At 38.4% G+C, this 121,560-nt stretch overlaps 1 protein-coding gene across 6 annotated transcripts; it reads left to right on the forward strand.

Moving 5' to 3' along the window:
* The first annotated feature begins 1,695 nt into the window (after positions 1-1,695).
* Positions 1,696-119,778, forward strand: CABIN1 (calcineurin binding protein 1). 6 transcript variants are annotated; one of them, XM_055704796.1, is made up of 38 exons: positions 1,696-1,864; positions 2,245-2,346; positions 4,572-4,636; positions 5,050-5,142; positions 5,479-5,592; positions 5,755-5,889; positions 6,151-6,331; positions 7,287-7,416; positions 9,124-9,273; positions 10,092-10,384; positions 11,400-11,568; positions 12,013-12,149; positions 12,532-12,749; positions 14,597-14,675; positions 14,921-15,108; positions 16,343-16,492; positions 17,227-17,421; positions 18,709-18,945; positions 20,426-20,579; positions 20,800-20,915; positions 24,462-24,623; positions 26,183-26,389; positions 26,756-26,901; positions 28,791-29,052; positions 31,185-31,445; positions 32,119-32,270; positions 32,807-32,985; positions 43,476-43,658; positions 45,750-46,087; positions 52,070-52,183; positions 84,634-84,797; positions 86,842-86,938; positions 88,161-88,802; positions 89,278-89,352; positions 103,780-104,071; positions 115,622-115,786; positions 117,646-117,872; positions 118,371-119,778. In XM_055704796.1, the coding sequence occupies exons 3-38, from the start codon at positions 4,634-4,636 to the stop codon at positions 118,512-118,514; spliced, it is 6,552 nt and encodes a 2,183-aa protein (XP_055560771.1). In that variant the 5' UTR covers positions 1,696-1,864; positions 2,245-2,346; positions 4,572-4,633; the 3' UTR covers positions 118,515-119,778. The 6 variants fall into 6 exon arrangements, with proteins under 6 accessions (XP_055560771.1, XP_055560764.1, XP_055560776.1 ...); XM_055704789.1 differs by lacking the exon at positions 2,245-2,346; XM_055704801.1 differs by lacking the exon at positions 2,245-2,346 and having other exon boundaries at positions 32,807-32,898.
* Positions 119,779-121,560: the final 1,782 nt, after the last annotated feature.

The raw sequence follows: 121,560 nt of genomic DNA on the forward strand, positions 1-121,560 counted from the left end.
ATAAAATGGGTCCTCAGTGTGACTGTCCCACCCATTTCCATGTTGTCTGTGCATTCTGGCATTACCTGACAAAACATCCTAGAATAATATAAAATCACAGTGAAAGTGCCAAGTCAAGAACCATCTTGACAATTTTATGGCGCATGGATTAAGAGCTTTCTTTTATTAGAGCAGTTAAAATACTAATCAAAGGATGAATTGTTTGTCCTTTGGTCTGAGCCAAATGGTACTTTTTTGGTGCTAGGGACTGAGCACAGAATGAGGTTTGGAAAGCCCTATGAGCTTGCAGCTGGCTGTTTTTCTTCATAAGCTGCCCGTGCTGAATATACTTTTTATATTCATGTTGATCTGAAGAGATGGCCTATCTTTTACCCACTGAGCTGATGTTAGATTCGTACAATATCTTAGGGCTCAAGAAGGATACCCTGCAAAGGGGTTATGCAGGTCCCTGAACCTACCCTGCAGCACCCACACAGAAACGAACAGAAGCAGGAAACATTTTCTCAAACCACTGTTGCTGTCGTTTTGTAGCTGGAGAAAATCAGATATACTACCCTCAGCAACAATGTTATGAAATCCCTTTCCTGTGAATGCCACATGCAAATTGTCTTTCTTCCATGGGATGGAGCCTGCTTGACATCTGGATTTAATATCTCCCAGCTGTGGTAGATCTTTTAACTGTTGCACTGATTCTGTAACTTTCCAGGCTTAACCTCCTAAGGTTAACTAGTATTTCTGCTCCCAGGAATGGCCTCTGTTGTTTGAGAACTCTGTATAGGCATTATTTGTAAACTCAAAGGTAACGACCCAATTTTGAACACTCTGTAACCATTACCCAGGTTCAGACCTTTGAACTGTCGACAATCTTTCCACTTACTTACACAAGAGACCGGCAGTGGGGCCCTGAGCGTGCTGAAGGGCACTACTGACAAAAATATTACAGAATCACGATAGCTTTGGAAGTCATTCTCCAAGCATAACAGTGCGATGCTGCTGTTCATGGCAACCCTGTTGTTGGTGTGTCATGATGGAAAGATGGGTATTATTTTCCCACACAAATGGGGCCCCGGACTCCAAACATTCCGGATGAAGACTCCTAGGGCACTAAATGCTGATTCAGTGAAACGTTTGAGCAGAAGCTTAACCATGTCAGCATGATGTGACTTGTAACAAGAGGTGGCTTTACACATGTGGCTATATCCCGCTGACAGACAAGGCCCGCATGTGCCCTTGTCAACCTGGGTCACCTCAGAGGACGTCCCCACGCGCTGCGGGCACCAGGAGGGCTTGCGGCAGGCTTCAGGTGGCACACCTTTCCTTTAAGACTTGCTGCAGTACGATCACATTACATTTAAATAAAATGATTTCCACAAGGAGCTGTTGCAGTTGCTTGGCATGGGTCCCTGCCTCGCATCGTCCTGCTGCCACCGCACAGAACCACCTTCCAGGGGCGTAAAGCCCGTTCCCACCCCCAGTTCGCTTCACGGCGAGTTTTAGGGAAAACCACTGGCTTTGGGATGATTCCCAACCCCATTGGAAAGGGCATCCGGAATTTTTTTCAGCTTCCGGGCACAAGAGGCAGCCTGGGCCCTGTCAGCCCTGGCTGCCCCGCCCGCCTTTGCCCGCCTCCTTGTCCTCAGCGTTCCCATTGGCTGTCTGAGGAACGTCAGCTTGGCCAATCGGTAACCCCTTTATTGGCGCGCGGGTCTCCCGGGCCTTGGAGGAGGTTGCCGTGGAGACCGCCGGTTGAGGCCGTGTCTCCGGGGAGCCGCCGCTCGCCTGAGGGAGCCGCGCCGGGGGCCCCGCGGCGGCCGCGCCCCGCCGGCCGGGAGCAGCACCGGCATCTCGGGGGCGGCCCTGCGAGGTGAGTGTCCCGTCCGCCCCGGCCCCGTGGAGGGGCCTGAGGGGCTGCCGGGGCTTTGGCCCTGCCCCTGCGCAGCCCGCCGGTGAGGGCTGGGAGAGCCCGGCCCGACGCGGCGGGTCCGCGCCGGCTCCTGTCCACGGAGCCCCGGTCAGCGGCGAACGTGGGTTCCCGCCCGCCCCCGCCTCCTCCCGGCCCCTTGTGCCGCTCTCCGAGCGTTGGAGCCCGGCGAGCGGCGTGAGGGGCGTCCCCGCTCCCCTTCGCGGAAAGGGACCGGGTTTCGGTGAAAACGGCTTTTGCTAAAATGCGGCGGAGGTGGTCTTTACAACGTTAAAAGCAAAACAAAACTCAAGAGTTTTTTTTAAACAAGTATGTATTTGCAGTGTATGGACCCCAAGTGTAGCAACAACAACAAAAGCCAGGGCAGCCCGAGTCACTCCCTGTTTCCTTTTTGGACGTTGAGAATCCCACAAGCTTTTACTGAGGTAAAAGGATACAAAATTATGAAGGCAGGAGGCTTTAATGAGGTATTGTTGCCTTTTGAGGATGTTCTCTCCTGTCATAGCCACAGATTTACAGTGAGACACTCTTGTAACTGCAAAAAATCAAACCGGTTTGTAGTACCTTATATTAGGCTAATTCTTCCCACCTAATTGATGTAGCTACATAGCTGTGTTCCTCTGAAAGTGCTTGTAGTGGCACACAATTCCTAGCCATTATGACAGTGTTGTAACTCAGTCCACAGTTAAGTTTGCAACCGTGTACGGTGCCTGGTTTAAAAAAAAAAAAATGGAGACGCCCCCCGCCCCCGCCTGACACACCAGTGTAAAAGCTGCGCGGAGCAATATTCATGTCCTGATTTTTCAAAAGGATTACACTGTTCTGGTTGGTTGTGCTGTCTCTCAACTTGTGAACATCAGAAAGGAGAGGTGCTAAATACTTGTTACCAACTTTATGTATAAATAAAAAGTAAAACTGAAATTGTTTCCTCACCTTTTTTGTAGTAGTGGTTTCACTGGCAGTCTAACCGCGGAAGTAAACTCTTGACTGTAGTCTCTCTCCTGTTGACTTCCTCTGCTGCTTTAAGCAAGATTTTGTGGATTCAGCAAAATACTTGAGCATATTTCTGAATATAGGCATATATGTGGGTGAACTTGAAGACACTCATTTAAGTCTCTAATTGATTTGGGGTCACAGGGTCTTACTTGGATGTCATAAGCATCTGCACTTTCTGTCAGAACCTGGGGCATTCAGCGTTTCTAAAAGAGATAATCGTTAATCTCTGTGCATATATTTTCTCCATATGCAAAGTAGATGATGAATCCTTGTCTTGAAAGAGATTTGAGGTTTTATTAATGTTTATTCAGTGACTTGAAGAGAAAAATGCTTTATTGCTGTGCAGTTGTCAGTCTGATTTAGCTGCAAGTGAGGAAAGTAAGTAGTGCCTGGGCAAGCAAAACATCATTGCTGAATGAATGAAATTCCAGTCAAAGCATTATTTTCTCTACATGCAGAACTAATCATGATGATGTATGAGTTAATTCAGCTTATAGTTCAAAACTCCCACTGCTTCCTGCTGTGGTTAATTCTGGACTTACTGTTCTATTAATGTGGTCTCCATTATTAAAGTCTGGTTTTATCCTGTCTTGCATGTGTCATCTTTTTGTTTGAGTTGATAGGAAGGTTTTATCATGTGGCGGTGAAGCTTTTCTAAAGAAGCAGCACACAACTCTTTTCACGTTTTTTTTTTTTGCCTTTACTAACATGTTTCAAGCAGTTAATGGGATATGTTATGGGTTTAGTTATGAGAGAAAATGACTTACAGATCATAAATATGTGTTTTCCCCTTTCAGCTTTTTATCAGTGGAAAAAAGATTGGAAATATTAGTATCCTTCCTTCAGAATGTAGAAATACATATGCAGTATCTGTAACTTGTGTTTGCGTTAGAGGTGGTCTGTAGAGGTTGGTCAACATTCCATGTTTGTAACCTGTGTTACAAACACTGGTTTTGTTCTAACAGGGACAGCAGTAATGAAAGCACTTTTAATCAGGAATTTCTAGGTGCAGCAACGGGTTGACCAGCCACTGTGGCCTGCTGCAAAGTCAATCTGACACAGAAAAGCTTCCTTTTTTTTTTTTTTTTTTTTTCTTTCCTGTTCTGTAAATATTTCCAAGTGCTGTGGTCTGTAGACATAAGACAGCATTCTGGTTTGTGCTATAGATAAAAGGTGCAGGAAAACTTCCATAAATTTTTTTAAAAGTAACTGAAGATAAACTCATAAGCTATAATGATTCATGCTTATGAAATGTCAGAGTATTCAAGAAGCTTTTTTTGTTTTGGCTTTTAGTCATTAAAATTCATGTTGTAATGTTAATATAATGTATGTTCATTAAATATTATGCAGTAATTGACTAACCTTATAGCTGTAATTACATTGCCAATATTTCCACTCCCCTCTTACTGTCAGGACTAGAATCTTGAAAGTCACCCTGGATGTTTTTAACTTTGTATTTTATTCTCTCTCTCTAGTTAAAATTCACTTTAATGTAACTGTTCCTATGTAGCAGGGCAGTTTATCTCTTGGCATGGGGTGGTGGTGACATAGAACAGCTAACTGGTTATTGATTAAAATATTCCCAGCCTGTCTTTTACTTCTGAATGTGTTCTTTATGGACAAAATAAATATTCTAATCCTGTTTGCTTTCCAGACCTGTTTGTATTAGGCCCTTTTTCCTAATCCTGGAGAACGGCAGTGTGAATAGCTGTGAAAATGGTAAGGGCTTATTGAGATGTTTTGGTAGAAATAAAATTGAAAATTTCCTCTTACCTCATGGCTAAGAATCAATTGACAGAACGAGAACATTGGTGTTGGAGTGATTGTAGTTACTGGTAAATTTAAGAATTTGAAAAAAAATCTGTAATGCACACACCTGTTCTAGGGAAGCTGTTGCTTGCAAGACACTTGAAATTTTGTTTTTTCCACTGATTTTGGGGGGCAAATTGTTTTGATATTTTATTACTTGCAATTAGTGATGACTAAATTAGTTACAGTTCTTGTATGTAGAGAGATCTTAGTATTGTCCACTTAAAAAGTAAAGTTAAAAAAATGAGAAAAATTAAGTTTGCATGGAAACTGGGATACATGTAGATGTAACATTTCTTGTTGCATCTTGACTGTCATTCTAGATTCGAATTGCAGCACTGAATGCGAGCTCCACAATTGAGGATGACTATGAAGGTACCTTCAAAAGTCATAAGACACAGACAAAGGAAGCTCAAGTAAGTGAACCCACAATTTTCTTAATGAAGTTCTGTCTTGATGAGAATTTTGTCCTACCTTGTTGCAGGGATTGTTCAACCATAATTTTTTGGTTTTATGAAAGTTGTGTTAGTATCTTATTTCTTGAACCCTCCTTGAGCAAGGTAAAAGGTACATGAGTTATGTTAGGTCAGTAAAGCTAATGTTCTGCAATACAGCCTGGATGTGGACTGTTATATAGCAGAAAGTATTACAAGTGTGAAACCACTGATATTCCTAACAAATACAAGTATATTGTAATAAGTGTATTTTAAAAATTTGCCCGACAAAATAAATTCTAATTCTTTAAACCACAGGAAGCAGAAGCTTTTGCTTTGTACCACAAAGCTTTGGACCTTCAGAAACATGACCGATTCGAAGAGTCTGCTAAAGCTTATCATGAGCTGCTTGAGATTCGTCTTCTGCGAGAGGTCAGTGACCTTTAGAGAAAGAAACTATTTTTATTGTATTTAATACTTTATTTCTCATTGGCTAATTAGAAAAGTCAGTGTTATCAACGGGCAAATTATTTGCTGTTCTTTTTACCTATCTAATTTCTAATGCCTGTGTTGCATTTATTTTATCATTTCTAGGCAGTTCTTTCTGGTGATGAGAAAGAGGGGCTGAAACACCCAGGCCTGATGTTAAAATATTCCACCTATAAAAACCTAGCCCAACTGGCAGCACAACGGGATGACTTAGAGACAGCCATAGAATTTTATTTGGAGGTACAGTACAGCTGAAAGAAAACATTGGCTCCTCCATCTTGGCAAAAACTTGCCGAAATACGTATGTACACTTTTCAGTGTACGTGATTTGAATGCATGTCTGAATTCTGTATACTTTCTGAGGTTATATGTGATATAACTGGTCCACCATTCAGTCCCCAAATCAGTCACAACCCTGCTGAAAACTAAAGCAGTGCTAATCCCTGTAGACAAGTGGATGTGCATGTCTGAAATGTGAATAATGTTTGTCATGCTTTCTAGGCTGTAATGCTAGACTCTACTGATGTCAACCTATGGTATAAAATCGGTCGTGTGGCAATAAAACTAATCCGCCTACCTTTGGCTCGTCATGCTTTTGAAGAAGGTCTCAGGTGTAATCCTGATCACTGGCCTTGTTTAGATAACCTTATCACAATCTTGTATACACTGAGTGACTACACAAGTAAGTACACTGCTCTAAAAAAAATTCTCAAGATAATGTGTAATTTTACATATCAATAAAACATTGTAACAACACAATTGTACAGGGGAAAGCGTACCTTGTGTAAGCAGTACATTAGGGTATGATAGAGACTTTTACTTCATGATAGTGATTTTTTTTTTTTATTTTATGATGAAGTATCCTGTTTTTTATCAATTCTGGTTACCCTGAAAGTACCTGTGGTCTCTTAGATCAGAGCCTCTGCAAGAAGTTTCCCTGTAGACTGTTCTCTTGCTTTTTGATGTGTGTTGATTTCATCTTTCTAGTCATTTCCAGCTACATAGTTCCAGGATTTGGGTATAAAATGACAGTCTAGTTCATAGCCTAATATGATTAATTGTAGTTACAGCAGTTAATACAACTGACCCTAAGATTTTTTTATTTGAGTAATATCTAGTGGATGAAGTGATTCAGAGGAAGATTAGGAGAGAAGGTACAAGTTGGCAGAAATGTTGAGTCTGACTACTTAGGTTTGTCCTACTGGAATGGTCCTAATTCTCTTCACATAACTGCCCACGTGAGCAAAAACGTGGGATACATTGCTTGTTACACTAATGGAATCTGCCGTTAAGACAGTTGATAACGTGAAAATGTTAAATGATTATGATTCTAATTTCTTTTGTGCAGGATTGGAGTCTTGAAAGTAAATAAAAGATGTTCTGCAAACTTTGTATTTTTCTGGATATAATACTTGGGAAGACATAATAGGTTATTTTAACTGTAGACGTAATTATTTGACATTTACAAAGCTATTGGTCTAATTTATCTGAATGTCATATTTAGTTGGAGTTCAGTGGTGTCATATGTATCTAAATATCATATTTAGTGGAATTCAGTGGGCTTCATGGCCCAGAAACGGGAGCTTTTGAATGAACCAGAGCACCCGCTGACCATTCAATTTCTATTTCTCTGTCAGCATGTTTGTACTTCATCTGTAAAGCTCTGGAAAAAGACTGTCTATATAGCAAAGGATTGGTTCTGAAGGAGAAGATCTTTGAGGAGCAGCCTTGCCTCCGGAAAGATTCCTTACGGATGTTCCTCAAATGGTGAATGTCATGTTATAGTGTACACTCCATTTGGAGTGTAATTTCAGGTTTGGGGTAGTTCAGAAAAGCTAGTGAGATGCAATGCTTTAAGCTATAACAATATCTTGCTGACCTGCCTTCTAAATAAGTAATTGATGTTAAGTGTTGGTGCTAATGACAGAATGTTCTTCAGTAATTACTTTTGGAGGGAGGTAGAAAGAGGCAAAAAAGCCATTTGTGCTTCTCACTTATTTTCATACCTAGAGCTGTTGTCATCTTCTTCCTTTGTTTTATTTTACTTATTTGCAGCTGATATCTGCAGCATTCATTTTGGTTTATGATTAAAAAAAGCAAAAACAACCAAAAAAACCCCCAAACCCCCACCCAACTGTCCCACATTACTGCTTTTCTAAGCAGTTACAAATTTGTGGCTTGACACAGTTTTCTCTTATCAGTAGGTTTTTAAAGTCTGACTTATTTTATTCACAAATGAATAGTCAGAAAGACTGTATGTTTCATTAGTACCTGAGATGCAGAAATTCTTAGTTTATTAAACTTTCAGACTACTACAACTCTGAAAATATTTTGCAATATTATGTATGAGATTTTATTCTTTTATTATTACAGTTTTTATTGCAGTATGTAAAACTTTCATTAAAAGTTTGTTGTCATGTAGCTCTACAAAGCATACTGTTTCGTTCTGGGTGGATTTTATAGTATTGAGTGGGTAGGAGGAAAGTGGGAAAAGGAAGTAGAGACCTGTAAAATTTACAGGTTCTGTCTTAAGTTAACTGATCATTCAGCATCAGAGCTGCTTCTGGTACTGTAATATGTTGCTGTGATGGTCAGCAGAATTCAAGGAAGAAGTTAAGTTCTTAGTTTAATTATAGTTCGGTCTCACTGAGTATCATAATAGCTTCATGTGCTATAGCATCAGTACCCTTTGTAAGGTGTATGTGGTAAATGGAAGTGGAACATGCATCCTTCAGTTATGCAATAAATCAGTCAAAACCATGTTTAACATTTTAGACTACTGTACTCTAACATCTAAAATGCAAAAATACAGAGCACTTAGAAGATATAAAAGGGATAACTTAAATTTTAAGGCTCTAGGATTCTATGTATAGCAGTACATTCTTAGCAGAAAGTCCTATTTAATTACAGAGACCCTGATTTATTAAGCTGCCTTAGATCTGGCTCTTAAAATGAGTTACATGCTGAATTAAGCCAAGGCTTTTTGATTCTTGTTTTTTGTTTCTAGATTGTGAGATCTCTGAAGAAGTGGCTAATTTTTCACTTTCAAAAATTCATTCCTAGACTAAGACTACACAATTCCCAACTACAAATTTTCTGATTACATGAATTCCTCGAAATAGCACTTTTGAAATGACAAGTATTTCTCAGCCATACAATTTCATTCTGAACCAAAAACTTCTGGTCACATAAAGAAGATAAAACCTCCTTTCCTTTAATTTCTCAGTGTTTGGAAAGCAGAATAGGACAATCTCCCTTTTAATTTTTAAGGCAGAACAAAGATTTCAGATGGCGAACACTTCTATGTATATGCTATAAAATTTGTAAAATAATGTTATTTGAATGCCTGTTTTAACACTGTTTACTTCTGTTACATTATAGGAAGATTTCAAATGAATCTCCCAAAAAAACCTAAAGAACAAAAAACCCAAACAACAAAACTTTAACTTGTCTTCATTTCTTGTTATTTCTTAGTGACATGTCTATCCATAATGTAAATGTGAGTGCAGCTGAAACAGGAAGAATCATAGATGAAGCACTGGAGCTACGTAAGAAAAGACAGGCTTTGCTAGTGCGTGAGAGAGAACCAGACCTCAGGCTGGTCCAGGCCATTCCCTTTTTCACGTATGTCTTTATATTTTCTCTTTTTAAAAGGTTCCTCTGGATATGAGAATTATTTACTTTTTTTAAAAAAAAGGGGGGGTGGGAGAGTAAATATCTATAGTGAAAAATAAGAAAGAATTTGAAAAACAGAGGATGTTAGTTAAACCCCTACAAACAGTTAAGAAAACATGGCCTTGGAGGAAGGGATAGACACCATAAAAATGTCAAGCTGGGGCACAATAAGATAAGCTCAAGAGAAACCAAAGTTAATAAGGCTAAACAGAAAACAGCAAGATATAAGGATACTAATAAATTGTTATTTATGTCTTTATTAAGGCATAAAGGATTGGGCTTTGGTTTGGTTTTTTTAGTGCATGTTTTTCTGGAATATTAATGTACTCTGCATGTAGGTCCTGTTGCAGAGAAGTTGCTTCTACTTGTGGATAAGGGTGAGATTTTTTTTTATTGTTGTTGACTGAATGCAGAACCTGAAAAAGTTTCCGTTGACACTTCTTTTTTTAGGGTTCAATATAGAATAAATTCCTCAGCATTTTGTAAGATTAGCACATTATTGACTCCCATTTCCTTCCTGCTGCAACCAATTCACCAGTTTCCTCTGAAAACTTTTGCCTGCTGCCACATGTTGTTCTTGTTTTCTGAAGTGGTGTATTCTATTTTGACGCTGAAATGCGTATTTCTCTCCCACTGAAAATCTGCTCTTGCTACCTCTAAGCTACTGGTGAAAAACGGTGTTGAATGGGGTTAGGTTTGTAAATATAATTTAGAAGATAATGTGACAAGGATTAATGGTTGTAATGCCGTTGTGTTTCCACGTGCAGGTGGAAGTGTTTAGGAGAAGCTTTACTTGCCATGTATCACCACCTCACAACTTGTGATCCTCCTCGACCCAGTCTGGGAAAGAGAATTGATCTCTCAGAATACCGAGACCCAGTTCAACATTTGATTCTTTCTCCTACCTCTGCTCCTGTCAGTGTTATTCAGCCAACTCCTGTCAGCACTAATCCAGTGGTGACAATGCCAGATCCTGTGTTACCTTATACTCCAATGACACCCAGCTTTCCAAGTCACAGTCAGAATTCATTGGAACCGGGAGCTGCTGTAGGTGAGCAAGGTACTTCAGTCTAAGATTCAAGCTATCTTTCCTGTTTATTTGGGTATTGAAAGCACTACAAAATTAATCAGGAAATGCTGTCTTTAAACTGCATGTTGGTGGATTCAGAACTTTGCAGCATATATGTAACATCTTGTAGAAAAAGTGGAGCTCTATAAAATTGTGTTAACCCTTCACATTAGGAAAGGAAGGCCACCTAAACTGCCTGAAAACAATTGGTTCCTGACTAAGACAAAGGACATAGGGTTAGGACAGTGGACTTACTTTCCTATATAATGGAATTGAGTCAGGTTGATTAGTTGTTCTTAATTGTTACTCCAGTGCAGGAGTATATAACCTCTTCTGGTTTTGTGTTACTGCCTCATACTTGAGTCTTTAAGATTAGAAGAGCCATGGCTCTGTTCCAGCAGCAGTACATATCAAGCTTTTAATGTTGTGAAGAATCTTGACCTCCTTTGAATGAATGATCTGTTATAGAAAAAGATAACTGTATTATTTTTCTGCTCACATGTAACTTTAAGAACCTGAGAGAACCAAGCTGTCAGCTGTATTTATTTGAAATCTGTAGCAAGAGGTTTGAATATTGTGTGCTGTAGCTGTATATGTATTTACATGTCTAAGACTATCAAGGAGTTATCAGTATTTTGTTGCTATTCATGGGAATTTACAGGTGTTTCTGGAGTTAAAGGCAGACTCCTCTGATTCCCATTTCAAAAACCTCTTCAAGACTAATGAATAACAAAATGCAGAATTTACAGTAAGTCTGCTTCTTGCGTCAGATCAACATTATTATGCAAAGTACCATAGCCAGTTTATATAGTGATTTTTTTTTTAAATTATTTTTACATTTTGGCAGTGTCTTCAGAAGGAAACCAATGAATCTCAAGTGTTGGTGTAGCATAAAATAAATTGTCACCCACAAATGATTATTTTTTTTTTTAAATAATTATCCACTTTTTGTTTGATGATTTAACCAGTCAGTATCTTTTTCTTTTCTTTTAAATTCTGTTTCTAGGTGACATATCTGCAGGTGATAAATCTAAGAAAGGTGTGAAGCGAAGGAGAATTACAGAAGATAGTGGTGAAACAGCAAAAAGGAGGTCTGCTAGAGTCCGGAACACCAAGTGTAAAAAAGAGGAGAAGGTTGACTTTCAAGAGCTGTTGGTGAAATTCCTTCCTTCCAGGTACTGTACAGCAATAACTTTGATTATGAGAGTGTCAAGAGCTAAGTAGAAGAAGCTGTTTGGGGTTTTGTTTGATATCCCCCAACCTTAAAGCCACAAGACCCATGTTATTTTTTGAAGCAGATGCGATGCGTTGTCCTCTTGTAAATGTAATAAAACTGTTGTTAGTGAAAATTACTAAAAACTAATTGAAAAATAAGAAAGCTTTTATTAATGTGAGATTGAATTAGAGGACAATGCAGACATCAAAATGGATAAGATAGATAAACAAGGTAGTCTTCATTTGGGCAAAATTTGGGAACTGGAGGTAAGCTTGAGTTTACCTCAGTTCATGAACTTCCACTGTTAAATATGCACAGCATGCCATCATTAGATTTCACTTGCTAGTGAAAGAAAGAACGAGGATTTTGTTGATATTTTAGGTTTTGTCCCCCTTTCACACAGATTGAGGAAACTGGATCCAGAGGAGGAGGAGGACCCTTTCAATAACTATGAGGTACAGTCAGAGATCAAAGAGGAGAATTTCCAGCATGTTGGACCACATAGAATGTCATTTGATTCTACAACATTTATGGAATCTGGTAAGGATTTCATTATAACCCCCAGTCCTTCTCTATTGTTTCTTCCATATTGTATGCTTTATTTTCTGTATTTTCTTGTCATATCTAGAAGGTCACAGAAGTATACATTATTTTAAAAGGTATAATTTTATGGCATAGAAATATCTTGGTAACAGGTGTGATTTTTTTTAAGTCTTAGGAAATGCTTAATTACTGTGTGCATCTATTATGTGGGGTTTCCCATTTAAACAGATTGGAATACAGTAACTTAATTTTGCATTTACACAGCACAGGAGAACTGCTGCAAGATTAGTGCATAAAACACTGTTGAAGCCTGTTTGTTTCAGGTTATAGTCTGCCTTGACCTTGAATGTGTACGGCTTTGTGTTTATCTGCTTTCTAGAAAAACAGGATGTTCATGAATTCCTGCTGGATAACCTGAACAATGGTGGGATCTTGGAGCTTATGATGAGATATCTAAAAGTCATCAGCCAAAAGTTCTTAGTGAAGTGGCCTCCTGGCTTGTGTGAGGTGGTCCTTAGTATCTATAATAGCTGGAGAAAGCATAGTAGTAGTCTTCCCAATCCATTACTGAGGGACTCAAGTAATCAGCATATCAAGGTAATGAAACACTTTTCCTTATACTTCTACTTGCTGCTGTGTTGCTTTCTGTGTACCAAAAGTATCTAACTGAAATGTAGCCATCAGATGCAGGTTCTACTTAGCTCTTGTCTGGGGAGCTGCTTGTCCTAGCTGTTGCACATGTCGTGAGCTGTGGGATACTTCAGCTCATGTAACTGTTCCTGAGCTCCTGAACATATCTGGGTGATGCTGTGTATACCCTACACGTAATATGTGTGTGTATATATATACACACACATATAGATGTAATATAAATACTATAGATGTAAATACAGTTTACTACTTTACTCTGTTGTTGCTCTTTCTCTTTCTTCCCTCCCTTTGCTTCTGATATGACACAGTTTTATTTTGTCATCAGGTGAGTAGAGAGGCCGTTCTGTTCATATTGGCTGATTGAGGGTCAGCATATCTGCTCCAAATAGACTGAATACAGTGTAGTTTTAAAATAACCTGCAATTTAAGTGAAAAACCACACCCAAACCACCAACAAGCCCAAACCAACCCCACCACCCTGATGTCACCATTTTATTACCTTTATAAATCTGTGGACTTCACAAATGCAAACAGAAAAAATGGTAAGTTTAGTAAATTAATGTTAAACTGGGTGACACAAGATGATACTTCTTGAATTATAAAACCGGTACTGATACTTCTTGTCCACTGAACCTGCCAACGTTATCTTTTCAATGTTAGCAATGCTTATTCATTTGGAGAGTTACTTGCCTTTGGTATGACTGCAGTTTGAAATTTTTTTTTTTCATAGTAACAGTATTTCTACTTTTTTGCAAATGAAAAATTAATTCTGAAAACTATGTTCCATTGACTTTACAAAACAAATGAAAGTATTACTATGTAGCAGATGTTATATTTTTATACATCCCGTGACTTTGGTATTTCTGTATATTTTTCATATATACACACCCTTTTTTTAAACAAACGTAAATATATTTGTAAATGTATTCCCTTGGTTCTCGTTATGACTGCATAACTGCTTGCTTGTATGGAAAATTTTAAAAGTCAACAATTTGTAGCTATACTATTAACAGTCCCTGTCCTCATGCTTGTCTATTATTTTTCATACTTTAATTTATTTTAATTTGCAAGCTATCCTGAATGTAATAATTTGGGTTCTTAAGATTGTGAAGAGCTGTTCTGGTAATGTATGCAGACTTTTGAACCTTTTCATAAGTATGTGTTTTTTACAGCTGGACCTGTTGCCCTTATTCGTATGAATTTAATCAGAAAGTAGTATATCCTTCACTACACAAAACTACCTGGCAGAGATCCGCGATGATGTGATTTTTAATATACTTCTGAACTTTATCCACCAAGGATTAATAAGCTGATAAGACTAGAGAACATACTCAGTTTTGTGGAGATAAATACTGAAAAAGTTATAGGATATACTCTTTATTTCTCAGATATCAGTAATTTTATTGTATTCTGGAAACATGCTTTTAGCATGATTGAGCAATTTGATATAGTTTTATTTCAGCCAGATAAAAAAATAAGGATGTCACGTTTTTCTAACATCAGGCAATGCTGTTCTCACTAGCTTCTTTTATGAGCTGAGATTTAAATTTTTTTTAATGCTTCTTCTAAGTATTGTTTTGTTTTGTATCTGTTGATTTGTAAATGCTATTATACACCTTTAGGCAGGGGAAGAAGTAGTTATAGATTGGGAATAGAAATCCCAAGAGGACAAGTTGAAGATTTTTCTTTGAAGTAAATTGCAAATTTGTGTGTGTGTTTTGGTGTTTTTTTTCTTCTTTTAATGAATTTCTTCCTATATACTCTTCTTTGATATCTCCATACTTTTTCTGAAGGATATGATGTTGATGAGCCTTTCTTGCATGGAACTGCAGTTAGATCAGTGGCTACTGACAAAAGGGAAGAGCTCTACAGGTGAGAACTGGACGTTACTTTCTTCAGACTCTAAAAGCACTCAAGGTGTATGAAGACATGTTTCCAGGAATTAATTGGAATTTGAAGCTATATTTTCTTAATTAATGTCTTTCAGATCTGTATTTTATTGGTCTACCAATTGTTTGCCTTAAAGTAGATCAATACTTTTGAAATACTAGTATATGGGAATTTTTGTCATGGGATGCTAGTACCTTTATGATAAAATGTAATCAATTGATTTGCAGTTTCTCCACGAAATTGCCCTGCTGCCTCTGTGAATGGGAAGTTTGGTCCTGACTTCCCAGGGACTCATTTCTTGGGAGACCTGTTGCAGCTGTCATTTGCGTCTTCACAGCGAGATTTATTTGAGGAAGGCTGGATGGAGTTTGTCACTCGAGTGTATTGGCTGAAAGCTCGCTTTCTAGCACTCCAGGTTTGTTTTGATTTAACAAATAAAACTTTTCTCAAATTAAAATCAATGTTGTTCAGAGATGCCACAGGTGATTTGGGAATCTCGGCTCATTCAAGTGTGCCAATAGAACTGGTTCAAAACATAGTTATTTCATTTTACTTTTTAATATAATTAACTATCCCTAAGGGTAGAGGTGAAGATGAAATAGGAGGTCTAGCATGCTATGCTAATATTCAGGTATGTTTAATACATAAGTCTTTGTTTAAATTAGTTCATGTTCAGCCTAAAAAAAAATAATATTTGGCTCAAAGTTATTTGGAGTAGTACTGTGTAGCTGCAGAACATGGATTTTTTGGGGACCTGGACTAGCGGATACTATCAAAGTCCCAGACAGTCCAAAATGCAGCTTTCAACTGAAGCAGTCTGTGTGTTTAATTAGTCTCCCCTCTGCTTTTTCAAGGTAGCGTGATTCTTCTTTTGGAGACATTTAATATAATACGCAGATTTTGAAGAGAGGGTTTTAAACCTATCATTAAGGGAATAATTTGAAAGGAATGTTATTTGATCCCAGACTTTATTTTCCCCTCCAAGTGTTGCTTCCTCAGGACATCAAAGAATTCGTTTATGCATCAATTATGTTTAGGTCAATTGTCTACTAATAATGCGATCAGTTTCATAAGTGTGAGCTAACCAGTTCCTTCCATTTTTATTTTTTGCCCCTAAGCATGAGAGTTCCTATGTGGCCACTGCCATTTTTCCTTTAGATATAGAGTTATATTTTGCTTGTGCAGCTTGCATTCCTCTCCTGACCAACCAACTTCAGTATCTACTTCATTTGGACAGAGGGAATAGAATGCATTCACTTGGTAAAATATAAGAATGTTTTTTAACTTAGTGTCTTTATTTGCAGAAATGGAAGAGTTATTTCTAGAGCTTTACTCTTCCATGTTTTTAAAGGAAGGGGATTTTATCAATCCAAATGAATTTTTCAAATTTATGCAAGCTGAATTCTATTTCTCTGGTTTATTTTGCCTGTTATTGAAGTCACTGGTAAGATACAGTGCCTTTTTTTTTTTTTTTTTAATTTGAGATTAACAATTGGATTTGTTTTTTATTTGGAATGATATGCAGTAATCACACTGGCAGTGCCTACATTGAATTTAAACATTTTCTACATGCTTTAGAAAGCCTTGCTGCAGACAGAATCGAGGTGGGTTTTTTTGTTTGTTTGTTTTCCTCTGTACTGTTTCTGTAGGGAGACATGGAACAGGCACTTGAAAACTATGATATCTGCACTGAAATGCTACAGAGCTCCACTACAATGCAAGCTAAAGCTGGCAATGAATGCAGCATCGTAATACGGTTACCTAATCTACATGTTGATTCTGTTGTTTCTTTAGAAGAGGTAAGAATTAGTTTGCAGTTGTTTTCTCCCCACTCCATCCCTCCCAATTTCAAATGTCATCTATGCATTAGTTCTTCTGTGATGGAAGCTTACTGTATCTGTCCTAGAATTTTTCGAAGAGTGAAAGGACAAGTTCATAATTTAATGTCAAGGCCATCATCTTCTTTTCAAAAAGACATCTTTTGGATCTGTTGGTCCCGTACAACTTAAGATTGCTTTTATGCAAAATAGAAATATTAGAGCAGCTGCATGTAGAACAGTCGATTATTAGACTAGTGTTTTATTATCTTTTCTTAAACATAAATTTCACATTTGCTTAAATGAGCTCTTTGCTTCAGGAGTCTGTTTTTCACATAACAATTTGCATTTTAAACAAAGAGATGCCCATCTTCTTTCTATTGCTGTTTTGGGGGATGAACTCCAACACAGGAGATGCCATCTTCACTTTGAAGTCCATCTGATGGATGTATTCTTGCAGTGTAGAAATGTGTGGGTTTGGGATTTAAGGCAAAAAAAGTTTAAAATCATTATAGCACTAAAGTCATATTATATAATAATTAAAAATCTGTGGAATGGGTGAAGTGTTGCATAGTAGGTGTTTTCTTCCTGGTTTATATTCCTGAATGTAGCTGTGGAGTTCATATAGCTTTACAGCTAAACTGCTAGGGGAAATGTCAGTGCTCAAATGTATTTGAAGACAAAAAGTTGGATTGTGTCATCTGTGATGTTTGCAGATTGAAAAGAACCTAAAATCTCTGGAGAGATGCCAGTCTTTGGAAGAGATACAGCGACTGTATGAGGCAGGGGATTATAATGCAGTGGTGCATCTGCTTCGCCCAACATTATGCTTTAATGGTTATGGCAGAGCAAAACATCTGGAATTTGTAACATCCATACCAGAGAGACCAGCACAGCTGCTTCTCCTACAGGTTTGTTTTATTTCTTAAAATTTTTTTTTACTAGGATATTAGGACTTATTCCTGAAAACAAGATCAAAGGATTTCTAGAGTAGGTGTTAATGGTTAATGAGCCTTATTTACAAAGCAAAGCTAATAAATAGCTTTGACATCATCAGCAATACACCAGCTTTTGCTAACTGAGAATGTGGCTAAAAGTATAAGATATCTGAAGCCTGCCTGAAATGGCCAGAAAACCTGTAAATTTGAGTAAACTTGAATCATTTGCAGAGAGATCTTGTGGGTGGATTCATGCTATCTGCACCTGCTGTGAATACTTCCTGCTTTTGTTCATGTTGACTATATGGTAATTTACAATGATTCTGAAACTTAAAAGTTATCTAGCATATGTATGATTTTTATGATGTAGTGCATCTGTCCTGCATGAGTGACAAACTGTTGATAGGTAGATTCAGTATAATTGCTACAGATTTAGTCGATTTGACACTATGAAAGTAAGGGTACAAACGAGCTCAGCTATAGGAACAATTTGAGCCTGTCAAGTTCTCTGGGGAAAAAAAAGAGGTGGCACAAAAAGACTGGTGCTCTTTTAACTGGACTGAACCAAATCCTACAGGCTCCATGCCATCTCCTGACCCAAGCTTGGCAGAGTAGAAAGAAGCAGGAGATGTTGCTATAATGCTAGCCTTATAGTTGCTATTTTGTTATTTATGAAGTAATAAAATGGCAGCACAAGATCACAAAGATCCAAACCCTGTTGCTGTAGAGCCCCTATTCAATTGTGTATCAGAATTTTAGACAATAAAAATGGTTCCTAAGCAGGTGGTAGGATGGGTGAGTGTCATGGTTTAATAGTGGCAAGAAGTGTGTGTTTAAAGCCAGTCTGACGTGCCATATACTTGGCAGCTCTAGATCAGTATGCATGTTGTCTGCCAAAACATTTTGTTCAGGTTCTAGGTAGGTTAGAAATTAGAAATGTAATTTCTGTGTAAGAGAAATGAAAGAGTCATCCCTTTCTTGAATTTTTTTTTTCGTCTTTTATTAAAGCAGCAAGATTTAGCAATGATTTTTTGTGAAATTTAGATCCTACTTGTATATTTGTTATCTAGGGTCCATGCATATCTTATTGTATTTTTTTAATGTCATATTTAAAGGTGTTCTGTTATCATTTCATTAGTTACATTACATTAACTGTATTTACATTATATCTAGTGTATTGCTTTGCCCTGCTGTGCATTCATTGTTTAAAATAACCCTCTTGTCCTTATAATAGATTTTTTTCATATTTACATTCCCTAGGACTCCCTACTCAAACTGAAAGATTACAAGCAATGCTTTGAATGCTCAGAAGTTGCCTTGAATGAAGCAATTCAGCAGATGATTAATATGACAGCAGCCTCTGCTAAAGAAGAGTGGGTTGCTACGGTAACACAACTGCTTACAGGAATAGATACTTCATTATCATCAGTCAACAGCATCCTGAAAGACTCTTCTGTAACACCAAGCCTTGTTCGATTAACAAATAACCTGATTCAGGTAACCTGTTCACTTGCACTAGAAAAGAGGTATTGTGTGCTGCAGACCTTCAGACATGATACAGCTGCTGTCTGAATTGTCACCCACTTGCGGTGACATTTTGCGTTACATTTTTGTTGAGGGAAGATAAGTGTTACCTTCGTAGTCTTTATTTTCATTTCAGTATGTTAAAGATGCACAGAGCACACCTGTGCTAGAATCGGTAACAGCAGGTACCTTCAAACACCAAGGTGCCTGAAATAATCAAAGAGTGGGTAGTAAGATAACTCAAGGAACAACACTGTTTTCTTACGCTGTTTGAAATGGTGATAGTGCAAAGAGTGATTGAGCTGGCTGGGTGCAGTTTGTAAGTTATGGCACTGATCTTGGTAGTGTGTGCTTTGGGCTAGAAGACAAGATACCATAAGCCTTATGAATATGGTATTGTTGCTTGCAAGTGCTGGCCAAGCTAAGGGTCTTTCCAGTAAAAACAGAGAGGGTGATGAGAAGAGGGCAGAAAAAAAAGTGATCTGTGGACTGTTTCTGGCATTATGAATACAGCTAATTTTAGCCTTTTAACTAAGGTATTTTCAAACCTTAAAACTATTGAATGAGTATTTTTCAATCCAAGTAACAAATGGCAGGCTCTCAGTTCTTAAGAAGCTAGTGTAGTTAATGTCAAAATTCAATGTGCTTGCAACTTTCAAATCTCCATGTACTTCAGTAAAAGCCAAGGACCTTCACTACTCATGAAATCATACTCTTATTATCTGAAGTTGTATGTGTGTCACTACATTATGGGATGTAATGGAATTCTGGAGAACAGAGTATTCATTGTAATAACCTAAATGGATTCTGTAGTAATGATAAATAGGATTCTTTATCTACATAAATACCAACAAAAAAACTGTTGCATGTGTGGAAGAATGTGAGAAAAGTGTAGGACTTCAGAAATTTCTGGCACTGGCAATAAAATGGATAGTTGTCTATGAGAAATGGCAAGGCAATGGTTCCATGACACAGCATTGTGCTGCTCAGAATTTGTTCAGTTACATCATTTATATAGCACCTATTAATGATTCTAGTTGGTCTTTAACAGTTATTGTAAGACCTGGTAAAGAATTCAGGAATTCTTTGAACTAAGTTCCTCTTCCTTGCTGGGTTATAGAGAAATTTCTTGTACAGTAATGAGGCCTACTAACACTAAGAATTTATGCTGCGCATTTGTTTACTTTTTATTATTTGTATATGGTATTAACAGAGAAATAACTACTTGGAAAATGGCAATACAAGAGGAGTGTCAGTGTAGGGGAAATGATCCCTTCTCCATACCAGCTGATCTTATTTATTGGACTTTTACCACCACTCATTGTGGGAAGCTTGGGCCTCCACTTTAGATTTCCTTAGGATAAAATGCATTACCAACTTTGGGTTTTTTGGGAAGGATTCACACCTGACGTTTATGTTGTATCACTTTGTATAATGTCTGTTTCTTTATTAGATCATAGACTGCAGCATGGCGGTCCAGGAAGAACCAAAAGAACCATATGTCTCGTCAGTGCTTCCATGGGTTATCCTGCACAGGATCATCCAGCATGAGGAAGATGCTTTTCGATCCCTTTGCTGCCAGCAGCAGCAGAACCAGGGAGAAGAAGGTGGGTTAGTTATTCACTTTCATATATTGGAGCCCAGCTCCTTACAGTCTAGCTCCAGAATATACATAAGAAAATACTTTTTTGTTGTCTTGTCTTGCTGGCTGAAGGTATGCGAACATCATTTTCTTATCACAGAGGGAACTTTTTGCCAGAAGCATTGGCTAGTTAGATTTAACTCAGTTCTGTGCTACTCTGCTATTTACCAACTTCTTTCTTCCAGTGAGTCCTGATACCCCTATGTTGCCTTCTTCACTGATGCTGCTGAACACTGCTCATGAGTATTTGGGAAGACGATCCTGGTGTTGCAATTCAGATGGTGCTCTTCTAAAGTTTTATGTAAGTGTTAGATCGTAGAGTAATTTAGGTTGGAAGGGACTTCTGAAAGTCATCTGGCCAACCCCCATCTCAAAGCAGGGAACAACTGCAGTTATATTAGATTGTTTATTGCCTTGTCTTCATGTTAAATATACACTTTTAAATACACTTTCCTTCTCCCAGACAAATGCATGAACATTTCAGTCAGTTTAATCTGAATAGCAAAGACTTCTTATTCCAGACCCTTCTCCATGGGTATGCTTTCTAAACAGCACTTTTTGTCAAACAAGTGATGCCTTTGGACAACTAAGTCTCTCCTATAAAAACATCTTAAATGGGACTTAGTAAATGATCTACCTTGCCCTGAAAGAGAAAGCACTAGAGAAGTGTTAAAGTGATTATCTTAAGAGAAATGTGGGCCTGTATCGGCCACTGATCATGATAAAATTTCAGTTATTCAAATTCAGACTTGAGTTTTGTGGTGCTTAGCTTTGGAAGATGCATGTTCTACTCTTTAAAAATAAGCAGAGGTAATGTTTGAGGCTAATAAAAATTTCTGGCACTTAGCAGCATTCACCCAGATGATGGTAATATGGTAATTTGTCATTGTATATTCTTTCATGTGATGAAGTCAGAGGTGGTTTGTGTTTTATTTTTGGTAATGAACATATAAAAGTGCTTGGGCCTTGTAACCTGTGGAAAGGGAATACCGGAATACTGAATCTATATGCAGTTTCATCTTCTCCTGTGTCTGGTAGCTCAGCCACACCCCTGCCCTGCTTGCAGCAAAGGTTTACTCTGACGTAAATTCAAAATTTTACTTTAGATATTCAAATAACCTTTTACTTGGCAATAACTCTTAATTTTCAGCTGTCCTCTGAGAATTAAAGTTACAATTGTAAATTCGTAACTGTTAATGGTAATCACCCCAAGTCTGCTAGCTACAGAGAGAGAGGGAACATGAGGAATGTAAGGAAAAATAACTAGACAAAACAGCAAATGCCATTTTTCCTGCTCATCTCTCAAATATCTTGCTGGAAGATGAACTATCTGTATGGATGGAGCATGCTTCCTGCTCCAATATTGCAGCAGTGAGCACGGCTTTTGTCCCCCAATCAGGTGGTAAGATAGGCAGGGTAGGAGTGGCAATCTTTGGGCAAGAGGTGTGTGCCGTCTCAGCAGTGCATTTCAGCCTTTTAAACAGGAAAGAAAGCAAGTGGGCTTAGCTGGGCAGTGCTCTGCAGGGATAGTTCAGTGGCACTTCACAGGTTCAGCTTGACTTCATTGAGGGTTATTACCTTCAGCCAAAAGAAAATCATGATTAGTTCTGCATAGAGCTACTCAAGAATCTCTTAATTTCCCTTCGCAGTGCTCCCTGGAGCTTATTAGCCACAGCTCAGTGCCAGACCCCATCTAGCTCTGTGTTTGAGCAGCAGTGTGTCTAGGACAGTAATTTAGACAGCTGGGAAGCATTGCACAGAGAGCCTGAGGGGTTCTGCAGGAGTCTGCTCACTCTGGTAGGGCTGGAACTAATGAACAGTGTTTGAACTGAAGCTGATTCAGTGTAGGACTATTAGATTATCTTTGCATCCTACCCTCCTCAGTCTCCCTGGTATTAGGAGCATAATACTGATACACCTTGGTTGCCTCTCCATGGATCTGCCTTGAGTCCAGAGGGCTTATTAGCTCTGGCGCTGTGCTTCATGAAAATAGCCTGTTTCCAGACTCGAGCTTGCCCTCAGATGCAGTGCTCTTAAGTGATGAATCTAAATTGTGTCTGTGTAGTGTGCCTGTATCCACAGCCTGGGGATTCAGGTAGTATGCCCTGTGAACCTCGATAAACTACAGGTAACTGAGAGGTGTGAATGTATTTACAGCTAGGTCTTTGCAAGTGGCATCTGGTACTTTGAATAAAATCTTCAATTTTCGGTCACAGAATTGAGCACTTCTTAATAATACTAGATCATATTTAATTTTAAGCACAATAATGTAGTTTTTGGAGACAAGAGGGTTTGGAAGGGTAAGGAAAGAAGATAAAATGGAATGAATTATTTAAAAAGAAAAGCAGTTTCAAGCATGTTAGAATGTTTTATAGACTAGTATGAAACGATCACCTCCTATAGGTGAACTGTCTGCTCAAGTACATTGTATTGCTGGTGACTGAAAGTGGTGTGCAAGAGATGATACTAACATGTAGTTAAGTCTTTCAGCAATAGTCACAGTCTGGATTAAGAACAATTCTGAGTTACTGCCAGGAATTTAAAAGCTGAATAAGAACATGGGAGATTGTTTTGAACACTGTTCAAGTGAGAATTCTGTTACTGGTGTTAGATGTGATTTTGTTTGCAGGGAGTATCATGCTTTTGTTACAGTACCCCGTGATGCTTACCTCTTCTTTTCAACTTATCTACATTTCTTTTAAATTTTAAACATTGTTCGCAAATTCTTACAGGAAAAGTAGTGGAAATAAGGTGTCTGCTGTGACTCAAAGATGATGGCTATGGCTCAAAATTTCATTGAAATGCCTTCTAGGAATTGTTTTTAGTGTTATTTTTCAGGGGTTTGGCTCTTAATAAATCGCACCTTGTTCTTAGCACAGGTCTTCTAAGCAGAAGAGAATCGATATTTTATAGTTAATCCCAGCACTTGCAAATGAGCTTCTTACATGTAGAATGACAGAATTTTGCCTTGTGATCATGTTCAGTGTTTGTAGTGTCAGGAAAGTCAATCATGGTAAGAAGGTTCTTGTTGCATGCATCATATGCATAAACAATTGAGTTTACAATCGTAGATGTTGAAAAATGATAAATAGTGATAAACAGGCAGCTGAAGTACTGTAAATGTAATATGATGAACTTTTATACAAATTGCAAATAGGTGAATGTTTTGCATTTTCAATTTATGACTGCAGAATTTCAGTTGATGAAACTCCTGAGTTAACCAGTGTGTTCAGTAATGCGTATGGCTGTTTTGGAGAGGTTAGATCTTACTAAAATGAATAAATGAAAGTTGATGCTTTCTGTCAGAGGAAAAATGTTAAAGGAAATGACTTATCAGTTAATAGAACTCTCTGTGCAATTGTATACCCCTTTTAGCCAGATTTTTATTAGCCATCCCTTCTTGCTCTGCAGATTCCTCTCCATTCCTCTTTTTCCATGAAGAGAAAATTGATGTTTGTGAATCAGGGCAGAAATTTTTCTGTGCCTTGTCCTTATTCACAAAGTGTTTATATTCACAGAAGCAACTTGGTGCGTAGTGGAAAACTTTGAATGATCCTAACTGTGAAATGTTAAGCTGATATCTGATCTCATTGATTAAAGACAAGAGTTCATGAATTAACATAGGGGAAAAAAAAAAAACCCCACTTTATTGCAGTTGCAGTGCTGTTGAAAGTATTTGTTGTGTGAGACTAGTTCACAGAAATATGGGTAACATCAGCTTGTAATTGGGGGAAAATAGGTGAGGTTCTTCAAAGTGGTTTTCATCGTCTGCCTTCAGACAGCTAGGTAACTTAATGCAATCTTCAGCTTGTAGATGGCACTTTCATTGATATTTGTGGTGTTGTAGGTTCAGGTACTACAAAAAGAACTTGCAGCATCCACTTCTGAAGATACTCATCCATACAAAGAAGAGCTGGAAACAGCCTTGGAACAGTGTTTTTATTGTTTATATGGTTTCCCTAGCAAAAAAAGCAAAGCAAGGTACCTAGAAGAACATTCAGTACAGCAGGTAAGATATGTATTAGTTAATGACAGTGGAATATCCTGAAGTGATGAAAGATACAGCCCTGGCTGGTTTTAATGTACCTTAATATATTTGTGAGAAAGATTACTTTTATTTCCTTGCAAAAATAATTTATTTTACATATAGTAGAAAATAAACTCATTTAAAAAATATGGAAGCTTTTATGAATATAGGCAGTCAGATATTTGAAATGAAATGCTAGTGTAGTTTTGTTCGTGGTAAACTGCAATTTTGAAACTATTGACAAATTGATTTTATTGGGCCATGACTTTTCTGTTTTCAACAGAGAATAACTTTCAGCTGGGAAAAATTAGAGAGGAAAAAGGCAACTTGAGAGAAGAAAACTTTAGCAGCCAACCTTTCAGTTTATGAAAGTCAAAAAGTTCACTGTTAAAAATGGTGCAAGTAAACTATATTATAGCTTATTTTTTAATCTGTGATGGTGAATAGCTGGTAGGTGTTTATGAGAAATGTGTGAAATTAGTTGAGTTTAGGAGAACAACAACTACAGAGTGCCCTGGAAAGAGGGTTGTAATATTAAAGAAGGGGCAGAAAAAGCACATCAGCAATCCTCTGCCTTGAAACATCACTGATTTTGTTCAAAAACCTCAGATGATTTTTGCAAGTGTTGGTAGAATTCTGAACAAAAAAAGTTTCATACGAGCAAAACAACTGTCTAGTTTCTTTGAACAGACCTCTTTAAATACTCAAATACTGGTATTACTCATTGAATATTTGTGAATTCTGTCTCTTAAACTTACTTGTTAGAAAATTAAGGTAATGAGATGACAATAACTAAGAAAAAGGGTAATATAAGGATTACCCTCTGCCCAATAAAATAAAGTAAAATAAAATAAAATCTGTTACATTTGGGCAATTCTGGTTGCTGAAGTTCTTATTGAAATCATTGACAAATTGATCTTTTTATTAATGCAAGTTCCCTGTTTTCAGTACAGAAGCAAAACTTGCTGTAAGGAATAAGATGAAAGGAGAAAAACATAGTCTACCAGAAAAGAACTTTTATTTTTTTAATTTATTTTTTTAGTGTTTTCAAGAAAGAGAAGTGAAGGAAAAATGAGGAATAAATTCTGAAAGTACCTTTCTGCAGAGAGTTTAAGTTTTTTGAGTCTCAGAATTTTGTCTGATTCCCATTTCATTTGTTCTTCTTGACTTTGAAATTGAAGGTGTAGAGCTTTTCTCCTCTGTCTTACCTGTGATCTCAGTGTCACTCAGGATGCTTGCAATTGGTTCTTTCTTATAAACAACTTTTCTGAGCAACTCTTCTAAGCAAGCAGAATGACTTTATTTTCCAGTGACATATACCAAGTTACAGCCCAATACCTTAGTCTTTTTAATCAGTGAGCAGTATGCTATGTTTGTGAACAGCATAGATTAATGGCTCCTTGTTCTGTTCTTTAATAGGTTTCCTCGAGACTAATATGTATATTCTTATGAATTAGAAAAGCCATAGAAACTCATTGTTAGTGGACTTTTCAGTTTTGGAGTTTAATTTTTTTTCTGCCCTCATCTACCTCCCTGTTCAGGTTGATCTAACATGGGAAGATGCTTTGTTCATGTTTGAATATTTCAAGCCTAAAACTCTTCCAGAATTTGATAGTTACAAAACCAGTACTGTGTCTGCTGATTTGGCCAACCTTTTGAAGAAGACTGCTACAATTGTTCCTCGAACAGACAAGCCTATGCTGAGCCTAGATACTGTATCTGCCTATATTGAAGGAACATGCAGCAAGGTATAATCAATTAATTGCTTCTAAAAAAAAAAAGAGCATAAATTATTGCTGTTACTTTTATGTTGACTTTGAGATAGTTGGAGGAATGATTTATTCCATAATGTTGGATTTTCTCAGGTAATTGCACTTAAACAGGAATGACACCACCAAAGCTTTTAGCCTTGGAAAGGCAAGATACAATATTCATTAATATGGAGTCGTTATGAGATATTTGTTAGTGTTTATAAGTGCTCTGTGTATCTCTGGAATGCTTTCACTGTCTCCGTACTGAATACATTAATATTCTGTGATGAGAAAGCTACTTTCACTACAAAGAAGCAAGTGTGTAGCTCATTTAATATGAACCTTTATTTTTTTTATTTTCAGGCACCATCTCTCCCAGATGGTGCGGACTGTTCTCCACCAGTTGTGTCTGAGTTGTACTATCTTCTGGCAGACTATCATTTCAAGAACAAAGAACAGTCTAAGGCCATTAAATTTTACATGCACGACATTTGTATTTGTCCAAACAGGTCAGTATTATTGAATGGTGCTGCACATCATTCATTCTTCTCACTTTTTTTAGTACTGAAAAGGAGACAACAGAAGATACTTATTTTGGTTTAAGGATTTTTAAAAAAAAACAACTTGTCTGCAATCCATTATCACAGGTCGATTGTATAATTAAAAGCATCTCTAAAACAACCCAACAAACAAAAAAACCCTGAAAACCTAGTATTAAATATTTGATTGTTTTGAAATTAAAACCAAAAAATGAAATACGGGGGGAAGCTAAATCAAAGTCAAGAATAACTGGCAAGGGTGAGGACCAAATCAGTATTTCTTTTTTTCACCTTTTGTTCTTTGTTTTGGCATGTTCTTACATGACAAGGAATGTGAAATATTACTGTTTAATAGCATAGCTATAGCACAAATAACATTCTTTAGCAGATTAACTGTTTAGGCTGACCTCTTTCTAAATGTATGGTCTTACTGCTAGAGAACTACCCAAAGAATACAAGCTCAAGTAAAGTAAGTGATAAAAACACCTTGTTTTATGGTAATGTACAACTTGCTGAAATACCACCAGGTTTAAGCTCTCTCATCTTAAAAATAAAGCATATTTTGAATAACAGTCATTTGAAGTGAAATTAAATAATCTTTAAATTTACTGATTAAGTATAGGGTTTGCATATTAGGTGCTAGCTATCATTTTAGTTCTCCTTGAAGCTGATAGATCAGGGTCAGTGACAAAAACCCTAGTTTGATTGACTTGAGACAAGAAAACTATTTCTAAATCCAGTCACATAACAGAGACAAAAGGGAGGGTGAAAGCACAGAGCAATTTTACATGGGAAATCTACAGAGGAAATAGCTGTAGTTTAACGTTATTGAATCTTCTAGTCTGGGACCTGTGATTAGCAGATTGCTAAAACTTTTTTGTTGGAAGCCGCATAAAGAAATTACCACCCCCACCTCCACCCCATTTTTCTGTCGTTTTGATACTTTAAAACCTAAATTCATAAATAAATAAGTGGAATGCATTTTTACCTTCATGTGTGACATTTTGGTGCTCGGAAGATGCTTTATGTGGTTGCATATTTTTAGCCCAGCCATATGAGATGTTACTTCTTCAAATGTCTATATTACAGTTCCCCATCTATTCCCCTTGGGTATCAGACTATTGAGGTCACTTGACCCAGAAATGGGTTTTCAATTGAAATCAAGAAATTACAAACAAAAATGTGAGAACATCATGATTATTCTTTTGATGTTAGTATCATGGTAAAATTGAAAAATTCCAGAGCCATTGACCCCAGATGTTAATGAGAGATTATGGAACACGGAAACTACTCTCCAGACTGCATTGTCAATGATCTGATAAACACAGGACTATATCCTGATCAGTCCCCTCAGTAAGCAATCTTTATTACTGCTCATCAGAATTTTCCTACATGAATGCATTTTGGGTTTTGTGATCTTTATGTTGGAAGATGATGATGATGATAAAGGCCATTCACAATTCAGTCCAACAATACAAAATGTCAAAATGGCTGTCTGCTGGCCTACAGAAATAAAGGGTCACAATGTTTGGACAGGACAGCGTGGTTACTGAGCAATCGATGGGAGTGCTGCCATTAGATATGCTATTTTTGCATGGCAAACAAACGTTGTTTCATCAGTTTTTCATGTGTGACAATTACAGGGGACAGTGCTTTAATAGGAAACCATTTTTAATAAAATCAGACTTAAGCTATACAGCCTCTCTTCCACTGTGAGGGGAAGAGGAGATGCAGAAATCTGTTTTGAGAGCACATAGGATGAAAGGAAGTTGCAGATACAACAAAATTAATCTTGTCTGTGCCATTCAGTGTAATGTTTAGGGGGTAATTGTTCATGTGTTATGTTCTTGCTTGCATAGGTTTGATTCATGGGCTGGCATGGCTCTGGCTCGAGCAAGTCGTATTCAGGACAAGTTGAACTCTAATGAATTGAAAAGCGATGGCCCAATCTGGAAGCACTCTACTCCTGTCTTGAATTGCTTCAAGCGAGCCCTAGAAATTGACAGCTCTAATCTCTCCTTGTGGATAGAATATGGCACCATTTCCTATGCCCTACATTCTTTTGCATCCCGACAGCTTAAGCAGTGGAAATCAGAACTCCCCCCTGAAGTTGTGCAGCAGGTGGGATCTAACTGCGAGCAGTTTGAAATTTTAAATATTTTAAATGATCTTGTCTAATGTAGTAATTTTAATATAAAATATTTACATGCTGTATGCCACTTATTAGACTGTATGGTTACTTAGTAACATTGAAATTCTAATATTCGTTCATATAAGCTGCTGGTGTCAAGTAGTATTTAAAAGGTTTTTTTTCTTTCTTTTTCCTGTGTAAAATTAGTTTGAGCCCGATCTTTGAATTATCTTTCAAAGGTGACACAAAATTATTGTAACCTTCTGGAAAGGGGAATTGTATTTACCTTACCTTTCTGTAAATGTCATACAATGTTTCCAAGAAAAGGTGAAACGTATACATGTTTAAATAGTGAAAAGATCAGGAGTTACTCTGATATCTGTGTCCAGATGTCATCTTTTATATCTAAAGTCATCCTCCCCTTTTTCTGTTTTTGGGCTGCTTGCTTAAACAAAAGATCAAAATGGGGAGATTGATAGAATTTTCACAGAAAAAGTTGTTAAAAGTTCATTAGGTCTTTATGCATGATGAGGATAATGAAAAAGTTAGAGGAGTTAGGAAGCTTATTGCTAAGCCAAAATGAGGAATTCTAAATACTCTCTGATAGTGAAAATAGTTGCTAGGGGAAATGTTTTGTCTGTCTTTTTGGACCAGCAAACTCTGATTTGACCATTCTGACTTACAAATACTATCTAGTCCACAACTAGAAGCAGAATGAAAAAAAGAAGTGCTGCTCCTGAGCATCTGCTGCAATTTGTGAAAACTTTTTGTGCTTGGACTATAGAGAATGGTATTGGGAACACCCTTTGTTTCCAGGAGAATGTATTTACAGCAGGGTGCTGGGTCTTGCATTTGAGCTGCCTAGGTACAGTTAATGTTATACAGTTTTATTAACATTGCAATTCCCGTAGATGCTTACACAGCATTTGAACACCTAAGAAGAAAGATGATGTAAGCATGCATATTAAAGGAGAACAAATGGTTTATTAAATAGTGTGTTTGAAATGACAAGTAACAATAGAGTTTTCTTTCTGAGGGTTATTACATCCAAGAGCTCCAAAACTAACTACGCAGAAATGAAGTTACTACATTTTAGGCCTTCGATCTATCAAAAGCTTGGTCTTACTGTCTTGTGGTCTCTTGGCTATGAGGGACTTGCTAAAGAATTCAAGGGATAGTGCTGGAGTTACTTTGTATTGTCAGACAGAAGGTACAATACAGAGTAGCCATCTGAAGTTGTGGATTAAATCAGAATGTTTATTTAGGACTACTTTGAATCATCCTTTTTCCAAGTGAGTATATTAAAAATGCATAATTTACTAAGAAAAGATCTATTACAATAAAAGGTAAATTGGAACAATATCATCTCCCTTTAGAGATATATATCTTCAGAACATGTTTCTCATATACTAATAACCCTATTCTCTTTTCCTTACAAAATACTTAAGGAAGAGAAGGGTATGTTACAGTCCTTGAAGTGCCACAAGTGCTTAGGATATTGTTACAGCCCAACAATTTAAATTTATAAACTTTTTCAAAGAAAGGAAATTAATGCATATTTTGAACTAGTTTTTTATGTGACTTTATTGGCAGTTTAATTTATGCTGCTAGTTATAGTTTCTTTGGTGGGGCAGGGGAAAGGAGTATTCTTGCTATATTCAGCTCAAAATTATATGCATTGCAAGCAAGATAATACATTTCTTCACAAATGATAGTGGTCCGTAGTGGCTCTAGCAGGTTTAGTTGCAGAACAAAGCAAATATTTTTTATTTGAAGTGTTAAGATAATTACAGCTCTGAAAAAGTGGTAAAATTTTTGTAGATGTGTATATTGGTTTATTTTTCAGATTTATATTTATATGCATATTCTTAAACTTTTGTCTTACTGTTTTGTTCTGATTATTTGTCAGCTGTTACTGGAGTGAACAAAAACCTATCCATAAAAATGTTCTGTGGGTCATCAGAACGTATTTGATCACTTGGATACATTCTATGTCGTAGGTTGAAAGTGTTTTAAGTGATGTGCCTTGTTTATGCACTTTTATGTGCAGCAGCATATTTCTAGAATCTTTAATCCCAGCCACAGTGAATTCGTGTATTCTCAACACTTTGTTCAATCACAGATGGAAGAGCGTCGAGACAGTATGTTGGAGACAGCAAAATTGTGCTTTACGTCAGCATCTCGCTGTGAGGGAGATGGTGATGAAGAGGAGTGGCTTATTCACTACATGCTGGGGAAGATTGCAGAGAAGCAGAAACAGCCTCCTGTTGTCTATCTGCTTCATTACAAACAGGCAGGTCATTACTTGCATGAGGAGGCTGCTCGATATCCAAAGAAGATTCACTACCATAATCCACCAGAACTTGCTATGGAAGCACTGGAGGTAAAAGAAAGTTAAATACATAGGCCTGAAAACCTTGTTCTCCACATCCCATTATCTAATGGAACACCAGTTGTTATTAGTTTGTATTATTAGGTATACGTACCTGGTGCTCTGCATCTGGGAACATTTACAAGGCTGACTTGGAGATTAAAGTGGAGCCTATAATTCAGGCTGGTTTTGTTTTAAAGACAGTTTCTCTATGCGGTCTCAGTATTGGACAGACAGGCAGAAGTTCCACTTCTGGATTTTGCGCACACAATTCATTAGCCAGTTTTTGTCAAAATCAAACATGGATAGGTCTCACAAGCATCTCATACCTGTGAAAGCGTAAGTTCATGCATGAGCTGGCATAGTAGTCATAACACCTTTGCTTTCACAGTGTTGTCTGGTAAAACAGTGAAACTAGAACATACTCCGTAGTGACTTGCTTCCAAGGAGACCAAGTCTGCCATCATTGCTGTATTCCATAGGTTGCACTTCTAAAATTTTTACAGTGTTCAGATCTTGTAATTTACAAGCAACTTTCAAAGGCAGGAAAAGTCCTGTTCAGGTAAGTTTAGGTAACTTGACTGTCTTTACTAACTCCTGCAGTTTCTACAGAGAAGAGACTACTTATAATAGGCTGCAGAGCTATGAATTCTCTACTGATCAAATGGACTTTGGTGTTTTCTAGGTATACTTTCGACTTCATGCTTCTATTTTGAAACTTGTGGGGAAACCAGACTCTGGAGTAGATGCAGAGATACTAGTTAGTTTCATGAAAGAGGCTTCTGAGGGACCGTTTGCCAGGGGTGAGGAGAAGAGCACCCCAAAAGTTGCAGAAAAGTGAGTTCAAATTTCCAGGAGTATCCTCTGAAAGCATACTTATGAACCACTGTGTAATAAATGGTTAAAGCAAAGCTGAACGAAATACAAAGGCAACAAGGTGATTAGAATTCTAATGTTTGCAGTTTTCAGGTATCATGAGCAGAAAGATTATATGCTACTCTGAGATCTTGTCAGTGATTTCCACAGTGTAGATGGGAAGAGAACAAAGTGGAACAATTTTGATCTTGTGACCCATTTTGAAGCCACTGTTCTTATTTAATAATAAAATTATTTTTTATCAATTGTTAACAAATGCAAAAGCATTTATTGTGAAAGATAAAGAGACTTCAGTCCTCACAACTTGTCTCATTAACAACTACGAAATAGAGAATGTTTTACTATTGACCAATGACAAGGGAGTGACTGTACTAAAAAGCCATCGTTTAGAATTTAATAGTAAGATTTGATTACTGTATTGGAAATGTCCTAAGGACATTTTGTTTTTTCTTTATGTCTGTAGTATATTAACACTTTTTTTTTCTTGCCCCTCCCAGGGAAAAAGCTTGCATGATTGATGAAGACTCTCACTCTTCAGCCGGAACAGTGCCAGGCCCTGGGACTTCCCTCCCCTCCTCCTCCGGTCCAGGTCTGACATCCCCACCTTACACAGCCACTCCAGTTGACCACGATTACGTCAAATGTAAAAAACCCCGTCAGCAGGCAACGCCGGACGGTACAGTCCCTGTTCTCAATACTGGCAGCACAGGGAGGTGCTTTAATCATGGGGGGTTTGACCAGGAATGATCAAACTGCTCGTTTCAAGGAGGGTGATGGGTCTGTGGTAACACGGGCAATATTGAAGCTCATTACTTTTATAAATTCAGTGCTTTATATATAAAATTAATGTACAGTCAGAGCTTTAAATACAAAATTCAAAGTTGTCACCTGCCACCATTGGCACCTGTCACTTAGTCAAAATGGGAATGCTGATAAGAGTATGTAGCTGACTGAATCTTCAGTGAATTTTATTTTTATTTAATTTTTTTTTCTCCAGAGCTAAATGTCTGTCTAAGCTGATTAGGAAAGATGGGGGTTCAGTCTTTAGAAGACTGGACACTGTTTCAGTGTCTGTGTGAAATGATCAGGTGAAAATTTGAACTGAGGCTGAAACAAGACAAATTGTTAAAGGCAAAACAAAGCAATATTACCCTTTCTTGAAGGAGGCAGGTGGCAACTACTTTGAATATATTGTGTATCAGCACGAAGTGATTTGCATGACAGTCCAGTAGACTTCATCTTTTAATTTTTCTTTACCATTTACAATGACTGGTTAGCAGCTCATCTATATAGAATATGAAGTGATATAGTAAATAATTGGCTTATAAATGCAGAAGGTAGGGTGGTATCACAGTGTTATTGAAGAATTTGCAATATACATATATAGTAGAAATTAAGCTGCTATTTAAGTAATCTGACATTATTATTTGGCTAGGAATTTTATTCTGATTTTGCTCTTCTGGCCATTTGTTTATCCATCTGGATCTATGAGTATCAGCACTCAAGAAGGTGTCATATATATATGCAAATGGTAGAATGTGGCAGGCCCCACAGAAATGCTCTGCTTGATACTAATTTATTTCTGGAGGGTGGGCTGCTTCCTATTGTCATTTTCTAAAGAATGGTAATTTGTAAATAACTTAGTTGACATAGTTTTGAAACAAGTGTTTATATGCCTAGAAACTAGGCAATGTGAAGTTACTCCTTTTCCCCAACCAATAATTCTTGGTGAAACTGACAGAACATCCTTCATCTCTTTCACTTAATTGAACAGGGAAATGTTCATTCTATTCATGCTTATACTTCAATCAGGAGTAATTCATTGGACTATTTTGATAATATACGTAGCGTGTTAGTGTGAATGGATTATTAGATTGTTGATGTCTTTTGACACAGCAAACACAGAAGGGAGCAAATATTTGAATATTTTCTAAATAATATTCCCTATGAGAAGCAGTTCTGCCTAAGACTGCACTGCCTAGGTCCTGATGACTGTTGAAATGCTCCCAGGCAATAAGTTAGTTAAATATTCCAGTATTTATTATTAGTACAGTCACTCAAAGTAAGATCTTATGGGTTGTGCTCATTGTGCAAGGGGAGCAAAGTTGGCTGTTTAGCAAAGCTGGAAGGTGCAAGCTAAGGAACATCTACCTCTGCCAGGGCTGAAGTAGCCGTTCTTGGGTCTGCTAGCTTAGCCTAGCTAGGACTAAGCTTTGCTGCTGTCAAAGCAATTCAAAATGTCAGCTGCTGAAAGAAGTGGAGTTAGGGTGGTCTTTAGGAAGGCTGTGTGTAACTGTGGCAAGTAGAATTGCAAAGTACTGCATCATTCATATGTTTTCTAAGTTGCTGGCACAACTGAACTCTGGATACAGCATATTGAAGAGCTCCAGGAAACTGAAATATTTGCCTTGGGGCTGTTACAGATGGAAGGAGAGCTAACAGGCTGAGCAGTGCTCAAAAGTCTTCCACTTTTGTATTATAACATATACTGTGCTCCTCTGCATGCATTTGCATTTTACTTGTATTAAAATACATATTTTTGAAGTAAAATGCTCTTGACATCTTACGTATAATGACATCACTGAAGAAAACTGGTGCCTGCATTTCTATTGTACCGTTCCTAAAAATAGCAAGAAAATACCCATCACTTGACAACTCTAGAATTTTTTCTTTACTGTTCTGACAGCAAACAAAACTGTCTATATTGTTGTTCACAGAACAAATAATTTGGCCTAAATTCAGCCTAGATATTTATTCTTTAAGGCCTGACAATACTTCTACTCTTGTATCAATATTGTTGATAATTTTGTTGATGTTGTATGATATAAAAAAAAAAGAGTATTATGTAGAGTCTTGCCTACAAAGTTCTTTTCATATGTTACCACAAGCAAACATGATAGTTTGCATTCCTGTCATTGCTGACCTGCAAGACCTATTTTGACCATTATTGTGTGCTATGCTTCAAGAAGATGATCCATGAAGAAAGACAAGAAGGAATTGGGATGGTTTGTCTGGGCAGAAGACTAAGGGGAGACCTGACAACAGTGTAACCTAAACAGTGTGGAAGGCTGTGGAAAGGGCTAGAGCAAAAAACCAGGATTTCCATGTTTGTGGGAGACAGAACAGGTGATATTAGACTTAAATTGCATTTTCAATATGGATATTAGAAAATAGTGTTAGAGTACTATTAGGAAATGCTATTTAGAAAAAAACCCACAAAAGTCGATCACTATAATATGTTCCTGGGGATAGTATAACACTGCAACGCTTCAGCTCTGGAAGTCTTTATAAAGTGGTGATACAGCAATCTGCCAGGAATGATGGAGAAGTATTTCATCCTGATGGAAAAAGGAATGGACTAGATGAACTCTTGCAGTTCCTTCTGAGCCCTGTTTTTTTTCTATTAATTTTATGTTGTTTCTGGGGTTGTGGTTCGTTTTTGGGTTTGTTTTGTTGGTTTTTTTTTTTAACAAGCTATCCAACGATGTGCCTTCTAGTGCAGCAAGTTATCTCATTACAAGCAGGAGGAAATTACTGTACAGCCAGACATCTTTTCTTTAAAATATTGGGACTCTGATCTTCAAGTATTCATCTGTAGATAGGTGAAGTTGTGAGGGCAAGCTTATTTTGGGTACATAATATTTAAATGTGTCATTATAGTTCTGTAGCTCTCCAGTTGTGCTTTGCTGGTGGAAAAAGACCACCAGGATATGCAGAAATCAGAGTTAAAGTTGAGAGCATTGAAAAGCTTTATATCCCGTGAATGCTGGTGATATTAGTTTTAAGTCATATATTTAATGGAAATGGGAGAAAGGAACCAGTAAATACAGCTTGTAAAGTAACTAAACTTATTTTTCCTCATGGCAGCTGCTAGCGCATATCTCCTTCAAAAAGACAAGTATTGCTGAGTGGCAGCTGTTATTTGCTGGCTGACTAGCTGCTGTCATGTGTGTAAAATAAGCAACTTCCTTTCTCTTTTCTTGTCCTTCCATTCAGCAACATCTTTTCCTTCCTTCTGTTAATCCTGTCTTTCCTGTCATCACCCCTGCCTGTTGCTGTTTTATAACCTTTCAGAATGAAAACTTACATTTGATAGTAGAAGCCTGAGGTTTAGACTCTTCTTATTTTCCAAGAGTAAAGCAGGAAACAAAAAAACCCCAGGAATTCAGCAGGGATAGAGACTGTCATTACCTGGAATGTCACCATATTTACACAGCTAAATGGCCGGCCAGTATTATATACCAAAACAGACATGCTCATTGTCCTCCTTTCTGCAGGCTGGATATATGTAGTCAGTATGCAGTACAGACTTCAAGCAGTTTAAATTTATCTAAATTTTGTGCTAAGCAATAAAATTAGTATTTATTATAAAATAAAGTATTAAAAAAATTAAAAAAAAATTGGAATGAGAGATCAGTTTCCCAAAAAGTGGACTGGGAGATTGTTATGAGTTTTTTTTTGCTGTAATATGCTGTTGTGTTGATATTCAATTCCATATTATTGTGGTGGTATGTAGATGATGTATTCAGCATCCATTGCTATTGCAGTGTTAAAATGTCATATTGTTTAAGTCTTCATCCATGTCATGTAGTATGTTGTATATAGTTAGATGTAATGGTCCTTTTTTGTGTTTGTCTTTGCCTGATTGCTTTTGTAACCAATATTGCCCGTGCTGCCTCTAACCTTTATACAAATCTCTGTTCCCCAGGCATTCTCTTCCTGCTTTTACCTGTCACGGCTTGCTTTTAATAATTGGCAAAACCTGCATGATAAACTCACTCGGAAAGGCTGCTTGCTTCATGCTGTGGGAGAAGTCTTACTTCATAGTTTGTTGGTCTGTAATTCTGCAAATATTATGAAGATGCACAGGTTTTTTGTAAATGGGGATTCTCGGCATCCTGATGAGACAAAGGTGATCTCTGAGAAACTTTTTGCAACAGGTTGTCACTTGTGCCAAACTAAATAGGCTTCTGAGACAGAGTGGATATTTCTGTGCATAAAAAGAAAGTCTACATTGCATTTTGGAACATTAAAATCTTACCCTTCAAAATTCTCTCTTTCTCTCCAGCCAGCTAAAATGAAATCTCTCTGTCTGCAGTACATATACTTTTCTGGCACATGGTACTGGATGTTCATGGGGACTGCATACTGGACTACAGGAATAATGAATCAGATCCAGCTTATTGCAGTATGCTCCATTTTTACCTTTCCCTAATTTAACCTCTCTGATTAGTAAAAATATCACGCTGACATTTAGTGTAAGATTATTTAAAAAAAAAAATTGGCTAAAGCAATGAAACATTGATGAGATACTCTGTTGCCCTGCTCTTGAAGACAAAAGAACAGCAATACAGGACTGCAAGTTACCAAAACACATTCAGTGTTTAATGCAGCCAGGCAAAACATAGACTCTCATCTTTGACTCATGTTATCGGAGAACTCCCTTTAAACATTCAGAGGACTTGCTGTCCTCAAGACATTAATTTGCTCCCATGCAAATCTCTGCAATTAGTTTGTTTTTAATAATGTGCAAGTGCCTTTTGATACAGAGCTGAATGTTGTCTTCCGTTATGGGTGGAATCTGTTTCAAGAGTGAGAATTGTGTGATGCATCATGTTTCTGACTACAGACCAATAAAGAAAAATGCTCATACAAATAACTAAAGAGAAGAGGGGGGGGATATGGTGCCATGCAGGCAGGACAGAGAGAAAGAGTCTATACATCCATAGCTTGCAAACAACCCTCCTTAATTGCATGAGACACAATTATTATTATTTTTAATAATATATAGTTATTCATAAGCTCTGAACTGTGCAGCAGGATTTTTCTTTACTGTAAATTGAGTTAGCATATGTATATAGCTCTTTAGAAAAGCTTTCTGTGCCACTTGTTTCTGATTTTTGACTTGTAGCTGATTGTTCATCACATTCCAGATATCTTCTTGTAATAACAGAGCATATATTTTTCTTCAGATATTTAAGACAGAAAAAGACATTATTCAGAAAAAGAGAGTTATACCCTGTTGGCTTTCTGAGCCTGTTACCTAGCCCTACATGCAGATGTTTCAGAGGTCTTCTCCCTCCTCCTTTTAATTTCAAAAAAGTTTCAAAGGATGGAAGGCAGACAACACAATTACTGAGCTGCATAGTAATTAACAGACAGAGGTGGAATACCTCATTCATACTGTCACCATGAAGCTGTACTTCAGCTCCCCTGAGAATAAATTATGTGGGCTTGTACTATTGGAGATACTACCTCATCAGTGTATTAGCAGTGAGAGCTCTGTCTTAAGGATTGTATGTCTGCTAGTTCAGGTGACTTACAAGACAGTGACGTGTTGAAGTGTCCCTTCCCTTATGGTGTGTCTGGGAGAGTGCTGGCATAGGGTAATGGCTAGTGAAGTATTGAGCCTTTTTTTGTCCTGTTGCATTTTAAAATTAAATAGTCTTTTGGATTCCCCAAAGTTTAACACAACATTTTACTGTTAATTGCTAGGCATGTAGATGTTGTGCCTGAATGCTAATGGAGCAGTGACAATGAGATGCTAATGGCTTTTGCTGGTATGGAAGAAGAACATGGAATAGGGATTTTTGAAGTTAACCCAGTAAACCTATTTAATTCAGGATAAGATTAATGTTAAAATGCTCTTAAGCATAGAATTAGGTCAAATGGACTACAGATATTTTTCTAATATCTAAGACAGATGTGTTTCACTAATGATAGTTAAATTATCCAAGTGATTAACAAGGTCTTGCTGTCATACAATAAAGGTCTTGGCAGCACAGATGCAAGTTCTTTCTTCCCAATAACATCTTTCCAATAATTTATATTTTTTTACTAATATAATGGAAAGTTAACAAGTTTCTTCCTTTTGACCTTTCTACATCTTCTGTCCAAAGCTGCTTTTTTTCACCCGTTGACAGAGTAGGTGATGTAGTCTGACACAGATATGCCTGAAACGTCACAAGTTGAGTCCATTATGAGGGGAAAAAAACCACCAAACCAGTTGCTCTCAAGTGCCATTTCCTTAATCTTTAGAAATAAACATGAAATACTTAACTTTACATCAAACAGATTTCAGCTTCTTACGTTGTTTGAGATTCTCCTAAAACTTAGGAGTGATGCAACAAAGGAATGAAACAAAATATAATAATACCAAAGAGAGAAACTGGTGTCAGGATATATTTTTAAATAGGAATTTTGTTGTAGTTGCTTATGCACAATTTAGTAGACCCTTTTCCCTGTTCTCTTCATTTCCACTACAGATAATATATTTTGAGACATTAATACCCAGTTTTATTTTTATCTTAGCTTTCAAAATAATAGCAAAATGTATAGGAAGTGACCTCAAAAGAATATTAAGTCCTTGATTTATCATTTGGTTATAACTTAGGGATTACCTTATCTTTTTGGAGAAGTTTGCCTTATTGCTATTGCCAGATGGGGAAACTAAGAAAATACCTTAGGTAAACAAAATATTAAACCCACTAATTGTTTAACTCTTAAATTACACTGAGTTGCATTAAATTGTCTTTAATTGTAGCAGAAATTGTTAAAAAGCACTGATGTTCTCCTTGGATTCATATCTTTCAAAAGAACAGGTATCAGTAGCAATTAGGAATTTGGAATGAATTCTCATGTCTCACAGGCTGCAGTGGTCTTTGCCATGTAAGTTGAGTAACACTAATGACTGTCTCAACTACAGTCAACTTATCAGATGAAGGAAAAGCTATATAACACAATGAATGTAAAAGTATAGGCACTGTGTCTGTCTAGTATATATATCAAATATATTTGTGAGTTAGCCTAGAAGAGCATAGTACTTTCATGTAGGAAAAATATGTAGTGTTCTGTTTTGTTTGGTTTTTTTTTTTTTAAGCAAAGTTAGGATGTGACTTGGCGCAGTTGCCATGAGTTCTGTGTTACGTATTGCAGCAGCTTTTTTATTATATTAAGGTGCAACTTGGGTAACCTAACAAATGATAGCTATTTGCCTACCTGTCTTTGAACCCCCCCAGCGATTCTATAGATTCTCTATGGAATTTTTTAACTGGATGTAACAAGCTAGAGATTGGGGGGGGGGGGGGGGGGGGGGGCGGGAAGCAATTTTCTTGCTGCAATTAAAACCTATTGCCTCTTGCTCTGTACTTAGTGAATATGAAGAGCAATTATTGTATTTTTATTTTGGTTAATTTTATATATTTGGAAAATCTCCCTCATCTTTTTGAAGATAAATAAGTCTAATTCTCCCAGTGTTTTTCTTATATGCCATCTCGTTAATCTCTTGTCATTTTTTCTCCTCTCCTCTGAATTCATTCTAGTTATTCAGTGTATTTTTTTAAAATGTAGGTCCCAAATACAGACACCATAATTAAGCTTAATTTTCATTAATGCTCAGTAGAACAGGAAGACTCTTATGTATTTTTTCTGTGAAGTTACTGATTATACATTCAAGTGTGCTAGTTTGCTGAATTGCTTTTACAATAGCATGACATTTTGGCCATTTCTGGTTTGAGAATCTAATTCTTTACAGGCATATGTGAATATACGTGCTGGGATACACACACACATTTTCTGCTGCTCATCTTGTTATCTTTTAGCTGCTTATAGACAGATTTATTTATGCTCAAATAATTCTGTGGAAAATTAAGGCCAGCTGGCTAATAGCTTCGACCTTTTATCCTTTGTAAGGATAGGTGCTACACTTCATTTTCATTCCCTTGAACTTTACCCATCCTCTGTGACTTCTGAGAAATTAATAACTAATAACTGGTGACTGCTGCTAATTTCTGAAATACTCCAGTGTTTTTCATGAGGGCCCACTTAGTTTGAAGGCATCTACTGCATTCAAGAAGTATCTAAAATAATATGAAGTTGTCTCAATGGTAGTCTTCCTCTGTTTCTCAGTGATTAGTGAACCCAATGCTAATATCATTAAGATTATTTTTTTTAACTTAGTTAATTTCTTGAAAGAAAAGGAGAATTAACATACATGTCTAGATCTACACTGATTTTAACAGAAATTTCAAATCAAAATAGCTCAATAATTGTAAGGACTTATTCACGTTTGTTCTCCATAGGGGAAAGCTTCCCTGTCATGCACACATTTGAAATGTAACATGCTAAATTGTTGTCTGTTGTTGCATGCTGAGAAGTTAGTGTAACCTCCTAGTGATCTGATATCACCCCTGCATATTGGTCTAGCATTGATTTACATTCTAATGCTTCATCTGTCATTACTCACACATCAGAACTGACCTCCAGGCTTACGGCAGCCTTTGGAAATTTGCAATTTTTATTTTTTTTTCTTCCTGAGATGAATAGTTCAACCTTTTTGCCACAGATGCAGAAACTTCATTTTAAGAAAATATCAAGGGAGCTACTGTAAATGTTTTTCCTGATGCCAACTGGGAGTTCAGTAGTATCCATTTGTACCACAGAAGGTTATTAAAGCTTTGTAAATGAGTCATTTAAAGCTTGACTGACCTCTCTTCAGAATCCTTCTCTTCCCATTCTTTATATATTCTTTCTATATATTCTTTTCTATATAAAACTTGTCATCATTAACCAACTATATGACTTCCAATTAGGAGGGAAATACTGTTCCCCCATTCTTTTTCAAGATACAGTTTTATTAAGATCTGTTCACTGAAAGGGAAGGTTTTCTCTGTGTGATAGTGAAAAGCTTAGGAAGTGCATCAAATATGGTTTAAATTTGTTGGAGTCCTAATAAGCAGAACCTGATCTGCAAGCTGAACATTTGCAGAGGGATTTATCTTGATAAAATAAATTCACAGGAGTCCCTTAGCCTCCTCCTGAACAAGTGAAATTCAAATGGATCAGAAGAAATTTAATTAAATTATCGCTCATCTCAAAGCAAAGGCCTTTGCTTTTTTAATTTTCTTTCTTGATCTTATCAAGAAAATTAACGAATAAGAATGCAGCGCAATTACCTAGACAATGGATGTAACATGCCTCTTGGTTAAGCTATTCCTGTATCTTAAGCAGAAACTGGAAATTAATCTTTTAGGCTACAGATTGAGAGAATTGTCTCTATTGGAATTTTGTGTTGGACACTGAATTATGTTGGTACACTATTACAGCAAAATGCCGGTTTCACATCTCAGTGGGAATATGTGTACATCTTTCTGTTGGAGATACTAAGCTGCATTTTTTCAGTCATGTGGGGTTGCCTCTGGTAGTCCTTGATGTAGAATAACTTGGGTTATATCAGGCAGGTTTCAGACATGGGTAGAGGATTTTCACTTGCCTGTTTGTTCAGAGGTGTGAATTTTATCCTCCATGATAAAGTCATGATCCCATACAACTTTTCCTGTGCTGTTACAGCTGTTAGCAGATTAACAACTTTGTTATGACTGTAATGTAGTTAGCAGCCAATGTATGCTACTCCACTTTGTCAAGGCAAAGTCACTTTTTCTAGTCTTCTGTCTACTGCCTTGAAATCCAGGAGCTTCCGTGTCTTATCTTAGACCTAGTTATTTGATGGATTGTTTATTTGCCACATCAAATCACGTTTCAGAACATTCGGTGAACAACATCTTAACACCTACAGGATAGATGGCATCAGTGATCACTCCTGTAAGTCTTTGCCACCTCATGGTACTGATTTTTCTGTCCTTCATGAGTAATTTTTACCAGTATTGTTGTTCATGGTTTTCTTTTGTCAACCGAGCTTTGCTTGTGTCAGACTCAAAATTATACTGGGTGCTTTTCAAGGTAAATGGCACAGTAAAACCAGGAAATCATATAGGACCACGCTAGCTAAAGTATTGCGTCCTCAGCCTAACTGCTTTTGAAGGTTGAGCATCATTGCTTTTGAATGAAATTCCAGGATTATATCCTAGTAAGAAATGTGGTGGGGCAGGGAGCTCTCTATTAAATTAGTGCTAAATAATACATAGTGAAAGAAGACTGGGGGTTTAATTTCTTAGCACAAAGAGGTGAGATGAAAATGATAAGTTGAAGAAGACAACTTAAAAGAAAATAAATATCTGTTAGACAACAGAATTGCTGGTTGTTAAGGATCTGGTATTGCACTTGTAAGATGTTTGCAGAGTAACTGCAGTTTTATGTTGCTGTTACCAAGATGCAAGTAACAGCTTGGTGAGTGTGAAGTGGTGCATTCCTCCTTTATCTCTTTTGCAGAGAGGAGTCAAGATAGCACTGCAGCGGTGCTGTCTGACTCCAGTTCCACACAGGATATGTTTAATGAGCCTGCCAGTTCTCAAGACAGCCTGAGGAAGACTTATACAGAGAAGAGGATTTCTACTACCTGTGCTGATACACTGATGCCCAGCAAAGAAACCCTGGGATCTACAGAGGAAAAGAGTATGCCCAATTTAATAGATAATGTCAGCTGGTATATTCTCATTAAAAGGTTTCTTTTGGCATGCAGAAGCACTGAAATACGCTACACTGTGACTGAGAATTTTAATTAGGCATTACTGCTGTGTGTATGTATGTAGCTTAAAATTGGAACTGTACTTTGTTTATGTAGCCATCATCCCAGTTTGGGCTACCAGTTAAACCTTAAAAAGAAATAATAATGATAAACTGCTGTCTGTGATGGCCCTTTGACTGGCTTGCCGCCTTTTAGGTTATTATTTACTCTTTCTTAAATGTTTCCAATCTCTAAATAAATTAAGGAGTACTTATTTGAAGGTAATCTCAACCAAAACATTTTTTCTTTTCCCTGTGTATAGGTATACTTTTTGTTCTGGCCCAGTAGCAGCTTGATATTCAGCACATAGAAGAGCACAACTAGTGGAATTAGTTGTTTTATTCTATTGGATACTTTATTTTAGTGGAGAAGTGGAATTGCTGTCTACCACATTTTTCCATATGTAATAGTACTAAGTGTTCTGTATTCTACTGGAAAAATTGTCTCAAAATTAGCTGGAATTTCCCTTTGTCTGATGTTTATATAGTTGGATGTGGCAGTAGATAGAGGCTGGACTGGCAGGGAAAGACAAACAAGACCGATGTATAAATTATGCCCACCTTTCCAGGTTGTAGCCCTTTGTGGGACGTTAAGTCTTTTTTGCCAGTTGACACTATACTTTAGTCTTTTCCAGTTCCATAGATCCAGAAACCATGGTATGTGGATAGCTCTGATTCACTTTACTGATCTCACTAGGAACGACTGCCAACTAGTCATCTTTTTTTTCGCAGGCTTGGATTAGATTGCTTTCATGTTAAGAGTATTTTACTTCAGTCTTGCCTAAGCTACGGAAGGCTGTGGTGATGTTTGCATCAATATGGTGAAATAGATGCCAGTTCCTAGTTCTGTAAGATAGTGCTTAATATAATCACTAAATTGAGTAATCTTTTGAGTACTAGACTAAAAACATGGCTCTTTTCCAGGCTTGCAGTGAGTTGTGTTATTGTCATCAGTTGTCTGTCATAAAAGCTGTGTTAAATGCATTCTTACATTACTAGCATTAGAATAAATGTTGTACTTTCCATAAAGCTACCTGCAGAGTAAAATTATAATGGATACATAGATTGTGCAAACAAATTTTGAAAAAATTCTGTTCTGGAAAACGTTTGACTCAAGGTTCAGCCTTACTGAAGAAAAAGTTAAGCAGCAGCTTTGTACTTGATGAAGAAGTACATTTCAGCATCTCTCTAGCCTGCTCAGAGATAAGATCTAATGTAAGAGGCTCTTTATCATAGCAAAGACAAAGACACAGTAAACCTCAATGACTAAAAATCAAAGTTAAAAAAATGAATCTGCATGCAGTATGCATGTTTTCAGCAGTAATGACTAGCTAACAGGAGATGTGGAAGCTCCCACGGATGTTTTCTGAAGTAAGATATGGTATCCTTCAAGGAAAGATGGGTCAATTGAACTAAGAGTTACAGAGTTAGTCGAAAATACTTGGATGGAACTGTAGGTCCTACATTATCCAGAAGGCCAGGTTAGCAGCTGCTAATCATTCTGTCCAGGCCTAAATTGTGTTCTGGAATTCTGTGTTCTAGGTAGACTGTTAAGAATAATGCATTTCACTTGGCAGGATGGCTTTACTTTTCTGTTCCTTCTTCCTTTCTTTGCAAAAGAGTTTTATTTAATTTACACTTTTATTTTGTTGTTGTCCCCTCTCCTCCCCCATCTTCCAGCAGTATACAAAATCCTGCATTGTATAAGGGGTGCTGAATTCTTGCTATTGCTCAGGAAAAAATCCAGATAAAGACAATGCAGAGGTCAGTGTGTGGCCTGCCTGTTGAATGAGCTGAAAATTACTTTTTAATTAAAAACATTAGGGATAGTAATTTTTTCAGGAGCCATTCAATAATTTTGTCTATGCTTTAATAAAGATAGCGATTACCATTTGTTGTATTTAATTTTTGTCATTTTGTATATTTCATTTGCCATTTTGTAATTCTTATTGATGCTTTTGTCTTCTCTTAATGTTCCAGTTGCAGGAAAGTTGGAAGAGCTGCTGGAGAACTCAGAATCTTACCATCCTGCTGAGCCTACTGGCCAGAAAATTCTGGTGGATCCTCAGTCTGCTTCTGGCAATCCCATCAAAGCTGCAATCCCCCCACCCTCACAGTGGGACTGCAAAAAGAAAGCTGAACCTTGCGGAGATGCATCTGACTTTCCTCACGGTCTTCCAGCGGACCTTGAGGAACAGCGGAAGTTCCTGACAGAGCAGTGTATTGCCTCCTTCTGTTTGTGTCTCAGCCGCTTTCCCCAGCACTACAAGAGCCTCTACAGATTGGCTTATCTGTACACATACAGCAAAACACACAAGGTGAGCAGACCACTGGTACATTAGCTGACTAGCTGTGTTTATTGCCTGAGTAAACAAACTGTATTGTCATTTCTACTATTTCAGAAGTCTCACTGTTATAATACAGCAGGTAAATTTGTTTAATGCAGTTTGGGTTGGAACTATACTTTTGGAAGTTTTCAGCTCCTAGATTGATTCATGTGTGTGAGGCCAGTTGAGTAGGAAAAAATTTTTATTACTGAACTAAGTAATTTTTTGTCATTCAGTAGAGAATTACCTTTTAGATACATCACATAAATCTAAGATGCTCTCGTAAAAATGACAGCAATTATTTACTGAATAAGAGAACTGAAAAGTGAATTGGAAGCAGAAGTTCTTCAGTATTGGTGTAAACACATCATGTAACAGATTTTCTTGCTATCTTGGGTCTTTGTAGAAGGAAAGTTTTCCTACTGTCACAGCATAGAGGTCATCTTGAGTAAGACAATTATTTGCTGTCTGGAAATCACTGAGTGAAATTCAGTCAGATATCCTACTGGTCATGAGCTGGTAATTTTGTAGTAAACAGAAATAATAATGTCTTGGTGACTATAATAGTATCAGTTCCTATCTGAGCTGAGGGCAAAATAACTTGCTTCTTCCAGCATGACTCTAGCATATTTTTTGTAATAAAGTTAATTTTAAAAGCCTTCTGCTATGAATTACCATTGTTTTGGTTTTAAAATTATGTCATCCTTTATTTTATTTCTGCATACTTCTGTTATGGTAATGCTTTGTCTTTCTGAAGTATCAGTTAGTAAAATGTGTGGAATGGTAGGTTGAAATTATCAGAGTTATTTCACTAACTGTCTTTACCAAGGTTTGAACTCACAGATTTTCTATTTGGAAGCCTTGTGTTATGTCATATGCTGCACTGCCTGGCTTCCTGAATTCTCTTCCCCACCCATATTGAAGCTTGTGTGAATAATAGGGAAGGGAAGGGAATGGAAACAAATCATTCCCCTTCCCTCATAGTAGAAAAAATATCAACAACACTGCTGCAAATCGAGCAGTAGCATGTCTTACCAGTCTATTGTGATGAATATTCCATTTGGCTGTACAGTGATTATCCAGAAAAATATTACCCTTTTTTTAAAGATAGCTTGTTTTGAAAACATTTTTATGCTGTTTGTATGTGACAGTTGTTAATTTTTCCATGAAGCTATTTGTTAATAGGAGCTGTAGATTCCTGCAATCTGTCATTACTGTTGCTGACAAATGATTTTGTATCAACATTCAGCAAAAAATGCTGCCTGTTTTCAATTTATTGGTTGAAATAGCATGTCCTTGCCTGAGGAACTATATGCAAAATATTTTCTTCTGGGTTTTTTTTTCACGAAGAAGCCTTCTCTTGCTTTTTGTATCTCTCTCTCTCTCTCTCTCTCTAAATATCAACTTAGTGTTTTGTAATGTTTTTCTGTATGAAATACACATTGTTGTCTAAAATCTTACCTTTCTTGGAACTCATAAAAATTGAATCCTGCCTGTTTGAGCCTGGTAGTTACCAGGTTGGCTTCAGCTGGCATTGTTGGGTTTTACTGTCCTTATCATTTCTCTGCATAACAAAACACTGCAGAAAAAAAGTCTTTGTACTGATGTATGTATAGTATGTACTTTCATGAGGTTGTAATTTTCTTTCTCTGATAACTAATTCAGGCTCTTTTGTAGAGCAATAGCAAATGTCTGTGTTTTAATGGCACACTAATATGTCTTTAGTGGGAGTTATACTCTTGAACAAACTGAAAACACAAAATACATCTATACTTTTTCAGCAATAAATAGAGTAAGAAGTATGCTTAGATATACTGATGATAAGCCTGGCTGTAAGAATGTGACAAGTTATATCAGGTTGAGTTGCTGTGGGGTCTGAGCAGATTACTGGTAAATTTTAGAAAGCTGAAATAAATTTTTAAAGGCATATAACCATCTTGGAAAATTCAGCATTTATGTACCAGTGCCAGGAATTTGTATGAAGAATTTAGACTGATGGCCAAAATTCATGGTTGGCTGGGAAAGGAGAGGATTGGCAGATCTCCACAGTGCATAGAAAAACAAGTTTCCATATGCAATCTGTTTTCTCCCATTTTACAGTATTACTGGTTTTGCTGTTGCGAGATTAGTAAAAATAGTTGTTGAGTCCTTTTTTTAGCATCTTTTCAAAATCTTTCAACATTTTGTTTGGCTACATATTCTTGGTTTTGTTTCCCCTGCAAAATCCTGCTTACTATTTGGAGGCTATTTCTCTTTGTTTTATTCTGTTATCAGAGCAAATTTGGACATAGCTGTGTTTTGTTGGAATAAATGTGCAGGAAAGTAAGGATGAATTTTCAGAAGTTACCATTGCTGGTTTGGGCAGCAGTTTGTTTCCCATTCACCTTGCTTTTGTCTTGAAGTAAAGTCTTCATCCTTTGTGATTTTTACCTCCAAAATGAGTGTTGGCACAGTTTGAAAGGAGAAGATAGGACTTGGCAAGATGCTGTTTGTCAGTATAGCTAAAAAGTTTTGTGAAAAGTATTTGTCGTATGGTCCTTATGGATCAGTATGTAGAACTGTGCTGGTTGCAGAGTATCAGACGATTGTCAGGAAATAAAAAATATTTACTTACTTGCTTTTTTATCTCAAAATGAGAAGTACTCTGTAAATCCCAGAAGAATCTGCTCACAGATATTGTTTGTATGACTTAAAAACCCTAAGTTTATGTCTTCTATTACGAACAGAGCTCTTAATGGAGAAATTAATGTTGAGTATAACATAATATCAGTGGTATGACAGTTTAGTCAAACTAGGCATAATGTATGCATGTAAAAATTAAAAGATTATACATATGTAGGTTTAATATATATTTAGAGACAGTCATAATCTGTAAGCATAATAGAAGTAAGCATTTCAAGTAGCAACAGTTTGGTAATAACAGTTCATTCAAACGGCTATTCTTCAAGGTCAGTAGTTTTTATTTTGCTTTGATGCAGTAGCACCAAGGGTTTTTTGAGACACAGCCTTCTGATAGACCAGAAAAGAAATCAGAGGGAAGGATTAAGGTATAGTAGGACGTTTTGTACACCTCTCAGCAACACTTCATGGAGTTACCAAGTTAGGTAAAAGGTGGCTTCTGACACCGTTGAGTTAAAGAGTATCCATCTCAGGTGGCTCAGATTTCCACTTGGTTGACTGTGAGAGATTTTACTTTTCCACTTTAACAGTGCTGGTAAACTCTTTTTGCAAGTTATTGTACCCTGTCAGTCATCTTGTCTTTGAATCTTGGGGTGATAAAGATGTGGGAGGCAACAGCTGAACTGGAAAGAGTACTTCATAATTGCCCTGAGTCAGACAGCCAAATCCAGCAAGCAGTATGCCAAGAAGAATAAATCCTTTTTGCTGTGTCCTGGATCCCTTCACCCACTCCTAATAACTTCATCAACTGAAAACTAAGCAGAGCAGACTCTGTGAAATCTAATGAGTTGAGACCTGCTCAGGCGTATTTACTGGGAATAACAGATCATGCTGATTTAAGGAGAAGGGTACTGGAAAATCTGTAACTACATCTTTTATTCCTATTAGTTTTGATAGTGTGAAGTTACCGTGTAATTGCCCTATTTGTCAGAATGATCTTTTTTCCTCCTAGCTAGGTTACTGCCATCATCTTGTTCAGTAAAAGCCTATGAATTATATGTACCAAATACATGCCTATGGATGGTCAGTATAATGTGCACCGCAGATCACCAGAGCATGATGCTACACTTAATGATCTCTGAACATTTTCATCATAAAACTTAAATTCAGAAATACATCCATAGCTAAAATTTCTTTAGATTGGGATTTTATATTTAAGCTTTGTGGTGATAGCTTTCTTCAGGGTTTTGTTTTCCTTTATTTTTTGTATGATAGTGTTAACTGTAAGCTTCAGATTGCCACACACTTTAGGCAATTTTTCACTTTGTTTTCACACTTCGAATTTACTTATGTTTCTGATGACTATGATTGGCATAAAATAAAGCATTTATGTGCCTGGATCTTGGACATTATGATAGGCTTATTTTTACTGGCTTCTGAGTTTATTCAAAATGGGATGACTTTTACGGAAGACCAGATTTTTGTAGGTTCTTTTCTGTGCTGTATTTTCTCCTGTATGTATTTCAAAGTATTTTGCAGGCTTAGGTTAATAGGATTACAGAAATACATATTATAAAAGTACCACCATAGGAAAAAGTATACAGTTAAGTTTACATATTTTGCTTCCTTCAATGTTCATTAAATTTGACAGTCAGTGACAATAATTAAATTTATTGGTTCCCCTGACTAGCCAGAAAGTACCTTGTAAGGTTTATAAGTGAACACATATTTGTTCCATACCAAAAGAAAGTTATCCAAATCCTCTTGACTGTTGTACACTGTGATCATTAAGGTCCTGTATAAGTACATATATTAGCTCTCTGAATGAAGGATTTTTGACATCCGTAAATATCTGGTTAGTATTTCTAGTGTTCAGCTTTCTTGCACATGAATCCATAATCAGCATTCTACTGGAGGGGATGCTCCAATTCTAGTAAGACATTGGAGATTTCTGCATGATTACTGCCATTAGGACAAAAGCACTTATGATTGAGCAGGGTTTTTACTGTTTCACCAGACTCCTGTAAAGAAAATAATCTGGAAGACAGGATAAGAACTTTGCTAATACATTGCTTCCCCTCCCCACTCCCCAACTGGGATGTATTTTTTTTGATGGACATGATTTAATCAAATCTATGATTCACAGAAGCGTATTTCCAGCTCACAGAACACAAATCAGAAATCAACATTCTCGTTTGTCTCCATGAACGAAACATCTTCCTCTTTCTTTTATCTGCTCTGTAGTGAAGTTGTCTCTAAAAAAAGCCAGGCTAATGCAACATGAGTGCTACTTTCTAATACTGAAATTATAAAATGAAGTAAAGCAAAACTTCTGTCAGTGAAACCTTACAATTAATAATTGTCCCATCTGTTAGTCAGCTTTTGCCTGAAGCCAACAGCTGTCCCTAATTCTCAGCAACACAAGAGATGTTCATGCGTTGAACTCTTAAGAGGGGTACTGCTTTTATGAATATTTGATTGCTGCCTATCATTTAGTCTCCTACTGATAGTTTCCTGTTAATTCACTGAGCACTAGTCACCAAATTTGATGACAGGTGTGGAATTTTCCAGAGAGGTTAAGAGAAATGACATGGAGGGCCATGGCTAGGTAGAGGTGGTAGGCCTGGATTCACCACCCAACCACAGGAAGGCTGCAGTCTGAGCCCAGAGGTTGCCCTTTGTGCTCAGCCTGGCCTCTGGCAGGTGTGCCAGGCAGGTCACTAGCCCTGGGGAGGAGCTGGGGGGGCTTCTAGAGGGTTGACGGGGAACTGGAGGGGCTGAGGGACAGGGAGGGCCAGCGTGGGCACGAAGCGGCCTGCTGTGCAGAGGGAGGTCGCAGGACACCCAGGACAGTGAGTTCCACTGTTTGCTGAGGAAATTAATACTTTTTTTAATATAAATTATTTTATATTAAACATTAAAATTCCACTTTTAACAAAACAATTGTGTTTTAAATATACCTGTAGGTCAGGTTTCTGTAGGTGATGGGAGATGGAGGGTGGATCTCAATGAAACAGAGGTAAAAAAAAAAACACAACAAAAAAAACCCCCAAACAACCAAGAAAGCAAAACTTAATGATATGAGGCTGGATTCAGCAGCTGTAGGGGACTGACTAGTCTGCTGGGGCTGATCAGTCTGGATGCTTGTTCTGAGAAGCAAGCTGGCTTCTCTCTCCTGAGGGATGCATTTTCCAAATCACATGCCACTACAAATACTGTTGGAGCAGCAGCTAGGTGGAAAATGAGAAATGACAATGCAGGTTAATAAATAAAAGCAAGTGAATGCTTTGCACTTGTAATGTGGTGGCATTTCTGTCCCCTGCCTGCAACTCACCTGCCCCATTTCATCCACAGAACCTGCAGTGGGCCCGTGACGTGCTGCTGGGCAGTGGGGTCCCTTGGCAGCAGCTGAAGCACATGCCTGCACAAGGCCTCTTCTGCGAGAGGAACAAGACGAATTTCTTCAATGTAAGTTTATACAGCTGATAAACACACCCATACTTTCTCAGCCATCATATTAACACCTGTTTCTCATTTAAAAGGTTTGTTAAGGGACAGTAATGTGAAATTCAGCACAGGCACATTAAACAAGCCATGAGCAGCTAAAGGAAAGGCAAAATTGTATTATAGAGATACTTACTGGGATTTTCCTCTATTGAAGGGAACCACATTAGAAGAATTATTTATGACAAGCTTGAAAACATGGGGACAGAAGCATGAACGTTTCTCATTTATGCATCATTTAACATACACTTGATGGCTGAACCCTCTATAAAATTTCTAATTCTGTTCACTTTAATTATCCTCTTGTTTACTGTGTCTCAACTAGACTTGCACTTCCTGTGACAAAAAAATAGTACTAGTTGCTCTAAGAAATCTCTGGAGTTGGAAGGAGCTTTCTTGTCTTCAGCTTTTGTAGCATGGCTCAGCAGAGAGTATTTCCAAGTCCCACAGTGTAGTAGTGGCGCTGTTGCACAGACTGTACCTGTGATATCTTGTAGTCCACAGGGGTGTCTGTGCCCCTCAGTGATGCCTGACAGAATACTTCTGAGACTTACACAAGTGTTTATCTGTCAAATTCCTGTGATTGCTGTGATTACCACTTAACACGTTGCTGTTGTCTTTAGTATCTCTGGCTTTTCTGAGGTATGTTCTAGGTTTTTGTGCCTCCTGCTCTTTTGTGATAGGATTCTGTAGCTGTTTTGTGGCTTGCAATGTGTGGTGAGAACATGGAGATATTCTGTTTGTCTTTCTGGATTATGTATCTGTTATATGGTCGCCTGTGATTGCAGTGACAGATTGGTTTTTTTGTCTCTGCTTTCCCATTCCGTACTTCTGGTTTAATACTTTAACTGTGAACTTTATTTCAATTTTGTATCTGTTAACATCTATCTTCATTTTTGCTGTATGTTGTCTTAATTAGCACCTTTGTGCAAACTTCTGTTAAGTACAAGGTAAGTGGTGTTCTCTGATTATAATCCCTCAGACAGTCTGAACAACCAAGCAGTACTGACTGTGGTTCAAAATTGTTATCATGGATCAGTTTGCAAAAAGAGATTTTGTCGTTCCATCTTTCTGGATATAAGTTTTCATTAATAAATAGTGTCAGTCTGATTGTGACCTGATTGATGACTACACGGCTTTGTTCTGGTTATTTCCCTGCAGTATCCACCTGCTTTCCTTACAAGAACCCTGCAGTGAGATTAATTCTGGTTAATAACTGGTGAATACTTTGGCTCACATCCATATAATGCAAATATTTTTGTAGGAGTGAATGAAATTACTCAACATGCTTTAAGTCAGGTGTGCATGATCGAGGCTGACATCATTGTAGGCTTAAGTGTTGAGTATCCTGTGGTTTTATGCATGAGGAAGATGAGCAGTGGGTGTGGTGGTGCACTCCCAACCACTCCTTTTGCTGCAGTAGGGGACCGAGCAGTGTGCATAAGGGAGTGTTTATACTTGGAATTATGATTTACCACATTGAGATCAGTGTTTGACCTAAATTGTGTCTAGTTTTTGAATGCTAATGCTAGGTAATGTAATTTAAAGATAGATTCCATTGTATCCCTAGGTGGATGTTCCTAGCATTATTTCAAAAAAACAATCATTCCTTATTCTGCATATTAATCTTTTTATACTCTGAAGGATGAAAAGTGCTAGTGTAGGTACTAAAAGGCTGTATAATAATTGTTTTATAAATCAACAAGAATTAATTCCCATAATTTAATGTTATTAATTTTCTTTAATAAGACATTAAATACACTTTGAAATAAAAGATAACCTTCAACAAAAGGTATGTGCTAGCCCAGTGCAATATATTGGCAATACTTTTAGGAAAGAGAGATGTATGAAAATGTTGTTCTTAGCTTGAACTTGGGTCTGCCAACAGGCAAAGATAATGTTAGTCTAGAGTCCTCCCTGTAGACTGCTGCCTTCAGGCTTGAGAAATTTCAGTCTGGGGACCCTACTCCAGTGTGTTTCAGCTATGGTGATAATATAACTAGCACATGGGATGCCTCAGACACCAAAACAACATGTTGAGGCCTTTGTGAATTGGTGCTAACATCTTGACGTATACGTTAGTCTTCCTGTTAAGAGGTACAGCATATATTTTGAGTTTAGCATGATACAATATTTTGGTGGTCTCATTTTCTACCCAGCTATATTTTCAAAATCCTCTTCAAGTAACACTCTGTGTGGAACATGTGGCAGTAATCCAGTACAGATGACACAGACATAGCACAGTGAGAAAATCCAGATCCAAGAGAGAAAGGGCTACAAGTGCCCATGAAAAAAAGCTGTTAGTGTCATCTGACATTCCAAAATTGGACAAACCTAAAACCCAGTGAACAACTTGTTAAAAAAAATCTCTCAACACTGCGTTGACCTTGTCTGTGTTAAACCTCAACTAGTTTGTTCTCATGCAAAGCTCCTAGCCAGGCAGTGGGTAAGCAAATGTACTGCACCATCTGGGTCAGTGCTCAGAATACAACTTGTGTGTCATGCATTGCATGCAGATGGTATTACAGCCCACTGTCCCAGCTAGTGTCTTCACAGACAGTCAGGTGATAGAACAGAAATTATGAAGCTCTACTGAAGTAAGTAGTCATATCTAATCTTAGAAATTAAATGGTCAATCTTAAAATTTTCTAAGCTTATTAATGTTCGCCAGGGTTATTTTCAGCAGAAACACTTTGTCTGAAGTGTTTATTTGCTTTTGTGAAATGCATTTGGTTTTATTTTTGAGAACTCTTTGGCCTTTGTGGTGCAAAAGAGTTAAATGAATGTCTAAGTGGCTTTCTGTAGATACTTTACTATTGAAATACCTTTTTCTTCTGGAGCAAGTAGCACTAGTATTTTTAATCTCTTGTACAGAATATTCAAGGTTGTTAAAATTATAGCTGACTCAGTTTTACAAGTACAAACAACAGTGTGCAAGAGAGAAACCTACCAAGCAGCTCAAAGACAAGTAGGGACTGTGCCAGCCTGCTCCTCCCAGACATTTTATAAATCATGCATACTCCTAGTAGAATTATTTATGAAATGTTTATGACAGCACCATATGAAAAGAAATAAACCTGGGTAAAGCTGTCTCCTGTTAAATTTTACTGTGGAACTGCTGGTCTGAATCTGTGTGTCACAGTCGGTTGTCTAATTTGTTAACTGTCGCTCAGCTGCGACAGAAATCTCTTTGAATTTTTTACTGTCTTCAGAATAGGCAAAAAGGCATATTCAGTTAGCCCTGATTTCTTCTCACTTGACATATTAGAATAATGTCAGGATGCACAGAACTTCCCTTTTTCAGTTCTTAGAAAAAAAATACTGCGTTATTGTACCTATGTGTTTCTCAAACAGAGAGGAATGGCCCTGATTTTCTAGGACCAGAAATGTTTGCACATTCATGGCCCTGCTAGTGATGGCAATCATTGTATGAATGATTATTGCAGTTAGACTTACAGGAGTTTTAGCTGTGTTCCTATGAAGGAATATGAAGACTTTTTTGTTTGGCCAATTACACATTTCTCTCTAAGGTGCATGGACAGGTACACTCTAGCTTTTTTCCTCTTCCTTATTGGTTGTGTAAATACATAGAGAGACTTTATTATTTCTTTTAAGAGGGCTCCAGGATAGTTTGTATAGTAACTAAATTAGAAATTAATTCACCAGGAGAAAAAAAAAATCCCCAAACATTGCTTTATATAGTAGGTAACTTTTTTAATATATTCAGATTTTATGCCACTATTAATAAAACAAAGTTAAACTTTGTGCACAGATGATGGGTATTCATCAGTCTGTGGGTGGGTGGTGATTGTGAAAGAAGCGTTTTGATGGTTGAGCTCAGTGTACCAGTAACTTCTCCATATGGTTTAATATACAGTATTTGAATTTTCCTGGCACATCATCTGTGGTAATAATAATCTGTTGTAACAAAGATCTTGATGTCCATCTTTGGTAACTGTTCCCCACATATGAAAGCTGTGCGTGCCCACAATATACTATAATGCAGACATTCAAGTGCATGAAGTCTTGCTGCAGACTGTTAAGGATAATTGTTCTATTTTTAATTCCAGAAGAATCACACTATGTTTATTCCCTGCTGTATCCCTGAAACGCTTCATTCTGTGGTCTGTGTAAGCAGGGTCACATTAAGGTAGCAGCATCCACAGGGAGCCAGAAGCTGAGAGATAGTGATTTCACTTTAATTTGCCATGGTTCGTGCCACGTGTGACTGGGCACTGGCAGGAGAGTTCTGTTGTGCAGAACTGAGAGTTCTGGACACTGAGCAGCTGAAGTATAAAGTCTTAAGTTTGGTGCTGCAATTTCTAGAGGTAGCTCTTGTTACAGCATGGTGATAACCAGTGGGTGCTTTTTCTGTTACACTCCCTGTGCAGCATGTTCTTTCCCTAGTTCTGTGTCAGGTTGAGAGTTAGCGCTCTGTTTTACCAGAGAAATTTTGATTCTGGAAAGGAAAGCAAGGTGCAAGGGTTGACTTTTGGGATTCTGCACAACTAGAGCCATCCAGATAAATTTGAGATGTAGCAAAGAAAGCTGTTATGAAGTCTCTAATACAGGGGACTATCGAGAAGCAAGGGGGAAGGGCAACGTGCCTCAGCTCTCCTGGAAGCTGGGCTTGTAACATCAAGAAAGTTTCATTAAACGCATCAATTGTTGTTAGACCTTCCCTTAGACATCCTCCCTGGTCGCCGTCAGAAATATGGCACTGAGTGAGTATATGGGATTTTTTTCTGATCTGATACAGCCGCCTTTTGTTTGCCTCTCAGCTCCTGAAGGGTAACCTCACCTTAATGTTTCCCATTATTTGAATTAAGATGAAACATTGTTACAGAATTTAATGTCTGTTAGAGATAACTGGCTATATATCCTCTAACGGAAGAGGGAAAATCCATTAGGGTGGTCTGAACCTTTTTCTAGGCATTTGTTCTGCCCAGTCTGAGGTTGCTACTAGTGTTGGCCTGAAGAACCCCCAAATACCACATGTGGCCAAGGGCAGCTCTTCAAGCCTGATTGTGGCTACTTGACTGAAGCCTCAGGATCACAGTTTCCTTCCATGTACTAGAAAAGCCTGAAACTGGAGGCAACATCAGACTAAAATCACTTTGGTAGAACTTTTACTGCTCTGCTTTCCTTCCTGTCCTTGGCTGGTGATAGATCAGAGTTACTCTCCTCCTGCTCATAGTTGGTATGTGTCTCTTCAGTTGGCAAGTGTGCTTCCAGCTCTTAGACATCTGCTATATGGAACATAAGTCTTCTGAGGAAAATAGTGTCATTTGAATCAGAGTGGGGGAAAAGGAAAAGAACTTGAAGAAACTTACTGTGCGTCCATGTGAGTTGAGATTGTGTGTGGTGAGAGTTGGAATTTTATTGTGTATGGGGGCTCTAAGAGAATGAACGATTATGTTTTAGCTTGATCGTGATTAAGTGCAACTTTTTGAAAAAAATATTGGTCATTTTAGTGCTTCTAACACTTTATGTGGAAATGAGTATAAGAGGTTGCCAACTCAAGTTTAAATTTTTTTTTTTAAAAAAGAATCACAAGTGCATCCCAGAAATCACAAGGGTTTAGTTATTCAGTTTTGCCCTTACTGCTTCTGAGTGTTTTGGATGCCATTTTTATGCAACCACAAGGGAAGAGAAACCATAAAGGAATCATTTAAAAAAAACCCAAACTTTTTGATTCCAGCAACTAGGTAGTACTTGAAACAAGTTATTAGACTTAGTACCATTTAATAGGTGGCATACAAAAAGAAATGTCTAGAAAAGGTGACCTCTACCATTAACACTGACCTTCTGTGTAGTTGCATAAAGCAAAATAATGATATTATAATTACAATGCATGTTAATAGTCTGATATTTTTATGCTTCTGTTTGTCTTTTTTTATGCTTTTGGTAGGCAGATAGGGGCATCTGGTTAGCGGATGGGGATTTACCCATCTTTAAAAGATAGAATTGTCTTTAATCTTTTCAGGAGATGGCCATATTGTAGCCGTGAAGTATCTGTTTTCACTGTGCAGGAAACAGGCCCTGAAAGAGCAAGCTTTCTGCTCTGTAAAAGTGCTGTTCAGCAAATGCAGATTCTTACTGCCAGCTTTCTACCGACTGTGAAGAATTCAGCTGTTAAGTAAAAGACATCTCCCTGCTACATATTTTCTTCTTGTACTAGGAAGAGCAAGCCGCTTTATGAAATGATGTGACAGTTCAGAAACTAGGATTGTCAGCAGTGCACTGTTAGGAGGCACTATGCTGCAGGGAATCTTTGCTGCAGAAGTGCTTGTGTGAGCGGAGGCTGTATGGGTCAGCCGGTACCTCTCCTTAAGAAATGATAAGGGGGACCTTGCTATACTGCACTGAAGATATGTTTGAGCTAACATGCTGCCTGCCTGGCTTGCTTCCTCAGTAATTTTAATGAGTATTTAATTGCTTTTCCTATGTTCCTGAATAAATGTTATTATAAAGCTATTGTTCTTCGTCTGTGTGAGGAAACCATTTCTGGTGTGGTGAAGAGATACTTGTATGGAAAGCTGCTGAGTAATAAATAAAAAAACCCTCCAGGAGTCCCTTCTGAGCCAAAGTGATTGTATAATCCTATGCCTTCTTTTGTAAATACAATCAGCTGTATAAATGGCAGTTACTTTACAGTTACAGTGTAAGCTAACTTGAAAGACTGAAGAGTGAAACCACATCATTGTCTTCCAAGGCACTCTGTTCGTTGTTTTTCTTCCTTTTTGTTCTTTGTTAATTTTCTCAATTTCACTTCACTGTGTCTTCTGTGGAATACTACCATGTTGCAGACATGGTGCTCCCAGCATCCATTATTGAATGTCCATTGAGCCACAGGATAGAGGAACTTGCATTGAAAAAACCATTGTCTCATCTGCCTGCATATTCAGAAAGGCACTTTTGTGTTGATTAAATATAATTCATCTATGGGGTTATTTTTGCATCAAGCCTAGAAACTTTTTTTAATGAATGCTTACATTTTGGGTAAGTTGGCTCATGAAAATGCATAACGAGGTAATAGCCTGGCCCTTCTCTCAAACCGTGAAAATCAGTTTTATAAAAGTGAATGTATGGTAGAGAATTAGTTTTCTCCAATTCCACTAAATTTACTCATATTAGTATCTATGTTTGAAACAGGCAGATATTTTATGTGTGGAAAAGGTAGCTTTTTGAGAATCTGTGTATTTTAGGTGAATAAGCGTATAATTTCCATTGTTTTTCTTGTCTAGCATGGCAATTAACTTCCACTGGGGAAAGGGGAAGCAAGAAACTGTGATAGCAGTTGCCTCTACAGTAAGAGTTAAAATTTCGTGGTATATTTTCTGACTTTACCCTTGATTGTTGTTCTTTTGCCAGTAGCAAGCCATTTTCCTTCTTTACCCCCTTTTTTTTCCACTTGTAAAGTTAATGTAATTCTACTCATCCACCTCCTGCCCAGCTTTTTCATGTTTTAATTGGAAGAATGCCTTTAGTAGGTACAAAGGAGTTTGTTCTCTCATTCTCCCTTGCTTGCTTTCATGTGCTTGCTTTCTTAGGCAATCTTAATGCCAACTCTGAAAACAGAGGTAAGCAAAGAGTTAACCGTGCAAGTGAAACTTTCGTAGTGATTGGATTAAAACCAGAAACCCAGTAAGCAATGAAGTCTTAAAAGTTGCCTATAAAAAGCTAGATAACTTTTTCAACCTCTGTCCAACATGTTATTTACAGTTCTTCTCTCCATCCTCTTGGAAAAACAGAACTCATCAGTGAAAAATGTCCATCGTTCACAGAGTTTTCTGTCTCAATATATACACGCTGTTCTTTCTGGCTAACTTTGCAGGCTTCTAAGACCCAGCTAGTAAAGATACCAATAAATTTAAATCCCTGGAGATACAAGCATGGGATTTTGAACTGTCATTTGTGCCAGTGGATATTAAACAGCTAGTTTTTTCCGTTCTGGTTCCCTAGGAAAAGTTCCTTCTTTTGTTGAGTAGATGAATTCCTAAGCAAAGGTAAGCTAGGGAACAAATAACCCTGAAATAAATGAAGACATGGCCTTGCAGAAGGGAGATTGTCGTGGAGGTTGTAGTGTGTTACAGGACGTTAGTTACTTCTAAAGCTGGATCTTAAAGAGTTTACACAGCAACTGTTTCACCCACTCTAAACAGTATTTGGAAAGGTGCAGGCTTGCTGGAATACTGTGTGATGAATGTCCTTTTAGAAATGTGCAATGAATAAATCCATAATTTGATTTTTCCATCTGCTAGCTCTGAATCAGATGTGGATGGGAGAGCTACCTTTAGACACCTAGTGAAGTTCGTTTTAAACTTAGGTTCTTTCTTTTTAGAAAAAAAATCTAAGTATGATTTTTTAAAAACTAAATAGATTTTTAAATACAGTAGAAGAGTGGAGTGTTAAAGGTGATGATCCATGAAAGGTCTTTAAAATATATGGACAAAATTATATGTCTGCTATCTGGTTATTGCTAGTTTTCGCAGCTTCTTACTATGAGTTATTTATTCTAGCTTTAACATACAAATAAATGGCAAGAACAGTTACGTCAGTGTATGCTGCTACATAAAAAAAGCAAACAAAACCAGAAAAGAGTAAATTTGGAATCTTAGAAGAAAATCTAAAACAAAAATGAATCTTTTTAATTAGCTGTCATTAGCATCTTCCTTTCCCCTATAAATTCCTGTAGCCTCTGACTGAAAGCTTTGACGTAACTCCTTTTAAAATCAATGTGTAGAGTTCACACAAGAGTGTTGAACAGGCAAGTAGTGTGTATGTGTCTGAAGTCACGCCTTGTTGTCTTTACCCTTTTTTGTTCTAAACCTGATAACATTACTCTGAGGAACATAAATTTAATGGATGTGTAGCCAGAATCCAGACACACTCAGAGCAGTTTTCTTCAAAACTTCTTTCTTAGATGAAACTATGTGTCATATAACCAACATCAAGTATGTTTTTTTCTTGATGAACTGTTTCTACCAGTTGTATGTTAAGAGGATTCTGTAGCATTAATCTAGGCAGTTGCCTCTATATATTTAATTTTGTAGATACTTCCGGGACTGCTTTTGAGGTAGATATCAGCCTGTATCTGATCTTGCTCACTACAGCAATTGTCTGTTCCATGTTTCAGGTATGACAGATTTTTTCATTCCTGTATCATGCCTGTGTAAAAATATCAGTCTCACTCTTGAAGGTTAAAGGAGCCAAATGGCAGTAAGTAAACACAAACCCAGCTACCACCAGATGAACAGCTCATACTACCTTTCTGAAACCCAGTGACAATTTCATTCTGTACCTGTGATGCTTTTAATTTCCCTGGCATTATAGTGATTTATTATAACTTTCATCCTTAGAAGAAAATTAATAGTGACATTAACTTTATTAAAGCAGCATATTTCATGAGAAATATTCCTAGAATTACAGTTCTCAGCAGAAGGATCTATGTATTTTTCATGGATATACATTGCCTTAATGTAAAAATGAAAACACAAGAATGTGGGATGAGAGCAGCCTGATACACGTCTGTGTGTACATCTGTGCAAGTGGAAAGCATTTATAGATATTTTTAATTTAATGGCTACAGCAAGATAAAATTGGCCAAATTTAAAAGGTTAAGATGCAGGATATAAAGTGGCAGATGAGGATAGGTAAGAACATATTTGTTGTTGTGCAGTAGATAGTGTATGATGATTTGCTAGCTTACTGCAGTATCACTGTGCAGAGCTTAGATGAAGATATTGAAGGGGGAGTTCTCTGAGTAATAGTACTCCATCTTTGGCAAAATTCCTAGAGTTAGAGGACTAAAAATGTTGAATACTGTATAGTGTGTTATTGTTCCAGACTGTTTGGCTCCTGTGGAGGAGGTAGGATTTCCTGACATAATGTGAACACTTTCAGAGTTTGTGTGATGGCTACTATGTGAAGCAGCAAGGGTTGACCACTTAAACAAGGTGACTTTCTCAGTCTCCTGAAAAGAAATAAAATATGATTGAGTGGGTGAGCGAAAGTAATGAAGTCCACAGTGGTCAGTATTTTAGCTTACTCTGCTGAACAGTCAGATATGTTACTGTGATCCAATAAGGGAAGTCCCTTTAAGAGCCTGAGTGAAAAATGGCTTATTTCCAGAAGCTTTATGACCTTTGTTCATTTCAGTTGCCTACACTTCATCTCCACCACTTTGCTTGCTCACCTCCTGTCAATAAACAGTTTCACAAATTTGGCTTTTATGAAGTTGTATAATTTTTCTATAGGTTAGAGGAAGCAAAAACAGAAAAAACACAGACCTTTCACTTGAAGTGCTTTCTCACAGTTACTCAGAATGAATTATTAATTTTTCTAGCTGTTTGGTTTGCCGACACATGATAAAAATTAGAATTGAAAACTCCTACCAGGTCATTTTCTATTTAAATCTTTATCTCTTTGCTTTTCCCTGTGTGTATATTCAAAGTGTATCAGCACTTATACTGTGATCTCCTGTTTAGTAGACTGGAACTAGTGTGAGTCGTTAATATAATGGCGTTTTCTTAAGTATTCAGATGTTTGAGATAATTTCATGGGCTTGGTATAACAGCTAAAATGTTTTCTGTTTGCACATACCTTGTTTGTTTCTCCCAACAGACTGCACTAAGGGTTTAAGAGTATGTATTGGGGTTTGTTGCTTGTTTATCTTAATTAATGGTATAACTATCAATTGCAATATTTTAGGGTTACTGAGATCCACTTATTCCAGTGATACTGACTCTGAAGTGACTAAAGTATTTCCAGTGGGAAAAATTTGGACAAACCTGAACATAGGCCAGGATTTTATGTCTGTGTAGCTCATCCATGGAGAAGTGTGTAGCCATCCCAAACTCTGTGACACTTTAACACTGCCTTCTATCATGACTGATCTGCTTAATATAGAGTACATATTTTATGTTTTGGTCCATGTGTGTATCACAGCTAGTAGCAGATTCAGTATTAAAAAAGTTTAATAGAATCATAAATCAGATTTTTTTAAAAAGTAGGAATTACAGGCCAGTGTAGTTGTATAATGAAGTTGGGACTTTTGATGTGAATGCAGTGCAATGTTCAAAAGCATTTTCTTTGTAGAGTAAGAGAAAATACTTACAATAGGAATGTGTTGAAATCAAGTGCACGTTCCAATTACTTTATAAGTTGAAATACTGACAATGGGATAAACTTAATCTTTAAAAATTATATTGGGTGACACAGAAGGGTGATGGTTTCACGTCTGTAATGAGATAGTTGTTCCAGCAGGCTAAAAAGAAAAACATCTGGCTTTGTTTGCCCTTAGTCTGACAGCTCTGTACTAAAGGTCTTACTGAAAATTACTTCCCAACAGGTTTTAGGTCAGGATATTTTCATTGTCATTTTCTTTCCAACAAACAAAAGAGCCAAAGTATTTTTCTGAATTAATTATACTGAAGTGAATGTTGCTTTCAAGACACACAAAAAAACCCCAAACCAACAAACTTTACATTTTTTAGCATTTCAGGTAAACGTGCAGCTACATATACAGATTAATTTTTCGAAAGTTAAGCCAATTCAAAGCAAAGATTGAAATTTTGGAAGCTTAAGCTTTTACAAAATGTATTTTTTAAAATCGCCTTTATTTAATATTTAAATTGCAACAGCAAATAAGCAATATTCCATATAGTTTCTAAATAAAACACTAAGGTATAAAATATTAGAAACTGATGAAAATTGAAATTAACAGTGGCTAGTCTTGTTTTTTATATCAGTGTTGATGAGTATGAAAAACTAAACAATTAGCGTTTGATTGGCACATTTATTCCTTATTCTTGCTTTGCACAAATCTTGAAGTAAACATCCTGCATATCCTATGTATATTTCATAATGAGATGCTTTGCATGAACAGCAAAGCAAGAAAAAATATTTGAATTTTTTTTTCACTTTTAACTGCCACATACAGGAGGAGTTATTCTTCAGATTTTGCGCCCTATAGTTTTTGTGGCCATTGTTGTATGAAGGTGTTTTTTTGGTTTTTTTTTTTTTATCCTAACCTTGCAACAGTAACTCCCCCCCCCACCCCCCCCCCCAAAAAAAAAAAACCAACAAAAAACCAAAAAAACAACACCAAACCAAACCAAAACAAACAATACAACAGAAAGAAACAAGAAAATTTTCAAGGAAATACACTTTTCTCTGTTGGAGGGGAACACATAGGAAAATGCATCCTGAATGCTTTGTCGTAAGTAAAACGGGTTCTGCAGGTAGGGAATTCTTGTCTTGCAGGGATCAAACATGAGGAACAGTAGAAGGACTTTTTGAGTTTTACTCTGCATGCGAGCACGTGTGTGTGTTGATGTGTATTTTAGGAGAAAGAGCAGTTACAATGTTGAGCAACAAAGACCTTTTAAAGCAAGGTGAAAATGAACTCTTATTTTAAAATAGATTAGGCAATAAAAGTAATCTTAATCAGAAAGAAATGTTATTTTTAACAGTGGCTAACAGGCTAGAGGACTTAGTCCTACTGCAACTGATTGAATTCCAAACCTAAGATTTTGATGAGACGATAGTAGCACAATGAGATACTAATGCGCTTTCTTCAAGCGTATTGTTACTTTATTCAAATGTTTTGTAGAAGTATGAAAGCTAGAAAGAAAACTGAGTCCAGTTGCAGCTATTTCGAATCACAAAGAAAAGTGTGGAAGTGAGTTTCAAGGTGCATCTGCTGTATTTCACTGATGAAGGATTGCGTGGTGAATCTGAACTGGAGAAAGTCTAATGGCTCTTGGTCAGGAAATGGGTTTGGGTTCTCAGCATTGCTAGGTTGCATTACAGAATTTCAAGTGAAGAAATTTACAAAAAAACCAGTTTTAACTGCCTTGGAGAGCATTAGTATCTGGATGAAAAGTTTTGGAAAGTCAGTTCCCATGCTGAAATTCAGAAATATGAACTACCATGTCATAAAAGTTATTTCAGCTTGTGCCACCTGGCACCCAGGCACTTGAGAAGCAAAAAGATTTGGTTTAGGGAAGAAAAGAGGAAACAGGCAGGCAGGGCTTAACTGCCTTACACATTTCATGCCCAGAGAGTTCTCAGCCTAGGATTTAGACAACCAGTTGATGTGACCCTGCTGACAGAGTGTGGGAGAAAAGGGGAGAATCATTAAGTGGAAGGGGGGGTTTCTTCTTAGTAAATTAGTAATTGGTGAGTGTTACTTTCTTTCTGAAATCTTTGCTAGAAACTGTAGATAGTGTATTCTGGGCACAGCATTGCTGTCACAATGTAGGCAGGTAAACCATTCACATGTAGGCCTATTTTCTGGGTTATTTTGTCACTGTCTTTTCAATATGTCACTTTTCTCCCTTCAAAATCTGACAAGTCTCTGCTTGCTTTTTGTGAATAATTGAGCCAGAATAAAACTTCCTGCCTCTGTATGTTCTCAAATCGATAAGGTAAAGTAAAGCAAAGTGTCTTTCTTCCTGAAAACTTCTGTCTGAGAGCTGTCTCCAGCAGCAGACTGAAGCTTACAAAATGAAAGGCCCACCAGGAGATGAGTCTGAATCTGAGGTCTTTTAAGTATGTGGGCAGCAAGGTGAAGACAGCAAGATGATATACCACAGGTTTCTGTTCCAAATCTCCTTTTAGTTTCTCTTAACTCCTGTTGCCTCCTTTTGACATATTCCTCTCCTGTTTTTCCATTTGCATTTATTCTTTCTTCTTCCATTTGTCCTTTTAAGAAGAGCAGTTTAAATGTAGTGTGTGGACAAATAATTGGGTACTATTTTACATTTGTCTCTAGACAAAGACAGCATATATGCCCATGTGAAACTTGAAAAGTAATAGCTTTATCCATAGAAATTCCTGTTCTTAAGAGGAGTAAGTTTGTCATAAAATGATATCAAATTGGTTAAAATATTCTTCTACAAGCAAAGTTGTGGTTTTCAAGCATAATAGTAATTGTCAGAAAGGACTGAAGTACCCTTACTCATTGAATATTGAAAAGAGTAAGGCTTTGAAAAGGTAAAAGTAGTCTGACGGTCCAATTTTGACACTTGCTGGTTTATGCTTCTCTTGGAAATTCAAAGAGAACAAAATTACCTCTTAATAAACAAGAAACATAAACCTGTATATAAACAGGATAGCATCTTTGGATAACAAAAGCGCAAAAGTGGTGAATATATGAAATATATTTTCCTCCCCTTGCTCTTCCTCACCCTCCTTAACCTCTGTTACCTGCTGACCACCATATGGGTTTAATTTTAGTGCAGGTATGTTGTTGGGTTTGGTGGTAGCAGCCAGTTCCACTGCTAAGCTTTGCTGGTCTCCTTCCATCAGTGCTGAAACTACTGTAAAAAAGAAATTTGACTGGGAAAAAAGACCACAAAATTTGCTGCTCTGGATTAGACAGGGTTTTCTAGGCAAATATTCCTATCTGGTAGCTATAGTTTTCTGACTGTTTGTAAGAAGATTAAAATTTCCAAGTTAAAAGAAGCAAATACTGCTGCTGGAGGAAGGATACTTTCTAGTTCCTGTAGGACTTCTACTACTGGAAACTTGAGATTACTCTTATCTCTACAAGGAGAGAAAAAAAGCCATCTATAAGTGAAAACAATGTCCGGCTTCCTTAAAAGATGAAATCTACTCTTCCAAAGTGGAAAGAGTTCATGCTAGGATTTACAATGCATATCCTCTGAAATGAAAAAAATTGATTGAAAGTGGAACAGAATTTCAAATATATTGACCTTAACAAACTTATATGCTGTGTTTGCAAGGAAAGCTAGCACCCTTATCTCCATAGTGCAGAGAAGTCTGGAATCTTTCTGAACTTTCATTATTCACCCCAGAACATTGGAGAAATCCCAGTGTGCAAAAGTTAAAAATGCTTAAAAGTGTAAAATCACTTCCATCTGGCTCCTGGTATTGATACTGGAGAGCATGTGCTAGACCTCACATCCTGTAGGTGATTCTGTCTGAGACGTTCCTCAAACCTTCTCTGGTTGTTACTGACTTAAAGACCCAGAAGATTAAAAAAAGAAAGGGGTGGGGTGGGGGGAGCATTTGATGAAATGAGACTCTTGAAGAAGGGAACAGGGGGTGAAATACAAACTTGCCACTTTTAATGGTCTGGAATAGTGCTTTGCCCCCTTCCTTTCCCATCATAAATAACTGAAAGACAAGTATAGGATGCAGTCTTTGAGGATTAACAGTTGCACCTAGGATAATTGTTCTTCTTTCTCAGAGATGGTTTGCTGAACTGAAAGTATTCATTATGAGTATTTATTTTTAAAAGGTCAAATGTTAGGTCATCTTGTTGACTCTGGGTATGTTTCAAGTTCCCTGTAATTGCTCTGTCAGTCTTTTTGCCATCCATTCTTCCTTACCAAAATGCATAAAGTCACATTGTTTTGTCCCCCTATCACCTAAATTAAGTTTAAAAAGCAGTAGACGTTAGCTATTTCTACAGCCCTCATTTGCACAGTGTCTCCAACTAATTAAACAAGAAAATACTGTATGATCTTTTACCCTAATCGACCAGAAGGTTTGAGTAGTGTGTCCCAAATACTGCACTGTGTAAAAATAAATAATGACAAGACCTTTGATATTACAGTGTTATGACTGAATCAGGAATGTGGGACTAGTGGTGCCAGTGATCTTCTGCAGCAGCCATTTCACCAGTGAGCCTGGAGCAGGCAGCAATGCGAGTAGGACTACCTAAGCCAGAGGTATAGCTTAGAGGTGTGCTTATAGGTGCGCGTAACTCAAGGTTACTTCTTGACTGACACGAGTGCCAAATATCACTCCTTTTTGAACACAAAGTCAATAGTTTTATCTACTTTTTGCAACAACCCTGTGGAATTTAGAGTGTCTCTGTAATGTATTTTCCATATCCAGAATGTGGAAGTCCTGTGGTATGTTGCTGGTTCCCACGGGTACAGGGGATGTTGCTTACACTTCACTGAGCATCTTTGTCTTTCACTTTAGGTGGTAATTATATTGGAATTCTTTTGCTTAGTAGCACCATAAGTTATATACAAACAGTGCAAAATTCATTCTGCTTGTGATGGTTCAGACAGCTGAATAATGTGTGCTATAGGAGTCCACAGTGCAAACCTGGGAAATACAGTGGTGATTAGAAGTGGTGATTGAGAGAGATAAGAATTTATAAGAAACATTTGGAATTGTACAGAATCAAAGATAATTTGTGGTGGAAAACATATCTTTTTAAACTCTAAAGAGACAAATTTGTTTCCTGAATTTAAGTTGGTAATGGACCTTTACCAAATAATGGTTCTATACAGAAGCAATAATGAATCAGATGTGTAGTAAATATTCCAATTAGGGATATTTTAAAAATTTGCTTGTTTGTACAGCAGTTTGAAATCTAGTAACTATTACTGTAAATCTCGTTTACCTTTTATTATCATTTAGAATCATAGAATCATTTAGGTTGGAAAAGACCTTTGAGATAATTAGATCCAACCATTAACCCAGGACTGAAAGGCCACCACTAAACCATGTCCCTAAGCACCACATCTACACGTTTCTTAAACATCTTCAGGGATGATGATTCCACTGCCTCCCTGGGCAGCCTGTTCCAGTGCCTGACCACCCCTTCAGTGAAGAAATCTTTCCTAACATCCAATCTAAAACCTTCCCTGCCATAACTTGAGGCCGTTTCCTCTTGTCCTGTCGCTTCCTATCTGGGAGAAGAGACCCACCCTCACCTGCCCACAACCTCTTTTCAGGCAGCTGTAGAATATAAGGTCCCCCCAGAGCTTCCTTTTCTCCAGGCTGAACAACCCCAGTTCCCTCAGCTGCTCCCCATAAGACTTGCTCTCTAGACCCTTCACCAGCTCTGTTGCCCTTCTCTGGACATGCTCCAGCACCTCTATGTCCCTCTTGCAGTGAGGGGCCCAAAACTGACTTGAGGTGCAGCCTCACCAGTGCCAAGTACAGGGGGATGATCACTTCCCCAGTCCTGCTGGCCACACTGTTTCTGATACAAGCCAGGATACTACTGATTTACCTTCTTGGCCACCTGGGTACACTGCTGGCTCATGTTCAGCCAGCAGTTGACCAGCACCCCTAGGTGCTTTTCTGCCAGGCAGCTTTCCAGCCACTCTTCCCCAAGCCTGTAGTGTTTTGAGGGGTTGTAGTGACCCAAGTGCAGGAATCAGCAGTTAGTTTTGTGGAATCTTGTGCAATTGGCCTCAGCCCATCAGTCCAGCCTGTCCAGATCCCTCTGTAGAGCCTTCTGTTCTCCAGCAGATCAACGCTCCTGCCCAGCTTGGTGTCATCTGCAAACTTACTGAGGATGCACTCGATCCCCTCGTCCAGATTACTGATAAAGATACCAAACAAGACTGGCCCCGGTACTGAGCCCTGGGGAACACCACTTGTGACCGGCTGCCAGCTGGATGTAACTCCATTTACTACCATGCTTTGGGTTCAACCATCTACTTGGCTTTTAACCCAGCGCAGAGCACACTCATGCAAGCCATGTGCAGCCCATTTCTCCAGCAGAACGTTTTGGGAGGCTGTGTCAAAGGCTTTGCTAAGTTCCAGGTAGCCAGTGTCCACAGCCTTTCCCTCATCCGCTGGGTGGGTCATCTTGTCGTAGGAGATCATTTAAAGATGTCTCTGTTCTTGCTGCTTTTTATGGTACCATGACTGTTCACTGCAACAGCTAAGAGGTATTACTAGAAAACAAAATCCTTACATTGCCATGCTTATGGCTTAAAGGTGTTCAGTTGTGCAGAACTTCTATATGACGCAATTTCCAGTCTAGTGAGCACCCAGTCCTAGGGCTATTAACTTTAAACATTTTACAAGGTATCTAATTCCAGGGGCAACTATTTAATTTGCATAAATAAATGACAATACATAGGAGGAAAACTCCAGTGCAGTAGAGGAGATAGATGCTCTGCTGTTAACAGTGACTAAATGAGCAGATGAGAAAGGGCAGGTCAAAAAGAAGCCTATTTGCATGAATACATAGAAAGTAAGTATACATTTCAGTTCTGTATTTAAAACATAAATCTGTGTTATGTGGTCAGGAGAGTAAAGGTTAATGGATTTTTAAAGTGGGAGAGCCAAAACTGCACTGTTAATCAGTATAGAATGGGTTATTGCCTTTGGTAGCAAGATGTAAGAGGTGATGAAGACATGGGTTATTTTAAAGAGCGGTAATGCCCACAGTGAAATCTTAACTTTAAAACAAAAAAGCTGACTTGTACAGTTTAAGTGGAGAGATAAACATGGCGTATTGTTGATTAATGTAATCTTATAAAATATAAATAGGATAGCTAAGTTTTTTCTTTAGCTTTTTTTTCAATATGCTGTTAAACATAACTGCATATATATAAAGTATGCGAATAAGTAGGAAGGGGCAAGTTATATGGAGCTTTTAGTGTGAGAAGCCTAGAACTAATGTGTTAGAAGAGGAACAGGAAGAAATGAGAAGATGGTTAAAAGTGGTTAAAATGATGGTAAAGAAAGATAATCTTAGCAACTGACTTCTGCATAGTGTGTAGGGGCTGTTGCAGTTGTGGAGCAGGCTGTTAAACCTGAGGTGTTAGTAAACAGGGTAGATTTTGAGCACTTCAGAATAATCCTAGCAGTTGGGAAGGGAAAAAAACCCACCACCAAACCAACCCCTGCGGTGCTTAGAAAGGGAAGGAGGAAGTCAAAGCAACTGCCCCGCTTGCGAAAGTGAGAGAAAGGAACAAGTAAAGATGAAATGTTTGAACTTCTGTGGTGGAGGTAATCAGGTGTGGAGCTCGGATGAGTGGCTGGGAAAAGAAGATCAGTTCAGCCGTGCTAAGCTCATATTGAGAAAGAGGAATCGGTTTGTGAGGCAGGATTAGATGGACTGAAGTTGGCAGTCGACTAGCACACGGTTTGGGTCTCTTAATACGGGATTGACTGAAAGCAGCGAACGAATGGAGAAGGAAATGCCGGGGGGGAAAACAAGTGTAGACCTTTGTATTCCCCTTCAGTTTGAGAAAGGGAGAAGGACGTAATGAAAGCGGTGGCAAAGGATGGGTAGAGAAACGTGCCACCAGCACCCCCTGCTATCGCAGGAGCTGGAGATGAGTGAGAAAACCCTATGCCTGGGGCAGGGGACGAAATGACAGTAGAAGCGCAAGGAAATGGTGTCATAGGATTGTTCTGTCGTTTGGTGAAAGGTGGTCGGGGGCCGTGCCGGGAGCCGTGGCGCAGCGCGGGGCGGGGGCGGGCGGGAGCTGCGCACCCGGGGCCCCGCCGCACGGGGCAGCCATGGCCGCGGGGGCGCCGGGCGGTGGGCGGCATCGGCCGCGCCGCTCCGCTCCGGGTATCCCGCCGGGAGCGCGGGGGGCCGGCTGCGCTCCAGAAAAATAGGTCACCAGCGGGCCTGCTGCGACGGCGAGGTGAAGGGCGATGGAGCGGCACCAGCGGGGGGTTAAACTGGGTCAGGGAATATTTTGGGAAGGTCGGGCGGACAGGTGGGAGCGGCCGGCCGGGGGTTACTAGCGCTTGCAAAGCGACGGGAGCAGCTGTTTACTCACTTGCCCTAAGTGGGATGGCCGCGAGCCAGGCTCGGCGGTAACTGGGACCAACATCCGATGTCAAACAAGACCGTCCCTCCGGCAGGCGAGCGAGCAAACAGCTCCAGCCCCCCACGCCGCCCCCCGCCCCCAGTTGCAAAGAAAGAGGAGGGGTGGGGGGAATAAAATAACTAGCCGCGGCGGCAGGAAATCTAAGGTATGCGGTTTCCAGCGGTCGGGCGAACTCCGGTGCGAGAGGAAGTGTGAGCCGAGCGGGCCGGGGGCGGGCGCGGCGGGGCCGGGCTCGGCTCGGCTCGGCCCGGCCCGGCCCGCGCGGTCAGGTGGGGGCGCCGGGGGGCCGGGCGGGCGCGGGCAGCCGGGGAGCTCCGGCGGAGCGACCCCCGCCGCCTCGGTAATGGGGGGGTGTGGGGGGTGTGGGGGACGGCCCCGAGGCCGTGGGAAGCGGCCGCCCCGCGCGGGGGGTGGGCGGGGGACGCTGGAGGGAAAGTTCGCCCCGCGCACACGTACCCCCCCCCCCCCCCCCCCCCGCGGGGGGCAGCGCGCCTCTCGCCCGGGGGGGGGGGGGGGGGGGCGGGCAGCGTGCGGGGCCGTGCCCCGGGGGGGCGCCGCGGCGGGGCCGGCTGCGGTGGTGTTGTAAATTTGCGCGCCCCCTGCCCCCTGAGGCACAGCCGGCCGCCGGTTCCCCGTGCTGCGGGGCGTTTCTCGCTGCCGCGCCTTCTCGGCCCTTCCCCGGGCCGCTGCCCGCCGCGGGGGCCATAGGAGCTGGGCGCTGGTGACATCGGCCGTCGTGGTTGGGAAATACTTGTTTCGTTAGTTCGGTTCGCCATCGGTTAGAGGCTGTAACGGATCTGCTCTGCTGCACGGAGGAAAATCCCGAAAGCAATGGGCAACGCGGGAGTCGGGAGAAGTTTGGAAGGGGGGACGGAAGGGTGAGGGATTTTTGTTCTCTTCGGTCTGCATTGCTAGGGATTTCTTGGTCTCCTTCCTCCACCCCCTTAATGGGATGAATTATTTAGCACCCTCGCTTTCAGTTCAGCCCTAAAGCTTGTGCGGGGAGGTTTGCATGTCTAGAAGAAAAAAGAGACGGTAGGTCTGTAAAAATCATGTCTGGCACAGAGCAACCCAGCTGTGATCTCTGGTGTGTGCTCTGCGTTCTGCCTACGACAGCCAGGCTCGTGCTGGAGATTCCCTGTCTTAACGGTGACCTAACGGCAAAGCCTGTTGTTCAGTATCTGTTTTGCATGAGCTACTATGCTGTAGCAGTCACTGCTCCATTCAGCTAAAGGCAGAGAGAGGATAAGAGGATTCCGATTTAATTAGCAGTTTGTTAAAACCAGTCAGCTTTGTCTGATCACATTTATAATTTTAGAACGTATGTCTTAATTGCAGTAAATTCTGGTGGTGTGCATAAAGCAAGTGCCACATGCTTTTTGCAGCATTGGCCGTGGCAGCTTCGTGTTTCTATTTTTTTAATTTACTGCAGCATGTGTTTATTTGTGCAATGGCAGATTTCTGTGCGTGCTGTGGGCATTTTGCATGAAGCAGATCTAGGAATTAAAGCATATGCTGTGGAGGTTTTTATTACCCAGTGAGCTGCAAGATGTGTCTTTTTTTATTGGAGCATATTCAGGTTGACATCTTGAATACCCAGATATTGTTCTGGTTGTTTTCAATAATAGGACTTTTGTGTGTTTTTAGCATCTTTATTGGAGTCTGAAATACTCTAAATGTTGAGGCCTTCCTCGCTTCTCCTCCCCCTCAATAATTACTGTGGTTGTTCTCAGACAAATAATTTCTGTCTCATAATATCCCTGAAATCAAACACCAGCAGGCTGTACCCTGTCTTCTGCCTAGCTAACTGAGTCACTGCCATGCCTTGTGCTAGATTAAGCTGTTGTAGTATTGCTGCTGGTTGAATATTGAAGATCCCTGGTGTATACTGTGATTTACGTTACTGTAAATAGGGTAATTGAATTATAGCTTCTCTGCAATGTCTTGTTCCTCTGGTGTTATCAAAGATTAGTCAACTTTACTTGGGGTGCTAGGCAGGCTGCTGCCTAAATGTTTACTTAAATTAGAGATTTCCACTAACTCTTATAATTGGATAAAGAACTACTTTTTTTTTTGTTTTTAAACCCTGTATTGCTGAGTAAGTCCTGGGAGTCTCTGAAAGCAAGACAGCATTAGGTGTTAACACACCCCACCACCACCCCACCCCCCCCCCAAAAAAAAAAAGATACAATACTTGAATAATAGAGTTAATTAAATTCTTTTTTTATTGCATGAATTCCTGTATCAGAGGAGAAAAGATACTCCAAGATTAGCTATGGGGTGCATAACAGTAAGAGATTTTTTTGCCTTTTATAGCAGTCAGGACTCATTCAGGGCCTCCACTTGCTGGACAGAGAAGGGAAGTGTTCTATGGATGCTGCTGTAGTGGGGGGAGAAGAGATAATGAAATGAGTTATCTGTCAGCTCCTAATAACTTAATCTGGAGATCGTAATTGATGAGGCTGAAACGTGCAAACTCACGTAGAGTTTGAAATGAGTGTCTTGTCCAAGGCGTGACTCTTTTTTACCATTGTACATGTCTTTTTCTGGTTCATAGCCACTAATATGGGCTATTTGGTTTTTACTACCTATTTTAAATAAGCTTCTTCCTGCCCTCAGCTTCAGCTGACAGCTTGAAATCCAGGATGTGTACTTCTGTCATTCCTAAGCCAGTATGAAACCTCAGGCAGAACTGTGACCTTCAGATATGCAGTCATGTATTTGCAAATCCATGTCTTTATAAAACTGGCATTAAAAAAAGAAAAAAAGGAATAGGGAATCCTAGCCAGACCTTGAGGATTCTGATTTGAGATTAAAAGGCTTTTCCACTAGCTCCTGCTGTCATTTTACCTCTGTCAGAACACTAGAGGAGTTTCCGTTTTTGTTTGGTTCAGCTTTCTCTTGCTTTTGTTCTTCTTAACATTGCTGAATGATACAAGTTTTCGTCTGTGCTTCCAGATTGTGTGCACATACCAAAATACCAGCCAGTGATGGAGCGTGTCATTTTTGTTGCTTTCCAAAAGACCTTTAGAATTTGATGGCTAATAGTGAACAGTTGACTATAATTTTCTTAGTAGCGTTCCTGGTATGTATGGCATTTTATATTTTCTCCTGGTTGTAGTACTTGTTTATATTCATGCTATTAAAAATATTGACAGTTCTTTGCATTCAGATATGCAACTGTCTTAATTTTTGTAAAATAACTTTGGAATCCGTTCAGTGAAAATTACTGTCTTTTTCCATAATCTTGACTTTTTTGTGAAATAACCTTCAAAAGCCCCTACCTAAGTATATTTTGAAGGCTGTGGCTCATAACTACTGAACAAAAGTCTGAGGTCTGAACAACTCTAATGAAAATTTGATGAAATATTGCCAATACCCAACCAGAGGTAGTCATTACAACTACATATTAATATGTCACCTCCTAATGACAACTTGGCTCTTTTCTGATGAAGTTGCAGTATGTACGGTACACAAATAGATTTGGTTTTGTGTTGCATCACCTTGAACCTACTTACTCTTTCATGCTTACCCCGTCAAGAGGAGCTATGCCCAACAGGTTGCTGAGGAAAGATGTACTCTCTTGAAAAGTCCTTATGTAGGCCCCCAAAGTTAGATGATGTGTCTGCATGATCACTCACAATATTCCGAGATAGGAGAAACTGATATGTCTGAAGGATGAATCTTAGCTAAAAGCTATTGTAAGGAGAATGTTTCTAGGTAATTTTATATGAAGATGAAATTTTATATCATGATACAATTAAGCTGAAGACTCTTTCCTAGGAATTTTAAAGATTATCACTAGATTGTATTTTATGAGCTGCCATATGATACTGCTTTAGAGCATTTTCTCTTTTCAAAAACTGTGATTGACATTAGTAGCAAGTGTTCTCTGGACCTTTTGATTTATGTTCCTTCAGGCTCAAAGACCTCTTTTAGCAGGTTCTCCTGGTACCATGTATTCTAGTGATTTGATGCTGACAAGAATGAACACTGAGTGCTTGGTCACTGTTTCCTAAAATCATGGTATTTTCCTCCACACTGCTGCTCTAACCTGAAACCCTCTAGCTTTGGGTATTTTCTGAGATTTTGAGTCTAACTTGGTGATACAGTCGTAAAATATACAGGTGGATGATGTTACTTTTTCTAAGCGTTGTATGAATATGCTGAAAGATTTTGAAAACACTGGGATTTTATAACTTCTTGTCTTGATATTTTAGAGTATGTGTCATTATATGGAAGAGAGTCTAAAATCTTAAAGACACTCCATGCTGCCAGTGCAGGGATGCTGCATGTCAGCTGTGGGGCAGGAGTGGGCAGTTAAGCATTTTGTTTGCTGAAAAGTAAGGGATGTAGGATTGAAGAGCAGTCTTTGTTGCATAAAAATTTTGAGTGTTTTGGTAAAAGAACTTTTTTAGCACTCTGACAGCCTAATTTAAAATACTCAAAATCAGTTGAGTGTTCATGTATTGGGTAATCAGTAATTTCCATCTGAAACTTGGATATTTAAGTAAGTAGGTGAAAATGTGTTTCCTTGAATCCTGTGAAATGCTTCAAGCCTACTGAAATAGTAAAAGGTGGCATCCTGTACTGGAAGGAGGCCCTTACTGCGGTGTTTCAGCATGAAGAATCTCTGAGCAACTCACAATTTTACGTTAACAATGATCCGGATCTCAACGATTAGCATACATCCTAATGTTACAAAGTTCTTGTCCTCCTTTTCTTTCTAGTGTCATGTATACTGCACTAGATGGTGGAGGTGAATCTGTGGAAGCTGTTTGGAGATAGACAGCTTTAGGTACCTGTAAGACAGGTAGGTAAGTTTTAGCATTTTTCCTCTACTGCACTCATCTGCTGAACTTGAAAATTAGCAGATGTTCATCTTCTGCTTGTAGCAGCTGCCTTGCCCTTGGCCTGTTTGGACATTCCACAGATTGTATCATTCTCCACATCCTTTTGAACATCTGTCTTATGTTTAACTTACTTTTGCCATGTAAGCATTGTCCTGTTGCTGTTCCCAGAGGAGTGGAAGGGAAGGGCTACCTTTTGGAGAGGGAGACATTTGAGACTTACCTCCAGACTTCAACTCTTCTGTCCCTGCATTAGGTTGCTAGGTATTGCTAATCTCTTCTTCATGCCTAGGCTTTGTTATGCTGTACTACTCTTGTATTCTTTTAAGGCAGAGTGTTGTCAGAATAATGTTAGTAATACACTGTGCCAGGTTTGCCTTTTTTGGGTGATATTACCAGTTGTAGGCAAAGATGATAGCTGATAGTTCTGTGTTCTGAGGCAATTTTAGATTTTCTTAGAACTAGGCAAAATCCCTCCACCAAATAGAGCACAGTACTGGTGAAAGTGCATGGATGCTATTAGCTGTTTACTTTGTAACCTCTGGGGAGATGGGGCCAGTCACTCTAGTGACAGAAGTGAAAGTCTAGGTAAAAAAAATCTCAGGATCCTGAAAGTTGCCCTTCTGTGGGAACCAACAGCTTCTCCCAGCTTTGTGTTAGCCCTAATTCTCTTTCTAGTTCTGCAGCACCTTTAGGAATAAGAATGGGTAGTGGGGCTTGACCTCGGCATGCCAATGGTAGAGACCAGAGCCACCTTGCAGACTTGACAGTTGATATTTATGTCCCCTAATATTTATCATCTTTTATGATGTAGTCATCATCCTTTGCATTCAAAGGAGATAGTTGTTTCTAGTGTGTAGCTCATCTCATCCTAAGATGGAGCCTGTAATAGCTCAGGTGAGCCACATCCCCTACATGACTTTCTCTTTGTAAAAGGTTTCCAGGTGATAATCATTAAATGTGTGTGTCTGTATCATAGACACATGGAGTCAGATTAAATGAATTCCACACATTGTCAAAAAAATGAGAATTTGCTAATGTCTGCAAAGGGCTAATGCAAGGAGCCTGCCCACTTCCAGGCAGATGGATGGACTGTACCAAGGTGGTTTCATTAGCTTTGAGTACCATTTGCATCTGATGCCAGGCAGTCTGGTTGTAGCAGATATGCAGAAAAGATCTAAGCAGAAAAAAACCCTCTTAAAACAATGAAAGGCTGTCTGTTGGGCAAACCAGAACCCTGTCACTCTCTAGATGTTCCCTACTAACCATTTATTTTGGTGATAAAGAAATCTTCCTGCATCTGACCCCTGCAAATGCCTTTAAAGAAATGCAAAATCCTGATAAATTTCCTTTTGAGGGTTTCATATTCTTTCATTAGGTTTCTGTACCAGGTTATTTGCTTGTTAGAAGACCTAGAAGCATTCTGTATTCTTTTGAATTTCTGTGTTTCATATCTTCCCAAAGGAGGAATTCTAGGCTCTTTTAGACAGGGACAGGATGTAAAACCAAAGTCTACCTCAAAAAGAGATACTGAAGTACCAAAGGCAGACTCAGAAATCCCAGCACGGGTGAGCAGACGTCTTTCTCAGTGTTCTCGTTTGAGTAGATAGAGGTGCCTGACTAAATCTCTGGATGGCTTCTGCTCTTCTGCATCCTTTTGGCAAGTCTCTTTCTCTCCTTTTTAAACTCTGGATTGGCTGCCAGACACAGTGAATGAAACTTACTGCTGATAATTTAATTCCTTTCCTAACCAATCCCTTTTTCTCTCTTTCCTAAAATACTGCTGGTAAAAGGGAGCAGATTCTGGAGGAAAGACAATAAATATACTAAGTAATTTGTTCAAAAGTCTTTTTGTCAATAACTGACCTTCCAGCTTGAGGAGTTGACCAGTTGTCCAAAAGGGAACATTTTTTAATGTTGGGAACAACAGAAACCCCAAAAACCTAAATCAAAACCAAAACCCAAACCACCAAAAAACCCGGTGTTCCACAACTGTATCTTCAAATCCGTCTTTGCTTTAGCACCCCAGATTTGCAGAGGGGAGAAATTAGGGGCTAGAGGGACTCTAAGGATTGTTTCTTAGCGTACCTTGGGGAAGGATGCTGCACCAGCACTGTTGGCATTAGCCAGGAAAAATAGTGCGAGGAGCAGTCGTCTTTATCCAGGGGATGGTGCGTTATACGCACACCTCCTGTGTTTCCTGGATTTTCAAGGGGGCGATGTCTGCCTGAGGCACACACTGTTGCAGAGCTCTGGAGGGAACACAGCTGTATCATTGCTCGAACAGGATTGCAGCTTCAAAACAGGTTTTAAGAGAATGGCCTGTTGCTCCTTCTTGCTTTCTTCTCTATCTTTCTTTCCATTGTAGCCATGGAGTAGAATGAATTCTTTATTTCCTTTTTTTATAGTCTGGTTAGCCAATTCCCTTTAAAAAGACATGATGTGACTTTCTGTTGACATGGTTTGAAATCACATGGTACATGGGAACCATCTGAGTAAAACTCCTTGAGCCTCCTGACCCTGTGAACAAAAAGCTCTAGATTCTGCCTGGCGAACAGCCAAACCCCATGTTTTGCAAAGGCGATCTGTAGACCTCAGTTTCTGTTTCACTAATTCCACCTGAACTTGTAACTCATCATCTTAACAAGGCATTTCTGGTTTTATATAATAGCTTATGCAGCAGGGAAATTACTTCCTTTCCCTGACTTGGGTGTTTACGTCTCTGACATGCTCACACATAATAGTCTCTCCAGGTGGGTATGGCTTGTGTGTTCTTTCAATATGGTTAAAATCAATTTAATGTCAAGTCAACTGTAAAATGATTGTTCTAGAAACTAAAAAATCTGAAATCTAAGACTCTGAAAATAGTTGTATTTTGAAGAGAGAATTAAGAGGTGAAATTGTCCATTATGCTTATCAGCATATGATAAATGGAACATGTGGAGCATTTTCATTTGTCAATATTTTTCATGTTGCTCTCTTGCTAAAATAATGTTGCAGAATTCAACAGTTCTTCCAGAAAGCATACATGCTTTTTATTCACTTGGAATGAGTGTGTGTATTTAAAAAAAAAGACATAGACAATATTTACTTTGTAGACCAGGAATTATAGTCCTGCTTGGTTCTGATTTATTGAAAGGAAGTTGCTGCAGTTTTGCCTTATTTCTGTTTCCTTTTCCAGGCTGATAAAATGTCATTTATTATCATACTTTTTTTTTATATTCTTTACTGTACTATGTGAACAAGAGTAAAGTAGACAAGAGGAGTGCTGCTTAAATACTCTTTAAAAAAGTTTGTAAGATTTTTCTGCAGTTGGCTAAGTTATGGAAGCAAAGGCTGCTTTTTTTTCCCTTGATGACAAGTCACTGCAGCTAATAATTTTAATATTCTGAATACAGCTGCTTTCATTTCTTAATACTTTTGTACCAACTCACATTCCTGTTGACAGAGGTGGAATTGTTCCACCAAGTGCTGAATAGCAGTGTGGATGAAATGAGGAATCGAGGAAGAAAAATAATAGAATTGTCTGTAGAAAAGAAGAAAAACCAAAATCAGCTGACAGGGTGAAACAATAAGCGATAGGGGAGCATGTTAAGACAATGAGAAAAGGTGGTTTAGTAATTTGCTAAATGGAGGAAGAACAGCGGTTTTAATGGTTACGCTCAGACGCAGCAGGAAGACGTGAGTCAAGCAAACACATACTTAGCAACTTTACACTAAATAAAGTGATGCTTACAGAGGGGAGTATGGATATTCAAAGCATGCACTGTACTTTCTTAGCTGAAAAGAGTGAGCTTTCAAATCCTGTGTGTTTAAACTGTTCAGCTTGAACCATATTCCTTTCCTTTTCAGGCCCCCAGTGCAAAGATGTTAGGTTGACCTAAGCAGCTGTGAAGAGAGGACACAAGTAACGTTAGTACTACTTAAGTGTGTTGTGCTTAACCCTGTATTAAAAGTCTTTAAAAAGAAAAAAGTTAGGAAAGTGTTTGGTTTTGCTTTGGTCACTTGAAGGCAGCAGTAGAATTGAGTTTGTTGTATGTGGTGCAGCTTGCACTTCTGGGACCTCCTGGGGAAAAAAGAGAAGGAAAAAAAAAGAGGGAGTTGAGTCATAAGTAACGGGAGGTCTTTATTTGTAACAGTAGTGTTTTTAATGTGTTTACTTGTTATATGTGAATCGGATTGTCTAAACTATGACTAGCATTTCTCCATTTCATTCATGGAGCATTGAGAGAGCAAAGTTTGATCTCTGCTTAGAAAATGGCTTACTCTGAAGCTCTCTAGTGTCAGCAGCAGCCATCCCCAGAGAAGTTTGGGTTTTGTCGAGAACTGTCAGCCTTTCCTCCTCAGAGAGGCATTCCTAAACCCCAGGGAATCCCCTCCTGTAAAGTTCTGGAGTATGCAGCATGGAGGAATAATAAGCACTTCCTTCCTTTCTATTTTCAGTGACTGAACTGGAAAGTAGCTGCTGTTGCTGTAGCTTGTGTTCACAAAAGCCTGTGCAGCATGGTCCTCTTCTCCTCACCCTCCTCCCTGGGTCTTCAATTCTTTTGCAAGGGGAGGTTGTGCAGCAAGTTTCAAACTGAAAAAAATTAAGAAGTATCACCAGGAATATGGTAGATTAACTTCATTATTCAGTTTCATATTTAATGTAAAATTCAGTATTATTGTTATCTGCAGGATTTTCTTGTACTCCCAGGTTTATGTTTTTTCTAGCAGTGTGTATCGGGCTTGTTTCCCCTGCCCCCAGCTCATACAGAGTGTTTGTTTAGCCAGGAAGGCATGGAGAGCAGCTTGGTGTTTTGGGTCATGAGAGGCATTTTGGAGTTGTTGGAAGCGTCTTGCGCCTTCCTCTAGTTTCGTGTAAACAGCTTTGCTGGCTGTTGCAGAAGCGGGGAGAACCTTTCAGCTGCAGGAACAGTGGCCATCAAACAAGGGCAGTGCACTGGACTTAAAATCCTTTTGGTGGCCAGAGCTGGAGACATTTTGTGAAGTGGCCTGCGTGGTGATAATCAGTAACAAAACCTTTCAAAGAACTGCAGATGTTGATCACAAGGTTCTGCATTCCTCAGTGTGTGTGTAATTTCAAGAGAGGTACTTTGCTAAGAAAACTGAATTTTCAAATGATGATATGAAAACTTTTGATTTTAGTCAAACTGACTAACTTTTTCTGCTCTCTTCCCCAGTTATTTCATTACAAGCTTTGCATTTGTATCTATCTTAAGTTTTGTTATATAAAAAAGAAACCCAAACCCTAGCATTCAGCTTTCTAAAAAGTTGCAGTGTATGGTCTGAGAAATATTCTTCCTGAAGCTTATTGATAGTTACAGCTTATAGATAGGGAAGGAAAAAATCTTGCCTGGTGTGCTTAGTTAAATTTCTCTTTGGGAGAGGTTTGAATAAGACTGTTTCTTTAGTCTTTGACTCAAACTGCAGGCTTAAAAAGAATTCCTCACTCATTAAGTAAATTCTGATAAACTCACTGTAACATCAGTGTTTTGCATATTGCTTAATAAAATCACAGTGGGTGGAATGAAGATTGTTCTGACTCCTGATGGCAGGTTCTTTCTGCTTTTGGCTTGAGGCTGCATGTGAGACAGGCAGGTATGTAACATAGGACAGTAATCTTATTTATTGCTGTTTTGCATTTGTAAAACTGCAAGTCAACACATGAAAAATTGGTGACTTTTCTTTTAAAATCAGGCATTCTTTTGTAATTGCAATGATAAAGTAAACTTAAACACCCCTAATGTGAGTTTTAATTTAAGCTCTTTCAATGTGCCCTGTTGTAGAAAGACACAAGAGCAGCATTTCCTAAAATATGCAACTGTGTTTCTGTCAGATGGACTTTGTCACTTTCAGGCTTTCTGGCTGCAATTAGCATATTCTGTCACTGCAAATGGTTTTACTGCGTTATTGTAATTTCTAGGGTAGCATTAAAATGTGTACACAGGCCATGGGAGAAGGAGCTGCAGAATTATTTTCAACTGATACCAGAAAGTATCTGAAAGCTCCCTCCAAGTAATCTGCCTAATTCAAAGGAGGGATGAGATAATGCTGAGAAAGACCAGGAACCTACACATTGGCTGTCTTCCATTCCTACAATATGCATCTAAGTTGACCATAAATTGTTTTCTGTAGTTAAATTGGCTAAGTAGGCTGTTGCAATGTGGTGCATTATGAGGCATTCAGTTGTTTTAGGATTTGGCAGACACCCAGTTTACATATGTGCAGAGAAGCAAAAAATGCCAGGCCCAGAATGTGTGTGTTTCATCTGTAGCCTGAAAGGAGAGTAATTGTATAGTTGGGGGGAAGAAAAAGACTCTCTATTTAAATGAGGTATGTGCTGTTTGATGGAACTGTTACTTGCAAGATCTGTACATGCTTGAGACCAACTGAGCTGTACGAACAGGTTAAGAGCTTTGCCACCAAGCCGCAGAAGGTACTTGTGGGCGGTGGTAGCTGGGGATAGGAGGAAGCGACGGTTGTGCCTCAGGGGGCAGTCATGGTACGGTTTTAGGTACTTTGTGGAAACGGGAAGCTACAAAAAAAAGTTTGAAAGAAAGCTTCAGAGATCAAAGAGGAAAAATGGCTTTCTCTGTGATCAATAGGGAGTAAGAGTAGAGAGCACGAGGAAAATAAAGACAATTTTGCAGAGCAGTCTGTGTATTGTATTTAGTTGAAGTCATTGTTTCCTATTTAAAGACAGTGATATTTGTGTGTTGTATAGGAACTTGGCAAAAAAACATCCCATGGAATAGAACTGCAGATTTTCTGAAGACGTGTAGGGGGAGGCTCTGTTGTAGACAGGCTGGTTACATATTTGCTTCTTTTGTGGTCAAATGTAATTTAAGATTGCAGTAATAATTTTCTTTGTGTTAAGATCTGAAGGATTTTGCTCACATTGAAAGTAAAGCTAAAAATATCAAAGCAAGACCTTTAAACAAGGATAAAGGAGTAAATATTTGTATATCCTGCTCTCTGAACCGGTTTGGTAAGCAAAATTCATTTTCAGTCAGGTAGTCCTCTCGCTGAGACTATTCTTTCCTGCATTGACACAAAATGGTATACACGACCAGAGGATTTTCCTCTTAAAAGAGCTGCTACAGGAAAAGTTTCAGAACTGACTAAAGTACAAGAGAAAGGTTTCCACTGATGTAACGGCGGTTTTTGTGAATGGTCATAATATAAGTTGCGTACTAACATGCAGGCATAGTAGTATTTGCATTACATTTTTTCAGATATGGTTGACTAGCGTGTTGACAGCATCCATTGGAAAAAAACTCCTTAGACTTACTAGACATTGCAAAATCTGAGCTGACTAACCATAATTAAATTGTATTTTCTATCAGTCTCCAGCCTTATTTCCCAAAGATTCCCTTGTCCTAGAATAGAAATTTAATTAGAAAGCTCAGGATGCATACACAAGTATTTGAATCTGCCACTGGAAAATGGATACTGCTGAGGAATCTGATTCTTCCTATCAGGCTGGTTAGTGCCGTGGTGAACACTGAGGATACAAGGCAGTAACCAAGTTCCTAAGACATTTAGTAACAGATTATTTGAAGATAGACACTTGCGGTGGCTGCACAGCCGTAGCAGCTTTCAGGCCAGGAAATCTTACTTTAAGTTACACCTTGTTTTTTATGGTAGTTGAGCTTTGGCTTAGGAAGGCGTGTTCACAGGCGTTTAAGAAAAATGCACAATATAATTTAGGCTTTGCTTGCCTTTTCCTGGGAATAGTTCAGAAGCACGTTTAGAAGGTGTGCTGTGGCTTATGCAAGCCTCCCTCATTTGCTACTGGCAGGAATCAGTTGACTTTAAATCCAAATCTCCCTGTCTGAAGGACCACAGCGTTTGTCTGTCCATTATTCCCCTGACCCTCAGTGAAGTTCAGTATGCTGTGGAATCTGACCTATTTTTTAAGATTTCTGCCATTTTCAGTTGGATCCCTCTTTAGAGGTTTTCTCTTTTCCTTTCTCTGCAGGGAATCTGGCGAATCCCCGTGGATGAGATTGACCGCCCAGGCAGTTTTGCATCTCATATGAACCGCTCTATTGTCTTACTGCTAAATGTGCTGTCACAGCTAAAGGATTACAACACCTTGCTGAAAGTCTCATCTATGCTTCAGAGGACCCCTGATCAGGGAAAGTATGATGTGTTTATTTTAATCGATTACTTTGTAAAGCTAATGTATTTTGTTCACTCTGTAACTATTTGATTTAAAAATGTTTTTAGCTTAGGATAAAAGTTTAGACAGATTTCCTTGGGAACGTAGTGGAAGGATGGTTGATTTTTCTCAGGATTACAATTCCATAGTAGAGTCTAGAATTTCTCTGCTTTTCTGTTGAAACTCAGAGCAGCCATACAGCTGCCTTAACAGACTTGCAGAGGTTTTCTGTCATGTGAAGGGATTCACTGAGGGAACAGAGCATCATGACTTCTGCACCCCTCTGCTGGCCTCTTGCATAAGAGCTGTGTCCAGTGAGGGAGGTCACGGCCCAGGCGTCCTGCCTTCCTGTAATCCTTGACAGACTGAACAATGGTTATGTGCCTGTTGGCAGCTGATGCTATTTAAAAAGCTTATCCTATTCAGGGGTGAGCTAATTTTAATTGCATTAACCTTATTTAAGGAAAAAGAAGCCGTTTAATGCGAGCTATATACAGGTTCATATCAATGGGAAGACCAAAATAAACATCTAAGGAAAACACTGAAGCAATTGAGGTAAAATTCTAGTAGTTTGCCAAGTGGTAAATGTTGAGATTAGTCTCTGGCAAATGCTTAAGAAATTGAACTGAATGATTGATGGCAGTAAGTTGGAGGCATTGAAGGCTCTTTCATGTGTTTTTGAGTGTGAGTGCGTGTGAATTTGCATAGGTTGTAGTATGTGTGGGAATATGTTGCCACATGTTCAGCAGACTTGAAGCCAAAAATACTTTGACTTTCAGCATATCAGAAGTACTGGACCATAGAAGGTTTAAACTCTGTCCTAAGCAAGCCCACAGCTGTACTAAAAATATTATGTTATTTATAAGTCTAGACTGAATTTAACAAACAAGTAATTTGACATGTTGGATCAGCCAGTGCCAGCCATGGTGAACTACAGTCATTACAGGAACTTATAAATGCAGATATTCTGGGTGTGTCTAGTATATGCCTGTAACAGCCCTGTTTTTAAAAATAGGACGGTTTTTAGCTGAACTTTAGTTATTACTGAACTAATGAGGAGTCAGGTTTTTGTATCTTGTTTAAAAAGCAAACCACAGAATTACCAATTTAATGTAATACTGTAGAGAGAAAATACGTGTATTAAAAATGTTGGCTTTTTTACTGAAATAGTACCCTTCAAAATTATTTACTTTATATTTAGCCCTGTCATTAGAACCAGCCAGTTCTGAGATAGAAATTCAGTTTTCCGTCAAACTCAATTAGGTGGGATGGCTGGCTGGAAATGTTGCCCTTGAAAGTGAACTAAAGCATTGTGTCAGAATACACTGAAGTTACAATGCTCTAGTAAATTAAATGAAGCTATAGAGTGAATAAGTGTTAGATATACAATTTTTTTTTTTTAATAATATTGAATAGGAAAAAAGTATTAGTACATGGGTGTTTTAGCTCTAAAAAACCTAGATTCAAAGGCAACTGATAAGACACACGAGAAAGGATTTGCTGTTGTCCTTAATCTCACATGCATGGTTCATCCAGAACATGAAAATCACCTGACAGTTCAAAGATAACTTTGTGTGACTAGTACTCTTTTTCGAGAAAAGGTTTGAATGAAAAGCTGGTATTTGAGGGGCACAGAAGGCCTGATAAAAGAAAACTGTAATTCTGGTTGTCTGTTTTGCTCTGGGTTTGGTTTTTTGGGGTTTCTTTCTTCATTTCTTGCCTTCCCTCTGTTTGCAGATAGTGCTATCTCTTGCTTCATGCCTGTCACCTTAAATGATTGTGGGGAGGGGAGAAATGGAGGGAAAAATAACTGAAGTGTTGTATTTCAATATGCAACTGTGTATGTTTTGTTTGCTTTCTTCTAACTTGTTTTTTTAGAATCGTTATGTTAGGTTTTTTTGTTGGATGGGTTTGTTTTGGTTTGATTTTTTTTTTTCTTTTTTTTTTAACATCCTCGTTCTTGCTTTTGAAGTCCATTAACCTTTTGGCAGTTGGCTTAATTTCTGTTACCTTACTGTGGCACAGGAAGTACTTGCGTGATGCAGATCGCCAGGTTCTGGCCCAACAAGCCTTTGTGCTTACAGTGAAAGTGTTGGAGGACACTCTCAACGATCTGACACAGGTAAGGCAGCAGTGCATTTAATGGTCATTGGTAATTAAATTTTTCTATGTTCAGTTTACTTATTCCTTAGATCTCCTCGGGCTGAAGGGCTACATTATTATCAGTTGTATCTGATATCTTTTGTTTATATGCAGCTACTGAGAAAACTTTCTTCCAGCATTGTTGTTTTTCCTTATTTGGGAATCTAGTAACAAATATAGTTGTTGAGAATGGATTGCAGGAACTTTGGTTTGGCTGTCCCTCAAATTTCAAATGATGGTAGTAGAACAGCTACATTTTCAGGTGGGAGCTATTGGAAATTTCGTTTTAAAATGAACTAAGATTCCTCTTGCAAAACAAAACTAGGCAACTAGATATACATGCCTAGCCATTTTTAACTGCTAGTCCTTGACAGCACCACACCTGTTATTACATTGAATTGTAATTTAGATTTAATTTTAAAAAGTCATATAGAGACTAAGCAGTTTCTGAGTTAAGATAATTGGAAATTGGAAGTTTATTTGATAAACACTTTTAAGGAAGAACTTGTTCCTAAGGGTTTTTCAAGTTGACAGATTATGAGTTTAACAAATTAAATGAAAACATCCGTAAGAGCACTGGAACTCTGTGTGTATGAAATAGTTTGTTCACAGATCTGGATGAAAGAATTGTATCACTAGCAATTTTTGAAAGAAGAGATGACATACTGAGGTATTGGACCATTACCAAAGTAAAGGTACAAAAATTAAAACCCTGTGGCAGAATTTAGCATACTTCTTGATCTGCTAACTTTCTGAAGAAAGTTAAGTAAGAGCAACCAAAGGGAAGGTTCTTAAATTGGAGGTTGATCTGCAGCTGCCAAACGAAACAGGTTTAGTTTTGATTTCAGTACATTAGAAGAAAATTCTGCACTGTTAAAACCTTGGATTTCATTTAGTTGGATCCCACAGTACACACTGAAGTAGTGCAGGGGAAAAAAACATTGCAGCTTTGGTTCAGCATATGCAGTTGATTTCTCTGTGATGTTTTCACTGATAAAAAAATCTTACTTTAACTGTAAGATTTGTGGCTTGGATTAATTAATATTCAGGAACAAACAAGAATGAATATAGAATAAATGCTTTTTCTTCAGCAGAGACAGTAATGTAAAGGTACTCGTTGTCAGTATTCATGGTGGTCATAGCTGTGCTCAAATGCTTTCTGATTGCAATAATAACAGAAAAGAATGACTTCTTTCACTAAGGTTTCAGAAGATCAGAGTTCCAAGTCTTCTAACCTTCCTTCAGGAAGGATGACAACAGACGTTTCTAATAAAACTAGTGCTGAAGAGGGGAAGGATGTCCTTCCCAAAAAGCCAGTTTTATCAGATGGAGTAGTACATAGTACTGAAAACGGAGTAAAGGAGGTCACACAGGGACAAATTCCCAATGCTATGGACATATTGGAACAAGAGGACAAGAATGACAAGGAAATTAAAGAGCTCCCTAGGCCTGGTTCAGTTGAGCCGATGGATCTTGATGGAAATTCTAATGACCCTGAAAAAATTGATTCTTCATGTAAACGCAGTGAGCCAGACCGTCTTCAGTCTGGCAGGAACTCAAAAGAGAGAGCTCCAGAGAGCCGGACTCCAGAACTTTCTTTGGAAGAGCTAAGTATTAGCTCAAAACATCAGCAGCAGGCAGCTAAAGGAATAGTTCAAGCAGTACCTACAGAAGAACCTGTCCAGAGATCAAGCAGGAAGAGGAAATTACTTGAGGATGTGGAGTCTGGGAAAACACTTCTGCTTGATGCTTATCGAGTATGGCAGCAAGGTCAGAAAGTTATGGCCTATGACCTGGGTAAAATTGAGAAGATCATGTCTGAAACGTACATGCTGATTAAACAGGTAAAGTATTTTACCGTTAGTTGTAATTTCTCTGTGTGACCTCGGACATGCTTATAGAATAACAATAAGTGCTGAACCAAGCAGTATAAAATTGGCCCTATACCTGTTCAAAAGCTGGGGAGATATGTATCTCCCAAAGAACCATTCTCTTGACGAGACCACTACTAGAGGTGGAGGGGAAACCCTCCATGTTTTGGAGGTAAATTTCTGAAATCAGTTAAGAGCTATAATACCAATATTATTGGTATTATTGGAAACCATGAGGTTTGTTCATGCTAAATATTATTTTGTATTAAGAGAGCGTTTTATATCTTTCACTATAGACTCCCAAATAACTTAAGATCACTGTTCTGCCATAGAAGAGCTGCTTCTCCGCCTTATTCTCATGCTTTACCTCCCCATTTCATCTGATTTTAATTAGATTTATAGATGAGCTAAGTAATTGTGACTTCATTAGTTGTGATTCTGTGTTCAGGTGGATGAAGAAGTAGCACTTGAACAGGCAGTCAAGTTTTGCCAGGTGCATATGGGAGCATCAGCACAGAAACAGGTAAGCTCTGTGAAGTCTCTGGCTGCTTGTAACAAGCTTTTATTACTTAGCCTGTACAATCAAGTCTGTCACTGAGTGTTTGCAGCAATTAGAAATATCTACTTTCCTTGTGTTGTTGTCATCTAAGACAAGTTGGGTCACATTAGTGTAGGGAGCTCATCCCTTTTGTTAGGGTCATTGCTATTGTGTATATCAGGCTTGAAGGACAGTTTGCGTGCCCAAAAGCTTGTGGGGAAACCCCCAAACAATCTTAAAATTGAAATATTTATAGCACACTACAGTTTCCTTAATGTTCCCATAATTCCTCAGCACTTCATGGATGGTAATTACTTCTCTCTGATCCCTAAGGGCTAACAACCTCATCAGCTCTTCCCTTCCTAACATTGCACTCTGCTCCAGAGATACCAAATATCTTTTCTCTCAACTTGCATGGCTGAGAAACTGATTTTAACTCTGTTATATTACTCAGTTTATTTTTAGCTTGTAGTTTCTCAGTTTATCCAGTGAACAATTACAGAGCTTTAAAGGGATGGTTATTTATCAGTCCTTAATGTGAAATCAAAGCCAAGAGGAGAACTGGATGAATGACGTGTTTTGTGGCCATTTGTTTTGCCAGCAAACCATCAGTTGAAAGCCCCAGAGTATTTTCTAGGTTTGTACTTTCCATAATTTTTGCCGCCAGCACACAAAGAAGCAGTTACTCAGCACATTTTGACTAGAAGATAAAATATATTTTGAAGAAAAAATCTGTGTTCCTAGTTAATACTGCTCAGAGCTTTGTGAGTGTTTTATGCTATGAAAATGCAGTCTGTGTTATTGATTGCTAGCTCTCAAAAAGTAACTAAAATAGTATTTGTCTAAGAATATTTGAAAAAAAAAATCTGTTGAAGTGCAACTTGGAAGTCTGTTATCTTCGAGTGTTTCACAAGTGGTGGTCTGTATCATGCCTAAGTGTAAACCAGAAAGCATCTCTAAGGTTTTCTGTACAAGAAAGGTATATAACTATATGAATATGTTGAACCATGTTTCAGTACTGATTTAAAGTAGAGCTCTTTCAGAAATGTCTTGAACAAACTTGGTTTACGAGCTGCAGAAAGTTATTCTGGTTTTCTGTAGTTTGTCTCTTCTGTCCCTTGAGTATCTCTTCCATTATTTCATCTTCCCATCATCTCCTGTAATTTCATCTTCCTGTCATGTGCCTTACCCAGCAGAACTGTACATACAAGAAAAGCTACAAGCTATGACTAGTCTAGATATATCCACACACGCATTCGAACTCGCCAGTTACCAGGAAAAAGGTAGTATTGTTGCAGAGAGGGGGAGAATTGCCTGCTTCTCCATCACTTGATTCTTTCCCTTTGCCTAGGCACTAATACCATAACAATGGAAGGACAGTAAAAGTCTGTTCTTCAGAATTTCTCTTCATCTTCCAAATTGGGATGGGGCTTTTCTTCTGTAAAATACACCTATCTCTGCTTTGCAAAAACTTTTGAGGTGGTACATCTCTGATGTTAGCAAGTTAAATATTGTCTTAATGTGGAAAGGATTTGAATACCTATCTCACCTGATTTTCAAAAGAAACACATTTCTTAGAACTCCAGCTAATTCTTCTAGTTTCTGAAGCAAGTCCAGTATCTATCACCAGAACACTGCCTCTATTCTTTAGATCTTTCCAAACTAACCTCAAATAACTCACGTTACCTGATCCTCCCTTCAGTATGTTAATGTACATGAAAAATGCTTCTCAGAACTGAAGTACAACTGTTAGAGATGCTGCTTAGGAGGTAGGAGAACTTACAAAGGTGAACCTTTGCTATATAGAGTTAAGAGGCCTTCCTTTTAGGCTTTTCTGCCTAGTACAGCTGAAGAAATTTAAGGCTGTAGGTCAACTCCTGTAAAAAGGGTTAGTGCTGCCTACTCTGCAGCTTCAGGAAAAGCAGATTTCTTTGTCTTTTGTGGAAAGTTCCAGCTTTTTTTCTGTTTGTTTTCATTGAAGATACGTGCCTTCAAGTGGAGCTTGAACCTTGTGTTTTCACGCATTATTCTCTTGAATCTAGGGATGCTTGTTCTCCTCATCTCATTTTGATGAATATTGTTTTACTGGTGATTATTGCCTTGTCTAGGAGAGTAGAGGGGGTTGAAGCCCTCAGGGCAGACTCTCTTACACAGCATTTATTATAGACAAGATTACCTTCACACTAAATTTTTTCCTGAAATTGTGTTAGTTTTAGTTGTCAGAAGGCATGCCGACCTGTGTTTTTTCCTGTGCTGTGTAGAAAGTCTGAGTCTTGAGTATCCATAAATGTTTCCAGTTATTAATACTGAGATAAAAATGATCTAACAGCGTGTTTAGTTAAAATGTGCATTTGTATAGTGCATCTCCTAGCAGGGTAACAGGACAGGATGTAAGAGTAAAGGGAGTTTTTCTTTATTAGATTTTCTGGAAGTAACTTTCTCCAGTTTGTGCCCCTTGGAAAGTCAGTAGCATGTTTCCATTGAACTGTAGAAATTAACAGAAGTGTCAAAAGAGGTATTCTAGTAGAAGTGTTTTCTTTGATTGTGGTCTGGTATTTAAGATTTTATGGTTTTTTTGTTAAGGAAATCTTGGCAAGTTAAGGCTTTTTAGTTTATCTTGGGGGAAAAAACAGGCAACATCACACTGATTTATGACTTCAAAATAAAAAGAATTTGCTAATAAGCTTCTTTGAAATAAAATTACTGTTTGCTTTTTGGATGTATTCACTCAACAAACTTGCATGGATCAGCCAAGTTCCTTGATGAGCTTTCTTGAAGATTCTGGATATGCGATTGCTATGGCAGTTCTTCCTGCAAAGTCAACACTTACTCAGGCATGTGGCAAAACACTAGAATCATGAAAAACCTGCACACAAACTAATCTTGAAAGTAGATGCAGTAGGTAAGCTACTATATAACTGCACTGGAATTGATGAAATTCCAGTTAAATCACTTGAAATAAAGCATACCTCTTAACACGATGCACTTTGAAGCTTGTAAGCATTCCCTTTTAGGAAGCAGTCCCAGCTAATGAGATTATTACATGCTGCAGTCTCACTTTCGGCTGTTTCTAGCAGAATCTTGTAAGCTGTGTGAAGCTGCCCTGCTGCTCGTATAACACTATGAATTAGTGTGGAGACACAGGAATAGCCGCTCTTGTAGACATCTGTCTGTTTTCAGCATACTGAATCCTGTTTTATTTAAAATGGGCAAGTATTTGCAGTCTGTAAACAAATTATGTAATGTATAGAGCTGCTGCAGCCCAGAGAAGTGCTTTATTATTGGATAGTTTGAGTAGGTTTACAGGACCTGTGGTTCTTCAGTCACTTATCCCAAGCAATTGACAGTCAAAAAACCCCCTGTGAAGAAAGAGTCCACCTTGATGCATGTCTTTCTCTGTTGGCTGTTGTATTTTACAGTTCCAGGCAGTATATGGTTTCTTTATGGAAGTTTTCACTTACTACTAAAATAAGGAATTATTTGAATTACAGCTTTTCAGCTTTCTTCCAGACCAGTTGGAGTTTTTAACCTAAATATTTAACAACTTAGTTGAAATCTTTTTATACACCTCTTGAGGCTTAAGCAGGAAACAATAGAGCAATCAGTAAATGGAATTTGACAAAGCGGGTTGTTAGATCTCATCACAAAAGTATAACCTTTTTAATAGTTTGGCAGTACTGTGGCCCTTTCACTTGATTTCAGAAGTCCTCTGTAGTCCTCATGACTGTTGCAATGTTAACATGTGTTGAGCTGATGGCACTTTAGCGTCTTCTTCTACAAAGTCAGCTAAATGCATGGGGAAGTGGCTTAGAAGGGTTGGCTCCCAGCCTTGAAGAAGGCAGAAAAAGATGGTGGTACAAAACCTTGCCATGATGAGTTCCTCTGCTTCAGGATAGCTGTTGAAATTGAAGTGTTCTTGTGACATGCTACACATCAACAAAGAAATTAATGTAGATATTCTGTCATGAGATCTTGTATAGGGTGGCAACATAGCCTGCTTGTGCCAAGGATGGAAAATTGTGTTTCAAAAAGGAGTCCTTTATACATGTGACTGCGGTTCACAGTTCAGGTGTTGCTTAACATTTTAACAGGATGCTTAACAGTGTGCTGTGCTTGGACTGTAACACCTTTAACAGAAGGGTGTACCTGTGTGTACTCGGTACAGACTTAGGTAACATGCTATAGCATTAGAGCTCTAGTGTGGTGAGGAACCTTACCAGTTAAAATCAGTTGAGCATCATCTTATCACTTAAACATCTTCTCAAACTTAATTGGATCCAGCTCTTAACTTTCGGGAGTACTTGGTGTTTTTCCACAGCAAACACAGTTTTGCTTTACCAAATCCTGCTTATGGGAGCTTTGAGTTTTTAATGTCTAATTGAGAAGCAGCTGAAGAGCTGAAAGAGTCATTCAAAGAGGTTACCAAAGGGAGACTTGTGAACTTGAAAAACCTACTGGCAAATACAATATAAGTTAATCCATTTATATTACCCAGGGTGTGTGTGTGGGGGGGTGGATTTTAACATCATTAATAATTTGTGCTGTGTTTGTATTTAGCTAGGTTCAGTGTTACTGTAATAAATATTTACTGTTAAACCATAATGGTGAAGTAAAATCTCAGCTTGTAATACTGTCTAATGTGAAAGTGAAATGGCAGGGAAGACTGAAGTGAATGCAGTTTTCTTGTTTTTAATAAAAAGGAAAACCCTTTACGGTGGGTGGGAAGACAGTAGCATAAACAGATGAGATTCCAGTAATTGGTATAAAAATGTATTCAGTGTAAGTTGCTGGGAGATTTCGTTCAGTATTCCAAAATAATAATAATTCTAAAAAGTACTGTATTCATAAGCTTGAGCACACTTTAGTTCAAGATCTAGAGTGGTGATGCAACGTTCTTAAACATCGATATTAATGCTGCTGTTTATCTTTCTTATTGTGTCCTCAAGAGGACAAGGGCAATATTGTCTGGTCAGTTTCCAGTGTTACAGAAGATGGCCCAGTGAACACTTTGCAAATAAATATCATTTTATCTGTTACAACAGTATAATCATCAGCCCTTCAGAGAATGTTGTTTTGCTGCTTGTTGCCTATTTAACTGCTCTTGTTGAAGTTGCCAAGTTGATCATGTGACTAAACTAACATATGCAGAGGATTTGACAAAATAACTTCTCAAATATTTGCATGTTCTAGTACTGCCTATTGACCCTTTAGCCTATTGTACTGTTTTAAAAACAAAGAGGCTGAAGTTTCAGAAACTACTTGAATTTAGTTCAGACTATGGCAGCTTCCAAAGAAGGGTGTATGACCACCAGTAGTGACCCATCAGGAGTGGGGTTGTGACTCCAACAACGTTTAATTGCTCAGGCTAGAATTTAAAGTCATGAAGTGAGTAGTCATGCAATTGGAAAAGATGGGAGAGTGGTAGCCCATCTCACCTGGTGGCCTTTTAGTATCTGAGGGAAGAAAGTAAGTAGTTCTGGTTGTACTTACAGGCTGTGATGGGTGTTAGTTTTCTGATTATTTTTGTTGTTGTCTAAAGTCGTACCTCTAGAAGACATGATAGAGATTCACAGCGTAAGAATGTAGCATAGGTAAATCAGCACTTGAAAGAGAGAACTGCTGCTAGAAGAAGTAAGCCTGCTTCCTCGGTAGCTGCTTCTTCCTCTGCTATGGTGTATGTTCCTTTGTGCTGGCACAAGCATTTGTGTGGCTGTGCAGCCCACTGGACTGGAGAACAGCTCCAGTTGTTCATCCAGAGGAATGAAAGTCATTCCTCCTCTTTTTGTCGTTTTATGCTTAAGTTCTTAAGTGTGAGCAAGGCTTTTGATACACATGTATCAAATGGGCTGAAATAGCTACCCCATAGTGGTCACTGTGTCATTAGTTAAGTTTCTGAAGTTAGAGTAGAGATTAATTCAGTTTGGTCAAGCAGCATTTTGAAGGATGTTTGTTCTTTTCTTTTAATTTTCTCAGTCTGAGAATATTATCAAAAAATTTGCAGAGATCCTGAAAGCAGTCAGCTATGGCTCTGAGTTATAAGATATATTTTCAGTCTTGCCAACTAAGATTTTCATATGAAATTAATGGTCCCTGGAAATGGAATACCAAGGAGGACTTGCTGAAGGAGGATGAAAGATTAAGAAGCAGACTAGTTTGACCTTGAGGTAGCTTTGTGCTTAAATGTGTGTTCCTAAGGACCAAGGAGGGGACGTGCTGGCAGAAGCAGTTGTGAAGCTTCTAGATAATTAGAGAATTTCTAATAAGCCTTTCTACTGACTGCCTAAAATTGGTCATATTTAATTCTTCATTTTATACATAATGATGATGTCTGTGATACTGTTAAGGACATGTCGGCATGGGAAAGTTATTGCAGCACCAGCTATGATGAAGCTTCTTAGTGTGCAGAATATTAATGCATGTGGAGATACTTCAGTCTAAGAAGACATCTGTCTTCTTTTTTTCTTGACTTGCAATTTGAAAGGGTATTTTTATTACTGTGGACTTAATATTGAATGCCTTAATACTAAAATTACGGCTTTCACCAGCATTGAAACTGTCATGACAGGTAGCCTAAAGAGTACAGGTGAAACGTTGTGGTTGTGTGTTAGGGTATACTGTACATCAGCAATCCTGAGAACTGAATTTATATGGAACAGCTTAAAACATTGCAGACGTCAACATTGCACACAGGGCTGTATTTAACATCTCTAAAAATACAAGAGTGTTCAAAGGCAAAGTTCCAAAATGCCACTAAGTCTCTAATCCTGTGTTGTGACCCTTGAGAATAGGGGACTGACTGTAGAAACTCCCAGTAATGGGTAGCGTTGTAGTAGCTGAAATGTCTATTGGCTCCTTATGGTATAGTATATCATCTAAATGTCATGAGAAGGGACTGTTTCAACATTGCTGAGTTATTTAAGACTCACTGCTGCCTTAGCCAAAAAAATCCTTGCTCTGGGACCAACTCCATCCCCAAACAGTGAGGGAGAGAGAAGAAATTTTCAACCACCCTTTCCTGTTCCAGCTGCCAGACCTTGAGCTCTCCCTGCCCTGTTCTGACAGATCAAATCTTCCCTTTCACCCTTGGCTTCACTCGCCTCTTCCAAAGCAACACATACATACATGACCACCTTCTCCCACTGGCTGGTGCCAGCAAGTGCTCTTGTTTCCCTTTCTAAACCTGCAGTCAAAACTCTTCAGCAGCTTTCAGTGTCAGATCTAATTAAACATGATGCTTCATGAAGAAGCTTTCATCAGAATCAAAACAAGAAATTTTTATTATAAACACAAAGGCACAATCAGGTTATGCAAATCAGCCGTGCCTTTCAGACTCCTGGCAGTCTGCCACTGTGATCCCTGATTATTATTTTTTATTATTATTACAGAAGTTTTGCTGCTTTTGTAATATAAAAGCAGGGGGTTTTGAGGAAAGGCACAGTTTTAGTGCTGCTGTTACTGCCCTCCCCTAGTTCCAAAACAGGTAACTGAGCTCTTGTTTTCTTCTTTTACCAGTGTTTGACTCTTTCCAGTGCTGGTGATGAGTAGTCTTAAACCACAGCCTCATAACCGAAGGGTTTTAGGGGATCAGGGCTGATGGGCTTGCTGTACAGGGTCTGCAGCTGGAACTGCACTCAACCTCAGAAGTGTTCAGATTGACTCTGGAGCATCAGTCTAGTGATGTTATGATCTCTATGTTGGACTTTACAGTGAATGTGACATTTTATTTGGAACAGGAAAAATTGTCTTCCGTGAGTGAAGCTAGAGGGCACTTCAGGGGATATTTCCCCTTCTGCTGTGGAATGCAGTCAGCACTGCAGTGACACGGTCTTATAGGCTTTTTTCTTGAAGGAGGAAACTTGAGAGTGACTTGTTTGAACTGCCTTGAATGTCTGAAGCATTTTGTTCTCGAATTCTCACTCTTAAAAAAAAAAAAACCAAAAACACCAAACAACAAATCACCAGGCTGTTCTCTTCAAGTAACAGCTAAAAGCTTTCTGTAAAGGCACTTTGCTGGAGATGGGAGGAGGTAAGTAAAATATTAAAAAATTAGAAAATAATCATCTCTAGTTCTACCTCATGTGTTTTCTCCCCCTTTTTGTTCCACCCACATGCTGCTAATTTTCATCTTTTCTTCCTGCACATCAAGACGTCAGAGACTGCTTACAGAAAAAGTTGTTTTTCCTGAGTTGTCTGTGTGCTTTATTAATGCAGCAAAGATGACAAGAAAGGAGGGGGAAGGAGGAGGTGGGGATAGGGGGACAAAAGGACAAGCTCTTTCATGGTCTCACTCCTACCAAAGGGTGACCGTTTTGTTCACTGTTGCATTTGCCAGTTGCCATGGCATCCCCCTCTCACTCTATCCTGGAGGTGTATTCTTGGTATAATTAACAGCTCTCCTCCTTCTGTCTCCTGCAGAAAGCGATCATTAAGTGAACATGAAGGAAAGAAAAGTCACTTTTTATCTTTTACTTTGTCTGTCAGTGTTTTTCATCCTACTACCTTATCTCTCTTGGTCCAGTAATGGTGGTTTTTTTGTATGGAGGCATTGCTGGAATACGGCTGCCTGTGTAGAGCAGGGCATTAAGCCCCTGCATGCGTTTGTGCATAAACCTTCATTATTTTCTGTATATAGAACTATAATCTTAGGAAATACAAGCTTCTTCAGCATCTGGATCATGGATGTTGGTGCTAGTTCTAATGTACCTTGAAGAAGACTTCCGAATGAGATTTCTTTCAAATGTTGCTGCAGAGAGATTGATAAAAAAGTATAAATAGGCATAGCTTAATTAAAATACAATACTGTACAGGAGTTGGAGCACTGATATTGTGGAATGTGGCCAGCATATTGTGCAGCCAATTTGTGTGACAGGTTCCAGGCTTTGTGGTGTGCGCTGGTATTCCTTTAAAAAGGTGCACCTTTTTGTTAGATGGACTGTGATTTCGATCCCGCTAGGATGCTGAACATGGGAATAATTTTAAAAAAACAACAAGAAGATGTTATGTAACAGTTGCAGTGCCAGCATCTTTCATTAGGAAACTTCTGATGGAAAGACCGTCGCTTTCCCTTTCTATGGAACTTCTGTCACATTTTCCCCACAGCTCCAGAACAGTGACTCATTCCAGCAGCAGTATCAGTAAGGTTGCTGTAGGATTTCTTTGTTTTTCAAAATGCATTTTGAAAACAACAATAAGTATGGTAAAAATAAACCCTTGGTTAGGTTGTCTGATTTATGACTTTGGAGATAGTCTGTGAAGTAACATTTTTCTCATGTTTTATCTTAATGTTCAGGTTCTTTTTGCTGCTGCTGTTGTCTCACTACTGAAGTGCCTCACTGGGAAACTATAGGGAGCTATTTGTTCCACTACCATCTGTGAAAAAATTCTGCATTTTTGCTGCTCGTTTTTTTGGTGGAAAGCTGTCCTGTATTTTTTGTACTACTTTTTACATCAGCTTTGAACATGGGAAGGGTTTGTGTATAGCTTCCATGAAGCTGAATGAACTCTTTGGGAGCATTTTGAAGTAGTCAAGGTTTTAACAAATCAGGAGGCTGATTTTACCAGCTGTATAAGTCAGAAATAGTCAAAATTCATTTCAGCTTTACACAGACTTCATAATAAAGAACATTTTTTCTAAGTATTTTAAAGAAAAGCAAATAAGATAGTGGGTATTTATGGAAGTAATGAACTTTTTCTCACTGTCTATGACAAGTCACTTGGATATTAATAAGCCCTAAACATTTCTTCCATCCACTTTGATAGTGTAGTAGTCAAGACAAAAGTAGTACTACATACTCTTCAGTACCTCATCTCGTTTTTAAAAATCCAGAAGGTAGGCCAGTCTTGACTAGATGAACCTGTAAGTACAATGTAAGATAGCTACAAGGCAGATAAGAGTTTTCATCTTATTTCAGTTATATACACTTGTTCTGTAAGTAGCATCCCCATCAATGTAAGAAAATACTCCTTTCCTCTTGGTGACTAAAGCCCCTTTGTAATAAAGCTACTGTATTTCAAATGCGGTGGTAGTAACAGACGCTCAGCACGGTGAAGTGGATTGGAGAGGGGGAAGCAGAATTTCTAAAGTTTTGACTTAGTGACACAACAAAGTAAAAACTAAAAAAAAAAAAAAAAAAAATCTCCTAATGAGAAACCACATAAAACTCTGGTAAAGAATTGTTACTGCTTCTCAGTTTTGTACTATATGTTTGTGGAAATTAATCTTTATTATGCCTAACTACTGGTGTAGCAATAGAAATAAATGAACATAACATGCTTCTGGCAAAGTCAAGATTTCCTGTAATGAGTTTTTCTGAGTTTATTTCTCAGATGCAATGGTAAAAAGTCTTCTGTTTTGCTGGAGACAGTCACCTGCAGGATGATGAAATATGGCCCTGTAAGTCTTGAGTAGTATACTTAGTGACATTGCCCTGATCTGGATTTTGGGAGTAGCATCAGTTACTGATCCGAGGTGCTGGAATTCTTGCTCATACACTAAAGCCAAAATCTCTTAGATGAGATGATGTGCCTCACTGTGGTGCTCATCTTATAGCTTTCTGCTTACAGCTTTTGGGTGATCTTTCTGGATCCACTGAAACAAATGAAGCAGGTTTAAATCCCTTTTCTTAGGGCCACGTGAATTACAGAATACACAGTAGCCAAGGGTGGTTTTTTTTTAATGCTTTGACTCACATTTTAAAGATAACTTTTTCCTTTTTTTTTCTTCTACCCCTGCCCCCTCTTTTGAGAAAAGAAGGTAATTGAAAGGGATTTTTTCTGCTTTCAAGGTCTCTGTTTCATTGGATTGGAAAGAACCTATTTACAGAAGCCTTAGACAACTCTTCATCAGGTCAAATTTGGAAGGTTCTCTGTAAAGCCATAAATACAAACATCTTCTTTGGCTGCTGTTCTTTGGTATAAGGCTGCACTTCTTGGCTACACATTAGAATTTTTAGTCATGGTTTTACTGAGACAGAAACATCACGTTAGTTTCAGCTTTATTCTTTTGTGCAAATAATATGTTATTCTCTTTACGAGGCACGTTGATTCTCTGCCAAAAAAAAAAAAAAATCTCGCCCAAACCACAGCTTCACCTGGAAGAATGAATTAAAAAAAAAAAACCTGGTTTATTTTTCTTGTCCCTGATATAGCATCTTCATTTTGAGAGAAATTTAAAAGGGATTTGGTTACATCTATATCTACCAATAAGGGTGCTTCAGTCTCAACCTTTGTTCTCTGTGTGCTGAATCATTTGCAACTTGGAAGATGGCCTTTGTCTTCTCAGTGTTTGTCACTGCCTCTGTTGCCTAGTTAAATGCAGTGTTGACCAACCACTAGCTTTCTACGTGGCAGCCAGTTCCCAGTGGCATTCCTCAGACTTATACCAGGGCATAATCCTCTCTTATGCCTTGGATGATGGGATGGAATAAACTCTTAGTGAATTTGAGTGACACCAATTTGGAGGGCACGGTCAGCATGCTGGGCAGCAGAGCTACCTTCCATTCAGAGGAACTTCAGGGCACTGGAGCAGTGCATTGACAGGAGCTCCCTGAAGGCTCAATAAAGAGAAACTGGAAGTCCTGCACCTGGGGCAGAATAGCTGCTGTGCAGCGGAACTCGTTGGGGAACAGCTTTGCCAAAAGTGGTTTGGAGCCCTGGACAAGAGGTTGAACACAACGATGTATCCTTATGGCAGTGAAGTCATAAAGAGCTGGTTTGCTTCATCCTGGAGAGGAGAAGACTAACGGAGGGTGGGGATATGGAATTGCTATCTTGAGCAGAGAGGAAGGAACCAGATGAGGGGCACCACTTTTAAGTTGCAGCAAGAGAAATTTGGATGAAGTGATAGGAAAAAAATGTTCAATGTGAAGGTGGTAAAGCACCAGAACAGGGGCCTGGAGAGGCTGTGGAATCTCTATCCTTGGCAGTATTTGGAACGGGGCTGGACACAGGCCCTCAGTAAGCTGATCTAACTTTGAAGTCAGCTCTGCTGTGAGCGGGAAGTTGGACTAGAGACCTCCAGAGGTCCCTTCCAGCAGGAATTACTCCATGATGTTGTGCTCTTTCTCTCACTAATCATTTTTCTTCTGAGTACCATCCAAATACTGCTGAGTTACTTTCCAAATGTCCTCTTCCTGTCTCTAGAAATAGCTGTGCATTTTTATAGAAACACGGTTCGAGATGCAGATATATTTTTATAAATATGTACCTAACTAGTAGTACCTTCATGTATTTCTGCTGAAAAAAAATTTGGATACAATACAAGCACAGAAATGTCAGGTTCTGCATAAAGTATTATGTAAGTTAATGAAATGCATGGGTGTGAAGGGTTTTCCCTCTAAATCACAGCTGAAAACATTTCCTCTAGTGATCTCACTTCTGGCTTAAGGCTTTCTTCTGCAATTTAATTTCCCTCAAGTTTGTGTGATCCCATTTGTGCATCTTGAGGCCTTTAGTTTTGGGACTGATGCTTTAAACATCAGAAACTTGCTGCTTTCAGAGGCAGGACAGATGTTTTCTGATCCAGTGTGGCAATGGCTGTGAGTACAGCTGCTGTATTTTATTTCTTGTGTGCACATATGTGCTGGTTTCATCTGGGCTAGAGTTAATTTTCTTTTCAGCAGCTGGTACAATGCTGGTTTTGGATTTAGTATGAGAGTAATGTTGATAACACTGGTGGTTTTAGTTGTTGCTAGGTAACGTTTATATTAAGTCAAGGACTTTCTGGTTTCTTGGGCCCTGCCAGTGAGAAGGCTGGAGGGCCACAGGAAATTGTGAGGGGACACAGCCAGGACAGGTGACCCGAACCAGCCAAAGGGGTACTCCATACCATGGGATGTCATGCTCGGTATATAAACTGGGGGAGTTGGCTGGGGGCTGCCGATTGCTGCTGGGGGACTGCCTGGGCATCTGTCAGTGGGTGATGAGCAGCTGTAACGTGCATCACTTACTGTTGTTGGTCTTTTTTCCTTTTGGATTTTACTTCTCTTTCCCCCTCTCTCCTTTTCATTACAATTGTCGTTATTATTATATTTCATTCTGCTTCAGTTATTAAATTGTTCTTATCTCAACCCATGGGTTTTACCTTTTTCCTGATTCTCCTCCCAATCCTACCAGGGGATGGAGGAGTGAGTGAGTGGCTGCCTGGTGCTTAGTTGCCAGTTGGGGTTAAACCATGACAACATAGAATCTGGCAGGTTTTAATCATATGCTTTTTAGAGATTGATTAATCAAGTTCAGGAACTTCAAAAATACATTCCATCAATTATTTAAAAAAAATGTACTCGTGTGCTTTCCACTTTCGAATTTTAAGTATGTATTTTCTCCAGCTGAAATTTACTCTGTTCTCTCAGTGAAATTCTGCTGGCTGGCTGTTCTGGCATTATCATAAATCTTTGGTCATCTAGGACATTAGGGCTCAATTTGATTTTACATTTGACAGAGCAGACGTCTCTATTTCTAGATCAAACACTCATACTCTATCACCATGGTTAAAATGGATTTTTCTTTATAGTAGAGGTATGAGAGGTAGAGGTATGAGCCAGACAGTTAAACAGTTGAGGATTCCATTCAGCCGTATCTTTTATGGTCCAGTTAGTCTCCATTAAATGAAGACTGTAAAGTGTGTGAAATAAATGCATTGTTTATTTCAATTCAAATTCAAAGCAGGATTACTTTATTTGATTACTGATAAAAATTATAGAGAAGATACTTGTTTTATGGGTACTTTTGTTCCCTTCTTTAGTGACTTTATGTCACACTTCTACCTTTTGTCCATATAATCAATAACACTGCATTAAATTCTTAGCTCTGGCTTTGGAGTAGAGCATTGCTTTTGGTGCTGCTGTTACTTCTGCAAAGGCAACGGATCTTCCAGAGCATTGTTCCAAGTTGGACACCATTGTTCCTTAGTTCTGCAGTTACTGGGAAGTTTAGGCTGATCACTTATTTTGCAAGCAAATACATTTTTCTGTTTTCTCCATTTCTTCCTTCAACATCCACGAAGAATAATTTCTTAATAATTTGTGAATTCTTTTAAAGCACTGCAGATCTGTTTGTTCAGGTCAAGGGTTTGTCAACATTTTAAAATGAGAGGTGTTTCTGTTCATAGGAGCTTGTAATTCACACTTAATAACAGAGTTCAGGAAAGTATGTTAAGTTGTGAGGGATTTGTTAAATAAAGCATTGTAAATCTGAATATGAATAAATGTTCAAGTGCTAGTTTGATAAATAGTAAAGGACAGAAAAATAATCCATAAAGGAATAGTGGTTGATTTTATATTCACTGTGAAGAGTGCTTTCTGTCTATAAAAAGCTGGGCAGCTTGCAGTTGTCACTGAGGCAGGTAGCATATGTGGAATTACTGACACGTGTTTTTTTTTACTGTCTCTCTCTGCCCTTTTTTGTTTTATGTAGTCCACAGGAGAAGCACCCACAACCCCAAAGCATACAAAGGAAAACAGAGAGAGTTTCTTCCCAGTGACGCCAGCCGCAATGCATCCTACTCCAGTGAATCCAGACACTGTGACTTCTGAAAATCTCCTGAGACTGAATGATCTGCATTCCAAATCCAAACCAGCCTCCTCTTCTTCATCATCCTCCTCCTCAGCATCTTCAGTACCTACATCCCAGGAGTCACACAGGGACACTGAGCACCTCCGGAGTCAAAATGCAGAGACTGCTCCCAGCATGAGTGATCTTGCACGTGGTAAGTCACAGGGAGGCAGAATGGTTTGGTCCTCTCTGATCAGTTTGCCAAGGCCACATGGTGAGTCAGTGTCAGAGTTCTGATTCTGTCCCATTTTCTGATCACTAGACCACATTCAAAAGGCTACACAGAGATTTTTGTCTTGGTCCTCAATTGGACACATCTATGTAATTAATATTTATTTAATTACTAGGATAGATTAAAAGAATGACCGCTGTCTGTGTGACTTGCATGTGAAATCACGGAACAGCAGCCTAAAAGTAGTCATATGTTTTAAACAGAGAATTTGAGTGTCTAGTGCATTAAACCCCCTGACATTTGTTTTATTTTCTTAAAAGAGGTGAGGATCTAGTTCTTTAAAATACCTGAAATCTTTAAAAAGAGTTCAAAGTGATTGCCATTGAAATAAACTGGTGGACAGCCTGCGTCTGACTCACAAGTGCCTGATTAACATAATTAGATGCATAGCTATTACTGCCCTGTATATGTCTGTGGAGATCTATAACACTGTGAAAATTCCAAGCTTCCACATGGTTCATAAAGTCAGTGTATCATCACTATTATTTTTCACATTGGAGAAAATAAGTATCTGGCAGGACTGGAATGTTGGGAACATATTGTTTATAGTCCTAGTATGGTGGTTTATAGAGTATACAGTATACTATATGGAGTATAGAAAAGGATTGAAGTTACAGAACAAATGTTATTTATTCTATAGCAGGGTCCCGTGATGTGATTAGGACTGTTACGTACCTGGTCCTGTACACTTTGTCTAGATGAGGAAAGAATTAAATGAGAATGTTGTCTTTTTATTTACTGCTGTCATGATGGGCTGGCTTGTTAACAGTATCAAAATCACTGTGCAGGGCAGTACTGATCCACTTTGGGGAATAAAGTAAGATTAGACCTAATTTCAGACTTGCCTTGGGTACCTGAAAGAGATGGTTGTACTCATTTGTGGGACACTGTGTGTGTTAAGGTGACAGAGCACCTGCCATAGCCTGTACTTTCTTGCAACCTTAGCAGGAACACTGTCTGAAAAAGCATCTGCTGCTGCTTGTGCTCACTCCATCTGTTCCCAAGCTTGGGCCCTAACACTACTCACAAAATGCCATAGACAAATTCATAGGAGCCCAGATAAATTTATGAATGAACCATATACAAAACAGGTATTGTGGAAAGGGACAGATTGAGGATACAGGGGAAATAGTGACTGTGAGATCACCAGATCTGTGAGACTTAATGGTGCATAATGTTAATTAGTAATGAATAGACTGATCTGGTATGGATGTTTTGTCTGGTATTGCAACTTTCTGAAATTTGTATCTGTATACTTCTGTTATTTTATTTCTATCCATATGTAATCAGCCTTGGCATCTGAATGCACATAATCTGAATTAGTCAGCGATGAAGAGCAAATTAGGGAGAAATCAGTTTTCCCAATTTGCTAATCTCTGAGTACAGGGCAAAATTGAAATTTAACATCCCATATTAGCAGTTCCATTATAATCATCTAATTTTCCTTTTTCACAAATCCAGGGAGAGGTTGTCTTGGGAGGGGAAGAAAGGAGAGGGGAGTGATAAGGAAGGGATGACTTAGTCAATGTGTAAACCATATTTATTACTGTCCTTGTGAAGCTAAAGAATAGATTTCTGTGGTGTCATAAAATATCTTGGCAGGCCTGTTCAACGGGGAGTAATTCTAGTTTGTGCCTAGACAACAGGGGAGAAAAAAAATGAATCCTCTGTGAGGTTGCTGTATGCTAACTAAGGAGACTGGTAGGAATGACAGTGCAGATAAGAACTCAGTCATTCTTTTAGTTTTCAAACAAAACTCACAAGCATTTCTGATGTGCTTTCCTTGCTGCAATTTTCCAGGCCACATTGCAGTGATTGGAACATTTATTTTAATCTTTTGACTTCCTAGGCTTTGTTAGGGTTGTAAAGTTGCATGCTTTCTATACATCATCTTGGTTGAGGGAGATGGAAGGTTTAGCTGCCAGAATTACACCCCTGAAACTATGTCTGAAGATCAAGAGGCTCTCTCTGCAGAGCTCTCATTCCTGTGCTGAATGCATGTGTTGTATCTGGCTTTCTGGCTCTCAGATCTACCTGACAAGTCATTTATTTAGCTGAGAGAGACACCACTTACTGCTGTGTCCTTTCTTTTTCTTTTCTTTTTAATTCTTCTACCTCTGCATCCACCTCCTCTAAAAAGAATTATTCATAATTCTGTTACAACCCTTTTTCATCTGCTTTCCATTAGCTCTGTTCTGTAAAGACTCTTCCCATTTTTAGAGTATTCTGTTTTCTTCTTTTTTGTCACCTCCTTCTGTATCTGTTTGTTCATGTGAAAGTATTCAACATGAGAGAGTATTAGCTGCTATAATTTTCTCTGACTTACCCCAGAAAAAATAATGGCTTTCCAAACAATGTTGGTGCTATGCCACTCATTTCTTATGTAAATATTTTAGTAATATTTTGTCTAGTACGTGACTAACTGGTACAGAATACAGCATGATGAAGTCCAGCAGGAAAGTGATGGTAGTGGTAGTTTCAGCATTACAGCTTCCTACATTTAGGCATAAAAGTACATTGGACTATTAGCCTTTGTGGCTCAGCCTGAGATTTCCTCTGGGGAAACTAAAATAGGACAATTAAGGTAAACCCTCTCCAGCCTGTCACACTGTTCCAGTATTATACTGTTCTGAATTGCTGAAAAGTCTTGACATTTTCTTCTTCTTCACTGTCCTTATTTTAATGTTGATTCTCATAAGGTATGAAGAGGAAAATATTCACATCTGAGTTTTGATACCAAGAGAAAGTTTTTATACTTGGAATTATTTAAAGTTGTGTTCTTCTTAAAGCCAGCTATTTACAAAATCAGAATATAAAATCAGAGTAGATGATTAACACTCCCCCCTCCCATTTAAATTTTTGTCCATTTAAGGCTTAAGTATTTCTGTATAAAAACAAGGTTACGATACAGCTGTCCAAACTTAGAAATTCAGAGCTAGGGAAGACAATTCTTTCTGTATTGTGCAGGAAAGTTGCACTCCATAAGCCCTGTGAATATCCTGCTATAATTTTAGGTGTTTGTTATCTAGGTACAACAGGGCAAGAAGGTGTAAGTGTATTTCAATCTGTAGAACTTTTAGACTTTCGGAAGCACAAGAAATAAATGCAAGTGAGGACAGTAGCATGGAAAGGTAAGCAGCACTACTGTAATAGTGAGCCATGAAGTTAAATTGTTAAGTGTGTGTAGGCTTCAGCAGACTCCCTAAAAGACACATGTTCAAAATAAAGAGGGTTTTTTGAAGTGGTGGGTCTTAAAAAATCAGTAATGCTGTTGTAGTATGGCATTTTGTCCTGTAGGCTAACAGGACATCGGAGTCCTACAAGTACTTCTAGGTATAAAGAGCATCTTTTCCCAGAAGTCTGCAGCTTAGTTTATTTTTAACAACTGATACACGACCTTAGGTTGATACTGAGTTTTCAGAAGACTGATGCAATTTATGTCAGGGAGTGGGAAATACTGCAAAGAATGTCAGCTCTGTAATTTCGCATTGAGAGCATGTGTCTTCAAAGTAAAAGAGTGCATGGCACAAGGATTCACCTTGATTCCACAGTTTCTAGATTTCCAGACATCAGTGGATAGACATAATCCCTGTTTCTATCTGAGTGAAATAATGGAGATTGTAGTTTTTCATCTTTAGTTGAGTTTAGCCACGTGCTGATCTCAGGATCTTCTGAGTTTGCTTGTCATAAATTTCTAAAGACAAGATACAGATTTTAAGAACCTGTAATTCAGTGTACTGAAAACTTTCTGCCTACACAAAAAGCCCACGGTATTTGGCCCTCTTGGCCATGCTTTATTTTAGCTATGCATTTCAATTCAAATGTTCAGGTACTTTTCAAATGACTGGAAGTAGTAATATTCAACCCTCTTAACAGCAGTCAGCGTCTCACCTTGGTTTTTCTGCCGAATTAAAAATTGTGCTTTAGAGCACAGGGGGGTTCTCAACAGATGGCTTAAAAAAAGCTGAAATACATAAAAGGTTAGGCTGGCCAAGGACCTGTGGCCTCACATCAGCCTTCTTCATATTGCAGTTACCAGACATTAGGGTTCTCTCTTAAATGCACATGTTCTTCTGCTCTGTTTTCTTGCGTCACTTGTATGCAACTTACTTTCAGTACTCTCTCCTTCATTTCCCATGTTGACTTACTCTGGGTTTTGGCAGCTGTCTTCCTGATTTTCCAAGGCTGAATTCCTCCAAGGCTTTAGAAGCTCCTCTTTAAATACTTCTCACCCCATGTCTTTTGTACCATCCTAGTGTAGAAGCTCCTATCCACCTGTTAGTGACTGCGAAGTCACTGATGGAAATCACTGGCTGCCGTCAGCTAGCTCTGTGTTTGCTCTCTCTGATCTCTTGCTGCTTCAGCCTCCTTGGCATTGGTATTCTCACTTCCCCTTGTCTGATCCTTGCTCTTCATGAAGCTTTTTATTTTTCACAATGGGTGCACTCTGAAAACAACTTCACTGCTGAATGTCAGTAGGGGGTTTCCTGTTTGTGAGTGACTTCTTAATTCCTTTCTGCCTAGTGCTCAGACAGTATCAGTCAGTCATGTTTTTTCCTTCTCCCTTTGGAAGGACACCAATTTGCTTTTCTATCGCAACAAATTCATTCCAGAATGGTTTTTCAGTGCACTTAATGTCTATTTCTGATCTTTACCCTTCAGATTTCTTAAGTTTTATTTATTCAGTCCAACGCCGTGCAGGAAATCCTTTGACATTAAAACTGTTGTTGTTTTTTGTACCCATCTTAGCTCAGTAAGAACAAATAGAACAGGAGCAGCAGCTTCCCACCGGTGAGGTGGTGGTACATAGGCAGGGGTTTAGTGCAGTCTGGGCCGGTTTGTGGTCCAAGAGGCTCTCTAGCCCCATGCACCCTTAGATCCCCCTGAAAATCCTGGGGAGTCATTGACATGTGGGTCTTTTACACTAATGGAACATATTTTCTGGAGACCTTTTGTAGAAGAAGTTGTAATGATGCTACATTGTTAACAGTATGTTTCAGTTTCACTGATATTAGATTATTGCCAGCAGCATAAAATTTACATATATTCCCGAATGAATGAAGACTGAAGAGAGATGTAGTTGTAACCCTACTGCAGAGGTATTACATTACTTACAAAGTTCTTAGAAAATTGTAGGGTGTTATTATATTCTTTTAAGAGATTTTTCTAACAGCTGCTTTTGCTAATTTGCATTGTGCTTAGCTGGCAGTCAGGCCAAAGGAGGATGAAATACTGACTGAGAAGGAAAACTCTTAACAGCTTTCATTAAATAACTAGTACATAAAATGCAGAAGCGGTAGACTACAAATGAGTGAGTGCTTCTATCCACAGATGCTACTTTGTGATGCTCTCCAAATGATGTGTGCTTGCTGAGTCAGATATTAAAACACAAGTATCAATTATCTGTATTATTATAATGCCATTTGAAAGTTCATGTAGTTGAATACCAACTGTTGTCTTTTCGATTTAGGCCCATGCTTTTTTTTGTATTGAAGTTTTATTTTGCTTTAAAAATAGAGAGAAAGTTAGTATTGAACTTCAGGGCTTTTCTTTACCAACATGTATGCCAGCTTTCTGCACCTCTAGGAAACTTGGTAGTGGCAGGAGATGTTTTTGGACATGATAATTCCACTATCTCTGCTGTTAGACTGGCCCCAGCGTGGCTGTTATGGTGACCTGGTAGCTTGGGAATTAGTATGGGCCAGAGGCTATTTCCAGGAAGCACTTTGAGATCAGCCACCTGGTTTGTCTTTTCACATTAATGTTGTTCTGTGACAGCTGACCTCAGGCATTAGGAAGCATATTTGGGTATGTCTCATATAATTTTACAGTAGAGTCTCTGTTCAGGACCCTAGCAATAAATATAGCAGTATGCCATGCTATTACAGTGTGAACTACTGTTCACCAGACTGCTTGAATTTCTTTCATTTCAAGGGGCAATAGAATTTGTGTTCTGCAGCTTTTCGCCTCCAAAATTACTCTGTTGCTTAATTTTTAACACATGGCTTTATATGTCAGCTTTGAATGTAATTTCCAGAATTTGGCATTTCAAGTCAAATATTATTTTTATAGCTATGACTTTGGTAGTGTTTTTTTAGAAATAAATTTCATGGCAGGATATTTGAAATTAATTTAGTGAAAGAAAACGTGTAAGGAAAGGCTACCAAGTATACCTACCACATCCTGTGATGAACTAAGTGATCTCACTGCCTGCTGTGGTGTAGTACCTCATGGCAGATACAGTTTGAGGGCTGATGCTGTCATTATTTCGGTAGGTTAGCATCCTTAAAAAAACTCTGTTCAGCTGAACCAGCCTTGTGTTCCAGTGCAGTCTTTCCATTGACTTAGTAGCACAGCATATGAGGAAACTCTGAGCTCCTTCAAATTCAAGCTTTCCATGGCTTTTCCAACTGCTGTATGGGGAAAAAAGTTGTATTAATTCCCAGCACACTGGAGGGTGAGGCAGATGGAATACGAAAAAGTAACTCTTTTCACATCAGCACTATTCTTTGGAAGGGTAGGAGGTTTACTGCACTGTGTCAGGGACCAAAGGATCAGACCTGTTTCCATCACCGTGGCAAAAAAAATAGTAATACCTATTTTGTATGGTAAATGAGTAACAGTCAGTTCTGTGAACAATTGCATGTGCTGTGGGTGGCCGTTAAAATACAAAGGAAACCAGTTGTTACTGGGACTAGTAAAGTAAGTATTTCTTAGTGTCTGTGGCACACAGAATTCCGTTGTACTCTTTTGAAGTGGTTGGAAGGCAAGGTAGTACAGATTTGCTAAATCATAGTAATGTATTTTCAGGCTTTTTGTCTTGACACATGGAACTACTGGGAAAGGTGTTTTGCAGAGGGATGAAGGCAAGTGGTGCAAGTGCTCTATTTAAGCACTTGCAAGCTGTTGTCTGTTCATTTCTCCAAGCATTTGCTTTTGAAATCACGTTAGTATTCTGTCCTGGAGTTCAAATCTCAGCTCCTTCCTTTTTCTTATAATGAAATTATGTTTTCTGTATGCACTGTAAGTTGCTAGTATCCTTTAATATATCTGCTGCAATACTTCAAACTGCTTCCGTCAGAAACTGGAAAACATTTCTTTCCAGGTGCTAGTCACATTTTCTGGGCTTGTCTTTCAGTTGTCATGTAATAGGCTTAGTGCATGACTAAAGGATTTTTTTAAAATTCCACATAAAATGTTTTATAACACTGTAATGTTAATGTCTCTTACACCTGACAGCATGATGAAATCAAATGATTAAGTGTACAGTGCAGAGAGACCAGGGCAGCTGTTTACTGGTTACAGTACTACTGCTTTTAAACTTTCTCCACATTTGCAGATTGCCAAGTGAATATTTTTGGTGGTGTTATTTTTCATTTTATACACATCAGAATAGCAAAGTAAATTGTCTCCATATAAAAACAGTTGCCAGAGTTGTATAAGCTATATGTTTATAGTGTGTGGATATATGTATATAGTGTATTCTCCGTATAAAGAGAGACAGAGAGAGAGAACATTAACTGTGATGAAGTCATGAACCCAGGCGCCCGCTATAGGCATCTGCAAACACTGGTTACCCTGGTAACAAGTGGAAAGAGGTTGGAGAGGAAAGCTGGAGTAGGTTGTTGCATTGAATTGTTTTCAGCTTGTTTCTTCCTCACTAAAGCAGGGAGATGTTGAAAGGTATGATGTCCCTCTTTCTATGTGTATACTATTTTATATGTATTTAGACAGTTGTTGGGAAAGGGAAGGCTAAAAAAAAAATACTTGTAATTCAGCTCTGTTGGAGATGAACTTTTCAGTGTAAGTAATAATATGCATTGCAAATCTCTGGATTTTTTTCTATGTTCTTCATTTTTGTGTGTTGTGTTGTAAGGTGAGAGCGCTAAATGGATCTCCAGAGTACAGTACCTGTCCCATCTTCAGCCTGGAGACAAGTGACTGTTGCATATTATGCCTTCAGAAATTGATTTTCTTTTAAACTGGGTTTGCAGAGCTAAGGTTTGAAAAGCTGCCAGTACAGTACAAGTACTGGGTATTACCAAAAGATTTGTTAACTGATACTAAATCTGAGCTTCTGAACACCTTCAGAATGTGCTGTACTTACATTGTTGTGCTCTTGCACTTGTGCTGAATATTGTGGCTCATGAGTTAGTGGAGTCTTTACCTCCCTGGGGAAAGTTTTTATTAGAAAAACTAGGACATTATGTTCAGGGCTATATCGGCATCTTCCACAAGACAAATATCAAGATATGCTCCTCAGAAATCTGTTTTGGACAAATAATAGGAGAGCCAACTGTGGTGTGTTTCTTCCTGATTATCCTTTTCTCTTTTGCCCTTTTTGTCTGTAATGAAAAAGGATATAATAAATAACTGTGCACTATATTAAAATATAAATTATTATATATACACCTGAAACAAACAAATCTTATAACTTTGAAGAAATCTAAAAAATATTTGGTCATTAACTTTATTTTTCATGTAGAAATAATGCCGCTCAGGTGAGTGTTACAAAAAATAAAAATTCAAAATTGCACAGTCCTAAGAGAATACAGCATATGACCCAGTCAGGGGATAGAATTCAATCGCTGTGTATTTTAACACCTCTGACAGCAAGGGATTGATTAATAGACAGTGGTTCTTGATTTCTCTTACACTGAAAGATGCAGCCTAATAGCATGTTAACAAGTGGTGTTTCCAGGAGTGCAGTGATACAAATACACACTTGGTGTGCCAGACTCCTGCCCTTCCATTTCCATTCAATTCTACGTGAACGAGGGCTGACACATACTTTTGTTCAAATTAAATGTAAATTTAGTACACTATAAAACTGGCTCTTCAAAACTTAACAAAAATGAATAGGGTATGGAAGATGGAGATACAGATGAGTATCCTGATTGCTCATAAAAGAACGTTGACTGATATCGGTCTTATAGCATCTTCCTAGAAACAGGATGCTCAAAAGAGCTTTTGTCAGTGGGGCATAATTTAGTTAAAATAAAGCACAGCAAATCAGCTTAAGCAATGATATATCTTATAATTAAACAAAGATTATATTCAGCCTAAGAGGTAGAGTTTTGCCATTAAACAGTATTGCAAATTGGAGATCTTATTCTGAATAGTGAACTAATAAGTCCCTAATGTAATTTAGCAGTTGAGTACATACAGAAAAAAGTTCTCAGTTTGCAGTGTAGCTGAGGCTGTGGGAGTTGCCATTTATTTGTATATAGTATTGTATCTGTTAAATTAATTACTGTCTTGTGTTCTTGGTTAATAAGAGGATAAGAAAGATTCTGTTAGTACTTACCCTAGATGAGACTCTGATTCTGGAGTGCTGGGGTAAGTTAAAAAGGAGTTGACTTCTTAGCTGTCTTGTAGGATAATCTTCTGAAATCATCATTTTCATCTTGCTTTTCTTCAAATGTTGATGTAATGTTTCATCCTATCTTCTGATCAAGTGTCTTGTAGCCATTTCAGTGTGGGAGTCTTCTGGGTTTAGACTACAGCTTATCGTCAGATGCTGGCAGTGTAATGGGATATGTGTATCTTGGCTTCAGGCCATGTTAGGGCTGATCCTTTGTACAGTCTCTTGTACTTTGTCAGCATGTGGTTGATCATACATGTATCTGTTATAAAGGGCAGGCAAATACACAAAATGGTCTTTCAGCTATCTTCTGCTTCTGAAACAGGGAAACAATGAATTAAGATTTTCTTAATCAAGATTCCTGTAGTTAAGTACTTCCTTCTCTGTTGTTTTTAAGCTGATTTGGTCTATTAATACAATATATGTATAGAGGCACTATTATTTTCCTACTTCCAGTGCTGTATTTTGAAGTATCCATAGAGAAGTGTTTAAGAGAGTGCTGAGAATGAGATCTACATTCTTCTGCATTAGACCTTTCCATTTTGTGCTCGATAGTGAGTGGAACATCACAGAACAGAAGCTGCCTGTGATTTGTGCTGTAGTGTGTGACCTTTCCTTTTTGGGAGCTATTGGAGAATTCTCTACAAGCAAACTCATTTATCCTAAGGCTTATATTGGCTATCAGCTACAAGTTTAGATGATGGGTTCTTTTCTTTACCAATGACAATTAGTGGATGAAAGAACTTACAGACTGCTTTGGTAAGCCTTTTTTTTGTACAAATTATTCAAGGACCCTAGAAAATCTAATTTGTTTGAAGTGGCATTTTTCAAACTGCATTGATCTGACTTTCTGACTTTTACCAAGCTGTTAAGCTGTAATGTTGGCTTAAGCATTTTCTGCAAGGGAAACTCTCATACAGAAGAATATTACCATGGTGAATTCCAAGTTCTTATCTACATTGATGAAGGTAGAGAAGTGTTTTCAACACTTGAGGGGGTGTGAGTATTTTTCCAATGAGGAAAAGTTGAAACATATATATTCCTTTTTAAGACATCACACTGTCAAAATCCCAAGTTAATTTAGAGCATGGACATAATAAAGAATTTTAGAGCAAGTTAGACGGTGAATATACATTGCATCTGCTGGTCTGTGGTAGCTGCCTGTGCACACTTTAGCCTGTGTAAATAGAAGGCCATTCAAAATAGGCTAGACAGCCCTTTGGTTTTGAAGGACATCTTCATTTTTATTGGAGAATAAGAGCTTTTTGTGTGTCCGTAGCCGTGAAAGGCTTACTGCTATTTCAGTCTGCCCTTTCCAGAAGGGGCACTAGTAGCTCTCAGTAGTTCAGTGAAAATTACTCCTGTTATGTACAATATGCAGCTCAGAGTTAAGAAAACTGGTTTAGCACTGCGTTAATTTAAAAGCAGATACAGCTGGTGTACATAAATAAAGAGATTGTACACACGCATACATAGATTCTGAGTTATAAGTGTATCAAGTTCTGGAATAGCAAAAGGTGGGAATTTTAGACTAATGTACTTACGAAGGTACAGTGCACATAGCAGTGAAAAGTGGGCATTTAGTATAACTTTATATTGGTTGCATTAAAAACAGATTTGACCCTGTGACTGGATATGCACAGTAATTAATCTTACTTACCAGTAAGCTGTGTTCAGTGTAGCATGTACCTGTGGTTGCAGAGCGCGAGCCATCGATCCCAGCTGGCTCATCATTAAGGGTGATGGATTATGCTCTGCATGTGTGGCGTTTCAACCCTTACATCTCCAAAGGAAAATGGTCAAGTTGTGTGTGTTTTTCTTGCAGATGTGCAGAGATAACAAAATGTCATACACAACATTTTTTTCTTTTGCTTTTTAAATGACATTCACTTTTTCTAAGAGTTTGAATTGATGGCACCAAATATGAAAAAATTGGTATTGCCATCTTAGCTTGCCAATATTTAATTTCACTCAGTCATGTTACAGTTTAGAAATAGAACAAGGGTTAAAAAACCAATTCTACCAGTTGGTTAGACAGCAAAAGGATTGAGGCTTAGGAGAGAGATCAGGATGTCTCTTAATCTGTGAATTATATTTCATTACTAAAGAGGAAGAAGAGCTTGAAGTGCCTTTGGAGGGGCTTGGATTTCAGCAACAGGAGTCACGGCTTTGTCAGCAGATGAAAATGGCTACTGTTGCACCATCGCCGGAGCCTGTTTGCTGGCAGGTGGAATCAGTGACCAGCACAAATTCAGGACATGTTTGTACCCAAGGTAGGAGCTTTCTGTGCTTCAAAGAATTCTGAAGATGGGTGGTTAGCTGCAGATCAGTCTGTAAGGACTGATTGATTGGATAGTTGTGATTCATATTCCTCAGTTTCTCTGCCTGCCTCCCAGTCAAGTATTCCAGAGTTTAGAGGCATTTCTGGCAATGTCCCAGCTTTCTGGGAAGGTGTCTTGTCCCTTAATGGTTATTCTTTTTGGTGCATGACTCACATGCTAAATACCATGGCAGCAAAGCAAGAAAACCCACAAACCAACAAACAACCCCAAAGCAACAAACCACCACCCAGTACCATGCTATCATGCTATATAATTTGTTGCATAGTTTGTGCATCCTTTAAAGTAGAATTTTTCTTTTAACTGAAATCTTACACGGGGCAATATGACAACACTTTGGATTACACTATTGGAATATTTAGCAGCAGGAAATTATTTTTCACAAAACCTGACTCAGTCTAACTAAACATAAAAATCAGCATTACAGCAGTTAATGCATTCTATCCCTCCTCTACTCCCTTCTCAAGAGAAGTAGGAGTTGGTGTTTTAATTGAAAAAACATAGAACTTGGTACTTCAGGCAGGCATAATTTAGATATTCATGGTTGGGGTATTTCAGTTTTCCTTATTTGTGAGAGGCAGATTATTATCCTGTGTCTGTTTACTGCAGTATTTCTGGTACTTTACTCTGAAATGATTAGCTGCCCATGGAGATGGGTCACTGACCCTGATGGAAAGCCATGCCTCATCTGTTGTGGCAGTTCTTGTATTCTTCTATACAGTTGAGAACATACAATTCAATTTTACATCCTGTAGTAGTTAGTTCTACTGCTGGTTGTTTTTCCAGATAGCATTAGGATGCTGGCATTTTATTTTGCTATGTTTAAGTGGCCATGTCAGTTCCAGAAAACTGCAAGAGATAGATTTGACAAGTCTTGAATATGAAAAAATTTGTATGAACACCTGTCGTTATTATCAGTCAGAGATAGACTCTGGTGTTTTCATTCATATAGGTTTTAAAAAAAATAGTTTTGACTTCATATGAAGCAGCATTATTAGTAAGAAGTATCTTTTAACAAATTCTCAGTTCTTAGTGTGAAAGCATTGTCTTCTACTGGTTATTGTTGTGTGTGTGTTATTTTGTAATGTGAATAGTGCCTAGGGAAGTGCCTAGGAAGATCCCTCTTCATTTCATTAGAAGAGCCCTGTCTGAGCAAGTCTGCATTGTAAAGACCACAAACTGAGACACTCAGGGAGGATGTGGAAATGATGCTAACTAGTGTGGAGAACAGTGGCATGAGCACACCAAGGAGGTTTTTATGGCAGGATCTGAAGAGAGTAATGAGGAAATTTTGATGGGTGTTACCATAATGGTTTTTTTCAGTTGTTGAGGAGTTGCTATCTCAATAATTAAAAAGGCAACACTATGGGAGAGGAAATAAGACATAAGTAAAGCTGAGTAGCTTTATTTGTTGCATTACAGAATGGAGAGGCAGTTAGAGAATGCAAAGATAAGATGCTCGCACCTGAAACAAGTGGGGAAATGGTGTTTGTAGTAGCCTTCTAACTAGATGTGGATGGGTCAGTGCTGCACTGCCACTTGTCATGCTTGGTCAGATTGAGTTTCTGCTGTCCAGTAAGATTTGTTTATAAATTATTACTGGTTTCTAGTTGTCATTATAGAATCTTGAGGCACTTTCTTCTTCTGTTTCTGAGCCTTAATCAAAGCAAGGCTTAAGGCTTGAAGAAAGGCCTTTTGAGCCAGCCATATGTCTAACAATGAACTGTTCCCTCTTCTTTGACAACTGAAACCCTAGATAGCTTCCTAACGTGTTTTTTCTTACTTCTGTTTAGCCTCCAGTTCCAAGCCTGAACTCAGCTCCAGTTCACAGACTTTGGGAAGTCAGCAGAACAAGACAGATGGCACCCGAGTAAAAACTCGCATTCTGCCCAACATGCCAAAGCTTTTCATACCTTCATCTGTCACCAAATTTCCACCTGAGATCACTGTCACTCCACCCACTCCCACCCTCCTTTCTCCAAAGGGCAGCATTTCAGAAGAGACCAAGCAAAAATTAAAGGTAATAAAAGGGAAACAATAATTTTTTAGATTATTGTTTGTATCTTAACTCTCCCCTCAATAAAATATTTGTATGAAAGGAGCAACAGTTCCTGTTCCCAGTTCATAACCAGAGATAGTATCAGTAGTGGAAGAAGATGCTAGCTATTATCAGCAGGAGTCAGTTTTTAAGGAATGGTGAAATATTGGCCATGGGTGAAATCATAGGTATCCTCATCCTTGTCCCTTTTCTGAGGGGATTAGCAAGAATTACAAAAATGGGTAAGGGAGCTAGTGCAGCCCTCGCAGTTTTGAGGTTAGTGGAAGTTACCAGAATATTAACTGTGGGGAAGCCTACTGGTAAATGTTACGTTGTTTCACATTAGGATGCCATATCTTTGTAGAAGTAAGAGAGCTATTAAATGTGAAGGAGTAGCAACCAGTGGGCTTTTATCCCTGTGATCATGGGTTTATCCTGACTATTTAGCAATATATTCTCTCTCTCTCTTTTTGGGATCAGTCTGCTATTTTGTCTGCTCAGTCTGCAGCGAATGTAAAGAAGGAGAGCCTTTGTCAGCCAGCTTTGGAAATCTTAGAGACCTCAAGCCAGGAGTCCTCACTGGAAAGTGATACTGATGAAGATGATGACTACATGGACATATGAATGAATTCTGGCCATCATCAACACAACCATATAACCATTCTTCTTGTTTCCAGCATCACTGGCAGCTGAAACATCTTCGTTGGCATTACTCTCCATTTAATTGGCATCATTGTGTTCTTCACTTTCATTACCTTTGTTATCACCACTACCACTTGTATTGCCTTCAAAATCTTCGCCATTCTCCCCATCATGGTGCTTGATGGAAGAAATGATTGTTTACCAGGCAGTTAATTAATTTGGACCACGCTGTCACCTTTAACTTCAGTAAACGCAAGGATGTTTTGAGCTGCAGTTCATATCTCTCTCCTGTTCCTGCCTCTTCAAACCAGAGTCTTGGGAGTTACTCCAGTAGGTCTTTTATATAGCATTTTCTTCCTTTTAGTTGTCTTTTTCCATTTTTCCCACTAATTAAGTTTTTCTCCCAGTAATACAACAACGTAATGTCTGTCTAGCCATGCCACGATTAGTCCAACAACTCCTTTTAAGGTGAACCGAGCAGGGGAAATTTGCTGAGCTGGTAGAGGTTTTGACTGCATGAAGAAAGCCTGTGGCTCTGTTGTGGGGCAAGAAGGGTGAGCTTGAGAGTCTGTCAGCTCCTTGGCGCTGCTGGAGGATGCTTTGTTGGAATTTGTCTCAGTTACAGTAGGCAAAGAACAAGCTTTTCCAGGCAGACAGAGAGGTTGCCCTCCTGTTTGTGTTCATTTCACACCAATGTATGAGGTCCAGCAAAAATTACCTATCTGAATGTTGGCTTAAAAAACTGATCTTTCCAGAATTGTCTTACAGTCCTTTCTCTTCTAATGCCTTGGACAAGCATTTTGAATTGGGGGCTAGATGATATTTTTATGGTGGTATTGAAAAAACTTGAAAGATTTCAATACCGTTACAGTAATGTCTGTTTTTTACAGAATGACACGAAAAGGTGTTTTTTACCTATCTGCAGAGGGACTGCTCACAGTTATTTATATGAGAAAATACTGGTAACGAAGATCCTTTTTTTTTCTACTGAATGTTAACTTTGTAAGCTAATGAATGCAAACCATGCAAAAAAATACATGTCACACTATATATACACATACGTGTGCGCCCACACACATATATATATGTGTATGTGCATATATATATATGTATGTATGTATATTAAAAAAGCAAATGCATACAGCTTGCAATGTCAGACTTCTTTGTGTTTGGGGGAGGTGGTTTTCTGTAAAATGCGGAGCTTTGTATAAACTTTTGGTTTTTTTTCTAATAAAGTTGAAATGTACTGTTGTCTCTGTTTGTCTGAGAGGGCAAGGTACCATGGTTATGGAAAAAGTACTACTGCTCCCTTTTATTTCTCAGATAAGAAAGTAGTGGAGGAAGGAAGGTGGGGGGAAGCCTCTTCCTTTTCTGAAGACTGCCAGAGCTCTTCGGATGGGTTTGGTCCTGCGTGACCCAAAACCCGGGTCAGCCAGTGTTGCCAGGATTGCCTGCAGTGGGTTTACTTCCCTATTGAGACATGATCTGAATTGTTTTTCACCTGAGTATTTTTGAATGCTGTTGAACAACATAAGGGGGAAGACAACACGTGGTGAACAGGATCACATAAAATATTTGACTATACAAATTAACATTTAATCCACTATTACAGTCATTGCTCCCATTCACTGTAAGAATGGTAAATAGACCATGGATAAAAAGATGCTGCATCAAACCTTGTATTGCAAGTTTATTCTTATATTTTGGATTGGTTGTTTTGAACAAAATGTGATTCTATAAGCAAATAAGCATGTCCATCTTGAGCGTATTAGCAACTGTTTGTGTAACTTGTTCACTTATTACAAGTGGTAGGTGAGCTGGGTGCAACTGATGTGGAGAAGATCAGGTAACTAATCTTTTCTTAAAAGCAAGTGGGTATTTTCAGTAGTAATGTTTTCAGTGTTTGCTTTTTAATTTGTTGTAAGTTATTGGAAATGCAGTGCGTAGCATACTGTATAGTCATTGACTTGGTAATAGGCTAAGGTTTTAGATAATCAGGCATGATTATTTTTTTTCCCCCCAGAAGATAGCACAGGGAAAAGGAAATCGGCTTCTTATGAGAAATGGAACACAACTCAGAGGACGTAGTTCTGAATAGGGTTCATTTCACCCAGGTAGAATAGACTACATAGGCTTTTTGGCTAATGTGTATTCTTAAACGTATGGCTAACTTTAAGATCACATTTAAATTCTTAGGTCTGTGCTTCTAGTATGGGTTTGATGTATGAAGATAGAGCATTTGATTTTCTTAATTGAAACTGGTCACTGAAAATGGTTGTTTGCCTTTATTGTTGTTAAGGATTTTCCTTGGTATGAGGCATTTTGCCTTTCCCCCCCCCCTTCTTTCTTTCTTTCTTTCTTTCTTTTCTTTTTCTTTCTTTTCTTTTTCTTTTTCTTTTTCTTTCTTTTCTTTTCTTTTTCTTTTTCTTTCTTTTTTCTTTTCTTTCTTTTTTCTTTTCTTTTTTCTTTCTTTTCTTTTTTCTTTCTTTTCTTTTTTCTTTCTTTTCTTTCTTTTCTTTTTTCTTTCTTTTCTTTCTTTTCTTTTTTCTTTCTTTTCTTTCTTTTCTTTTTTCTTTCTTTTCTTTCTTTTCTTTTTCTTTCTTTTCTTTCTTTTCTTTTTCTTTCTTTTCTTTCTTTTCTTTTTCTTTCTTTTCTTTCTTTTCTTTCTTTTCTTTCTTTTCTTTCTTTTCTTTCTTTTCTTTTTCTTTCTTTTCTTTCTTTTTCTTTTCTTTCTTTTTCTTTTCTTTCTTTTTCTTTCTTTTTCTTTCTTTTTCTTTCTTTTCTTTCTTTTCTTTCTTTTTCTTTCTTTTTCTTTCTTTTCTTTCTTTTCTTTCTTTTCTTTCTTTTCTTTCTTTTCTTTCTTTTCTTTCTTTTCTTTCTTTTCTTTCTTTTCTTTCTTTTCTTTCTTTTCTTTCTTTTCTTTCTTTTCTTTCTTTTCTTTCTTTTCTTTCTTTTCTTTCTTTTCTTTCTTTTCTTTCTTTTCTTTCTTTTCTTTCTTTTCTTTCTCCAGAGCTTGCTAAAATGGCTG

The sequence above is a fragment of the Falco cherrug genome, chromosome 1 (genome assembly GCF_023634085.1).
Source record: "Falco cherrug isolate bFalChe1 chromosome 1, bFalChe1.pri, whole genome shotgun sequence".
NCBI lineage: Eukaryota > Metazoa > Chordata > Aves > Falconiformes > Falconidae > Falco > Falco cherrug.

Coding starts and splice junctions, on each gene's coding strand:
- CABIN1 (XM_055704796.1), top strand. Junction 20,916..24,461: donor GTGCTCTTCTAAAGTTTTAT/GTAAGTGTTAGA, acceptor GTGGTGTTGTAG/GTTCAGGTACTACAAAAAGA. Junction 104,072..115,621: donor CATGAGTGATCTTGCACGTG/GTAAGTCACAGG, acceptor TCATTACTAAAG/AGGAAGAAGAGCTTGAAGTG.